This window comes from Anastrepha ludens, chromosome 4, assembly GCF_028408465.1.
Source record: "Anastrepha ludens isolate Willacy chromosome 4, idAnaLude1.1, whole genome shotgun sequence".
In the NCBI taxonomy this organism is placed as follows: Eukaryota; Metazoa; Arthropoda; class Insecta; order Diptera; family Tephritidae; genus Anastrepha; species Anastrepha ludens.
The window spans coordinates 62,043,789-62,187,967 of record NC_071500.1 but is presented as its reverse complement, the minus strand read 5'-3'; the positions used below and the strand labels follow the sequence as shown (position 1 = coordinate 62,187,967).

At 38.0% G+C, this 144,179-nt stretch overlaps 1 non-coding gene across 1 annotated transcript; it reads left to right on the top strand.

Annotated features, from left to right (window-relative positions):
• The first annotated feature begins 97,080 nt into the window (after window positions 1-97,080).
• On the top strand, window positions 97,081-97,187 carry LOC128862646 (U6 spliceosomal RNA). Its single transcript, XR_008454528.1, has one exon. It is a non-coding gene; the product is annotated as a U6 spliceosomal RNA (small nuclear RNA).
• Window positions 97,188-144,179: the final 46,992 nt, after the last annotated feature.

Below are 144,179 nucleotides of genomic sequence, written 5' to 3'. Positions count from 1 at the left end.
ATAATAATGAGCTAGAGCGATTCCTGCAATGTGAAAACGTCATGCGGTTTGCCAAATCGCAGCGCATACGATGGTTAGGATACGTTTGGAGAATGCCAAATGAAAGAATACCTCATAACGTTTTGGAAGCACGCATGACCGAAGAAAAGATGGCGATATTGGGGATTTAAGAAGCATAGGAGCGACCAACTATCGTAGTGTGAAAGTTGTGCAGGACGCTATGGCTCACACCGAGCTGTAGTGCTATGCATGATGACGATGATAGTAATGGTTCGTCTCAATAATCGTTGCTTTGTATTTATTGAAAATGTCATATTAATACGATTTATGACCAGAAATGGATCACCTACAATGACTCTTAACCTCTTCGAGGTTGACTAGTGAGGTTATATGTACTAGGAGAGGAGTTGTAAGTACTTAGGGTGGGACTTATCAACCGGGTGGTTTAAATGGGATTTCCTCACAAATAAGTACTTAGGGTGGGACTTATCAACCGGGTGGTTGTGTATTATTCGTATTAGAGATTTGATGCAATCATAATTGCAGAATAGTCCTGCAAAAATTTTTAGCAAAATATGGAAAATTATAGTACGAACAATCGGGCATTTGTCGAACTGTAGGTTTTTTTTGTGCTTCTTGTCCTTTGTGAACAGCGTTCGTGTTATTACTTTAGCACTAGTAGAGGGATTTTCGCTACTTTCGGGAGTTTAGCATGTCGGTAAGCAACGGGTAGATTTATGATTAAAATGATAAAAAATTTTGTATCCAATGCAATGACTTGTAGCGCGGCAGCTTAGTTAAGGCCTCTGAGTTCAAGTTTTACCATCAGTTTCATATGAACCATTTTGAGTTGGTCTTATTGCAGCGAACTCGAGCTTAAGCTTAAAACTGACTCAAAATTAAAGTTACCTTCTAATATTTCATATACATTTTTTCGTAAATGCAATACACTTCAAATTTATCAATCAGCAAAAATGAGTTGTGGAAGAGATGAGAGCAACTCAAGAAAAGAAATTGGATAAAAAATTCTTGGCTGAGGTTTTAGTAAAAAATTTAAGAAACATATTTTAATTTCTTTTCATATATATTCTTTGTATGAATTTATGAAAGGATAATATTTTCGTGGAGTTTAGCATTCAAAATTTTAGCTCCTCTCTCTCGTACATACTCTGATGAGTTCAAAAAATGCTGCCTCCTCAAAGTGAGAATTTTGAAGTCACAAAATAAGGTTTAAATTTCGGTTTTATGCATATTCAAATGAGTTTGACGTCAAAATGACTTGGGTTGGAAGCTTCTATGAGGCAAAGTTTTAAAAACAAGCTAACCAAATTTTATATATTACATATCAAATAGAGCTTAAGTTCGAAGTATTGAGGCAAAGCTTAAGGTTAAATTTTATGCTTGAGTATAATTTATTGCGATGTAACACACGGCGTAGTGTTAGGTTAGATTAGGTTGAAGCGGTTGTCCTGTGGGACACACTCAGGCTCATAGCCCATTGTGATGCCGCGTGGGGAGTTTTCCCTATTTCACCTAAAACCAGTGTATACTTTTCAAAAATTTTAGAAATTGTCTGCCTAGAATTGCAAATCTCCGTCTAGATAGAGCAGGACAATGGCACACAAGGTGTAAGACTGTCTCTTCCTCTTCCTCATCAAGACAACTTCTACAGCGTGCCTACCCCTTATGACTGAAATCAGTGTGCTAGACTGTGCTTATTTTGACTTAGCAAAGATTCTGTGCGTTTAGCACTAAGTAGTTGATGGGCGATTTTGCAGGTGGCTTCATTACGCCATCTTTCGTTTGCTTTCCTTACGATTTCTTCAAGGATAAGTAGCTTACATGTTTGTAAGGGTATGCTTATGTCATTGTCTATGTACTCATCGGCCAACTTGGTGCCGAGTCTCGCTAGTTCATCGGCTCTACAGTTACCCTCAATGTCGCGATGGCCAGGAACCCATATTATCCTTAGGCGAAATGACTCAGCCATCTCGTTAAGAGATGTGCGGCATTTCATGGCTACCTTGGAGGCTGTCGACTGTTTTGTGAGGGATTTTATCGCCGCCTGGCTGTCAGTCAAAATGTAGATGCCATTTCCGGATATTGCATCACACTGTGCCAGTGTCGCGGCTTTCGTTATTGCCATCAGTTCGGTCTGAAAGACACTACAGTAGCCGGAGAGCCGAAAACTGAAGGAGGTCCCCAGATGCTCGGCGTATACACCTCCGCCCAGCCCGCCCTCGAGCTGTGAGCCATCTGTGTATATATGGATGGACTCACCCTGTCTTACATCGTCCCGTTCCCACTCTTCCCTTGAGTGTAGGAGGGTCGTGAACATTGTAATGGCAAGTGTGGGCGGGAATCTCCGAAGTGCCAGCCAGGATTTTGCCGTGACCGTAGCTCTTATTTGACCACTTACTTAGAGTGTTCAGCCTTATATCCGTGTTACGCGCGATATATTTTGCCTGCAGATCTACCGGCAGGAAGTTTAATGCCGCATATAATGCTTTTGATAGTGTGGTTGACATCACGCCAGTTATGAGAACAAATGCTAGTCTCTGAACCTTGCCAAGTTTTTTGATGTTCACCCCCTTCTCAAGTGCATTCCACCATATTACAATACCATAGTAGAGAATAGGCCTAACCACTGCTGTGTACAGCCAGTGTATCTTCTGGGTTCCAATCCCCATTTATTTCCAATTAGCCTTCCGCTGGAGTACAACGCCATCATGGATTTGCGTACTCTATCTGCGACTGTGAGCCCTCAATTTAGCTTCCTATCCAGTATAAGTCCTAGATATTTCGCCTTTTCTGTTACTCTAAGTGGTTTCCCTCCTAGGAATATGTGTTTAATGGCAGGTGTTTTATGTTTTCTGCTAAATAGTATCAGATATCAGTAGTGTTAAATTTATTTAAGAATTCGTTCTTGATGCAGATAATTAAAAGCTGTTTTTTCTTCGAAAAATTATGGAATGTTGTAAGACCAAATACAATTTTTTTTAGTTAAGTTGGTTAGATGCTATTGAAATAGAATATCAAATTCGTTAAAATAATCAAAGCATACCACTAATTTTACTATATCTTCCTATTATTCTTTTATTGAAGCAAATGTTTGGCCGAGCTCCTCCTCGTATTTGTGGTGTGCGTGTTGATGTTGTTCCACAAATGGAGGGACCTACAGTTTCAAGCCGACTCCGAACGGCAGATATATTTTTTATGAGGAGCTTTTTCATGGCAGAAATACACTCGGAGGTTTGCCATTGCTTGCCGAGGGGCGACCGCTATTAGAAAAATGTTTTTCTTAATTTTGATGTTTCACAGAGATTCGAACCAACGCTCTCTCTGTGAATTCTGAATGGTAATCATGCACCAACCCATTCGGCTACGGCGGCCTCCAACTAGACTTAGTTTTTTTTTTAGTTTTGTGCTCTCTATATAGTCAAAATAGGAATACTCATCCGCATATTCTCAAAATATGTATGTTGAGTGGGAGTCGCTGCAAGTGAGACGTATGAATGCTTAAAAGTAAAAATCGAAATAAAAAAAAAATACAAGCATCAGAAAACTTGCAACAGAGCAATGAACAAATTCTCAACACCATGTGCAACTGCAATACAATGAAATAAATCGAGAAATCATTTCCACAACTTTTTAAGGGACATGGACAACTATCAAATAGACGCCGATTTCCCAGCTCAACAGAGGCCAGCTAAATTTGAAATCCTATGCACATACACATCGTTACACTCTACTGACGAGCGAACTGCTGAGTACGAAAAGAAAGTTATAAGTTACCTGCAAGCAAGGCAATTGCAGCAACAATTTTAGGGCTGAGGTTTTGTGAAATGGCGCGCGGTAAGCTTCAAAAACAAAAAACCAAAAAAACAAAAAAAAAAGTTACCATTAGCAAAGCTCCGACGACTTGAGAATTTTGTAAATAGGCGGCTATCGACCTACCGACTGTTGGCAGTTCACACCCTCTGCCGCCTCTGCTTTTAACTCATTTCTAGTCGGCAAAGAAATGTTTGCACATTTTACTTTATTAAAGTGTAACTTTTCCATTTCTATTTGAGTTTCCGTGTTTCCTTTTTTTGTTATTTTTCTTTATTTGCTGGGAATGGTGCGTTGGATGTTTCTGCTATTTACGACCATTTCGCCATAGCAAATGTTCAAATAAAACAAATCAATGGCATGCAGCATATAGACGTTGGTATAAGTTGGAATAGTAATAATAAAATAAAAAAAGTGTCTGAAAAGCGGTAAAAGAAAATTATATGTTGAAATTGCAATTGCAACTTCTGCCAAAATACGAGTAAATGGCAGAGTTTGTGCTGCCAATACCACTTCTGTCTAACTTTTAGTAGTTCAACCAAGTTTTCAGGGTATTTGTTGTTGTTGTAGTTGTTGTTTCGTGGAAACGAGCATTTGCACTCAGACCCACCTGCTTCTTGTTTAGTTGCAAATCGTGCGCTTTTCGTTCTGGATGTAATGAAGATATGCAAGATGGCGCTAAATTAATCACCCTATCGGAAGGGTATTGGGATCTTCACATTTTCTGTGACATGCGCAGCTGTCACTATTTACCAGTTTCGAGAGCTATTTCCTCTATAATTTAAGAATGATCTGGATGTCTGTCACCAGATCGCCGAGTTTCTTCTTGCAAAAAACACCACGACCTTAAAACCGCCAAACTTTCTGGTACCAAAAGCTAATACTGAATAAATTTTAGGTATCGTGGTGTTTAAGTGGACCAGGAATATGAAACTGGAATCGAATACAATACCTAAACACAGGATTTCGTCAATGCTGGATAAAATAAGACATTCAACATGGCACGACGACAAAACATAGTAGCGAAGTTTCATAAAAGCGATTTTAGGGGATATATTAAGATTAACGACGAAATGGTTTTTGTTGCACTAACTAACTTGAGACTTTTCTGTATGCGAATCATATCATTACAATCAGTACTCTTAGATAGACTTTTAAATCATACTGTGGATGTACAAATCATTGAGAAATAACATTAATAAACGAAAGAAACAAAAATGACCCAATAATATATCCTTGTTGAAAATCTGATATATAGGATCTAATATTATCTACAACTGCACAGAATATCGATTACTGCGGAAGGATTTAAGCCGATCAATAATTGAAAATGAAATGAAATGAAATTCCGTTTTCGAGAGCTTTGCAATTAAAATTCTATGTGATACTTTGTGAAAAGATTTGGAAAGATCTGCGTATATAACTATATACATAGTATCCACTAGTCAAACAAAGCTCCAAGAATTTTATACAGCGCTCCGAAAGGATGCCTAGATTGGTAACAGCAAACCAACCGACTAGTAACAAATTCATGCTGAAAAGGGCTAATCACATCAAAAACCTCTGATATTGTAGTAATTTTAGATGTTGTTAATTAAAAGCAAATTGGGAGCCACTCAATAAATACATGCATAGATAGGGGTTTCATTGAAAATCGAAGTAATAAGTGAGGATTAGGAATTTTCGCATACTTTAATTAAGATATTAAGTTTCTTAACTTCATAGATATTTTAGGTGCTTTAATGCTAGAAGCAACGTCATTCTCCGCTACAGTCAATACCAAAAGACAAATTCATTGAGACAGTTGAACACATTCGTTCGACTGGAAACCACAAGGGAGCAGAAGACGCGGTCGGCCAAAGAATACTTGGAGAAGGTCGATGTTGCGCGAGCTATCAGATGGGACGACGCCTAACCAAAAGCCCAGAACCATGTACGATGTCGCGGCCCTATGCTCCGAGTGGAGTCAACAAAGAAAAAAATCCTTCATATGGAGTAATTTTGGTATTTTTCGGCACTATTAGTGACAATATAACCTTTATAACGGGTGATTTTTTAGTTATTATCTTTTTAAACAGTTGGTTTAAACAGCTGACGCACGTCTCGTGTTTTGTTTCACTGTCAAACATCTTCAGTTTGGTCCATAATTTAACCATGAATCGTCTAACAAACGAACAACGCTTGCAAATCATTGAATTTTATTACAAAAATGCATGTTCTATTAAGAAACTTTAAATCTGTTAAGAATAAGTTAAAATTGTGTTCAGCGACGAAGCTCATTTTTGGATCAATGGGTACTTAAATAAGCAGAATTGTTGATTTTGGAGTGAAGATCAGCCAGAAGAATGGCAAGAGCTACCAATGTATCCAGATAAGGTCAGAGTACTTCTTCAAAGATGCTGCGAATCGTAACGTAACTGTGAATGGTGAGCGCTACCGTGAAATGATATCCAACTTTTTTTTGCCGAAAATGCAAGAGCTTGACTTGCATGACATGTGGTTTCAGCAAGACGGTGCTACATGCCACACAGCACGCGTAACAATGGACTTGTTGAGAGGCGAGTTCGGTGAACATTTTATTTCACATTCGGGACCTGTCAATTGGCCACCCAGATCGTGCGATATAACGCCTTTAGATTATTGTTTGTGGGTCTATGTTAAAGCTCATGTCTATTCAGACAAGCCTGCTTCAATTAACGCATTGGAAGACAACATTAAAGCATTTATATGTGAGATACCGGCCGAAACATTGGAAAGAGTATGCCAAAATTGGACTAAGCGGATGGACCATTTGAAGCGCAGTCGCGGTCAACATTTGCATGAAATAATCTTCAAATATTAAATTATATGGACTGTACTATCGATTAAAATAAAAATTTCATGAATTTTTCTGAATTTTACGTGTGTTTTTTTGAAAAACTTTCTTATAGCTCTTAAAACACCACCCAGCACATTCAGTCAAGATGAAGTCTAACATTAACAGGTGCATTCGAGTTTCAACCTAGAGCTGCCAAATCTAGCAAGAAAACTTATTTAGTTTTGGCATCTAACCTTAGAATGATACAAATTCTTAAATACTATTATCAAAACCCGTCATCTGTCAGTGCAAAATTGCTGGACTTGGTGAGACGAGAATTCACGAAAGATTCATCTGTGATTCTGCACTTCTAAAACGTCACTGTTTGATGTTGATTTTAGCCCGCAGTATCAGCGATCGTTATTTCTTTGAGTATGCGCAAAGAGCTGTCCTCACAGTCAATGGCGATGAAAAAAAATGTTTTTATCATATAAGGTATGGTATGGACTTCACGATTACATGGTTTCAATAGGATTGCGCCACTTGCCATACTGCAAGTTAAACAATGAATTTTATTTGTGAGAAGTTCGAGGACTTCATCATCGTGGCATATGAATCCTTTTTGTTTTAGCCGGATTTGTTAAGCATTCAAATCTAAAACGGTTAAGCTACACAAAAAATTCCTTACTTGAATAATGGGAAGATGAGAGGCCAGTATGCTTTTCTTAATAGTGGAAAGTGACTTCCATATGCAATACATATCAAAAGTGTTAAAATGAGAGTTAAAGTCAAGACATAAAAATCGAAGCAGTTAATTTGCTTGTATATACTTCAAGTTATTGTCGTAAAATTTAAGTAGAATTGTTTGTTTATGTATTTTGCAAAAAAAAAAAATTATATTTGCTTGCGTTAATTTGCGCCACTGCTTTGTTCAGTTGTTTTAATTTCTACAATGTATTAGTCTTGCAACTCTTCTTAACCGAGCTATCTCCAAATTTTAACTTTGTCTCCATGCGTGCCACATAAAACTATGCTGCTGCTGGCGTCTTGCCGTCGCGTCTATTTGCAAACCAATACTTTTGAACAAATCTTAACTACACAAATATGTATTTGTGCTTATTTACTTGGAAGTAAAAAAATAAAAGAAGAGGAACAGCAAAAATAATCAACATCAGCCAGGAGTCAATAGCTGCCACAGGCTAATATGTAGAAATGCTTACACAAATGTGCCCTGCAGGAAATTAAACTAACGTAGAGTTGTGAGCTAAAGGTCTTTAATTCTTAGTGCCGGAGGAGGAATCACTGGGTGGGCTTTCCAAGTATGCTGTCACACATACATATTAAGAAGCAGAATTTACATTTGCTTTGATAAATTAGAAAAATTGAAAAACGTACATTAACGAGTGCGGGTGTCAAGCAACATGTTTGCTTGCTGACTTGCAAAAGTCTCTATGATTTTAGAAATGCCAATATGTTTGACATCCTCATTCTCATTGAAAATAATGGCAAAGCGGCTCAAGTTGTCTTGAACGGGTTTTTGAGTGCAGAATTCTTTTATCAGCTATAGCTTAGAAAATAACCGCTTCTCACTGATTATATAATATGTATTGGATTATACAAAAATACTCACAGAAAAATCTAAATATTTCGTTAAGGACATTCTAATTTGAAAGATGGCACTAAAAACATTCCACGAAGACTATTCAATCGCTTTCATGTATTTCTAGATACTATTCGATTCGAAAAATGAGCTGCTTTCGTCAATATCAGATTCTTTTTTGACTCGAGGCGGCACTATCCTTGAATTAAAAGAAAAAAAAAACATGTTTTTTTATTATTTAGTCGTCAGAGTTAGTTAGATTTTCACTGCGGCTTTGTTGATCGAGAGAATAAAAAGTAGGTACTGATACTTCAACTTTCCGAAGAGGTGCCACATTTAATTGAAAGTTATGAACAACCATCGAATATTTAAATGACCGGATTTTCAGCTTTTATAAAGTAGTTGGTTTAAAAACAGTTTGAAACTACATAGTTAAGGTATCGAATCGGGTAACGGAGTGTAATTAGTCCCCGTTTGGCCATCAGCCTCTTCTTCCTTCTTTCCCTCCGCTCGATTTTTGTTTTGTCTCTCCCCTTTTATTTTTCTCCTCCATGACATTACAATGGACGAATTTGATCCTTTATCCATCTAACCTGAGGTATGTTTAGGTAAAGTTTGCAACCAGTTCTATTAAAAAGGTTGCTAGATTTTATGGATGCCAAGCAAGGGTCCACATGGACGAGGAACGTAAATTTCATACCTTGAGATAAAGAGTTAGCCTTAAAGTTGGCTTGGGCAATTGTTGTGAACGCGTTTGTGAACGACAGAGTTCGACAAAGTTCGTTAAATTCAAAATTCTGCAACTCAGTTAAGTGTTCTATTCAATACTTAGGTAGGACAGCAGCGAAACTGATGCGAAGAGTGAACTGTCATTTCATTTCATTTATTTTCTATGTAGTTTATGGTGGTGCATCTTTGAGTTTGTGATGTTTTATATTTATATTGACTCTTTCTTTTCTTTAGGCATGCATCGATTTCTCAAGTTCTTTAAGGAGTTTAAAGAGTTGCGAAGATTTGAAAGTGTCTAATTATTTGGCTGTTAGGAAACCTATTCGATTTTTGTAGCTTTCTAAAATGTGGATCAGGATATCAGTGAGGATAGCAGATGGCGCATATGGACTATTTACATTATGTCAGCCTCGACATAAGTGAGTAGGTCAAGCAGTTAGTGGAATGGAGGAGCTGAAAAGATGAGTCTGTATTTTATTATCATATTTTTGTATTACTTGCCAAGTGTTACTGTGAATACTAATTCGAGTCCGAATTTAACTTTTAATATATTGCCAGATAAGCAAGCCAATTAGGAAGAAATCATCTACGGAGAAGAATGTAACTCTTGCCGTAATTAAGTTCCCTAGTAAGTAAGCGAAACACCAGATATCATTATGCTAGAGATGATACTCCTGCGAGGTCAAAAATTGTGATTTATGAGTGGTAATCGAGCAAGGTAACATAGGAGCTAATTGAAGAAATCAGTGGTTCGAGTTAAATTGGTGCGACGAAAAAGCCGGAAAACTTATTTTGAAAAAGGGGGCTAATCGCAAAAAGTTTTGTTGCTTCATTTTGAACATCTTTCATGATTATATTGAATGAATATAAAATGATCAAACAATACAAGTCGAGTATTTGGCTTAACACAAAAAGAGCTAAACTTATGAACCGAATAGTAATTGAACCCAGAACCTGGACTTATCACTTTGGTCCTGTGTTGAAATAGGAGCTACTAAAGTGACGCAAAAAGGGTACAGATGGGCTTACATACAAAAAGGGTTGCTGTTGTAATCGGTTGAGAAGAATAAAGTTACTATTGTGAGGAACGCCTTCTGGATAATAAGCCAATTGAAAAGAACATGGTATTAATATTAAGGGAGAATACTGCGCTCCTTCTCTGCGCACACAACCGCAATTGCCACTAAAGTCCAAAATCGCAACAAGGTCTTCAAATCGCTTGCCGGCAGCACTCGGTGGTCTGGTTGTCTGGTTGCCTGGAACCAGTGACACGCAGTGGATAAAGCTCCAGACTTGCCAAAACACTGTAATTCAGACAGCGACGAGCTGCCTCCTGGTGGCCCCTCTTCAGCACTATCACCATGAGGCACAGATGCTCCTTGTAATACAGAAAACACCTATTAAATTACCCCGACGAGATCAAGGACATACCAACCAGACAGTGTTTGAACAGACATTAAACGACATTAATCGGAAGACGTTACCACGTTCTTAAGCTCCCGACCACCGATTGCCGTAATCGGAGTCTAACCACCACCTACAGCAGATGAAGAGCTCCAGCTTTCCCGTGAGACCCGCGTAACACTGGCACAATTACGTTCTGGATATTGAGCAGGTTAAACTCCTACATATCCAGAATCGACCGCGACATACCAAACATATGTCCTGCATGTGAAGGCACCCCGCACGACATGAACCACCTTTTCACATGCCCCTTAAAACCCACTTATCTAAGACTCCTCTCCCTCTGGACCCAACCTGTCGAAACAGCATGTTTCTTGAGCCTATCCTTAGATGAGCTAGTCGAAGACGACCGGTGATATACCTTACACTGACGGGGTTTGTATTACTGCCACAACAACAACTGGGCTATAATTTTAGGATAAAAAAAAAAAAATGCCCTGTGGAAAAAAGGGTAACGCAATTCGAGGTGAGCTTCAATGAGTCATAAGAGTTATGTGGCAAAAGCTGCCCTATACAAGCGTGGTTGCAAAACATTTGACTACCAAAATAATTGAATTTTGTAAAAAATTGATTGATGATAATGGAACAAACTCGCATATTCTTGCCGGTTTTGAAGGTTTAACCAATACATTTTTGTGTGGGTATAAATAAATTTGTGAAAAGCAGTTTTCGTTTTATTTCCCATCTCTTACTCTTCACTCCTTAAACTTTTTGATATAATTCTTAAGTCCATCAAGGAGTCTGGGAATATTAAAGTTTATCAGTCCAGTCAAAGCGATTTTATCACGTTTTTCTCATCCCTCGTATTTGTTCTAAATAAAATATGGCAAATCTTCCATAATCGTAATCGTTTTGACAGCGTATTTTTGAAATATAGGTACTATATATTTTAAAGCAAATGCAGTATAAGTTGTAGTTTAGTATAGTTTTATATGAGAAAGAGTTTTCGTGAGTATGGAAATTAAAAAAAAAAACCAATTAATCCTGAAATTCTGAATTATTATTTTACTAGCGCCTAAAAAATCAGCGGCCGCCGTAGCCGAATGGGTTGGTGCGTGATTCATATTCGGAATTCACAGAGAGAACGTTGGTTCGAATCTCGGTGAAAGCAAAATTAATAAAAACATTTTTCTATTAGCGGCCGCGCCTCGGCAGGCTATGGCAAACCTCCGAGTGTATTTCTGCCATGAAAAAGCTCCTCATAAAAATATCTGCCGTTCGGGGTCGGCTTGAAACTGTAGGTCCCTCCATTTGTGGAACAACATCAGGACGCATACCATAAATAGGAGGAGGAGCTCGGCCAAACACCCAAAAATTGTGTACGCGCCAATTATATAGGTATATATATATATATACAAAATCAGCTATAGTTTTCGGCTCAAAATTTTATTAACAAGTCGTATGACTTTAGAGAGGAGGAATATCCTTGAAATTTGTGAAACTTGTGCTACCATTTATTCTTGGTAGTCTAATAAAAACTATCATTGATTCACAACTTATGTTTTTCAAAAGAGTGGAAAAAGCCTGCCATCATTTTTGTAGCCTAAAGAGCAATGCTACTAGCCCTAGTCACTAGTGACCAGCCTCCACTGCAGTCTGGTTTTATTACCAACCTTAGCTGCTCTACGCTGTAATAAAAATATTTGATGATTTAAGAATGCAAATTGATAGATTGCGAGGTTCTTTGCCTTCTGGTTTTCTTTTTGGTTTTTGGTTTGGTAAGTCTTGTAGCTGTGTTACCGGTCACTGGACGATTACCATTTAACCCCCACTTCAGAAGCTGTGGGGACCTTTCAGGGAAGGAGACTGTTGAGCACTTTCTCTGTAAATGCCAGGGGTTGGGAGCTAGACGACTAAGGTCACTGGGTGCCCCTTTCTTCGACAGCCTGGGGCAGTGAGCCAACCTAAAACTCATCAATCTCCTCAAACTACAGTTTTGATTGGCTGTAGATATTTTCCTGTTGGAGGTCTCATAATGGTATCAAAACGGCGCTTCAGTGCTACTTGAGGAGTGCCAGACCGGCACTTCAACCATTTCACCTACCTACCTTCCTATATCCTCTCAATGTTCATGTTTATCCCGATGATATTTAATTGTATTTGGGCACTAGAATTGGTCTAGTTAAAGATTTTTCAGGGAGTGTCTGCAATTTCACAATGGTCTGACATTTTAGTAGCTTAAATGCGGCCAAGTCGTATGCATCGGTAATAGTGCCTCGGTAAAGCTTAATATGATAACAAATTTGGGCTTTATTTTTAATTCTGTTCTGTTCTATAAGCAGCGTGCATACTGTTTTACGCAGATTAGGAATTTCAGCGTGGTTTACGCCATTATATAGGTACACCAGGAGAAAGCTAGCTGTTATCCATTGCACCACACATCACATATTCTAAGCTCCTGTTTGTAACCTGGACTTTATTTCATCTCAAAAAAGTGATGTTGCGTTTAATAAAGTTACGCGTTACGTCTATGGCCTCAAAATATATGAACGCACAAATTCTAGGATGCAGTGATTATCTGGCGGCTAGAAATTGGATTTTTATCTATAAGCTAATTGCATTAGAAACTCCAAAATACTTGTAGAAAAGTTAATAGGCATCAAGTCTGATTGTCCCCAAATAGTCATATTTGTGTTTGTGAAGGCTGTTCTTCATTAGTGTTGCAAGGCTCTGGAATATAACTCGTGAATCTGTCGAGGCTGTGGTCAGTAGGAGTAACTACAAATACTCTATAACATGAATTCTACGGTCTGTGGCAGAAAAAAGAAACGCGATTTTTCATGAAGTAAAAAAGATATATATTTAAACATTTTTTTAAATGAAAGTATGTACAAAACTACGAGTCGAGTATAGCCTGGCATCTTCTCGACATACTTTGACTCAGCTTTTCTGCGTAACTCGTCGACAAAGAAGACCAGATATTGCGAACTTGACGCACAAGTTGCTTTAAATCGTGAACTGGCTTTCCGGCAAGATGTGTTTTCATAATTCCCCACACATTTTCAAAGGGGTTTGGCGTCTGGGGACTGGAAAGGCTAGTACATTACTGTGACACCATTTTCTTGTTTCCATAAAAATATCGCCTCGAAACCCTTCGCGTACTTCTCACTCATTTTTGTTTGGGTGCGTTAACGGGAAAGTTTTGAACGACATTAGCCTGAGTAAGCACTGTCGTCGTAGCTCTTGAGTGGGACTATTACGTAGCAAAAAGTAGAACGAAATATATCTTGAAGTTACAAGAAATCGATTCTTTCCTTCTTACACAGACTGTATTTATTGAACCTGGTTGTCATTAAACTTTCATCGTTTTTCTGTCCCTCTAACTTTACTATTAATCCTCATCTTGTATGTCCTATTCATGTGTCTTACTATTCCTCTTTTTGACTGTAATTTTATTTTGATTTCCTTTATTCATAGTTAGTTTTAAGTTTGTTTTATATAAAAATAATTCATTTTGAATTTTGTAACTTCCAAACACTAAAAGTCTTACAGATACACGGCCTCATTTTAAGTAATAATAGAACAAAAATTATCTTTACAAATAATTTCCTTCTTGCCCTATACTGTGACCACCCACAACCTATCACATGAGTCTGTGCATTTACTTATTTCAAGTCATCAGAGAAAACACCGTTCACCACCCAACCGAGAACTTTTCCATCGTTCGAGGTTCGCCATTCCCCAATGTCTGTGACAGCCTTTCCACAGGTTGCCGGTTGAATGTTGGCGATTTTTATGGTATCGCCTTCTTGTCGCCCCCCTATCGCTGATATATTTGTAGCAGCCTTAGCTGTGTGGTTTAATGCTGTCGCCATTATTTGAGTATCCTGTGGCGCTTTTTGTAGCCGCCTGCCTTACTGCCACGCCATCGTCTTGCTTCTTAGTGTTTCTTTTTACTATTTTCTTAGTTTATTTATATTCATTTTCTTCTCGAGTTTTGCCATTTTTGTCTGCCATAGCTGCTTATACATTTGTTTGTTGGCTACGCTTTTTGGCCCCTTCGTTGGCTTTTAGTTACGAATTTGTTCATATTACATTGACATTTTTGTTCGTTTTATGTATGGCATTGTTGTTGTTATATTTAGTTGCTTTTGTTATTTTAGTGTGTGAGTGACAGAAAAGTTTGGAAAATTATTTTGCTATGATTTTGTCCTCATTGTGCCGCACACAACCACTTTAACAGCAAACTTATCCAACTGCTCGATGTCGCCCACTTGTCGACAGTCTGTGTTGCTGGCTGCCTATGGACCGTACTTGTATGTATGTGTTGAATGTACCTATGTATGCGCATATTTACATACATTTTTATAGATTTCAGTTGTGCTCAGTGTGGCGTAGACTCGTTTGAGTTAATTTACAATTTATCCATTTGGACAGTAAATACGATAAGTTTTTCGTTGTTTGTCGTCTGCATGTCTTTTTCTTCTTCTACATCTTTCCCTTAAGGTGGTTTTCATCTCTCCAACATAGGTGGTCAGTGCGTATGAGTGCTCCTACTTATTTATGGTACTTGTGAGTGTGTGCGTAGGGATGTATTTGCTTTTGACTTCTTTGTGTGTGTAAGCGGAGTTTGTTATTTGAAGTTTGACTATATTGGCAAAGTTTTTTGTGGGAATCGTTGTTGAATTTTGTTAAAAGCAAAATTACTTTTGCAAGAAAATTCAATTTATCTATAATATTTTTGCACAGCGCTCAAATTTTAATTAACTAAGTAAGAAAACGGCTTGAAACTCTAAACTCCTCCATTTGTGGAACAACATCAAGGCGCACACCACAAATAGGAAGAGGAGCTCGGCCAAACAACCAAAAAGGGTGTACGCGCCAATTAAATACATATATATATAAATAAGAAAAATTTAACTATGAAGACTGTAGTCATTTAAATTTGTTTATAAAAAAAAACATTTTAATGATCTTAAAGTAATGAACAACTTAATTACACCGGACTTTTGGCTAAATGCGAGACCCACCCTAAAAGTTCTAACAAACTCATAGAAACGTTCTGCGTTTTTTGTATGTAGATATGCTGCCTTGGTTATATAAGAAGAATTATCTCTGTAGGTGACAGAGTTTGGTGCGTGGAATGAAATATAGACTGAGTGATGTGGTCAAATCAACATACCCTTATTCAGGCAGAACGTACTCTCTTGTCTTTCTTAAGACCATTATTAATGAAATTCCTTTGAAAAGGAAGGTATTTTTCATTATACACATCAGCATCTTTAGCTAAGCCCGATTTTTTTAACATAGGCTCTCTTATGCCACGCTCACCATCTGAAACTCTCTTGGGGTTTGCGCTTGGCAATATCGATTACTGTAGCTAGTCGTTGGGTGTTTTGATGCTTTAAGCAACATTTTGGAGCCTATTCATTGCCTTCAACCATAGGACAACTGGTATCGTCGGGTCCTGAGTGCGGGCATAGTCGATGTTTAAACAAATTTATGGTAAATAATAACACAATTACCCTTTTTGATTTGTTTTATTGTTGATTTTTCTATTGCACGCGCAATTATAGTAGAAATTGAGCCTACGTATTAATCCGCACATATTAGCCTTATTTGTAAATTACCTGTAACGCCTATGTGCCCGAATAACAAAAATTCTGTAAGCTGGTATGTTTTTTTTTTTTTTTTAATGTTAAACGCCATTAGTTTTGCTATAGTCTTACGATGTTGCATTTAAAATTTCATTTGGTGACTAGAAAACGTAAAATAGGGAATGCAATTTCAGTAAAAATTCCGCAAGCGACGAAGCATGAAATTTGTTACTCAATTTCTTTAAGTCCTCGACGTCAGCTCAGGCCTGTGCAAATTTTCAATGGCTTCCAAATTGTGTATGAAATCGACACTCCATCTCTTAGACTATTTGTAATTGGTATTAAAGATTCCACAACGGACATTTTTCTGTGGACGACGAACCTCCAGAAGGACGACCGAAATCGTCGACCGACGAGATAAAGGTGGCCTGGTGAAGCGAAAAACTGACGGAGACTCTCGAATAACACAAGAAATGATATGTAGGTAATTGTGCTTGAGTGCTATGGTAATATTGTGAATATTTCATAATGAATTTAGTAATTATTTGCAATAGACAAAGATATTACTCGATGGATTCCACGAATTTTGAATCAGAGCCCAAAAGAAGCTAGAGTAAATTTTGCACAATATTTTTTAAAACAATTCGGAAATAGGTAGTCTAGCACATGTAATGTGATCGTAATTGCTGACGAAGCTTGGTTTTTAAGGAAACTAAAGAGTAGTCCATGGCTGCCGCCAAATGGGTTGGTGCGTCACTCCCATTCGGAGTTCGTAGGTTTTTTCTAGTATGACAATGACAAACCTCCGAGCGTATTTCTGCCATGAAAAAGCTCGTCATAAAACAAGATTTGGCGTTCGGATCGGCTTGAAACTATAGGTGGAAAAACGGGCACTACAAATGTCAAAAAAGTCTATAAGCGTTGTAATTTATTATATTCGAGAATTTGTTATGTTTCAGAACGCGAAAAAATCAAAAACAAGTGCAGAGGTGGATTTACTTAAGACGGCGTAACTTTTTCAACTGTTAAGCAATGTCAATACCCTTTTTATAGGAATATTGATCACAGATGTGGCAACCTAACAAAAACAAAAAAACAAAAGGAAACAGAACTCAAATCAGTTGACTTAGAGCGTCACTTGGCGATTCTTCCGGTAATTTTTTTTAAAATGTGGCATATTTACTTACATAAAAAAAGGCTTTATCGTAAATTGCATGCGCTAATGTGGTACAAAAACCAAATCCGGTTAAAATAAATCAGCTAAACGTCACTAAAAACATTTGTTTATTTAACGATAAAATTAACACATTTTTAAACGCTGTAAAACTTTATTCATAATTTGTAGCGTTTTGCCGCAGTGAAAATAAACAATAGGCTGAAATTTGAAATTCATGATTAGCTGCTTTACTTTAGCATAAAATATTCATAAATAACTTGTTAAACAGTTTCTGAGCATATTTACATAGTAATTATGCAAATCGCAAGCAATAAATATTTTAGCGAAATAATCAAATCTGCTTTTGTATAAGTCAGTGGGGCCCAAATTTTAATGGATCATACACAACTATTGTTTGAAGGCACCGATTATACCACTTGACCACCTTTCATATTGAAAGTTGAAACATAGAAGTTTAATAGACAGTGGGAAAACAATGTTTTTTACAATTCTTATGCGGTGTAAAATATTCCACCGCATTGTACACTTTTTAAATTTCATTTCATGGTCTTTATGTAGGGTACCAGAAATTGTTCATTAAATTGATGGTTTAAATATATTGTTAAAAAAAAAAGAAAAATAATCAGATACAAAAAAAAAAAAAAAAATCCCATAAACCCTTTACTAAAACCCTCTTTTGCTTTAATAAGCATTATTTTTTTATTACATTTCAAAACCAAGAAAAACCTGTTTGTACATAACGAAATATAATATTGACTTTCACGACAAGAACATCTGATTTTTCGTTTGCTTATATGCGGCAATACTTTCACTGTGGCACGACGCTACGTTTTAACCGTTACGTGGGTGAAATGCGTTGCCGCAACGGAACCATTGTGAGAGCTCTACAACTTCGGCTGCGACGTCACAGAGGTCTCTGCCTCTCTCATTCACACACTCGTCCAATCAGTCGTTGTTCAGAAGGCAACGGAGTAACGTGGGCGTGGACTGTATTAATTTTATGTATATCATCAACACTATTTCAGTTTTTTTCGTAAGCAAACCGCTGTCATGACCCTGTGGACGTTAACTAATCACCTAATTTTTATCAAATTCGCTGAAAATCGGTTAACGGTCTAACGGCCACACGTTCTGAAATCTTTTCACTCTGAACTTTTCATGCTTGTGGAAGTCTGATGCCATCTGCACTATTTGTCTCCCCACATTAAGAGTACTAAATTTTTGCGATTCATAGTTGACATCCTATGGTCGATATTGACTAATTTATTACAAGCCTCTAACGATTCACACTATTTTTACTTAGCCCATCTATTCCCAGTGTCATGCAATAGTGAAAGAATTTAATATTTACAGTCTGTGTCAGAAGAAAATAACCGGTATTTTTCTTCTAACTTGAAGATATATTTTATTCTGCTTTGTGCTGCGTAATAGCCCCACTCAAGGGCAAATTATATTACGTCGCTGTAAAAGTAATTAAAAAATCAAAAAAGTTTGTTGTGGTGTGGAATCAGCATGACAAAAATCATCAGACAATCACTTTATCCGGCTTTTTTGTCATCAGATGACAAAAAAGTAGGATAAAGTGATCGTCCAACATTTTAAGCGGGACCCTTCTCGTTCTTCTTGCTAAAAAGGGAAAAGATGTGAGTAACAACACCATCGAACGTCGACTGAAGGAGATGAACGGCTCTCAGAAAAACACATTGAAAAACAACAAATCAAGAAAATGGCGTCACGGTATTGGACTGGCCTTCCCAGTCTCCAAATGCCAAACGCATTAAAAATGTGTAGGGATTTGTGAAAACGCATCTTTGTGGAAAGCCATTCTACGATTTACAGCAACTCGTGCGTCAAGTTTACAAAATCTCTTTGTCGAAGGGTTACGCAGGACAGCTAGTACAAAGCATGAAGAAGGTTTTTTTTAATACGGTACCAAAATAAGTACACAAAAATGCTTCAAAGAATTAATATTTAGTACGAAATCCATTGCTTCTCATAACATCGGATAAACATTTTACTATATTTTTCGTTATTTTTTGGCGTATAATCTGGCCCGATTTTCGCGCTTTCTTCCTGCAACATTTCTTTCACTTCCCTGGGAGAAGAAATTGGTCTCTGTCGCACATCCCGTACCTGCTCATTCCACGAGTTTTCTACAGGGTTTAGATCGGGTGATTGGAGAGGGGTAGCTATAACTGTTGGCGAATTATAGAGCAGCTTATAGTCATTATCTTGGTACAGTTTAGAACTAGGCATAAAGCCCTTTTTCTTTGATAGCTTTTTTAAATTCTGCATGTTAATTGTTCTTATAGTTGTTTTCATGCGATAGTAATGATTTATTTCTTGATGAAAATTTTACTTTGAAGAGAAGCCTTCGGACTATTTCGTGACCTACTTTCACATCCTTGTGGTCTCCCACATTTGAGACATATGTATACATATATTGCTCAATACGTTTCTTTCAATCAGTATCAATTTTAAAGCATACATTTAGGCGGCCTATATACAGGTTTTGGTATCTGTGTTAATGCCATTTTTGAATTTATTTCAACGCTTTTAATTTAACTAATTTAATTTTCTTTCTTTTAGCATCAAAATACCTTTCGAACGATTTATATTTCCTTATACCTTAAAATTATAGTTTAGGCGTTAAAGGGATTTAATTAAAAATATGTTTGCCGTGTAAAGCCGTGTAATGGATGAACAATCGCCTGAAGGGGGAATCGCGATGACAGTTGCGCTAAGTTTTTATGTTCACGCAGAATTTGCCATCAATTCAATTAATTTACTTAATCGTCTTAGCATATTGGTGAGCGTCAAAGGAAGCACACACTGACTGGCGTAATAAAAATCAACTTAATTTGGCCTGCAGGCGAGACAAAGTGTTAACGAATTTCTACGCATATTTAATGTACTGAAGAGTCGTATGGTAGATGGGGCATCTTAGTATGCGGTAGAAAAGTGGAAGGTCAAATTTAGTAGCAGTGTTTGCTTTGCTTACCCATCGCACCATCTTCTTGAGCATGAAATATTTAATTTATTAACATTTCACTGAAATTATTGCTACACTTTGATGACCCAAAAACTGGTTCTTTTAGCGAGCTGTATATTTCAGCTGTCACTTTTGCTTTACTTAATTGCTCAAGATACCACAGTATTTTTAAGCATTTTTGTAGTCTTTCTCGATTTATGACTAGTTATGCAAATTTAAGACCATTTCTTTTCCCTAGGCGGGTTAAATACGCATTTACACTTTTTTCCGTATATTCGACAAATTTTAATTTATATTCTTCGCATTTCTCACATAAATTCCTCGTAATTTGCTATATACGGTTCAGAGCTACCTTTGCCGAAATAGCGTGGAACTTCAAATTGTATAGCATTTTAAAGAAACTGGATGGCAACTATTTTTTTTTTGCTACTATTTTATTAATTAGTTTTTTCGAATTTCTGTTCTGTTTTCTGGTTGAAGATAAACTTGCCTGCATTTCGTACTGATCATTGAAAAACCCACAAATATCTTATGAATCTCTGTAGTGTACCACTTACTACGATTTTAAAGGTTTTTTTATGAGTTCCAATGCAATGATTGGTCTTCCATGGAAGTGTTCGTTAGTGCATATATTTTAGTTTGATAGATACTTGTATATTTTGCTAAGCATAAAGCAGTGGCGGCCGTCGAATTCAGAGGAACAATAGGAATCTCGGTGAAATACCAAAGCGAAGAAAAAGTTTTTTCTAATAGCGGACGCCACTCGACAGGCAATGTCAAACCTCCGAGTGTACTTGCTGCCGTTAAAAAGCTTCTCATACAAATATCTGCCGTTCGGAGTCGGCTTGAAACTATAAGTCTCTCCATTTGTGGAACAACAGCAAGACGCCACAAATTGGAGGAGGAGATCGGCTCAATATGTCTCAAGGTAACCCTTTACATGTCGTATGAAATCTACAAATGTTGAGACTTCGATCTCGAGATTTGGATTTGAGTCGTTTGAACAACGGTTAGTCACGAGACTGAATAAATAATATCATAAATGATGTAGATAACACAAGGGTTGAAAATTCCCGAGCCCAACAAATTGTCCATTCCAAATTAATTTCCATCTAGAACAACACAATCATTACAGCGCCGCTCTAACATTTCGATACTACTTTTGTGGAACGATTTATCTTTTGGCTTAAAATAGGCCTCAGTTTCAGCGATAACCTCTTCGTTAGAGCGAAATTTCTTACCGGCGAGCTTTGTTTTTTAGGTCTACGAGCAGCCAGTAGTCGCTGGGAGCCAAATCTGGCGAATACGGTGGATGAGGAAGCAAATCGAAGTTCAAGTTCATGCAGTTTTTCCATTGTTTTGATTGACTAGTAACTTCTTGTTTTTCGTGACACCCACTTTGAGCGGGGTTTTCTTATAGTCAAATGCTCATGCAATTTAAAGTTAACTCGTTCTTTTGATGTCTTTACGATGTCAGCTAACTCACGCAACTTCACTTTTCGTGTTACCGCCTCATTTGGACGTCCACTGCGTTGTACATCACTGGTGCCTCTACGACCACGTTTGAAGCCAGCCAACCATGGTTTCATTGTTGTTTCAAGGCATTGCTTTCCTTGAACTGTATCCTTACCCATCCAGAAGCAGTGTAAAATTAAAACACGAACTATTTTTTGATTAATTGTTCTCAAAATATTAAAAGAGAAGACAGGTGCATAATTTTGCACGACGGAACAATGCGTTAAAACTACCCAAAGCTGTTGTGGAAATGGTTGATCTGTAAGAACAGTATCCGAATGAGCCGACAATTCAAAGGTTGGTAATAAAATTTCAAGATACTGATTCTGTCGAGCATAGAAAAAGGGCTGGCAGGCAAAAAGCTGGACATTCTTTAGAGAATATTGCTGCTGTAGCGCAAAGTGTTGCTAAACATGCATTCATGAATCATCCTGGACATTTTTCGCTTATATTTGCTAAGAACCGTATTTTGAAATCTGAAAGAATCCACAATTTTCCATGTTTTATTTTAAATCAACATCTAAGCGCGTTTTTTGAAAGACACTTTATGGGGTTAGTGGTAATCGGAATTTCCGAAAAAATTGAATTTTTTGGAATTCTCTTAAAGTATATTATCTTAAAAATATTGTTGAAGTGAATCCGACAAATACTTTTCGAGTTATTCAACAATTCAGAAAGGGAGCTCGGGCGCTCCGGATCCGATAGCATAACTTTAAATGCATTTTTCTCTAAACTATGGTTTTTGAACAGGTGATGACTGTAACTCAAAAACCGCTTGGTATATTTTAATAAAATTTATACTGCTTTTGAAAAATATAAAAAAACTTCAATTTTTTTATTACAATTTTTGTCTCGAAAATCTGAAAAATATTTCCTGAAGCCGCCATATTGTTAATTTTGAAAAAAAGCTTCGATCAGGCTCAAGATTATCTTTTAACAAAACTAGTTTCTCTTGTCCTATTGTTTCTCTTTTCAAGCACTTGTGATGATCACCGCAAGGGGCTTCTGGAGAAACGGGCACCACACAAACAGCGATAACTTAAATTTTTTTTTGAAATTTTGCTAAAGTCAAGTCGAAACATGATGTATTAATGCAATGTTTTTATTTTTGTAAAATAAAGAAATTGACTAGCAAAAAGGAAATTATTGAAAATCATAATTTTTTCGGCCCTCTGACTACCCCTAACTCCTTATATAATCATAGTGCGAGTCTTCGAGGAGCTTGGGGCTCAGACTTTAGTGTTTTGTATTGGCACATCTTTATTAAATTTAAAACTCACTAGTTTACCCATTCTCAACCCACATGTATCCATATAATCTACCAAAAATAAAAAAGGATTGCTTCCTTGACAGATACAAAGCTACGCAACAATTTTTTGTAGTCGAAAATTAAAGCTCTTAGCCATTCGCTATCGATTTGATGCACGTGCGTACAAGGTGGCGCAAAATTAATCACCCTATCGGAGTATTTACTTGCATAATTTTTGCAAATGACGTCCCCCGCCAATATTTAACATTAGTAAACTAAATAGCTGCAGTATATAAAGGGACAAGTAATGGAGCGCATGAAGGTAAAACAAAAAGATTTTCATCACACAAAATCATGGACGATTAATTTTGCCCCTATGTAGGGATATCCATAGACACTTTAAAGTACTGCCTATACTAGTTATGTTTTACTACTCAAGAAAATTTGTTACAATTTTCGTATGATGCCAAGCATTTGATGAATTCAACAACAGCCTTAAAAACGAGAAAAACGGACAGCATTAGCAATAATTATCCGCACCCCCCGTTGCTAGTGTCCCAATATGTACACGTAAGCTTGTGCTACTGTAAATGCTTAGCGACAACTCAAAACTCGCGGTTGCTTTTTTTAGGGTTTTCTATCATTTCGGCTTTCAGTCGCCAACCGCTTTTATGTGTTGACATTAACGCCATCATTTCCTAAATTAAAAGTATCTGATCTGGTATCTGTGTATCTGATGGTGTACGAGTATATCTGCCCATTACACGCCACACTGTGGTATATCGCGCGCATAGGTTAACAGCTGCTGTTGCCGATTTGTTGCTTTATTGCTGCCAATCTGCAGATTGCCGCCAACTACCTGGTTGTCATTGATTACAATTGTATGGCCTCACATTATTAGTTAGACGCTTAACGGTGTCGAGCATATAATTTGTTGAATGGTTTTTAATTTGGGATTATGTACCATAGTCGTAAAAGTAGCGATTGCATAAAATGTTAACTTGTCGCGTGGTGGGGCAGTGCAGCAGGGTTGGCGGCAGGTTTCAGATACAGTGCCTGGCTACAATCTTAGACAGTGGTGACTGCACCTGCATATGTGCACTTGGCTGTGTGCGAGTACTTATAAGCAGTCCTATGAATGCTGATAGCTACTAGGACTGCCAACGGAATTCGGGTTCCCGAAAAGAATTTTGTATTAAAAAAAAGTAAAACTTGGACTAAATTTTGATAAAAGATTTTCAGTTAAAAAGAAATTTGTTTTAATTGGATGAATTTGGAAGAATTAAACACCATTCAAAGACTATATCAGACGCTTTCTCTTCCTGACGTATGATTTTTGTAAAATGTTATCTTTGGCTACAATTAAGAAACAGCTCGAAACTATACCTTTACAATTTCAGCTTGAGCCTTTTTGTGAAGAAGATTTAAGTCAATGCATTCATAACGTCACTAATGTAAACAAAGCAGAAAGTTTTAAGAAAAAGCTGCATATTTATTTGATCAATCTGCGCAAATTTTCTTAAAACGAGAAACTTATAATTTATCCGACGCGCTAATAAAAAAATATAACTATTTGGAGTCGCAAACTTCATCTTTAAGTCATAATCTTCATCTTATGGCTATTTTAAACAGTAGAACTGACAAGTGTAGAGTAGGGCAAGAGTAGGGCTATGCTGTCTCATCAATGAAGTAAGTGACGTAAAAAGGACTGTACATATGTTAAACAGATCTACCCAATTATTGGCATGCGCAAGCAGAGCAATGGGAGCAAAAACTTCCACGGCCTATCCAAAACCTGCGCGGATATTGAAACTGCAGATGACAGAATTGGCCTTAAATGAGAGAATTCAAATAGCTAACAAATCTTACGCGTCACTACCGAAATTCTTGAAATCGAAACTACTAAGCAGACATTGAATGAATGAAAAATACTCAGAATGAAAAATACTCTGACACATTTCTGAAGCAGTCAAAGATATCGGCGAGTAGCGTATGAGATGGAACGGCGTGCTAGACCAGCTTATAAATGACGAAAATGTTATACCTACGTTTCATCAAAGCGCAGTGGTTAAGATGGCTTAGCCATATAACAAGATGGGCCAATGAACTAGAGGAGGACATCAATAAACTTGGGATAAGAAATTCAAAAAAAAAAGCCGAAAACGATCGAGATGTCTGGAGGTCCTACGTGCAGCAGGCCAAATTTCACAAAGAGCTGTAGTGCTAAAAGAGGATGATGGTGAATTTCATTTTAATAAATTACCAAAAATTATCTATTTCAGTTTTCTCTTAAAATTTTGATACGATTTTGCAGACACAGACGAAAAATTGAAAACTTTGCAAAAACAAAAAAAAAAATATCTGTACGATTACCAGAGTCACTCACTGTATGCATAAGTTCATACAGATATGTATATTCTTAGATATTCTTAGTATTTATAGTTGCGCTCATTTGTTGCCAATTGCGGGTGTTGTGCCCGCTGTGACCGTTATTGACTAGTCGCTCGAAGCTGGTTCCACGCTGTCAGCCGTTTTATTTGCTTATCGTTTTGCGATTTGCGCGATTTGCTTTCAGAGTACTTTTCTTGGTTTTCTTTTCGCTTAATTCTGCCGCTATAATCCTAAACTGCTGTTGATTTGTCGGCATTGATTGGGACTTCTTGACGCTGCCGTATTCGCGCCAGCATCAGTGGTTGGCTAGCAAACCAAAAAAGTGGTTGATATTTTTATACGTAAAATTATTTTTAAGAAAAAAAAATTTATTAAGTTTCTATGTTTTTTTTTAAAGCAAATCAGGGTAAATGAGAGAAGTAGAAAAAAGATTTGTTAATTTTCTATGTTTTTGTTTCTTTTTTTGAAATCAAATTAAGGTAAAAGGGAGAAGTAGGAGTACGGCGCTTCTCTCATTATGCCATAAATTTACGTATTTTTTCAATATTTTTAATTTTTACTTATCTTTTTCCTACTACTATTTTCTTCTGCTGTTATTTGCTGCAGTCTCACATTGCATTATGTAATTTATTTATAGCTGCACTGCCTGCTTGTGGCTTCCCACTATTTGCCATTTATTTCACTTTTCCATTTTGTTTGCGTTTTTGCTTTGGTTGCTTTGTCTTGTCGGTTTGTGAATTGTACAACTGTTGTTGTTGCATTTGCGCACGCGCGTTTATTTAATTTTGGAGCTGTTGTCGCTTTTTTTGCGAAACAAGCAGCCGCCAAAATATTTGTGGATTTTGCTATTTTTGTTGACTTTTGTGCCGTTCGTTCACAGTAAACTTGTTTGAACTTCTTGTTTACCCGCACCCAATCTCAGCCTCCTCTGTTGTTTGTTTTGCCACATTTCTACTTGCGCTTTGTGCTCCTATATGCTTTTTGCTTAGAGTTTGTTTAAAGTTCGTTATTTTTTGCTTTTGCGAAATATGCCGGGCGCTTTTTTTGAGAGCTTCAGAGCTCAAAATGTTAATACAAAACAGAATTATTGTTGGAAAGAGTTTTTTTTTATTTTAAACTGGCAGATATTTTCATCGCATTTATTTTTTTAATATGATATCCGGAATATTTACACCTTGGCTATGAGTTACATTGTCCATTCGATCAGTCCAATAAATCGATTGTTAAACGCGCTATGTTGAAAGTTTCGGTGTCTTCTTGGAACCAAATGCCGTTGATGTTTAGCTTATTAATTTTTGGAAACGAAAACCAGCCACAGGGCTCGATAGCGCTCGCCTTTCACCGTAACTGTAGCTCCTTCCTCATTGCGAAAGAAATAAGAACCGATGATGTCACACACGTGTAAACCGTACGTAAAGCGGACGAAGTGCTCTATGAACTTCACGAACAGATCTATTTGTTTTAATTTTCAGAGTAAATTTCCACAATTTGGCAGTGTTGTTCTGGCGTTAAACGACTCATGATGATTTGCCAAACCTTACTGAAAAGAAATATGGAAACACAGTTTGCCATTCTCAGCTATCAAAACGTAGTTATCGACATCATTAGTTCTCATCCAGTTAAAAAAACTCTCGATCAATCTATTTTTTTACCCGCGCGCACTTCATCAGAAGGATATTATATAATAATTTTATTCACATAACGGTTGTTTGTAACAACATTAAGGAATCGAGGTAGAAATACTTGGTGAAGTCCAAAATAAACAAGCCTGACATTAAAAAATGTTTTTGATGGCGCCGTCTTTCTAATGAGTTAGTGCGTTGGAAGTTACATTCCTAGCTGACTTCCTTTGAAAGCTTGGTGACGTTCGGTTCAGTGGAAGCAAAGTTATTGCGTCTAAAGTGTCAGTATGTTCGTGTCATCGGTACGAAAATGAGTTTCGAACAAAGAGCTAATATCAAATTTTGTTTTTAAATCGGGAAAACGTTTTCCGAAACATTTGAATTGATGAAAAAAGTTTATGGCGATGATTGTCTATCTCGTGCCAGAGTTAATGAGTGGTTTACACGTTTCAAAGATGAAAGTTGGGACATAAATGAGAATGAACATACGGGCCGCTCAAAATAAGTAATCACCGAAAACTCCATCGAAATTGTTCGTAAGTTCATCAAAAATTAACCGAAATCATCGTTGAAATTGGAGTTGAATATCTCCAAAACATCAATTTATCGAATTTTAGCTGATCATTTGGGCTTACGAAAAGTCTGTGCACGTTTCATTCTGCACAAGTTAACTGAGAACCAAAAGTTGCTCAGAATTCAACATTTGAAAAACCTTATTAAAGAGGTGAGAAAAGACGAGAACTTCCTTTACAACATCGTAACTGGTGATGAAACGTGGTGTTTACAACATGAACCTGAAACTAAGCGTCAAAGTACCGAATGGAAGGCCCCAGACGAGCCACCACCCAAAATATCGCGTTTGGAGAAGTCAAAAATCAAGTCAATGCTCACTTGTTTTTCCGATCCCAAGGGAATTGTCCACAAGGAGTTCGAGCCAACGGGCCAACGGCAATTTTCTATATTGGCGTTTTGAAGCGTTTGTTGCATCGCATTCGTCGAATTCGCCCTGAATACTGCGAAGGTGAAAGCTGGCGCATATTGCGTGATAATGCACCATCTCAGCGATCCACTCTTGTGACAGATTTTTTGACTAGAAATCGCATTTTAACCATTAATCACTCCCCGCTTTCGTCTAATATGGCTCCCTGTGATTTCTACCTATTCGGAAAAAGATTCTGAAGGACATTCCGGTCAATGACCTGAAATACTCTTTTGAAAAGCTTTAAGATCGCGCAAATCAGTGTATCGAGGCCACACTTTGCTCTTGGAATGTACGCATCTGTTTTTCAAGCGGAGGTGTATGCTGTACAAGAAGCAATAAACTTTGTTGTGGAAAACAGATGGAGACATAGATCTGTATTTGTCTGCAGTAACAGCAAAGCTGTGCTCATGGCCGTGGACAGCCCTCCAACCACTTTAAGGGTAGTTGAGTTTTGTAAATTCAGGCTGAACTATGTCAGTAGACATAATAGCCTGATGCTAACATGGGTCCCGGAACACGTGGGTATAGCGGGTAACTAGATCTCTGACTCTTTAGCTAGAATGGGCTCAGAGGCCAAATTCCTTGCCCGATCTGCCCTCCATTCTTCAGCCATCAAAACCACGGTTAGCAAACGCGTTACTCTAACCCACAACCAAGCCAGTCCAACTGAGAGAGGTTGCAGATGGACAGAACTGATGTTACCTGTCGTGGTCGACCGACAGTCGTAGATCCTCCTGCCATTAAGCAGAGGGAACTGTAGGCAGTTGTTTGGACTGATGACGGACCACTTTCTACGAGCGAATCACATGGAAGAGGTAGGCATTTGAGACAGTGCACTCTGTCCACCATGTGGAGAGGAGGATGAGACGGCGGACCACTTTCTGTGCACCTGCTCCGCCTTCGCTCGAATCAGGCTTAAGGGTTTGGGTTTTTATCTCTCATGCCATAAAAAGTTGAGGTAATCTGAAAATGAAAAATAAATGCAATGTACGTCTAAAAAGTTGGTGTGAAAAATTGAATGGCAGAAGTAAAAATTTTATTTTTCTCTATATTTAGTTACTCACATTTCAAATTCGTAAGCACTTACGAGGGACGGCTGATAGTAGATATTACGGCCTAAGATACTGCGCGGTGACTCATTATCTTATGTATTTGGTGAACCAGCAGCTAATCTTAGAACAGGCAACTTCGCAATGTCTCGTAATTTAGAGCACTGCGCTGTGATTAAATTAAAATTTTGCAATTGTTAAAAAAAATAGGCTTTGCCATTTCAACTGACTGTAGTGACAGAAACAAATGTTCAAAATGTCGAAGAATTCGTATTAGCTGATCGAAGAATTGAGTTGTGACATTCATCAAGAGAAGTACCGATAGCAAAGAATGATTGAACAAAATTAGTGGGCGTTGGATACCGCGAATGCCGCCATCGCCCGACAAGTTGCGGCGCTTGAAGGGTTGTAAAGTTCTTTTTGGAGTTGTACTAGAGTGGTTTGGTCAAAATATGCGCCAGCATTGTAATCTCTGATGAAATCTTTATTCGTTAGTATGCGTTCATGCGTTCGCTCGGGGTGTGAGGAGTGCCTTAAAAGCTAAAAGCTGCTCAGAAATGTGCCGGCTGTTTTACCGTCCAGATCTAACTCCCATTGATTCTTTCCGCTAAGGCGAATTTAAAAAAAAGAGTTACGGGAACGAAGACTTTTGTACGACAGTGAGATGAAGGCAGCCCTTGAAAGTCACTTTGAAGAGAAATCTAAAAAAAAATATTATTTCAGTGTCATAAAGTAACGTGTCGATGGTCTGAAAAAAATCTCATAAAATATACAAATAAAGCTGTTCTTTTCACTCATTAAGTACCTTAGCCCGCGAAATTATCGGCCACCCTTCGTATACACATACACCTGTCTATGTAAAGCAAAATTATTCTGAAAATTATTAATTTTTTCCATCTGAGAACGAGAAAAAAATGTTTCTCCCCCAAGAGTCACTCATCGCTTGGCACTATAACGCTTCTTAGACTTTTATCATTTTTCTGCTACCACAAAAAAACGCAGAGTAGCACACACACGCATACAACATAAGTGCGCAACTCGCGCTAACGTGCACATCATTATCATTCCATTTGAATTTTCAACAGGCTTACAGCATTCGCTAGTAGGCGTTTAGCCGCGTTTTGATGAATTCATTTGGCGCGCAATTTTTCGAGCTTTTGTTGTTAGTGCAGTGGTTCCATGTTACGCATACAACCACATTACCGCATTGGCGGTGGCGCTCTAATAAGTATGCATGTTTATTTGTTTGTATGTATGTATGTATGTATGTATATATTCTTTCTCAAGTTCTCTTGAATACTCTCGCTGCTATTTAAAATTTAGCGACAAAAATTCATATCTGCAAGCCATCAAAAACCCACACCTACAGCCCTGCAATAAAGGATATAGTAATTTAAACCGACAAATAAACACACGAACTCAAATGTTTACATTTCAAGCAAATGTAAGCATCAGACACCATACATACACATATATCTACAGCACCAGCACCAGCACATGAAACACCCAACACCGGCACCAATACCAGCACTACCAACACCACCACTACAAGGGAGTTACTCGCACTCTCGCTGCTCCTGGCACCCTGCTTTTTGATATGTGTTCTTTTAGACTACTTTGCATATTTTCTTGCATACCTACAGGCGCTGCGCCGCTGGTTTCACTTAAAATCATGCTTATAAATCCCCAACCTCGCATTCACATCTGGCTTTTTCGCTGTTTGTTGGAATTTCCTTCTTCTTGCAGCCCGCTTCGCCGCCTGTGTTTGATTAGTTTTTGCTCTCTCTTGCCTTCTGCTCCCACGCCGTCGCTATTTTGTATCTGCAGCAAGTCGAAATTGTGGGAGCCAAGGATTTAATGCCGCTGCCGTTTTTCGCGTTCTGCTTTGTTTACTTGCGTTGTTTTTTTATTTGCTGCAATTCTTCTTGCTCCTTATTTCTTTATGTACGTGTCTAGTTTTTTGTTTTCGTTTTGGTTTTCAGTTTTTTATTACACTCGCTTATTTGCTGGCTTTGTCTGCTTAAGGATTTTTTTCCTAAAGTTAATCGATAAAACGTGGCGCTCTGCAACTGTAGATGTGGGTGTAGCAAATATATTTGACTTGTGTGTATAAGTGTTTTCGTATTTTAAAATACACGCTTTGACGGATTTCTTAAAGCAACAATTTAAGTATTTGATTTTAATGCAAATTGCTCCTGATTTGATTTTTAGAAAGGCATGGAAGCACATTTTTTAAATCAGATGCTGCGGTAAACATGAAATTCAACAAAGGAAATTCAAACGAAGATTCTTATTGAAGGTATTTGAGTGTTGGATTTAGGTATTGCGTTTCTCATTCGCTTAGTGGGCAATATATTGTAATATATAATTTATCGATGTATGTATGTATGCTGTTAAAGAGTTCCAATGTAATCGGCCTATATTTTTAAGGATCATTTAACTCAGGCTTCGTATGCACAGAAGTACCAAAGTGTATTAAACAAAGCGAAATCTAGATATGGCATATAATAATAAAATACGTTTATTCGACAACAGTTTTGTCACTGCACTGCTGCAGGTAAATACAGGTGTGTTCAAAATAAAAGGAATGCCCATGCCAACCGTATTCCATCATAACTTTATAACATGTAAAAACATATACACAGCGGTACTTCTAATGCGATTCCTCTAGCAATACACAAAGCATTATCTTCAGGTAGTTAGGTAGGGTGGTTTTTGTTATCGTACGCTTAGACCTGTCATATATCCATTGTGATACCACTGAAACTTATCCTTACACTATGGACTCCTATTTAAGGGGGTAGTATGGTAAATTCGGTGTAAAACAAGCATTTTTCGAAATTTTTTTTGTCGACACAGTTGATTTATTCAAAATTTTAAAATTACTTCATTATAAAGTCATATTTAAAGAATATTGTGTGAAATTTTCATTGATTTTTATGAAGAAATGAGTTGGTGGCAGCGAATCTTCGCGGACGTCTCATAAAAAAGTTTTATTGCGGTGTCCCTCAGAACTCATTACTGGATCAACTAAAATCAAAAAACCAAATTGATTTCATCAGCTAATAAAGTTTCGCAGGTAACAACGTCGAATTTTTTTTTTTTTTTGTTTTTTTTAAATTTTTTAAAGCGCTTTGAAGTCAAAACACCGATTTTTCATAAAAAAAACTTGAAAACTTTGTTGTTTTAAAATATGACAAAATTTAAAAAAAAAAAAAAACTCGACGTCATTACCTCGTGAATTAAGTAAAGAAACAAAAAAACCAAATTTGAAAAGAATCGGTGCAGTAGATATGAATCTACAGTGGACACCGACCGTAAAAAAGGCAAGTGAGAGAAAAACGCGTTTAAAGATTTGTGAAGATTTTTACAGCGTGAAATCCGGTTGGAGAGGTAGATACTTAATCCTTTGTGTCTTTGTCAATTTTACTCTAATACACTTCAAACTTTCACACAATAATCTTAAGATGTTATAGAATAATTTAAAAAAAAAAAAAAAAAAAAATGAAAAAAAAAAATACCATACTACCCCCTTAAACCATTCTGTGGCTGTTATAAACGAGCAAATATTCGTTAGTTTTTGATGCGCTATATCCCCTATATCTATTAAGAATGCACTACCAAGAGTGCGAAATATCCTTCTGGCTAAGCTCTTACACACCCACAGGAGGTATCTGGTTGTTTCCTGTGCTTCCGTGTTAAGGCAGCTTCTACAAAAATCGTAGAATGGAAGTCCCAACCTTCTGTCGTGGTTAGCTATTAAACACTGACCAGTTAATAACGCATGGGCTGAAAAGACTCGAGGCACTAGTTTTATTGCATTCACCTCTTTTTCAGTTAGTGCTAACCTTAAAGAGATGTGATTTCATGATATTCTATTCATTAGCTCCTGAGTTATTGTGCCAAGAGTGACGCTACTTTAGTCATTTTCGAAACAATGGATCAACAAGAGTTTCGAGTTTTAATCTTACACAGCTTCTTGATGGGAAAAACTACCGTACAAACGAAGCGATGGCTTGAAAAATATTATGGCGACTCCGCTCCATATAAAACAAGAATTACCATAAATGATGGTTCACTGACTCCAAACGTGGTCGTAGAGGCACCGATGATGCGCAACGCGTAGACGTTCCCTGATTTGAACGGTAACACCAAAAAACATCAAAAAATCCATAAAATCGTTTTGAATGATGGTGTTGTTGAAGTTGCGTGAGTTAGCTGACATCGTACAGATATCTAAAGAACGAGTTGACTTTAAATTGCATTAGCATTTGAATATAAGAAAGCTGAAAATTAATGCCTAGGTGGGTAGATAGGTTAGATGGCAAGAGTACCACATTTACACTTCAAGTAGCAATTACGTGCCGTTTTAATACGATAATGTGGACTACCTGCAAACAAGTTTAGCCATCTGTATAGAAGGTTATATTATCTATTTTCTTTATCGCTCTTTTCTTTCGAAAGAAACGCTGTGATGAAGGATTAGTTTACGTTAACAGTCTTGGTCTTACAGAAATTCGTTGTACCAGAAATACGGGAGCATTTCTATGAAATTGACGAGTGCCCTCTACGGTTCCTTTCGAATATATCGATTTCCCTTAATCTGACAGCTTACTTGACAGCTGCTTGCTTGCCGAATTTCTCTATTGGCAATATCTTGAGCATTATCCCGGTTCCTTCTGGCGAGAGGTTAAATCCAGCAAATCATGCTAAAGTATTCCTTCTGTTGTCTACTTGTTAGCTATTATCTTTTTAAACAGTTGGTTGAAACAGCTGACGCACGTTTCGTGTTTTGTTTCACTGTCAAACATCTTCAGTTTGGTCTATAATTTAACCATGAATCGTCTTACAAACGAACAACGCTTGCAAATCATTGAATTTTATTATAAAAATGTGTGTTCTGTTAAGAAAGTTTAAAGTCGAAAAATTGTGTTCAGCGACGAAGCTCATTTTTGGATCAATGGGTACTTAAATAAGCAGAATTGTTGATTTTGGAGTGAAGATCAGCCAGAATAATTGCAAGAGCTACCAATGCATCCAGAAAAGTTCACAGTTTGGTGCGGTTTATGGGCGGGAGGTATCATCGGACCGTACTTCTTCAAAGATTCTGCGAATCGTAATGTAACTGTGAATGGTGATCTTTAGATTATTTGTTGTGGGGCTATGTTAAAGCTCATGTCTATTCAGACAATTAGCGCGTTGGAAGACAACATTAAAGCATTTATATGTGAGATACCGGCCGAAACATTGGAAAGAGTATGCCGAAATTGGACTAAGCGGATGGATCATTTGAAGAGCAGTCGCGGTCAACATTTGCGTGAAATAATCTTCAAACATTAAATTATATGGACTGTACTATCGATTTAAATAAAAATTTCATGATTTTTTTTTTAATTTTACGTGTGTTTTTTTGAAAAACTTTCCTATGGCTCTTAAAAAATCACCCTTTATAATGGAAGTCAAGCAGATTTTTCAATAGCTGCAGCTAATCATTTTGCAGATTTCTTTTGTTAAAATTTTCAAGTAGAATCGTATTTAATTCATGAGTGTCACTCGAACATGAATTCTTCAATCAATATTGGTTTGTTAACCTTAATGCTTTCGATGTTGAAGATGGAATTCGGCAAACCAAAACATCAACAAAATCTGATGTATCGGTCAGTCCATAAGTTCGTGCATTTTTTAAAGGTGGTTTTAAAATTAATAAAAAAGATGTTGAAAGTATTTATTAATCAAAAATATATATTTTCCTTCATTATCTACAATGTCTTCCCAACGTTTAGTCAAGTTTTTAATTCCCTACTCAAAAAATTGTTTGTCCTTCGAGCCAAAATACGCTTCGATATCCCTTTTTATAGCTTCTTTTGAGGAGTAGTTCTTGTTACTCATACGGGATTGTAGTCTACGGAAATGGTGATAATCACAAAGTGCAATATCCGGAGAATATGGTGGATGCGGCATTAACTCCCATTCGAGCTCGTTCAGCTTGCCTAATGTTTGCGTTGTCGTGGTGAAACAAAACTGTGCGTCTATTCACTAAAGACGGTCGATTTTTTTTTAAGTGCCCCATTCAGGCTTGATAGCTGATGGGAATATAAATCAGCAGTTATAGTCTAGTTTGGTTCCAGAAGTTCATAATAAACAATACCGGCCATATCCCACCAAATAGACAGGAGAATCTTCTTGGGGTGAAAGCTATTTCTAGGGGTCGGTTCTGGTGTTTCATCTTTATCTAACCATTGCCGTCTGCAAACAGGGTTATTGTAAAGGATCCATTTTTCATCACCAGTAACGATACGGTTCAAAAAACTTTCATTTTCAAGACGTTGCAGCAGCTAAGAACACATATTCACTCTCTGCTGAAGGTCGGTGACGGAAAGTCTACACGGAACCCATGTTCCCGGCTTTGAAACCTTTCCCAACTGAACCTGGTGTCTGTGGACTGTTCCATGCGATAAATTTAACCTCTGAGCTATCATATCGACTGTCAAAAATCGTACAAAAGTGAAATTATGGGTAAAATACGCACGAACTTATGGACTGACCTGAAAGATGCCCTGTCTTCGAATCTTTTTAGTGCTCTGCAATGGCCTATGCACTATTGAATAAATAATGTTTAGTACCGCTGTGTAGTCCTCCAGGCCCCGCAGATGCATTGCATTAAAATGAGTGGACACTTTTATGCATTTTATATTGAAAAATGAAATAAAGCGAAATGCAGAAGATGTCTGCATACTCTATTCCTCCATTTTCGCAAAACATTGTGAAATATAGAACATTTTACCCAAAAATCGTATCTGTGTCAAATAAGGTGGGAGTGTCTGTAGCTCATGTGGCTCATTCTGAGAAGTGCTAGAATAGGATTAATGTAATCAAATATATGAATTGTTTGGGGTTTACTTGTTAAATAAGCGCAAGTCGGATATTGATTTCACTTTGTTTAATACGTTGTGAGCAGTATAACATATTTATAAAAGGTAAGATTATAATTTTTTTTTTTTTGGTTTATCTATTCGCAATTATGAGTTAAGCAGCCATTTTTAAAGAGCTAAGCCTAAGCCAATCAAATGCTTATAGGTAAATGTCCTTGCAATCTAAACAATGCTACTTTTTCTTAGGGTCCACTAGGTAGACTTTCGTTAAAATTGGAAACCAACCATATTTGCAAATGAAATTGACGGGAATAATACTTTCACGATATTCTACAGCAATTTCGCTATCTCTCGATTCTAAGCCTTTAGGCTATTTTCCGTTCGGCCTTACCAAAGAAAGAGTTTATGTGAATAAACTAGGAGTAACTGGAGCTTTAATAACATTCGGCGCAAAAATTGCTGAGACTGAGCGCAAGTTTTGCCTAAATGTCATTAAAAATAGCATCAAAAGAATCAAGATCTGGCAAACCGGATCTCAAATCAATGCCAAACCTTCGATTCTGTTTTTTGCCAAGAAAAAGTTTCTCATAAAAAACCATTTGGCGCTCGGATTCGACAACAAATGTAAGCGCTTCCATTTGTGGAACACCAGTAAGACGCACACCACAAATAGGAGGGGGAACAGGACCAATAAAGAGTGTAAGCGCCAATTATACAAGGTGGTGCAAAATTAGTCATCCATTTTTGGTTTTGAATAACTTTTTTACTAGATACCAAAATGATTTGGGGTGATTGAAACCTTAATTTTGGTCTTTACAGGATAAATGGTTTGGCAGTTTTTATACTGCAGCTGGACAGGATTGATAGGGTCCACTGGCTCTTGCCATTTCGGTGACAAATCTTCGTAGACTCCGATACACCTGGCCTTAATTTCAGCGCTATAGCACGGATACAGTTGAGATATCTCTGCTAATTACAACTTAAAGAAAGGCATATACGCTCAGCCAACTCAACCTAAATTTAATAAGGGAACGGAGTGTCGATAAGATAGTGTGAGGAGTAGAGGGCACAAAAGCCAGTGAGATTGAAGTGCTAACCTCATTATTAAATCTTATCTAATCTAAGACTGCAGTTGGTTACTTCACAAGTGCTGAATATGTTGGACGTACAACGCCATTTGCAAAAATTATAAATCTTCCGAAAGGCTGATTAATTTTGCGCCACCTATAAGATAATGTTGAAACAGTATTTAAAATTTGATTTGCCTGAAAAAATAAATAATGGCTGTCAAGGTACACTTAATTTGAAACGTATTGCTATTTTTTTACCATTTTAAAAAATTTAGAAAGAGTAGTCTCCTTTTACCTTTACCCAAAGCATACAAATATTTTCCTCTTTTCGTTAATTAAGAATCGCAAGTTAAAGCAAACAATACGGAAAAATTTAAAAATGAAATGGACATTAAGCAAAATGTTTCATAATAAAAATCATTTAGTGAGCAGCATTTGCTTCGAAAATATGATACATCTATTCGAACTGTTCGTGCGCAATCATGCGCCATTTAATATCCCGGCATAAACTATATTACACAAATACACAGGCTCTCGCACAAATGCTTGTTTAGGTTGTTGTTTGTTGTCACACAGTATGCGCTTTCGTACACCTGCTGGAAGGCACAACTATGCATTTGTCCCTTATCAGGCGATGCTGCTGACTTTCAAACTGACACTCATATGCAAGCAAACAGGCGCATAAATATTTTCCGTTAACATACTTGGGATGACTTATACATATGCGCACATGAGGTAATTTACGAACTCATACATACCTATGTATGTACATATATGGGTGTGTATGTACATTTCCAAACGTGCGCTGAAGCGAAATTCTAATGACAACTCGCGAAACATATCAGTATATTTTGTTGCAGCAAACACCAGCAACAACAATACTCACACCACTCATACATATTTTTATACAGCAGTAAAGGTGTAAGCATGGCTTAATGCTCCTGGCACAACAAACTGAAAAATGACAGCGACCGATGACAACAACAACCACGAAGGTAACAAAACGTTGATAATAGCAACAATATGATGTCGCTTAAAAGTGTTGGAGCGAGCAACGCATACAACATGCCACACATTGCGGCCAAAAGCAGCAGGCAAATAACTGCCAACGGCGACGGCAGCAACGATAACACCACACAACAAATACACTAATACATACATAGATATGTATGTATGGCACAATGGTAGCTGCCCTGCAGAGAACAACATCAATTGGAAAATCGTATACCGGTGCACCACCAACTGTGGAATAGGTAAACAGCTATGCAGTTTTCAATATCTGGCAATGTAAGTCTTTCCGCAAGCTTTGCCGTGAGCTTTGATAAGTCGGCAATGGCTAATAAGAGGATGCTGTGGCGACCGAGGTGAATTACACTCTTCCAAAGAAGTAGTAGACATTTTATAGCATAGACCGAAGTAAAATAAAATACTTGTTGCAGTCTATAGGCATACCAACAAAGCTTATTGAACTTATTATTATGACCCTTACAAATGCGACAGCAAAAGCTTTAGTGCAAGGAGAATGTGCGGAACCGCTCTCTATTGCCTCAGGAGTTAAACAAGGAGATGCCCTCTCAACGCTGTTATTTAACCTAGTGCTACATGCAATACTAAACGAAATACACCCGAATGGAAGCATCTACAACAAGCTGGACTAATTATCCACGCAGAAGGAACTAAATATATGGACCGATCAAGATCAAACATTGTATCCAATGATCTGGAGTGTGGGGCATGCACATTCCAATGTGTAAATGAGTTCACCTACTAGGGCAGTGCATTATCAGCCAAGCAAGACATGTCGGTAGCTATCAATGGCAGAATACGGGCAGCTAACAAAGCTTATAATGCTAAACTAAAATTGCTCATATCTAAAATATCGCGTGAGCAGAAATTAAGAATGTAAAATGCACTAAAACGGCCTATGCTTACATATGGCTGTGAATTATGGACGCTGAAAGGTAACGAGACAAAACAGCTAATGTGCTTCGAAAGAAGAGTGCTCCGACAGATCGATGGCCCGCTTAGACTGGCAGATGGCACTTATCGCATTAGACACAATGCCGAACTGGAAGACACAGTTAAGAAAGAAACTATAATAAGTTTCTTAGATTGTTGGGACATGTGGCTAGAATGCCAAGGGAGCGATCAACGAGGAAGGCTCTAGATCTTCGCCCAATTGAAGAAAGAAAAAGGGGACGCCCGAGGAAAAGGTGGCTATAAAATGTGGAAGCTGATCTTAGGAAAATGCGCGTGCAATGTTGGAGGGAAGTGGCTGTAAATCGAGATCGATGGCAAGAAGCTATAAAGGAAGCAATGGTTCAATAAGGACTGTGACGCTAAGAAGAAGAAGAAGAAGAAGAAGAAGAAGAAGAAGAAGAAGAAGAAGAAGAAGAAGAAGAAGAAGAAGAAGAAGAAGAAAAAAGTAGTTGCAATTGGCTTATAACACACAAAAAATGTATTACTCTTTCAAAATTTATTGTACTTGTGTCACTTCCAGAGAGGGCCTCTCCCAATATACGAGTAATATATAGCATTTTTGCCAACGTACCATGTAATCTAATTAGCAAAACATTTTTCGAGCGAATTTTCAAGAATTGAGTTCAGTTCTGGCCACGAACTCTGTTTTGTGTCTTCTATCGACGGAAAACTGATACTTCGAGTCAGCTGAATAGGGTTACTTTATGATTTTTTTGAGTTATTGGCAAGAAATTCGTGCACAATGGTAGATGATAAGCTATCATGATGCAAAATTCAACAGTTTTTCCTTGGAAAAAAATTCCAATATCGGCCTTTGGCAGAGAGAAGAAAAAAATATTATACATACGTGCATCGGCGATTTCAAAGTTCTTCCAAGATATTCAATTTCAAAGATCATTTCTAAAAAACTTTTTTTTATTATTTTTTAAAAGAGGGCATTCTTTGTTTTAATTGTTATTTGACTAACATTTGGGTCCGTTTTTTTCGTTTTTTAAAATTTAACCAATCCCTTCAAGTTAGAAATGGCTACTTGATGAAACTTTGAATTAACGTTTTTTATAACTTCACATTCTTAATGCCTTCACATTATTAAAAAAAAATACAAGTTCTATGGAAACTATTCTGAAAATATTTCAAGTATTTGAAGACAAGTATGTGTCTTAATCTATCCGAAATGCCTTTACACGTAGGCGGATTGTGGGCTCAACTAGTGTAATATACCCAAATTAATCAGAAATGCCTGTAAGTATCTAGAATGGCTCTCCCGGTAACCCTGTATAATAAATATAATCTGCAATATGAGAGTAACTTAAAGAGTAACCCAACACTGTTTTCGAGCTTCAAAAATTGCAAAAATCTGTGTCTAGAATTCCAGCATCAATTTTTCTCAGTGATACAGTTCACTCTTGGCTTTTGAAACTACCAATCTATTCACTGATTTATTTTTTTTGTTGCCTCTAATTTTTGAGTGCTCTAGCTTTAGGTGCGTTAAGTTTAGTGGTGGATGATGTTGCTTCCAGTATTAGAGCACTTCAAATGCCTCCAAAGTTGGACACTAACTGTTTATCTATGTAGTTTCTTAATTAAAATGTGCGAAAATTCCTTATCCTCACCTGTTACTTCGATTTTCAATAAATTCCTATCAAAGAAAGTACTTAGTAAGCAATTCAAAATTTCGTGTATTACTCCCATACATAAGAGCGGTCATACAAAAAGGGCAAAGGATACAGGTGGGGTCCTTTTACGTAGATCCCTGATTGGGTGTACAGCATCTTTATCAGACCTACCTTCCTTTATGGGACTAAGTCTGGCGGACGGCTTTCGATAATATTGTGATTAAAAACAGGCTTCAGAAAGTTCAACGCATGGCGTTTATATGTATGAGTGGCGATCTTAGAACTACACCTTCTGGTGCCCTGAATAATATTTTCTTGTTTCCAGAATGCAGGTAATACTGCAGCTTGTCTGGTTAGGCAAAAATGTGGTTACCTTTAGAGAAGTCGTTTTATTCTGATACCCAAGAGATGAGTAAATCTCTTGGTGAGGCTGTCACTATTTCCATTTCCGGACATCTCTTAATGAGATGGTGGAATATTTCCGCACCTATTTGATATGGGTGCTAGGGCATAGTGAAGGGAATTGTGAGGCAGACAAAGAGAGTGCAGAGAGGGTACTACCCCTCGCCTCCCTCTTGGTATAGAGCTTATAGATATATTCCGCTCAGCTTCCTAAAAGCGTGGTGCGTGTGGCATTGCCATTTCAGACAACACAGGATGGGTTGATAGTCAGACATGCAACACTACAAAAAAGTGTTCGGCCAAACTGGGGATGTCAGGCGTTTAAAGGCGCTACTTAATCGGTCAAGGAAACATCTATCTACGTTATTTGTTTTGATCACAGGCCGCTGTCTCCTAGGTCGGCATCTAAGATTGGAAAAGCTCAGATTGATCTTGATTTGAATCTCACGTTGCGCGCCTAGAACGCACTCAATTGAAATTTTTTGTCCTTTTCGAGGATCCTTTTCAAAAGTTTATATCCATAAACAGATAGAAAATTAAATTTTAGGAAGCTACCTGGAAGATCAAGTCATTAGTTATAATTCAATTATGTTTAATACACGTCGAAAGTCGAAAAAGCCAGTCTGGCCAGACCCGTTGGCCGGTGCCAAACGGAGGGTTAAGTAAGCCTGATTTGAAGAGGAAAGAGAGGAATAGTTCTGAATGAAAATTTTTTGCATCCATTAGTCAATTGCTTTCCTACAAGGTGCGACCGTGATTACAAATGTGTGTGTGTGCATATATACGTATATGTATGTTGAAGTATGCATGACCGTAAGCCCCCGATAAACTCCAAATGAATTTCATTTTACAAACATATTAGCAACAATGTAAACAACATATGGAAATGTTGCCAGTTAAATGGCGGAAGGAGAGAAGCGAAGCATTTGAGTGTTAAGTTGTGTGCGCATTGTTAACTTACAATAATGCATGTGCTGAGTGAGAGGGAGAGGGCTGACTGCGAGACCAGAGTGTGCCAGAGTGAGAGCCAAGAAGGAAGCAACGGGTGCAATGGCAATGAATGCAACGCCTGTGTGCCCGCTATAATGCAACTGCACCACTATGTAAAGAGAGTGAGTGGGTGAAGGAAAGCCAACAAAGGGGAGAGAAGAGTGTGAAGGGTGGTCGCATGCAAATGGGGCAGTTAAGCACAGAAGTGAGAGAGAGAGTCTTGTTAATATTATATTTACATGAAATTGGGGGCTATGGTACCGAACTGAGGAAATTATTGATATGCATTAACGATATTTGTTGTTGCTGCTATATAACTGCTCCTGTTGTTGCCATTGTGCTGTTCTCTGTAATGTTGTACTCTCTTGAGATAGAGATTACGCCACATAAAGCGAGAAGCAAAAGTGCTAGTGGAAACAAAACAAACAAGCATACATATATGTATGCACAAAACGTAAGTATGTTTCAAGTGAGCTAACAACAAAATATAAATTGGCCGCAAATTCCAAACAAAAAACGATAATAACTCTAGCGCAACACTGTCGCACATTGCAACCTCTTCTGCGCTACACACTTCCAAGTATTCGTATGTATGCTTTTGACTGCTCTCTCGCGGGTTTTCAAACACAGTTAAATTTGTATGTACATATATGTATATAAGTTTCTCAATCGCACAAGTTTTTCCCCTCCCATTCATGACCCGCTTAATTTTTACTCAGGCTGCTTTATAACCCATACCTTTCAATCTTCGAGTAATTGCTCACTTTATTTTCAACCTTTTCCTCTGCGAAACATTTGCGCGTGGCTTATTTTAGCCTTTTTGGGGCAGACAGTGCACGAAAACTCTCACTAATGTGTTTACACTCACTCTTAGCTACTCAAAATCGTTATTGTGCTCTCTCATTTTTTCGTTGAGCATAAGTGGGCAAGTGTATTTGTGAGCGCAACAGTTGAGTTCGGGTTGCCTTTGTCACTGGAAAAATTCGGGTTGCCATTGTGGAATACATATCATTAGCAGAGTACGCTCAATTTGATTGCGCTCCCACTATCTTCTGCTCTTACATATTAACACACACTCACTCACTCCTAAATTTGGTTACACTCAAGTGAGTAAACCATGTTTCGCTATCTCTAGTCAGTTTTTATTTTCGAAAATGCTCTTCTCATTCTGCGAAGGCGAGCTCTCATTGGTGATACGTCGACTCTCATTTAGTTTGCATGAAAAAATTATTTGGTACACCGCCACCCGCTGCCGAAGAGCAGGTGAGTTTATTTTATTTACTTATTTAACAAAGTGGAAGAGCCAATGCCATTCACGCTTACAAGTGTGCATGGCTATGTTTGTGTAAATGAATAAGATTTTGTAAGGGTATTGTGAATGTGTGAATAAATTTTGTGCCACCCAAGCGCCCTTTTCTCACCTACCACAAAATTACATACATATATGATACATAAATTACATATAACCTCACAAAAAAAAAAAAAAAAAAAAAACAATATACATACATATATACATAAATACATACATAGATACACGCATAAATATAATGAGCAACCTCTCCCCTTCACATACATGCACTACTGCTCATTAATTTTATTTCTTTGCACACTTCAACTCACTCTACCACCCCCGCTCAAAGACATTTCGTTTGTTCGGTTCACAGCAGCAGCCAGGTTCGCTGCTTGCGTTGGCAGCACTGCTACATCGCAGTTAACTACGGCAGCGCTGTTTACGGCTACGTCGAAGCTGCCGCCGCTATCGTTGTCGTTTTGGGGCAACGAACAGCAATGCCATCCATCCCAACATTTGACCGACCAGTTTTTGCTATGAGCAGCCATGACTCGCCAGTTTGATCGCTCTTTCAAGCACAGGCGTACATACCACAGCACACCACCAACACCAACAATAAACAAAACATGGAGGAATGCCACCAACGGCAATCGCCAACAGCACAACAAAACAAACGTCGCACTTCGTTGCTCATAGTCGTAACAAAAAGCCAATTTTGTTACTTAAATGTTTACGCTATGTTTATCTTTTATATTCGGTTTCTTATTAGGTTCTCATCTCTCATCGTTTAAGTATTTGATATGCTTAAATTGTTGTAGGGTTGCCGGGCCTGTGAAAGATGCAATATTTTGCTTTATACGGGAAATCGATTTTTATAGGCTTCATAAATATTTATGTATGTGCGGACATGTATGTATGCCTGTTAATATGTGTGAATATAATTATTCACAGTATTTATATATTGTATATTTGACGCATACATTCTTATTGAAAGTTTGGCGAAGCTCAGTCTGTTCCAAAAATGGAAATACTTACTTTTTTATGCTACTTCCGAACGGCCGACGATTTTTTATAACAAGCTTTCGCATGTCAGAAATATGAGCACTCTCCGATATTGCATATAACCTGCCGAGGGACGGTCCAAACCGTTGTTGTTCCATAATTTGGTATTTCATGCGCACGCTTTTTGGGTGCTTGGCCGAGCTTCTCCGTCTATTTGTGGCGTGCGTCTTGATGTTGTTCCACAAATGGTGGGACCTACAGTTTTAAGCCCATTTCGAACGGGAGATATTTCTCATTGCTTGCCGCGAGGTGACCGCTATTAAAAAAAAACGTTTTTCTTAATTCTGGTGTTTCACGGAGATTCGAATCTACACACTCCGAATGGTAATCACCCACCGACCTATTCAGCTATGGCGGCCGCCGTTAAATAGTATTTAATATTATTGCATTATTATATTTTATTTTTTGTGCTACTTGAATGGAGAACTTCATCTTCTTCATCGTTTATTTGGGATTTCATCCTGTTTACAGTAACAATGGCATATAGACAATTTTTTCGTCTTTCTGCTGCTTATGATTCTTGATCTGAAATAGGTAAATTCAAGAACCTGCGAATTCAAGAAGGATGCCAATTTGCATCTTATGGTTTCTTTGGATACAATCAACACTTCGGCAACTTGCTCAAACTTGAAGAGAAGTTTCTGTAATTCGTCTTCATTCTTATCAATCAGAACTGCGTTGTTTGCGTAACTAATTATCTAGAATGAAGGGTACTTAATAAAATTATTATTTTTTTAAATTTCTTTTGAACAAAAAATGTTGAACTAGAAACATTGAAATACATTTTTATGTACTTTAAAAAAACTATAAATTTCTACCAATGTAAAATAGAAGTCTTATAATATTACTTTTACCACTTTATATATAAATGCATGTAGGTATACATGGCAACTCTGGCAAACCACAATACCGAGGTGATAACAAAAAAATTTAAGTCAATTTGAAAATTCAATAAGCAAAATGAGAGCGATTTTGATATGTTAATATTAAAACATTGCGGTGTAGAACGAAGTGAACCGATGAATTTGTACGAGTCGCACTATGAGTAGCAATGTATCCATGTATGCATGCAAGTATGTGTGACGCATTCATACGCTCGAGCAGTGTTGATGGCTGTTGTGGTCGCTGAGCATTCGACCAACCATTGGATGGCTGAGTGGCTATGACGACCGACTGTCTATTTTGTATGTGTGAGTACAATATTGGATATACAAGTTTGATGGATGTTAAAGGTGGAAACAGCAAACAAAGACTGAGGGGGAGGGGAGAGGGGGTGACTCGTTTTTCTGTGTGTGTGTGGCGGGGGGTCAAGTACTCATGGTTTGGATTAAGCATGACACGAAACAATGCCGAAACAAGCTGTGCGCAAGTAGCGTTCCAACAAACACATAATACCCACAATAGCACGAAGCGCAATTTGAACGACCATACACGCAACACACAAATAGCATACAAACATATGTATGCACGTACATTTACAAGTAAACGAGACAAGTAAACACACATTTGTTTTTTATCACATATATTTGAGCGAGTGTGTGTGTATGGGCTTATTCGCTGGTTACTCAGCGTGAGTGAGAGGCTAAGTAATTGGGACCAAGCAAGGTGGAGCAAGTTTTGACCAGTCGTCTGCAGGCGATGAGTGCTCGCCGTGAGTGAATATGAAGCAAACAATTTTACATGTACAAAAACATGCTTATATTGTATGTATGTAACTCAAATTAGTAAATGGAGAGTAACTGTGAGAGCGCGATTTCCTCGTTAATGGCAGTCAGCAGATGTTAGTTTGTTGGCAGCAAACATTGAGCAAGCATGACATCGTTCTTGTAATTGTACGTTTTGCTGATTTTGCGCATTTTTTGTTGTTGAGGTTGTTGCTGCCTACATTCAGCAATTGCATCAGCTGTTTGGCTAAAATTCCATGACAGTTGTTGTTGCGGTTTTGCGCATGTAAGTGAGCTTTTGACAGCTCGCGGCTTACGCTGACAAACAAATTGACAGAAATAATTGTACATATGTATGATATAAAAACGCTTATTAAGGTGCTCCAGCTTTTTGCGTAAATTTCTTTAATACATTTTTCTTTTCCCCTTTTAACATAAAAATGTTGAGAAAAGAAACAAACATGAAAAGAAACTTAACCTTCAGATATTTTATCGGCATCAACTAATAATGTTGGCCTAAACTAGTTCAACTTGATGAAGCAAACTCTTATACGCCATAGAAACCTTATACAGAGTGTTAGTGTATATCGGCATAAAGGTAAATGAAAACATTTGTTAGTCCCTAATGTATAAAAATCATTTCTTCGTCGATATGGAATATTTTGCTTAAGTTGTAGAGCAATAACTTTTCTACTACCTCTCTCTGCTAAACTTAGTTCTGGCTATAACCAATACCTCGGCCCTCCTAAATGTGATCCACCGAAAAAATGATAGCTCTGCGTAGGAACTGTCTCCATAAACAGCACACAAAGTGAAAAATATCGCATATCTTAATTTTCTTAAAGAAATGTTGCAATTTTTTTTTTAATTTGGGCTTTCTCCTCACCAGGTGGATTCTATGAAAAAAATTACGTTTTTCTATGGTATATATTTTGCTCCTGTTAATGTGTCTTACTATACAACAGTTTTTAGCTGTATTTCTCTCACCATTCCTCTGGGTTGTTGTTCTAAATGATCTGTTGGAGGAGCTGGTGAAGGGGGGCTGCAGGGTAATTGCCTACGCGGATGACGTGGCACTAATTGTTAGAGGAAAATTTTTGGATACTCTGTACAACTTGATGCAGGGATATCTGAATGCAGTTGTTAGATGGGCAACGGATTGTGGCCTGTTGGTGAATCCTCTTAAGACGGAGCTCGTCCTATTTACGAGGAAATATAAAATACCTAGAGCTCAACCTTCCTCACTAGGGGGCACTCCTCTGATGCTTTCTGACAAGGTGAAGTACCTAGGTATTATCCTTGACAGCAAGCTTACATGGAAGCCCAATATTGAGGAAAGGGTGAGGAAGGCAACAATCGCCTTGTATGGGTGCAAGGGCGCAATTGGCAAAAGATGGGGCCTCTCGCCTCGAGTTGTTTTCTGGCTGTATAATACTATTGTAAAGCCTATCTTGTTATATGGAGTCATAGTCTGGTGGAACTCACTAGAGAAGACGACATTGGTGAAGAAGCTGGAGAGAGGTCGGCACTCATTGGAATCAGTGGGGCGGTTCGAACGACTACTACTCTGGCGCTCAACGCAATGTTAAATGTGGTACCCGTAGATATCGCAGGCAGAATTGCCGCTACACGTACCGCAATCAGACTGAGGGGCTGGAGCTATAAGCTCAACCTCCCTTATGGGCACTCAAGCATCCTTAGAAATTTTGAGTTCATCCCTCTGTCAACAGACCAGTGTATACCCTCGTTTAGTCCAACCGGAACATTCTCCACTCACATCCCGTCAAGGGAAGAGTGGACGGAGGGCTACACTTGCGGGCAGGGCCTGATGAACTTGTTCACGGATGGATCGAAGTTGGAAGGAAAGGTTCGCGGAGGAGTCTTTTGCGAAGGGCTCCCCATCAGACTAAAATTCAGGTTACCGGACCACTGCAGTGTGTTCCAGGCAGGCAGCGGATTGGCTGCTCAAATGTGTACTAACAGTCAAGAAGGTAAATATTTACTCCGACAGCCAAGCGGCAATAAGGGCCGGAATGAATGCTTGACCTCACTTTCGACTGCGTCCGAATTCTTTGACATCAGCCTCATCTGGGTTCCCGGTCACAGCGACATTGCGGGAAACGGATGAGCTGGCCAGACAAGGGACATGTGAGGTGATTTCCCCGCGGAGGGAGAAAATTGGAGTCCCCCTGACTACCTGCGGTCTGCTCCTGGAAAGATGGGCATCGCGCAAACTCAGCGAGCGCTGGGCAAATACACAAACGTGTAAAGTCGCGAAATCCTTCTGGCCACGTGTGGACCGAAGGCGCTCGGGTGAGCTCCTGAGGCTGACAACCATACCAACCTAACCTAACTTAACCTAGCTGTATTTGTTTGCATACGGCCTGTAAAAGAACGCTTTACTTTACCTTTAGTTACTTCACAAAAATAGTGAAGCCAATGGTTGGTGAAATTTCTAAATGAATAACAACACAAAATGAGTAATTTCGGAGGAACTTTGATAAATATATCTATTATGTTCTAAAATAGAGATCTAATTTTATTTGATATTTTTTAAAATATTTTACTAGTTGCTTCATCTGGCTTAATTTTTCTGTTATCAGCAGATTGGCGCTTAGTAGTTTCCAGGGACCAAACTGGCAATAAAATTTTTACCTTTCAACACTGTTATTAATCAGACCGCATATATGTAGTTAAGCGCTTTTAACTCAAACGGGTTACATCACATCGAGTGTATATATTTTGTGTTGTTGCTTTCTACGTAATACTTTTGCATCTGTTGTTGCTTTGATGTTGTTATATTATACAGGAAACATTAAGATGCTTACCTTGGTTTGACCACTACTATTCCATTTTCTTAGATAAGAATATTAGATAGGGCTTATAATTACCTGTCCTATCACTGTCACTGGTGGCCGCCGTAGCCAAGTGGTTGATACGTGACTGCCACTCGGGAGTGCGTAGGTTGGAATCTCCGTTCATCAAACAGCAAAATGATAAAAAAAGTAAGTTTCTAATAGTGGTCGTCTCTCGGCAGGTAATTGCAAACCTCCGAGTGTATTTCTGCCATGAAAAAGCTCCTCATAAAAATCCATTTGCTGTTCAGAGTTGGCTTAAAACTGTAGGCCCCTCCATCTGTGGAACAACATTAAGACGCACTCCACAAATGATAGGAGGAGCTGGGCCAAACGCCTAACAGAAGTGTTCGCGCCAATTACTTATTTGTTTTATTATTTTTATCACTGTCACGGTGAATGTCAGGGGAATAACGTTTTTGATAATATCATACAGCGGTCATCGCTTGTGGTCTAGTTCTTGACATAATTATCACCAATTTTGGAACCGTTTTCTTTTACCTACTTTTAATATCAATGCTGGAAACTCTTACGCTTCATGCCCTCAAATGACATTATTCGTATTACTTTTAATTTTGATCTTCTTAATATTCTTAATATGGCATACCCTAATGTCTATATGTGCAGTTCACAGATGTGAATATTGCAATGGCCAGCAATAAAAGTCAACACTAACTAGATGAGATGGTAAAAGGGCTGCGGCGGTGGGGTCACGTTACGCCTTCTCTTCTCCGTAGCACTCATTTCGGACATTACACACAGAGTGTGACGATATGGTTGTTGTTAATATTTTATTGTTCCTTAAAGTGCAGATATTTTTTCCTTTTTTCTCATTTCTTTTTAAAAAAATTTGTATTTTCATTTTTCGCTCTTGTTATTTAATGACAAGGACTGACTTAAAAAAAAATTAATAAACCCATTTGCAGAATGGAAAATGAAAAGAGAATGTGAATACGAGTGGAAAGCTTATAGTGTGGATGAGGGTGAAAGAATGTTTTGGAGGAAGAGCGGAAGATAGAAAAGTGTGAGAGCGTGGAAAGGGTAATGAAGAAGATGAGAGCAAGAGAGCGGAAAAATGTCTCCTTTCTGAAAATTGATCAAGAAAGTATGCTGCATGCAAGAGACAGAGACAAGAAATATTCAACTATCTGCGCAAAAGGGAAGGCAACAGCGCAAGCATTTGAGAGAAGCCTGATTTACAGAGCCAGTTTTCATTGTTTTATTTTTCAGTTTTTTATTTTGCTACATACAAACAAGCGTACTTTGGGGATGGGTGGGAAGGTGGGCGAGGTTTGACAATGAGGCTCAACGTGTTTTTCCTTCTTTCTGTAGATGCTTCTGTTATCGCATGCTATTAAGCCAAGCGAGTTAACACCGATAAAAATACAACAATAACAACAATAGTAATATTGGCAAAATAGGCAGAAATAAAGTGCGTTGCTAGCGGCTTCTGCTCCTGCCCCATCTTCAGTATCAGCTCCTCTTCGCCATCAATTCTTGACAGCAACCATTCGATGCGTGGATGTTATTGTATTAGCGCGTACTTTTACGCAAGGGTATAATAATTTTTTCACATAACGGTTGTATGTAGGAGCACTAAGTAAACGAGATGATGAGAGGGGTATATTCGTCCGTCCGTCCGTACGTGTGCACCACAACTCGGGGAAAATTTATTAAACGTATTTCACTCGAAACTACTCACAATTGGTGCAAATGATAAGCCCCAAAAGAAAGTAATGCCCCTCAAATGCCAAAATTTAAAAAATGGAAGTTAGGCCCCCCTCCCCCCTTATTTGAGAAGATGCATGCGTCTCGATAACCGTTTCATAAAACTCGGTACCCACATTTGGTACATTTAGTGCTCCCTAACACCTTTAGATTGACCATAAATATTATTGAGCTCAGATAAAGCCCACGCCCATTTTTTATATTTTAATACCAAAAATACAAATTTTCGTCGTTGCCTCTGATGTTGCAAGCTACAGCTCTGATTGTCTATGAGTTTGTTTGATTCCAAAAATTAACGCCAGCCCTAATTAAATTTTGTGGGAGGGTATATATATTTCGGTCCGGAACGAATTTTGCGCTCCCTTACCTGTTTTTCCTCTATTCTGATTTATTTCTGATGCTGCGAATAATTTTGTTACTGTTGTTGTTGCTTCCCTGGCTTTTAATGCTGTTTTTTGCCTTTCACTGCTGGCGCTATCAAATCTGTTGCGCGTAAGTATGTACGAGCTCATATATATTATATATATATATAAGTATTTGTAGCACTGCAAGGGGAGGTGGGGTAGTCAGATTAAATATTGTTGGTTTGATTTCATTTCGCTTATTCGCATACATACACACATACACGCACACACTTATCTATAATTCCTGGTTGTTTTTCTACTTCTTGATACTGTTTTTGCCTAAATAACTTTACTTATTTGTTGTTGCCATCACTCCGATGGGAGCGCAAGCGCGACAAAACGAGAGCGCTTGAAAAAAGGGCAGAAATCGACAATTGCAGCGCTGTCATGCAACGTTGGCGATGATCTGAATGAGAATATGTTTTTTTTTTTTGGTTTTTTCTTGTTTTTCTTTTCGTGTTTGTTTGCACTTTTTATTGTTGTAATGGTTTTTTCCCTATCTATGCCATTGCGCTTCTGTGGTATTTATTGGTGAGCTTGATGGAGCATGTGAGCATAAAAATGCTGACCGGTTTTTGCTATGACGCTGTCATTGATTGCTATTGTTGTTGTTGTTGCTGTAATACTTGTTCTCTTTACTTTTCTGTTGCCCTTTTTAGCGCGCTTTATCCTCACGTTGGTGGGTGGTTGGGTGTATCAATAGCCCCAGTTTGATGGTATTTGTGTAACTGTTGCATGCACACATACACACAAAACCAACCGCTGATATGTGTAACGGTGTATACATGCATGTATGTGTGATTATCACCAGGCTGCTGTGTACATGCCAGCTTTTGTATTACTACTTCGAATTTATTTGTATGTTTGTATATCTGCTTCGGTTTGCACGTGCAAACGCCTATATGTATGTTTGTTTGCGTCGAAACGCATTGTGGTAATGACAGCTTTATGGATATTCATATTTTCATATAGTGAGCTCGTATTTCTTACTGCTCGACTTACAGGACAAACGGCCTAAGAATTGAGACATCTATAGGCATACAGCCGTTGAAAAATCCTTAAGAACGATTCTTAGTTTTCTCCATTTGTTATTTCGTGCAATAAACTAACTTAAATGCTTCGTTAAAAAATTTCATAAATTTTAAATATTTTCAATCTGTGCCAATCTTTTTATTTAAAAAATGTGTCCTTTTTTCCTTCATGTGCGCAACTAAGTTCTCGCTGTTTATGAATAGATCCCGCCAGCGGTATGTGATAGTCGATTCTAACATAACCTAAACATCATAGACCAAGCTTAGACATGTGGTAAACAAACTGCTTCGACACATTAGTGGTTTTGTTTTGGTATCATATACTTTTGGTTTTATGAAAATGTCTTATTTTGTGCCGAATAATCGTAAATTGCGGGAAGTGTTGATTTTCCTCTTTCATTCGAAAAAAAGAAACGGTGGCTGAAGCGCATCGAGAGCTACAAAAAGTTTACGGAGATGCTGATTTAACTGAAACAACGTGCCGAGATTGGTTCCGTCGCTTCAAAGACGGTGATTTCAATGTTGACGGCCGTCCGCGTGAAGGAAGGCCAAAAACTTTTGAACACGCTGAATGGGATTGCTCAATGAGGATCCATGTCAAACGCAAGAAGAGCTTGCTTTCGTATTAGGAGTTATCCGCCAATCGCTTTCCAAGCGATTGCATGCTTTGGGAATGATTCCGAAACAAGGGACTTGGGTTACTTATGAGTTAAAACCAAGGGATGTTGAACGTCGTATTTTCGCCTGTGAACAACTGCTACAGTCGCATGGTGACGGATGATGAAAAATGGATTCATTACAGCAATCCAAAGAAAAGAAAGTCATGTGGACTGCACGGTCATGCTTTTACGTCGTCGCCTCGGCCGAATATTCACGCTGCGAAGAATATGCTGTGTATTTGGTGTGACCAAGTTGGTGTTATTTATTATGAACTGTTAAATCCAAGCGAAACAACCACTGGGGATCGGTATCGACTTCAATTGATGCGATTGAGCCGAGCATTGCACGATAAGCGGCCGCAATAGGCGGAGAGGCAGGAAAAAGTGATTCTACAGCATGACAACGCTCGGCCTCACGTTGCCAAACCCGTTAAAACCTACCTGGAAACACTGAAACAAAATTACTAAATTAAATGTAAATACTCAATTAAATAGTAGATATATTAAGGTAATTTTTAGATGGGTTGGCAATTCTACTTGGAAACTCATCTGTGGTAAAACGTTTTTGAGTAATCTTCGTTTGATACCCATTAATTAATTAATTTTAGTTTCTTATATCAGTGACTCCCCTTTTCTTTGAGAACTCAGCTCTTTTCTTCAAGGATTCAGCTCTTTCGACTTTTGCTTGATATCAATCTTGTAGCATTTTATTTAATTGAATGTTATGCTAATTTTTACAGATAGTCGCAACTTTTTTCATTCGTTCGGCACCAAAACTTCACGGGAACGTCCTCCAGAGCATCTATGCAAATTTCATCAAAATCGATTCATCGGTTTCGGAACCCGTATGGAAGATACAGACATACAAGCACACGAACATTCATCTTATTTTATACATCGGGTGTTTTTTAGCTGCATGAGAACTATCGATATCGATAGCTATCATTTAACAGATGAGAATAGCAAACTGTGTTGACATTCCTGTTCAATAAGGTTTGGCAAGTCATCATGAATCGTTTCATCCCCGAACAATGCTTCCAAATTATGGAAATTTTCTTCGAGAAAATAAGTCTGTTCCAGAAGATCATAGAGCACTTTGCCCATTTTACGTGCGGTTTACGCGATGGAGGCAGCACCGATCCTTATTTCTTTCGAAATTAGGAAGGAGCTGCTGCTACGGTGAATGGCGAGGGCTATCGAGCCATGTTGACTAAAATTTTGTTTCCAAAAATTAATCAGCTAAACATCGACGACTTTGCTTCCAACAAGACGGCGTAACTCCATTTATTGCAATATTCAAGCCACCAACGCTATATTTATGCAATATTCGACACTATACGGCCAGATTTATTGGAAAAAGTAGTCAAAAATTGCTACTACCAATTATTACTGCCATATAACTCAAAGCCGCCACGGACGTCTGCCAGATGTCATATGAAATTATCTACCAGATTATAATAGACAACCAACCTACCATACCATAATACATAAGAATTCATTTCAATGATATTCCTATTTTGTATTATTATTTGTAGTTCTCAGTTTCTTAAAAAACACCCGATACTTGTATATATATTTTATTTATATAATTTTACTTTGATATAATTTTTTTATCTTGTTCAGCTCCTCCTTCGATGCCGTTTTTATCTCGTCAGTCGTAGCGGGCCTCTTCAGTTTCGGAAACAAGAAAAAGTCACAGGGGGCTAGATCTGGGAATACGGTGGCTGTGGTATCATTAGTGTGTTGTTTTTGGCCAAAGAGTCGCGCACAAGCAACGATGTGTGAGCAGGGGCGTTATCATGATACAAGAGCCAATTTTTGTTCTTCCACAAATCCGGGCGTTTCTGGCGGATCGCTTCGCGTTTTACCCTGTGGCAAGAACTCATGATGCACAACGCTCTGCAATCGAAGAAAAAGGTAAGCAACCTTTTTTACACTCGATCGAACTTGGCGCGCTTTTTTCGGTCTTGGTTCGTGCGGCGGCTTTCATTGAGATGATTGAGCTTGTGTTTCCACGTCGTAACCATAAACCCACGATTCGTCACTAGCTTTGACCCTCTGGAGCAAATTTGGGTCGCCGCGGACAGAGTCCAACATCTCATTAGCAATGTTCATGCGAAGCTGTTTGTGGTCGAAATTGAGCAGTTTTGATACGAATTTTGCGACGACCCGTCTCATGCCCAAATCATTGAAAAAAATCGAATATCACGAATCCTCAGCAATTTCTGTAACGGTGATTCGACGATTGGCCAATACCATTTTCTTCACTGCATCAATTTTTTTGTCTGTTGTTGAAGTTCTCGGGCGTCCGACACTCTTTCCGTCGTTCACATCTTCTCGGCCTTCTGAGAACATTTTGTACCACCGATAAACGTTGCTTTGGTCCGAAGTAGCTTCTCCGTATGACACAGTCAACATTCGGAATGCATCCGCGCACTTAATTTCGTTTTTCACACAAAATTTGATACAGGTTCAGATGGATCAATCTTTTTGAATAGGTAAAAATCGAAGACGAGCCGAAACACGTGCAACCAAAGCAGCTATCAACAATTAACTGACCATTCAAAATGGCCGAACTCGTCGGCATGAGTGAAAGACATGAGTACCAACATATCGTCACAAAAAAATCGAAATTCGAATATACGTAGCCTGCGAAGATTAAAAATTCACGATACTTTTTGAACACACCTCGTATAGCGTAATTTGACGACTTGATTTATTTCGTTGGTCTACTCGAATAACCGCAACGTATTTGGTTCAAAGTAATCGGAATATGGACCTATAGGCTGGAGTACTTCAGACTTATCCATAGGCACCATAAACACTCATTTAAGGAAAACCACTATGTGAGTAAGGTTGTATAGAAAAGAGAGAAATAATGCGATATGGAAGTTAGTGTCTAATTCACTAAAGGGACAGCACTTTAAAGCCATTAAATTTTCCAACAGAGTGTCTATGTACATTTGTAGGTATGTATACACGCAAGCTGTTGGATAAGTACAGCAGCTGCTACAGCAGCAATGACAGCGTACAGGGCAGCAACGGCAACGTCAACACTATTCTGTAACTCCAGCCCACGAAAGGAACAATTACCGATGCTAATATTGTTGTTGGCTGAGCCGGTTTGTTGCGATAGCGCGAAATCGTGAAAGCGATATGCCACTAACATGTTGATAGCAACAATGGCAGAAACAACAACTAATACTAGAAATAGAAGCAACACTCTAACGTAATAATTATAAAGCAGCAACAACAATAGATCAACTATACCCCTTACCAACTTCGGGCGGGCAACTATCACAAAAATTGTTTACGAAATATTGGCACAACACTGTGAACATTAACTAAGTACGGATGTATGCAAGTTTGGCTTTGTGTGCTTACAGAGCGCAGCATTAAATTGTGTAGTGGGGCTTCCTGATGGCAAGAGGCAAGCGTAGCAGCATTTATTTGTGCACACTGTACATGCACAACCAGCAGAAGGAGCAATGAAAATTGCAATGCATTCCATTTGTGGAAGAGGAGCCACTAAGCTGACCGATCGCATAGACGCTGATGGTCAGTTTGCCGGGCGTGTGTATCGACAAACGACTGTCGATGTGTCGTTCGTTTGTTTCCCCGACCCAAACCTGTTTCCCCGACAAGAGCAGCAATATTAAGTGCAAAGGCAGTGCAGACAACAACAACAACAATGCACATTGTCTGCCTCACTCTGCCTCCTACTGAGTTGGAGAATGGCATCTGCATTCACGTTCTCAATTTGCACAACACTGCAAGCAGGTGAATTCTCTCCAGCCCGATGCATTGCCGGGCACTTGTTGTTGTCGCTGTTGTTCTTTTTGCTGTTGCCACTGTTCCTGCTGAGTTGTTGACCGCCAAAAAATGTGCATATTACATTTACATACATAAATTCCACGAGTATGTGTGCGGTGGAGACTTGCATATCGATGGGTAAATGCGGATATTTTGATGTTTAAATTTGCAGGAAAATTGAATTGATTTTTGGGTACTGGAAAATACATATATTGTAAGTTAGATAGACAGCAAAAGATTGATTTCATACCAATGTTCTGAATTCAAAATTTCGATAATTGGATAAAGCGCTGTGAGTAGTCTGAAAAAAGAGAATTTCAGGAGGTCTTTCCAGAAAGCCATTTTAATTTGTTGACATTAAAACATATGCATATGAAATCTATTCTACTTTGAGTTTTGGAAAGCTGAAATAAACTTGAATAAATAAAAGTCATGTTAAGGGACATAATATTAAGTTCATTGAAAACTTCATATACATTAAATGATTTCGTACGTTTGGGTTCCAAGACTGGCGCCATTTCTCATTTTATGCTGTGTAAAAAATTAATAGAGATATCTCTTGGATGGAAATATGCGATTACTTTTAATTAGGAAAACAAGCAAATTTAAAAATTCTTGTGTTTTGAGTTTTCGATTTCTTGAGTTATGCCGTTCATCCAGAAATGTGAAATTACTTGTCGTGAGGGCAAGGTTTCAAAAACACTTAAGACATACTCCTAAGCATCTTTGCAAAAAACGCGTACAATTTCGAAGATATCATTTTGGGATAGATATGAAATATTCTGTGTTAATTCCTAATTATTCTGCGTTTATACATACGTCCTTTGTTGGGTTTTATAGCCGGGCCCCTCCTCTTATTTGTGATGTGTGTGAAGCCCCGTCTCCGAACAATAGCTGGTTGTTTTAGAAGATTTTTCTTGGCAGAACACTCGGAAAATTTTCATTGCTTGACGGGGGGCGACCGCATAAGAAAATACTATTTCTACCATTTGGTGTTTCATGTCCATGGTTTCGAACATAGGCAATACCGAATGGCAGTGACGCATCACCGTGGATGCTTAAAGTCGGTGATGCGAGAACCATATACGAGTCTATTATTTCATATACCAAAGATGTATTATACTTATATAACCTTAAAAAAACTGTACTTATAGTGAACCTTTAAGATAGTTTTTTTGGCTCTCAAATGTGCTACTCGAATTGTTCCTAAAACTTTCTGAGACTGGCATCATGAACCTAAGGGAGGTGAATGAAAAGTTGCCTTTATCGCATTTTTTTTTCTTGGGACGACCGGCATAGCCTACTGAGACTTACCTTATAAAGATCACGAACGCCACAAATTGCATGAAAAAAGCCCGTGGACGCTTTTACGTATTTTTTTATTATTAAAGACCATTAAACTAATTGTTCGTCGTCTGCAATCTACACAAGTTTCTTGCCGTCCAGCTTTAAAGCTTTCCATCTAACATCCCTCACTTAAAAATTTCTAATGCTCGATAACATCGGACATTCAAATAATACATGCACCCAAATCTCCTTTCTGGCCCCACAAACTTAAGGGGTTAGGGGTAGTCAGAATTTTCAAAAAATCGATTTTTTTTTTTTGCATTTTCTTAAAGTATAATGTTTTAAAAATATTGTGTAAAAATTTGAAGTGAATCCGACAAATACTTTTCAAATTATTCAACAATTAACAAAGGGCGCTCGGCCGCTCCGGTGCCGATAGCAAAACTTTAAATGCGTTTTTCTCAAAACTATGTTTTTCAAACTGGTGAACACTGTAACTTAAAAACCGCTACGTAGATTTCAATAAAATTTATACAGCTTTTGAAAAACATAAAAAACTTGTGCCTGATCGAAGGATTTTTTTTTTTTCAAAAATTTCGATTTTTTTTTAACAATTAACTGTTGGTTTTTTTTTCTAAAATCTGGAAAAAAATTTCTGAGGCCGCCATTTTGTTCATTTGGAAAAAAAAAAAGCTTCGATCAGGCACAAGATTATCTATTAATAAAACTAATTTTTCTTGTCCGATTGGTTTTAGATGAATCTGCAAGGACTTGTGATGTTCACCGCAAGGGACTTCTGCAGAAACGGGCTTCACACAAACAGCGATAACTTTTGCAATTATTAATTTTTTTTTTTGAAATTTTGGTGAAGTCAAGTTAAAACATGATGTTTTTATGCTATGTTTTTATTTTTGTTAAATATATTAATTAAGTAGCAAAAAAAAATTCGTGAAAATCATAATTTTTTCGGGCCTCTGACTACCCCTAACCCCTTAAACTGACATTATTTTTCTCATGCAAAAATGCATGAAGAGGCCCAAGCTCAAGACAAAATTTGGAATCCGAAATATTCTCAGGAAGCCTACTATCTCGTATAGCGGTTTTGCCACCTAACCAGGAGCATTTTCCCAACAATTCTCCGACACTGCAAGTAACTCCTTTCCACACTATTGTCGGTTGGTCACCTTCTGGAGAGTAGAACCACAGCTAAAGACATATGCATCGCACTATTATTGGCGCGTACATCTTTGTTTCGGTTTTTTGGGCGTTTGGCCGAGCTCCTCCTCCTATTTGCGGAAGTACACTCGGAGGTTTGCCATTGCTTGCCGAGGGGCGACCGCTATTAGGAAAAACTTGTTCTTCATTTTGGTCTTTCACCGAGATTCGAACCTACGTTCTCTCTGAATTCCGAATGATAGTCAGGCACCAACCTATTCGGCTACGGCGGCCTATTATTGTTACTATAGGGTTTTCTATTAAGGTCGGGTCTGTAGGCCCATGCTTAAATGAGCATCGCTGGCATGGATACGGCAGATCCAATTAATTTTAGTACACTGGGCGATGAGTTTACTGGCTTGGACCTACAACTTCGGAAAATTGCGCAAAAAAAAAGTGTAGCAGGGTAAAATCGTTTAAATTTAGCTTTTTTGGACTCAAAAAATTGTGCGAAGAAGCAATGATTGAGAGCAGAATTCAAGGCTATTATTATTCATGTCGGTTTATTATCATATTAATCAACTATGGCATGTGAACATTGTTAACATTAGACTTTTTTTATTTTGGGAGGTCGGGGTAAATTCTATTTTTAGCTTTTGTGGCCCAGTGTAATTAATTTTTACTTTGTCCCACATCGTCATCATCCATTTTGTATGTAGTATCAAAAACTTTTATTTGGCGATATCTCGAAAACTGTGTAAATGAAAAGAAATTGCGTCAATTTTCGAACTCCTCGACCGATTTAATATAGAAATTTTATAGTGACGTTTTTTCCAGTTTTGCTTGGAAACAAGTGTCACTTATTGTTATTTCATTATTTAAAAAAAAAGAAAATATAATTTATATATAAAGGGTTTTCCAATAAAAGGTGTTATTTTGATAAAATATCCACGGTTTCGTTGATTGTGTGGCACGTAGCGCCGTCTTGTTGAAAATAAACGTTGTCCAGATCAATACCATCCAATTCCGGCCATAAAAAATCGTTAATCATCTCTCGATAGCGCTGTCCATTCACCGTAACTGTTGCTCCAGCTTCATTTTCGAAAAAGTAAGATCCAATGACTCCGCCGGATCATAAACCGCACCAAACAGTCACACGTTGAGGCTTTTCAAAATAACTCCTGGATTTTGTTAGCCCCAGATCCGACAGTTTTGCTTGTTGACGAAGCCGCCGGGGTGGAAATGGGCCTCATCACGCAAGATGATTTTTCGATGGAGTTCCGGATCACTTTCATGCATTTCAACGACCCAATCAGCAAAGACCCGACGTTGTTGATGATCGGCCGGCTTGAGTTCTTGTATTAACTGGACTTTATAAGCCTTAAGACTCAAATCTTTATGCAAAATACGATGTAATGACGTTTGTGGAATGCCTAGTTCCAAAGAACGGCGAGGAATGGACAAACCTGGGGTTTCTTCAACACTTTCGGCTACAACAGCAATATTTCCGGCTGTTCTTGAGCGACGTGCACGGGTTTTATTCTTCACATCACTAACTTCTCCCAACAGCTCGAATTTGTTCACCAATTTCTGTATTGCGGTTGTTGTTGTTGTTGTAGCAGCATAAACATTCCCCATACTTACATACGGGAAATGCTGCTGGAGTGATAGTCCTTGGCCGGATATAGATTCGGGTCGTTTCGGCAACGTGGAACCGACTGTCGTGGAAACGACAATGTGCTCTATGATGACCCAAAAATTTTCAAGTTTTACGAACCGTCTCTGCCAAATTTTCACCATTTGTAATTTTAAGAATTTCAGTGCGATGTTTAAGCGAATATTGTTCCATTTTTATTAATGGCGAAGTCTCTACTTGTCAAATATCAAAAAAATGACAGCTTCAAAAGTGACATCTACCGAAATCACGGGCAATTAAAAATAACACCTGTTATTGGAAAACCCTTTAGAACGCCATTTTGGCAATTAACTTTGAAGCAGTTCATTTCCTACAGGGCATGCACGAATTTATATTTTTCGCTGATGTTATCACATTCACTCAACATTTCCCCGTCTTAATTTGCAAGTTAGAGCAGTGGCCAATTGTTCGCTTGTTGTTATTTTATTGCCCTATTTAATACAATCGCAATGCAAAATCAATGTTTCACTCTTAAATTAGAATGATTGCTGTAGTTTAGTTGTTGTTAGTATGGAGTGTGATTGTTAGCTGAGCTGTAAATTATTTGCTGCTGTTGTCGGTACTCTCCTCATTTTCTTGCTATTGTTGCAATTACTGTTTTTACTCCTGCTCTTGCTGGCGACTACATCGAATATCGTTTGCGGTTGTTTGGCTATTTGTGTGTGCCCATTGTGGTAACAGGTAAGTACTTGGTGACTTGTACCGTTCATTTTGTTACTTTCCGTCTCAACATTTATTGCAGTTATTATTTTTATTTTTAACAATCGCTTCTGGTACTATTATAGCTTTGATTTTTTTTTATGTACATGCACACATACACACAAGTACGCAAGTATGTAGCTACCCAATAGACCATCGGACAAGCAAAGTGCAATAGTACTTGGGAAAAGGTTATATCAGCAATGAATTGCCAACTCTTCTCAATATCTTCTCAGTTTCACTTACTATTAGTTTATTAGAGTGGAAATTCATAAACAGACTTCCAATATGCTTGAGAATCGTCTTTTATGATTTAGATATTTTAAAGTATGATTAAAAAACACGAAGTCGTTGAAATTTTTGAGTTTGGCACAGCATTTGACTCTAGATTCTCTTCTGAAAGCTATCATATTTGAATTACACCATTGCAAAGTCATATGCTGCACTTGCCTTCATTCCACGTTGTAGCTCGCACTCTGTTGATCCATATACTCTAAACCTTTTAATTAGCTCTCTGGTGCATTCGAAGCTCGAGTACGCCATCTTCATTTGGGGCCAGTATTATGCTTGTCATATTAGTAGGCTTGACCGTATCCAGAAAGCCTCTGTGCGTTGTGCTTTACGTTCTTTGCATTCAACTGATCCAATTCCACCCTCTAAAAGTCTGTGCGTTCTGACTTTCGTTTCCGATTTAATAAGTGGGACGATTGACTCTCCTCCGTAAGCTTCGCTGAGTCATTTCAATATTCCTTATGGAAGTTAAGGAAATCATAATATTTTCTGGTTAAGAATGGTCAGAAATAATTACGCTTGCAATGCTCCGTTTGAACTGTGACAGAATTCAATTCGCTTTCAAATTGCACTGGTTTAGGCTTTTCTTCCACAAATCACCACTTCAAAATGTTACTAAATGAATTGTTGAACTGGATTCTAAGTATTCTTTCTCTCATAACTATAAGAAAATGAAACAAGTAAATTATAAACTCAATTTATTTTTCATTGAATTACTAAGCATTAATCTGTTTTACATAGTCTGTAAGAAATGCTGTATTCGTGTATTATTAAATGAATACATTAATGAATAAATAAATGGTTTTAGCCCAGGATGATAGATTACCTGGTTTAGCCAATCTGCTATGATGAAAAACAAAATTGTGCGTGTGACTTCGGCTGCCACGTCACCAGGTTCTCGGCAACAGAATTAAGACCGCTCAGTTCACACGTATTCACACAAACGTCCAATCAGGCGTTGTTCAGACGGTAACGAGACAATATGAGCGGATACTGTATTGATGTTTTTCTTGTAACACCAACACAAGCTCAGGTTTTTGCTAAATGAGGTGAGGCCATCCAAACAGCAAATTTTTCAAATCCGCCGAGACCGTTAGCCGTCTGATCTTGGCCAAACCTTCTGAATTCTTTTCACCATGGGCTTTAACCATGACTAGGAAACACTTAATTTGTCTACTCTTTTCCCAATACATAAACTTGAGAACAATTTTATGACAAGCTTAGAAACTCTATTTTACATTTGCGAGGTTCAAGGTTGCACAACAGTTTTTCAATCGATAGAAAATAACCGATATATATGAAGATACAGTAGAAGCCCGATAAGTGCAATACCGATAACTGCAATTTCGCGGAAAGTACAATTCGATTTTGAGTCCATAGAAAACTCGAAAAGAGCAATAAAAAATTGCAATTTTCGGGCGCAAAAGAATTCTTGTTCGAAGAAATTTTTTACTTAATACGGCAATGTATTTGTGTTCATCACGCGCGAAGACACAGATTTATAGTTATGCACAGTTATGGTTCTCGGAATTATTGCGACCAAAAACATTGTTCTCACGCTTTGTGATTTTTGATTTTTACAAATAACTGTAAAATTGTAGCGCTGATATCATAAAATATGGCATCGAATCGTTTGTGACATTCAACACGCGTTAGTTTCAAGCTGGTTCTTGAGAGTAAAACAATCGTTCGGAGTTTGAATCATTTTTTTTCGCTTTCATCAAATAAAATCATGGAAAAAGTGAAAAAGAATCTACATTTTCTTACATTGAAAGAAAGAGATGAGATTCTCCAAAAAATTGAAAAAGGCGTTAAACAACGAGATCTTGCATTCAAATTCAAAGTTGATTGCGCAACGATTTGCCGAATAAAAAAACAATCCCGTTCATTAAAAGAAAATGCATACAATTCATTTTCACTTGGAAATAAACGGAACACTTTGCGGTTTGGCAATCATCCAGAGCTCGAGAAGCGTTTGTACCAGTTTTTCATGAATCAGCGGCGACGAAATGCTCCTGTTTCTAGCTTGATATTGAAAAGCAAAGCATTAAAAATATTTGACGAAATAAAAAAGGATGGAGAACAATTCAATGCAAGTAATGGATGGTTTTCGCGATTCAAGAGACGCTTCGGACTTCGCTATTTGACTGTGACTGGTGAATCATTATCTTGTGATCCAGAAGCCATTGAGCCATTTAAGGAAAAATTTACGGCGAAAATCCCTGAAAATGGATATATAACATCACACATATATTATGCTGATGAAACGGGGCTCTTTTGGAAACTTTTGCCAAATAAAACCTACGTTTCGAAAGATAAAAAGAGTGCTCCAGGCAACAAAGTTTCAAAAGATCGAATCAGTGTTCTTTTGTGTGCAAATGGTGGTGGCAGCCACAAAATAAAACCATTAACGATCGGCAAATCTATGAATCTGTTTTAAAAATTTTCGTCTACCGGTGAATTATGCTAGCAACAAGACTGCTTGGATGACGCGGGATATTTTCAAAAAGTGGTTCTTTGATAATTTTGTCGAAGAAGTGAAAAAATTCGCCAAAGAAAATGATGTTCCACCCAAAGCATTACTCTTGCTGGATCAAGCCCCATCTCATCCGCCCGAAGAAGAATTAGTTTGTGGTGAGATCGATGTGATGTATTTTCCGGCCAATTGCACAGCGATTTTACAGCCAATGGATCAAGGTGTTATTAACTTGACAAAACTTCAATACAAAACATTGCTAATGGAAACCATAATTAGTGAAAAAGATTCTTCATTACATGAACTATTGAAGAAAATTGATTTGAAAACCGCCGTGATCATGTTGAGCCAAGCATGGGGGAAATTGCTCCCTGAAACGATCGCTAAATGCTGGAAAAGCGTATTGGGTACAAGCCCAACAGTTGACGTGATTATTGAATCTAATCCAGACGATATGCCATTGGATATCGAAATTGACGACCCCCTTCTTGTTGGAGGATTACAACGGTTAAATGAGATGGTCGAAAACTATGTGGGTGAAGCAGACACAGATGAAATCCGTAATTGGGTTTTGGAATTAGGAATAGATGAAGCTGATAGTGAAGCCAATGAACCCGAAGATACTACTCAAGAAGAAACAACCGAAAAAGTCCAGCATGAATCGATTTTTGGCTGTGTCAATACAATTTTGAAATAGGGTGAACAGAACGATGTACTGTCATTCAATCAGATCGCTTGTTTACATGATATCCGATCAAAAGCACTTGAAAAGTGTTACGAGAAAACGCAATCGAAAATAACAAAGTTTTTCCAAAAAAAATAATTGAATTTTGGAGCACACACTCATATGTCCTTCCGCATTGATCTCTTTGTATTAATTTCAATAAATATGTGTTCATTTTTCTTGAATATCGACCTTTTGAGCTCATTAATTGCATTGAATAGAGTTAAAATATTTTTCCCTAGGTATTCCTCGATCCACAGGAGAAATTCGCAAAAGTGCAATTTTTCACTAAGTGCAATCATTGCTGAAATTTTCCAATTGTACTTATCGGGCTTCTACTGTATATTACCCGATCTTGTTTGCGAATTTCCCGCAAAACCCTTCTGGCGTTCATCATTCAGTATTTAATTTTTGAAGAGTGTGGATAATATTTGAGTTAAAATATATACTTAAATAAAAAAAGAGAATGTTGGAATTATTTCATTTTTTGTAAGTACCTGTATTATATTGTATTTATTTATGCGTGAATTATATTGGTTTTTTCGGTTCAAGCGAAGGAAATGTCAGTTAATACTGCTAAATAGGCGTATCCTTTTAACAATAAGCGTTGCACAATTTGTTAGTTTTGTAAGAGATTAAGAAGATAATTGAATTGCTATTGATGACAAAGCCGGACTTAACGCTGCGTGAAGCTCATCCAGTTTTAAGGAAAAAATTCTGTAACACATTGAAAAAACTGCTGCTCTCATTATCTCACATTGAAAAATACTTACATTGACTAAGGAAAATTCAGAATGGAATTCGGCAAACGTAATCTTTACGGATGAATCTTCCTTTGTGGCGAAAAGTTGTGTACATCGATCCTGATATTCTGCCGATAATCGACAACTTCAACGAACTGTTAAGCATCCAGTTAAGTTTCTTGCTTGGAACTACCTTTCCGAAAAGGAGTTGGCCGTTTTTTTTGCTTATTGCTAATTTGTATGCAGTTTTGATGAATAAAATTTTCATAAATAAAAAAGCATTATTACCGTCAGCCGTGGATTTTACTAGAAGACAACAATCCCAAGCATAGAAGCCGAAGGTGCGCAGATTGGAAATAGCAAAATGAGATTGAAATGTTCAATTAGTCCTCACAGTCGCCTGATGCCAACTTAATTGAAAATGTGCAGTAAAAACTTAAAGTACAGCAAATATGCGTCTCTGTGTAAGTAATAAAATAGAGCGGATGACAAGGGTTGCCCGACCCCAAATTAAATGTTTACAGAAGCTAACAAAAGATGAATATTGGAGGAAATCAAGAAAGTACCAATCATAACTGCACGAAATACAAAATCCAGAGCAGAGGTTTGCTAACAGCCATATTAATTAACACTAAATATTTTGGAGTTACGTAGTTTTTGATGATGGAGAATTTGAGTCATCGATTGGCAACCGGCAGGCAGCACCCGCCGTAGGTAATGGTTTGGGCAGACCATGGACGTTTCAACAGGATTCGGCACCGTCTCACTAAACTCGAGTGAACCAAGAATGACTGAGAAACAACGTTCTGAACTTCATAACATCCACACAGTGGCTCTCAAATTCACCAGACGTGAATCCGATGGATTATTCTATTTGAGCCATTTTGGAGAGCAAGGTCCGAACTAAAAGATTTATCAGACTCGAGGCGCTGAAAAAAGCCATTGTCTGCGAGTGGGCCAAAATACCTGCAAGTCACATTCGGGCAATTTGCGATTCGTTTCTGGACCGTCCCAATGCCATGGACAAGGCAAAAGGTGGTCATATCGAGCAAAGGTAAATTGATTCTTAATTTTTTACTATTTCACAAATTTTTTAATAGGACTATGAATAAGTTCGTTTCGGTTTTACAACAGATGGCGTAACTTGATTATTATTCCATCGATCCACATTTCCAAACATTCATTGGAGAGCTACTGTCGTAAGGCACAAACGTCAGTATAAGTTTTTTATTTGAAGCGTAAACAACAATATTTTTACCACACTTGAAAATGTCGAATTTCGTGCCAAATAATGTGTTTTTGCGGGGAATTCTTCTTCATTATTTTAATATGAAGAAAAAAGCAGCCGAAAGTCATCGTATCTTGGTGGAAGTTTATGGTGAGCATGCTCTATCTGAGCGAACGTGCCAGAAGTGGTTTGCACGCTTTAAAAGTGGTGATTTTGGCTTGGAAGACGAAGAACGCGAGGGTGCGCCGCCAAAGTTCATGGATACCGAATTGGAGGAATTGCTCGATCAAGATCCGGCTCAAACGCAAGAAGAGGTTGCAAAAACTTTGGGAGTTGATCAATCAACCATTTCCAAACGTTTAAAAGCCATGGGAATGATCCGAAAGGTAGGCCATTGGGTGCCGTATGAATTGAAGCCAAGAGACGTTGAACGCCGTTTTATGGCATGCGAACAACTGCTTCAACGGCACAAAAGAAAGGTTTTTTTGCATCGAATTGTGACTGGCGATGAAAAGTGGGTCCATTACGACAATCCAAAACGTCGGGCAACGTATGGATACCCTGGCCATGCTTCAACATCGACGTCGGCGCAGAATATTCATGGCCTGAAGGTTATGCTGTGTATCTGGTGGGACCAGCTGGGTGTTGTGTATTATGAGCTACTGAAACCGAATGAAACGATTACGGGGGATGTCTACCGACGACAATTGATGCGTTTGAGCCGAGCACTGCGAGAAAAACGGCCGCAATACGCCGATAGACACGACAAAGTTATTTTGCAACATGACAATGCTCGGCCACATGTTGCACAAGTGGTCAAAACATACTTAGAAACGCTCAAATGGGATGTCCTACCCCACCCGCCGTATAGTCCAGACCTTGCGCCATCCGATTACTATCTCTTCCGATCGATGCAACATGGCCTGGCTGACCAGCACTTCCGTAATTACGATGAAGTCAAAAAATGGATCGATTCGTGGATTGCGGCAAAACCGACCGAATTTTTCACAAAGGGAATCCGTGAATTGCCAGAAAGATGGGAAAAAGTAGTAGTAAGCGATGGGCAATATTTTGAATATTAAATTTGTAACCATTTTACGTCAATAAAGTTTCAAATTTCGAAAAAAAACCGCACGAACTTATTCATAGTCCTATTACTTTGAGTTGAATAAAAATAATTCTCCAAACTAAATTTATGACCTTTTTAATTACTTACATTTCGAGTGCCAAATATTGCTTGACACTCTCCAAATTTCCATTCTGATCACAAACTGTAGCCCATTGAATTCAGACTTCCGGTTGGTCAATCTTCTGCGGCTATGAACCCAGGAGTACTGCTTTTTTGCCACTGCTGTGTGGATTTTACCTCATGGGCTGTATGGATATAATTAGTTATTTGAATTTATTGAAAAATAATTTATTGCAACGTGCTGAAAAATTGGGTATTCGGGAGATGTTTCGATTTTATCAAGACAGCGGACACCAAAATCAAATCGAATGTTGTTCAGTCGTTGTTTATTTAGAACTGCTCCCATGTGGTTGAAACGCCACCGCAAGCGCCCGAACTCAGTTTGATTGAGAATTGATGGAGCATTCTTAAGCAAAATATCGCGTGGTTTGTGAGGGCATGAGCACTTAAAATGGTAATATAAAATAGAAATATTGTTGGAACGAATTTTTAATTTTTTTTTTAATTTTTGTTATAATCTGGTAGATAATTTCATGGCTTATTTTTTTTAATATCATGCCGCACGAATATGTTCGCCGCGGCTACGATGTAATTCGTCCATTCGATCAGTTAAATTTTCGACTACTTTTCTGAAAATATTTGTTTGGACTCATAGAATCAGCAAACGTGCGGTACAAGTGATGTTAATTTGGCTTTAATTCTTCCACGAGCTGTAGCTTATAAGCGTAGTCGAAGGACAAAAGCCGACAAGTTCATAACGACGACGAATCGACACTTTGGTCTCTTCTTAAACATTTCGCCCTATGATTTTTTAATTTAATTTTTTCAAAGTAAATTTCCACAATTTGGTAACGTTGTTCAGGAGTTAAACGATTCATGGTGAAATGTCAACAGAAATGCCATCAGCTGTCAGACCATAGTTGTCGATATTGATAGTTTTCATGCAGCTAAAAAACCTCCTGATGTAAAAAAAACATCGAGTTAGCACACGAAATCTGCGAAATTTCATCACAAATATTTTTATTGAAATAAGGAGACATACCTACATTTGTAAGCTTTTCATAACATCACTCTGAAGCCATTTGGTCTATTGGGTATGGTGGTGTGCTGTTGTTGTCATGTACAGTTTTACTTGTTTTTTGCTCACGTTCCAGTTAGCGCGGTGCAATTGATCTTTGGTGCTGCTTTTTGTGAGACAGAAATAGCAAAATCAGCAACAGCTATATGCACATATACATACATACACCTATGTGCTCAAACAAACTAAGCCATGCTAGGTTTCAAGTGTACGCTTGCGTTTGCAATCAGGTGAAAGGGGCACACCGGCGTCGCACATCCAAACACATTGATTACATTGAGTGATTGTTATTTGCACATCAGATGTGGGGTTAAATTCATTTATTGAACGTATGCACAAACATGCAGGTACTCGCACACATGTAGAGCTATGTGTCTATGTAGTTATGGGCACACGATTACTCAATATGCTCGTATTTTTTATTTCATGTGGCGTTTAATTATTGCATAGACAAACTTGCCAATTCACCTACTTGCAAATGCACACACATACCCACACTCGTACAAAGGTATATGTGTAGCTTTAACTGCCAATGGTTTGGATTGATAGTAATTTTATCTGGGTTAACGCTGAATAGCTGTAATTTTAATTTGTATACCAATTATATTGTTGTTGGCATTATTTGGCGTTTAATTTGCGATGTTTGTAATTTTTGGCCCTATAAGTGTTAACTCGAGTAATTGGCAATTTTGCCAATCGTTTTTTTCCAGTTTTAACTCCAACCTTTTATACTTATCGGGGCCAATTCTACTAGATAGGTAGGAGCTTACAGAATACAGAACAATATATACAGTCTGTGTCAGAAAAAAAGAATCGCGATTATTCATGAAGTATAAAATATATATATTTAAATTTTTTTTTACAAGAAAGCATGTACAAAACTACCAGTCGCAATTACTCAGTAATCGTTGTCGAGTATAGCCTGGCATCTTCTTCATGCTTTGAACCAGCTTTTCTGCGTAGCTCGCCGACAAACAGGGCGAGACTTTGCGAACTTGCAAATCATGGACTGGCCTACCGGCAAGATGCATTTTCATAGTTCCCCACATATTTTTAATGGAATTGGCGTTTGGACACTGGGAAGGCCTCCCAATACTGTGACGCCATTTGCTTGTTTTGTTTTTTCCCAATGTGCTTTTCTGAGAGCAGTGGTTTTGATGATGTGGAACGGTAGGATATGTTCGCCTCCTTCAGTCGACGTTCGATGGTGTTGATACTCCCATCTATTCCCTTTTTAGCAAGAACTGATTGTGCTTGGCGTAGTCACAAAGAAGGGCCCCTCTTAAATTTTTGGACGATCTTAGTCGCGTTTTTGATAATGCCGGACAAACGCACAAAAGGTGTTCTAAAGTTTCCTCAATATCCTCTCTGCATTTTCTGCATTTGCCCGTGTTAGCAATCCCTATCTTGTACGCATGTGCAGCCAATAGATTATGACCTGTTAGCATGTCTTTAATAGTTCTGCATTCCTTTTGCGAGAGTGTAAGTACGAATTGAGTCAGCTTTTTGTCGTTAGTTCTACACATGACTTTTGCTGTTTTGCATGTGGTCAGGTTAGCCCACCTAGCTTTTTTTTCATGTGGTCGTCCATTTTGTTGTATATTGTGTTTAGCGGTTTTGGTATGTCATTCTCTTGCTCAAAAGGTAGTCTAACAGCACTTTTTACTATCTCATCTACTATTTCGTTCCCCATTATGCCTTTGTGACCGGGTACCTAGTAGATATGCAACCTACTGTTTCCGGCTAGCCTTTCTATGGCCTCCCTGCTCCGTCGAACATTTTTGGACTTAATACAATATGAGCTTATTGCTCTTATTGCTGCTTGACTATCCTCGTATATATTAATTGTTGAGTTCTTTCTTGTTCTAGTGTAGGCTAGCTCCGCGGCTTTCCCCACAGCAGAAACTTCCGCTTGGAAAATACTGCTGTGGTCTGGCAGCTTGATAGGCTGCCTTATTCCTAGTTTTGAGCAATAAATACCCGCTCCCACTCCGTCTAGAGTTTTAGATCCCTCTGTGTAGATGTGAAAAGTTCTATGGCCAGGCTTCATGCTTTTGTGTCATCCCTCCTCTTTAATTGTAGTGCAAAACCTTCTCTCCCAATTAAAGCACGGAGTCATGTAGTCCGTGCCACCTGAGCTCCACTTTCCTATTGAGCTGTGACCGAAGGTTCTGCAGGTGAATACCCCCGCAGCCATTAGCCTCCTCGCGGATTTCGCTGCCAGGTTTTCCGCCATGAGGTCAATAGGCGGCATGTTGAGTATCATTTCCACCGCCGCCGTTGGAGTGGTTTTCATCGCTCCTGTTATGCACAGAGCAGCGAGTCGTTGAATCCTTTCCAGTGGCATTAAGTATGCCAGTTTTCTTGTCGCCGTCCACCATACTAAGGCTCCATACAGCAATATCGGTCTAACTACTGCTGTGTAGTACCAATGCATCTGAGAGGGTGATAGACCCCAAGTAACGCCCAGCATTCTTTTACATGCGTAAAACGCATTACTCTTGAGAAGTAGTTCGTTGTTGCCTAGCTCCGGGAGGTTCCACGCCGGAACTTTGTACTTCCTGGCAAAAAAAGATAAGATAATTTCGGCCCTTTCGAATGCGTGCATAAAAATTCCGCCTCAAAATGCTTCGCGTACTTTTCACGTATTTTTGTTTGGTTGCGTTTACGGAATAGTTTCGAAGCGACATTAACCTGAGTTAGCACTGGCATCGTAGCCCCTGAGTGGGACTATTGCGCAGCAAGAAGCAGAACGTGGTTCTTTTCTTCTGACACAGACTGTATTTAGTCCTGCCATAAGTTGTGTTACAAGTGAAGTTCGTTTTAGATATAAAATTAGAATACTTTTTCTAATGAAGTTAGTTTTATTTAACCTGAAAAAAAATGTAAATTTTCGTTTGAAATGGTCACCATTTGCTTTACACAAGCTTTCGAACGATTAGTCAATTCAGCTATTGCAGCACGCACGATTTCCATGGGTAATAACGCCGCTACTCAAGCCGAAGACTGTTTGATACTCTCCAAATTTCGGTGAGGTCTTCGAAAGGACATGTTCTCCAATTCTGATCACAAAATGTAGGCCAATGGATTTAGTTCTGAACTTCCGGACGGTCAATCTTCTGCGGCTATGAACCCAGGAATATTGTTTTTTTGCCACTGCTGGGTGGTTTTGGCCTCATGGGCTGGAGGAAATCTCGCCTTTACAAGTCACTGCCCCCTCATCATTACGGAGGCTAGATGGTGGCCACGCTAAGCCCTTGGATCAACATTTTGTGCGTCTTTAAAAGTTTTAGCATAGATTTTGTTGTTTTGCTTATTAAAAACTTCTTCAGCAGTGAAAATTTCTGTAAATCTGTAAAAATAATATTGTCATGGTCGTTGACCGCGGCTCACCGAAGAAGCTGCTTGCATCTAATTTTTTTCAAGTGAGTTGTCAAAAGATGATTAGTTGAATGATGGAAGGCTTTCATGTGGAAATCACCTCTAATTAGTCTCTATATCGATCCATTAATTTCCCTGGGCATGACTTTCTGTTTTCTATGGGGATTTCTGAGAATTCTTTCTCGAACGGCTTCTATGGCTGCATTGGTTCGAACCACGCGAGGACGCCTACTTCTTTTTCTGTCTGTCACTTCAGACGTTTGGGAAAAACGATTGATGGTGCGGTAAACAAACATTCTCGAAATATCGAAATTAAAATTTTTAGCAATTCGTAAATCTCGCTTGCACTTTTTCCACACTTTTTTAAAGCAGTTAATGCAATATGAAGCACTCCACTCCATTATTAACAAGCGAAATTTGCCACGAAACTGAGTATGATTTATGAGTGGACAATACATACGAACAAAAGTAAAAATAACGGAATTTTTTTCGGCGAATTTGTTCTCGTCGTATACATTGCAAAATTTGTCACAGAATTTATGGCAAGACTAAGTAAGTATAGAATGTAATTGCGCCAGAATAATGCGGGTCTCAGGAAGCAGCTGAAGCTTTTCGTCTGCTACGCTGGTTGAACTCCGATAATGGTATTCAGGAGGCGAGTGTTCGAGTTAAAGCCTGACTGCACCTCGAAGGATCTGTGCAATTCCGGTCCCTATAATCGCCATAAATTGGATAAACTGGGTACAAGGAAACACGCTACTTGTAAGCTGTGGATCTCGGATGCTACACCAGTTCTGCCGACCAAGTCCGCAGTTGAAAGGAGCACTTCCAGCTAACAAGTAATGTAACCAACGGAGGCGATGACTACTGTAAAGCCAGCAGTAGCAACACGAACAAGTAGAACTCAACAACAACCCCTAGCATAGAAGAAATTAAGAATGTAGTCGCCAAGGTAAAAGTAAATAAAGCAGCGGGTGAAGATGGAATCTAACCGAAGCTTATGTCAACAGTGCCGCGAACAATGGCTGAAATACGCACATTTCTGCCAAGTGGAGCAACGAGTAGCTGTCACCTAGGTGACTGGGCAGACATATACATAGGTACTCAACACCGTCCAAAAATAGAGGCGTGAAGCGTTAAGGAAGGTTGAATCTCGACGAAAGCTCTTTAACAGATCAGCAAACGGGATTCCGCCCCCAGCTACGTCGACCATGCAAACACGCTACGTGCCATTGTCGAGCAATCTGTCGAAAGCGGCACGCCACTATACTTGCAGTTCATTAGCTGCAAGAAGGCGAATAACCCATTCCGAGGAATCCCATCGGAAATAATTCGCCTGATTAAAGTGCTGTAAGAGAGTTCTGAACTGGCAGTACTGAACAAAGCTACCATAAGTGACGCATTCTCAACCAACGCTGGAGTTAGACAAGGCTGCTCCTTTCATCGCTCCTCTTTCCCATCATTCTGCATGAAGTTATGTGCTAACTCACCACTCGTCCCAGAGGGAATACATGGTTTCTCACCAGGCAGCTGAAGGATTTGTTCTTTGCTGACGATATTTGTCTGCTTTCGCACAAGTTGATCGATACGCAAGCGAAGTCGGGCATGATGGCACGCAAAGTCGAACTGGAAGTAAACGTCACAAAGGCATTGACTGGAGTTCGCTGATAGCTTCTGCCGCCTGGGCTAGACTGTAGCAGCTGACGGCGGAGCAGAGGAACGACGGATTGAGCAAAGCAAGGTCCTAGCTTCCGGCGGTTATGAAAAATTTGCGTAAACTTCTCCCACGCTCAGGACATTCAATCAATGTGCCAAGTTGAAACTGATATACAGAAGTGAAACGAGGCTTGTTTCGAAAATGATCACGCATTAGCTTCAATGCTTCACCAATAAATGGTTAAAGATAATATGCAGAATATTCTGGCCCAACATAATAAATAACATAGAACTTTGGAGACAAGCAAACTAGGGGCCCATCTTATGCCAGCTAACACGGAGGAAATGGAGTTGGATAGGCCACCCTTTTAGTACACCACCCAACAGGATCACCACGATGGTCCTAAATTGAAATCCTCAGGGAAGCAGAAGCCGCGGTCGACCAAAAGATCATCCATCTCGGTGAAATATCAAAATGATGAAAAAGTTTTTTCTAATAGCGGTCGCTCCTAGGCAGGCAATAGCAAACCTCCGAGTGTATTTATGCCATGAAAAAGCTCCTCATAAAAAATATCTGCCGTTCGGAGTCGGCTTGAAACTGTAGGTCCCTCCATTTGTAGAACAACATCAAGACGCACACCACAAACAGGAGGAGGAGCTCGGTCAAACACCCAAAAAAGGATGTAAGCGCCAATTATATATGTGTATATATTATATATTTTTCGGATTATCATATTAAATATCTTTATAAAAGTACGGCAGCACTTCTTGTGAAGGATGTTAACAAATTTTTTACCACAACTATCATACTTTTATATGCCAAGCGGGGAAGTGAAATGGTGTGTACAAATTACTTGTGGTTTGAGGAGATGTATAAGGCTTGAGGTCTATTTTATCACAAAATAAGGTAGGAATTTCTCTTGACTGCAGTTTAAGCTTTGAAATGAAATCAAAAAGGCCAAGTTCTAAGACTTTCGAATTTTGCATTTTTGTCCACGTACGGTTCAAAAAATGTAAGTAGAACGCCTCTGAGCAAGACTTAAAAGTACCATTGCAGTTTCGTTTCGGCCGTTTAGTTGAAAATAAACTTGTGTTATTGGAAATTTCTTGCCCGCCTCGGTATATCTCCTAAATATTATTTACCATTCATACTTTTTAGAGCTCCTCTACGACGTTCGCCAATAGATATTGGATTCCAGTTGCAAATAAGTTCTTAATTTGCATTTAAAAACAGACTCAGACCTGAGAACCTCTGTATGTATGTACCATGTGAATATGTTTGTATGTATGTACTTCTATGTGCATAAACCGCCACAGAGTTAATAAAAAAGGGGTGAATAAGTGGAAAATGTTGAGTGAGTATGCAAATTTCTCTTGGGCACATACATACCTACATGTTTGTGCAGAACACACCTACATACGCAAGTAAGCAAGGAAGCATGCGAATAATTTCTGCCTTTGGCACCTGCTACAGTTGCGAGAAACCCCCAATAGCTACTGAAAATATTTGCTCCTCAATTGTTAACCGAAAGCCTTGCGTTCGCAGCCTGGTCACTAAGCCACGTTCTTAGGAGCACGAACAACATTTTTGCGTGCATTATCAATGACAAGCACTTGAGCAGGATATGAATATAACGCGTGTTGCACTGAACCATGTGCGGCAAGTAGCATTTGTACTTTTTTTCCTTGGCGAATGCTTACGCTTCAAAGTGATATTAAATTTGCAAAATCAACATAAAATATGCCAATAAGCAGAAAAACATGCCACTGAAGAGAATGGAGAATAAGAGCGGAAAATAGAATAAGTAATGAAACAATGAAATATGGTAATAATAATTGCACGTAAAACGAGAAGCTGCAGTTTAAAAAGTGAATGAGCATAGCGCCTCACAGTGGTCTCGGTGAGGCTTTCACTGTTGAAAAGAAAAACATTTTTATGACGGCTGCTAAGATTGGTCGATGGTATAACATGACGATCGAACGGGTTAATAAATTTAACTGCCTTTATTAATGATAAATGCGATGAATCAATTGAAACTAAATGCCGCATAGAAATGGCTAGAGCCGCTTTTTATAAATACATTCTTTCAAAAAAATTTCGCGAATAGTTTATTTAAAAAGCGAGCATTACACAAATGTCTATCTTTTTTTTTGATGGAATGTTGGTAAAACTATCCTCTACAGTGTCGCGGAGTTTGAGTGTGATTTGTAAATTAGCTTGTTTTTGGCATTTATTTATATCAGTCAACTGCAGGTGTGCTCTGCGATTTTTACTATGGATAAAAATATCGAAGAAAGAATTTGGCTTCAACGAAATTTCGTATGTCTAATCGTTTATAATGTTGCAGAAAGGCTGTGGCGAATTTGGTTTATCAAAAACACGGGTCTACGAGTGGTATAAGACTTTTGCAGAGGGCCGATCTGGTCGCCCATCAACGTCTTCAACAGATGAATACGTAAACAAAGTCAAGGAAATAGTGCTGGAAAACCATCATTTAACTTTGATGGAGGTAGCTTGTGCCCTTAGCGTATCTCACGAATCAATTCGCAACGTTTTACACCATCAATTGGACATGAGACGCGTGGCTGCTCGATTCGTTCCAAGGGAGTTGAATTTCTTACAAAAAATTCTTCGCAAGATGTCGACTGAAGTACTGCTTGAGCAAGTGAATTCGGACCCAACGTTTATCCAGTGCATCATCGCATTATAACAGGTGACGAGACGTGGGTACATGACTTTGACGTGCAAACCTGTCAACAGGCGGCTGAAGGCGCTATCTACATACATGAGCAGAGACCCAAACACCACGTCAAAGCCGGTCAAAGGTGAAAGTCATGCTACTCTTTTTCTTTGATTATCATTGTGATGTGCACTTGGAATTCATTCCAAATGGTTCTACGGTAAATAAAGAATATAATTTGGAAGTTATGTGGGGTTTGAGAGAGAATATGCATAGAAAACGGACCAGTTTGTGGAAAGAAAACTCATGGATCTTGCACAATGATAACGCACTGTCTTAAAAGCTGATATTGTGAACACTGTTTTGACCAAAAACTCGCCAAATATCATCGAACAACCACCGTATTCACCAGATTTAGCCCCCTGTGACCTTTTCCTTTTCCAAAATTGCAACTCCGCAGCCGCCGCTTTGAGTCGCTAGAGGTGAGAATTCACTGAAGGAGCTGAAGAAGATCTCTTCAAATTTGGTGCTTTGATGACTGGACTAATAGTTGGCATATGTGTATTGCTTCGGCTAAGCGAAGCAAAAAGTAAAGAAGCGACTTGAGCGAAGTCCCCGACGAAGTGCCAATGATATGGCGAAAGAACTGAAAATATCTGATCGTAGCATCCACCGCATACTGAAAAATGATCTCAAAGTCAAGCCTTACAAGATCCAAAATGCGCATGGTCTCACACCAAAGCAGCAACAAGTCAGAATTGAGAGAGCGAAGAAGTTACTTCGCTTGGCGAATATAATGTTTTCTCACGAGAACATTTTTTCTAATTGAGCTATTCCTTAACTACCAAAACAAAAGGTGTATTTGACCGACCGTTTATAGGAGAATTAGAGTCATCGATTGGCCACCAAGAGGCAGCACTCGCCACAGGTAATGGTTTGGGACGCTGTAACCACATTTGGGTGATCTCCAACCGTTTTCATCGAGCCTGGCGAAAAGGTAAATGCGAAATATTATCGGAAAAGTACTCTGAAGTTTGCTTTGAATCCGTGGACAGACAAAATGGAACAGGGCTCGGCACCGTCTCACAAAGCTCGAGTGAACCACGAATGGCTAAAAAACAATAATAAAACATCATAACGTTCACATAATGGATCTCAAATTCACCAGTCTCGAGGCACTGAAATAAGCCATTGGCCGCGAGTAGGCCAAAGTACCTGCAAGTCACATTCGGGCAGTGTGCGACTCGTTTCTGGACCATTTCACGGTACTTTTGTTTTTTTTGTGTCTTGATTACTTTTGTTTTTTTTTTTCTTTATTTGATTTCTGACAGGGTAGGTGATTAGCATGTCAAGATCCGTCCTAAGTAGTGGGAATGTCCACCTGTCGTTGCTTAGGAACAACGCTTTGTTACTGCTTGGAGCGTCATCTGTGCGTCACATTTTTCTGGCAGAAGGATCGCAAAAGATGGTTGAGGACTTCGCTAATGTGGTGTGTCTGCGCTATTACCGTGGCTGCCCGCTTCCGCTTGCTGGCGCCACTTGATGCAATGTGTAACTGTGATTTTTTAGGTTTTCGAGAAAAAAACCGACAATTAATTGTTTAAAAAAAAAATTCTTCGGGCACGAGTTTTTTATGTTTTTCAAAAGCAGTATACATTTGATTGAAATTTAGCAACCGATTTTTAAGTTACAGCGATCACCAGTACAAAAAACATAGTTTTCGGGAAAACGCATTTAAAGTTTTGCTCTCGGCTCCGGAGCGCCCGAGCGCCCTTTGTTAATTGTTGAATAACTCGACCAGTATTTATCGGATTCACTTCAAATTTTCAGATATTATAGGTACTTTCAGAAAATGCAAAAAACAAAAATCCATGTGTTTCAAAATTCTGACTACACCTAACCCCTTAAAATCCTGCAAAAACTGGCTGCATCGCAGAAATTTCAACAGCAAATTCTACATCCGCGCCACTGTGCGCATGCAAAGCTACATACACTCACACATATGTATACAGCGCGAAGGCGAGCAAAGTGCAAAAATAGACAGAGAATAATGCGGAAAAGTGAATTGAGCGAAATGTTTAAAGGAAGGCGATTAGCATGGCAAATGTTAAGCTTATTAATTGGCAGACGACAAGAAATACCTGTTGCTAATTGAACAGCAGAGCTGCCCAGGAACAACGACAAAGCGAACAGAAATCAAGAGCTCATGCCGCAAAGTAAGATAAACAGCAGCTGACATTGTTGTTTTGTGTTTTTTCTTACTTACTCGCACTATCAGCTGGTTGCTCACCGCAAGTATTTACAAGAAAATCGCGTGTCTACCAAAACAGCTGCTAGCTACCGCAACGTATTATCACTGTTGCTGTATGTACATTATATTTAGTAGAAGCTTTTCGAAGCAGCTCGAATTTAACGCCAACAACTTAACAAAGTGTCAAATTGGACAGATTGGTGATAAAGTTGCTTTGTAACTTAGGATGCACTTTTGCGCATGCGTGCAATCTGGTTTATATATTTTACTTCCAATTCAGTGGTTGTTGTTGTTAATAAATTAGTAAACAATAGTATTAGTTCACTGTTAACGTTTTAATGTTGTTTGTGGGAGACGCATTGTTTTTTAAAGCGCGTGAAATATCAGATTTCCCCCCAACCAAACTTTTTTAGCCAAAGTTGTTTATACATACTTACAAATGTTGCATGCAACAAGTAAATGTAATGAAAAATAGTCTGCATGGGCGTACGAGTATACGAAATAGCGGTGTGCGTGTGACAGCTGCAATGATTTTGATAACTTTGCATCTTTGATTTTAACAAATAAATGGCGCTAGGCAACTTCTCTATAGCAGCGTCAGTCTCGTTATTCAATAGCCACACCTCGTACAAACAAACGCAAATAAATTTCGGTGAGCTTTCATGTCTCTATTCGTCTCTAATTTGTTCGTGCATTATTAACAGTTAAATTAATTTACGCCGTCTCATAAATTAACTCGTTTGCTGTGAGTTTGTTTGCGAGTTTTTGCCTTAATAAATTTGTTTGGTTTTATTTTATTTCTTCGATTGCTGCTTACTGGCTTCATCTCATTTATCAGGTTTAATTAATTTGTGTCATTTGCATTTTTCTTACCTTTTTTACTTCAATGCCAGTTTCTTATTAAAACGATTTTTTACTGATACTACAGAGAGAGAGAGAGAGAGAGAGAGAGAGAGAGAGAAAGCCAGTTATCCCGTTTCTTCAGCACTCACAAAAAATGTTATTTTTCACTAGGTTTACAAAATTTTTATTTAAATTACAAATACTCGTAGATTACCTGCTTTTGTTGTTTTTGCCTTTGCTTTTTTAGCCAGGACTTAGTCTAATGTGTTTTTAAATATTTTTCCGTTCATAATTAATTGTGTTTTGCCACCTTGCTACGAGAATGACATTCGTTTGCAGTGGCTCTGTGTAATTAACTTTTAACATCAATTATTTCTGCTGCTGAAATTATTTAATAACTCAATTTGTGCGACCCCAAAGCAATTATTGTTTATGTTAAGAGTGAGATGATTTATTTCAGTTAAGCCAGGGGAAACACTGTACAGTTAATCACTTAAGTAAGTATACATCAGCTGAGTCTTTGTAGAAGATTGAAGTTAACGAATTATCAACAAATTTTACACGAATTCATATGTTCCCAAATTTAGCTGTACATTTTAGACCCCGTTAGGCTGCTTCTCTTGTTCTTTGAGGCGAACAAAATTGATAACACAAAAGTTAGTATACAGTGAAGAAACACCTATAATAACCCGCGCTTCAGGCGCTCAAGGGTCTTCAGTGCCCAAAATAAGTAAACCCAAATTGAAATCTGAAGAGGAGGATGCGATTTTGTTCTTTTTTTTATGGCGGTGAGGTTGGATAAAAAATGCCTTCGCACCAGATAGTAACCGTCGATACTACGTGTGTGGTGATTCCACTAAAAATATCCCTCCTCTTCTCTTGGATTTTTCCCTCCACCAAGGGACTGCTTCCGCATTGCTTCGAGGTAGAGGGCTAAGACGGCGTCCTAAGAAGGACACTTATTTCCTCACCCTACGTCCAGGATCGCCAGTTTTGAGAAACCTGTGCTCAATGCTCTTCAACATAAGTTTCCATTTCACGCTCTTTTTTTCGGATAACATCCTCCACAAAATTTACGACGGATTTCCAGTTTTCTTCGCTTATCATCATTTTCTGGATCACTTCTTCAGGTGTAAATTCACCAATAGCTCGTTGCAAAGCTGTTCTCTCTATGTTCCACCTCTCACATTTAAAGAAGGTGTGCTTCGCATCATCATACTCAGTATCACCATATAGTATATGCAGTTTGTTAGGCTCACTTTTCCCATTCGCTACAAGTACTTGCGAAAGGACCCATGTCCGGAGAAAAACTGTTTGAGGTACAATAATAGTTAACCTCACCGTGCTTTCTTTCTATCCACTTTTTTAGATCGGGTATTAGTCTCGCTGTCCATCTACCGTACTTTTCAGAATTCCATCTTGCCTGCCAAAGTGTGAGCGTTTGAATTCTAATATCGGAGAAGTGAGGTACTAGGATTCCTGTGATTTTTGCCTCCCATCTCCGTTTGCGCTCCTGTGCTAGAATATCTATAGGGATGGTTCCGCTGCTTCAGATATTGTTCTGTATGAAGAAGCCACTCTGAGAGCGCAGGTGCGTTGCACAGATTGCAGAGTTTTCCGCCGGCATTGCACTTTTAGCAGAGTATCGAGTTCGTTGTGTCCATTAAAAGTTTTCGCTTGTTCTGCGTTGGACCTCCAAGGTTTGCCATGAGCGTACTTGACATGCCGCCTACTTTGGCAGGTCTTGTGAAATCTGAAGTGTGGAATGCGATTGGAAAGCAATGTAGTATCCAAACTATCCGCCGAGTATTGTAAAGCGCTGATTATCACGAATACAATATTAGAACGAAGCCTTTCGTTAGTATTGGGTTGGCAACTGAGTAATTGTGGATTTTTTTTTCGCAAATTACAGACAAGGTTTTCATGGAACTAAATAACTTTATTCTGTAATGTATTTCCCATTTGATCTATGACCTTTCGCCATCTTTCAGGCAGCATCATAATCCCATAATAAAACTTCTGGTTTTTATTAGCAAAAAACTGAATCAGGTACGATTTGACATCATCATCATTATTGAAATTTTTACCATTCAAGGAGTTTTGTAAAGATCGAAACAAAAAGTAATCAGATGGTGCAAGGCCTGGACTATATTGTGTATGGGGAAAAACATCTCAATTAAGCTCGAATATTTTTTGCCGAGTGCCCAAAGATGTGTGTGGCCGTGCATTGTCATGTGGGATACATACCTACTTTTTCGATTTGTTAATTCGCTTTTCTTCAACTGCATTGTTTAATTTCGTTAGTTGTTCAGTATAGACATCAGAATTGATCGTGCGGTTGGGTGGCAAGAGTTCAAACAAATCTTTTGTAATTCCACCAAACTGGTAACAAAACCTTCTTTTGATGATTATCAGTTTTTGATCTTGTTTGAGTTGGTTCCCCTGGCCTGCTTCACGATCTTTTCCGCCTGATATTGTTGTAAGCAACCCATTTTTCATCGCCAGTTTCAAAAATGGATCTTTTTCATTACGTTTCTTTGGCAAATCGCAGCTGTTAATGCGTTTAACGCAACGTGAATAACCCATGTTCGAGTTCGTGAATAACCCATGTGTCGTGTTTTTGAATATAGCCAAGTTGCTTCAAGTGATTTTCAATGCATGTATGGGATGCATGAAGCTTCTCTGCAATATCACGTTTTGTACTATGACGATCCGAATCGATTATTGCTTTGATTAGGGCGTCGTCAATTTCAACTCGACGACCAGAGCGTTTTTCACCTTTGAGTGAAAATTCACCAGAACGAAATTTGGCAAACCAATTTTGGTAGTGCCGTTCTTTAAAGGCTTTGTCACCATAAATAGCACATATGTAACTTTTTTTGAGCTTGCGATTCCGTTGGTTTTCCCTTTGCGGAAATAAAAAAGCAAAATATGACGAAAATGCTCCTTTTGATTTTCCATTTTTCAAAAAACTTTTTTTACTGCTGAATTGCCAACTATCAAATAACAAAATGTGTTTTACATTTGTACTACCTAAAGAATCAACTATGAGTGAAATCCGCAATTACTTGGTTGCCAATCCAATAGTAGTGACAATCGATGTAAACGTAACGCATTCGCAAAAGATCATGGAAAATATGATTTAACATTTTGGAATGACGTTATATCTTCATACGAATGCAAATTTAGTAGCAATGCATCCGGAGATTATAAAAAATTATGGAGGGAAGTCAACAGAGAGTTAAATCCTATCCTATTAAATCTCATATTATTTCATCTGGAATCTCACAAGGTAATATTTTAACTCCTTTTCTATTTGTTTTGTTTATTAATGATATAAAAAACTATTTGTCATATGCCAACTTGTACTTTACGCTGACGATCTTAAAATCTAAACCATTTGAATAAACTCATCCTATTCACATATACTCCAAAATTAGCTCGATGAAGTTCTTCCTTGGTGTACTAGCAATCAACTATTTTCAAGATATTTGGAATTGCTAACATTACTTTCGCCAAGTGTTTGCCTCCTTTGGGGGTATCTTATTTTTTCTCTAATTATTGTCTGACGTCGTTTAGTGAAGTATTGAACTTGGTAGTCAGTTTTGACGCGAACTTCAATTTGAATAGTCATATTAATTATAAATAAGATCAGGCAAATGACCACCACGACCACGCTTACAGGACAATATCCTCGAATTCCATCTTTGAGGTTGAATCGACCCTGTCACAAGACGTTAAATCACAAGATCTCGGTGGCCAATTGTGATCACCTCTTCGAGAGATAACACAGTCCGGAAACTTTTCTCGTTGCTTGTGCGGCACGTAGCGCTGTCTTGTTGAAAATAAACGTTGTCCAGATCAATACCATTTAATTCCGGCCATAAAAAATCGTTAATCATCTCTCGATAGCGATAGATAACACCTGTTATTGGAAAACTCTTTATTTGAAATGTGAACGCAGGCTTTAATTGGCTAGGCTCAACGTTCCCTTCGTATTCATACCCCATACCCTCATACTATTCCAGATGTCTGCTGTCTTGACCATCGATTTGACCTTTACTTTTCGTGTTTGATATTATTCAAGATGTTGTGGAATACCCCTCTCTTCTGGAACGAATTTATCTTAATACCCTATCTAGAGCCGTGGGGTAATACCTTTTGGGCAGTTCCGCCGGGAGAGTGGTAGATTGTGGAGAAGTATTTAGTACGTAGGTATAGCTGTCAGGCTTCAAGTCGTGCATACTGCTATTCCCGTATAGTAGTTGTTTGGTTGGTTGGTTTAAGTGGTGATTCATCCAGAATCCAACTAGCGCTTCGGCACCATTTTGTTGCCATATCCTCGTTACCAATTTGTTTAAGGGTTATTTAGAGCATGCCTATATCCAACCTAATAAGGTTCCTGAAATGCACAAACAGTTGTTCGAGACTCTTGAAAAGCGGCCTGCCAATGGTTAATATTCTGTCCTTCTATAGAGCAGGGCATTCACAGAGGAAATGGAAGATTGTTTCCTTTTTCTCAGGCTGTTTACAACTGTGACAGTATGTATTGTGAGGGATACCCATTTTGGCTGCTTGTTCGCCGATAGACCAAAAGCCAGTTATGAGTGCCGTTAGTATCCAGGAGTCCCGCTGTTTTATGTTTACCAATGTTGACGATTTTTTGAGGTTGTAGGAGGGCCATAAAATTATGCTAATTTTGCGTTTCGTCTGGTCTTTCCATCAAAAATCCGCGATTTGACGGTATTTTAGGGAAATTGTACACTTGACTGCATCTAATGGTGTGAATATCGATTCTGCCAGATCGTTATTCAGGGCAGATCCCCCTCTTGCCAGTTCATCTGCTTTTTCGTTACCTTCTATGTTCCGGGACCCAGATTAAGGTTACTTTATGGTTTTCACTTAAGATGGTGAGGCTATTCCCACTTTGTTCCACCAGTTTTGAAGTTGTTGTAGCTGAATCCAGCGTCTGGATTGCAGCTTGGCTATTCGAAAGAATAGCGATATTGACCTTAAAAGAGAAATCCGTGATCAGCAGCCTACAAGCTTCCCCAATTGCCAGTACTTCCGCCTGGAAGACACTGCTGGTATTAGGGAAATGCACAGATTTTTTAATTGTAAGGCTATGAGAATACAAAGTGAAGTCCGAAATGAACAAGACTGATCTAAAACGACAGGAGCTTTGTTCTGATAGCTTTGAGTTTATTTATACAAAATAGTCGCCTCTGGGCTCGATACAGTGTTTTGCGCCTCTACGGATGCAAAACGTTTTCCTTTCATGGTCAAATGCAATTTTCCTAATAGTTAGAAGTCACAGGGAGTCATATCAAGGGAATACGGTGAGTGATTGATGGTTAAAATACGATTTCTAGTCAAAAAATCCGTCACTAGAGTGGATTTATCAGATTGCATTATCATGCAATAAGCGCCAGCTTCCTTCTTCGTGGTATTCAGGGCGAATTCGGCGAATGGGATTCAACAAACGCTTCAAAACGCCAATATAGAAATTTGAATTGGCGGTTTGGCCCGTTGGCACGAACTCTTTGCGGACATTTCCCTTGGAATCGTAAAACCAAATGAGCATCGACTTGAATTTTGACTTCTCCAAACGCGAGTTTTTGTTTGGTGGCCCGTCTGCGGCCTTTCATTCGGCACTTTGACGCTTAGTTTCAGGTTCATGTTGGAAACAGCACGTTTTGGCACCAGTTACAATGTGGTAAAGGAAGTTCTCGTCTCTTTCGCCTCTTTAATGAGGTCTCTCGAATGTTGAATTCTGAGCAATTTTTGGTCCTCAGCTAATTTGTGTGTGAATGAAACGTGCACAGACCTTTCGTAAGCCCAAATTATGAGTAAAATGCGATAAAGCGATACTTTGGAGATATTAAACTCCGATTTAATGAATTTTAATTATGACTTCGGTTAATTTTTGATGAATTTAGGAACGATTTCGATGGAGTTTTCGGTGATTACTGATTTTGGGCGGCCCGTATGTTCATTGTCATTTATGTTCTCACAACCATCTCTGAACCGTTTGAACCATTCATGAACTCTGGCTCGAGACAGATAATCATCGCCATACACTTTTTTCATCAGTTCAAATGTTTCGGTAAACGTTTTATGGAATTTAAAAAAAAAATGTGATAATAGCTCTTTGTTCGAAACTCATTTTTGTACCGATGATACAAACATACTGTGACTTTAGGCGCAATAACTTCGTTTCACTGAACCGAATGTCACCAAGCTTTCGTTGGAAGACAGCTAGGGATGTAACTTCACACACCACATTCCATTTTGGAGCTATTTGTATAGACTGTAATGTCGAAGTTGTTTAGTGAGAATTCCTTACTCCATGTCTTCAGAGATGGAAGGAAAGCGGCAAAGTTTCTTTGTATGCTTGTATAGCAGTAGTCATGAGAGTTTCATCTTCTCGGGCGTCATTCCGAAAAAACACTCATCTAGAGCGCTTCGTAATATAGATTTTTTCCATATCGCCTTTATAAAAACTTTGTATGTAAGCAATGCACTCATCATGAGAGCTCTGATAGAATTCAGAGGTGTTAAGCTTAAAACGCAACAGATTTTCGATATTTATTTTTAACTTTGTTGTGGAAGATATGGATGGTTCAACCAAGGATTTAACAACTCCCGCCAAATTTGACCGATTTGGTTTCACGCGGTATTACTGGAAAGTTAGTTTCTAACCTTTTTCATTTCTTTCAAATTAATCAATGCATGACTTGAACTTTTTTTTTGTAAATGCTTACCTATAAATTGATTTGAAGGTACCACCAAAAATCTCACTATTTTGAATTCGTTGACTAAAATAAAAAAAGTATTCTGAGGTAATTGCTTTGAAAGCAAATAGCTTGAACCCGGTTTTACGTGGAATTAGTTGGCCTCACAAACTAGTGTAATTTTCGTAAAAATTTAGAGCTTTTTATGGTCATAAGCGAGTGTTGTTTTCGCCACTCTTGCCTTGATTTCGCTTCATTATTGCCTCAGTATTAATAAAATATATAATATAGTAATTGAATTTTTTTACTGCTTTCGCCAAATTTTTAATTTTGCGAAAATTTTTCATCGTTATTAGCCTCAATTTGTGCTCACATCAATTGGACTGCAAATGTACACATTACCATCAGACCCATTCTGTTTCGACTCTTTACGTACAACAGCCTACCTGGTACGAGTGTCTCTTCTGAATTTTCTACCACTGTAGCCGCTCTCATCGAATCGCTACTTGCTTATTCGTTTGCAAAATTAATTTTAATAATTTATAATTTTAGCATATCTTTGTTGCTAATTTTTTTATCAGCTTCTCTTCTTACTTCACTGTTTAAATTTTTCCAGCCCTTCAGCGCTTGCTTTATTCGCGCTTCTACACTTTGCCCTTTGGATTTTTTTCACCTGCTTTATGCTGGCACTTTTAATAATTCCATTTCGTTTGCTACTTTTGCTTAACATTATCCATTTCGCCTTCTCTGACTTCACAAGTCATTTGTGTTAAATAATAAAAAAAAGAAGAAAACGCACATGCGACGACACACAAAATATTCAAAAAAAAAAAAAAAAATGTGGCAGTTGGTAGCATAAAATATTTACGCGTTCATTCTTATACTTTTAAGCTTGTTGCTCTGTGGTTCTTTCTGCTAAAAGCTTTGCACTTCACCTTGCGAAAATTGTTGTTAATAAATGTAATTATGTCCTATGTGCGTGTTCGCTCTTTTATTATTTTTCTTCTCATTTGTACACCTTTGTTCGTCTGCCAACATTTATATTCACTTCATTTTTTTTATTGGCTGCCGCTTTGTAATTCCGTCTTGGTAATGAGTCTTCTCCGGTCAATCTTATTCGCTGTCGTTGCCAACTGAATACAACAAACAATGCCGCACAATTTCTGTTGTAAATAAAGTTAATGGCTTCGATTCGCCGTAGTTGGATGAAGGAAGTGTTGATGAGATCTTTTGGAACCGTAAATTAAATTATGTATTCTTTATATGGCCGCTTTCTGTCGATTGCAGAAAAAGTTTCGATAGTGCAATGTTAATTATGCGTAAAAACGAATGATCTGCATTGTGATTAAAAATAAGTGCAATGCTGTTTCTACCGCTCAACGCGCCTTGATAAATTTGAGTTGACCTCTGCCTTTCGGGTTGAAGTAAGCAAGAAATTCAGGGGCGATACGTGCTAACAAATACAAGAGTATCGCAATACACTTGTCAAGTAAAGTTGTTTTTTAATTCACTACCAAATCCACCTTTACTGGAAGTGAAGCCCCGCCGCGCATTACCGAACTAGTTTGGAAGTAGTTAGCTAGAACGGTCCCTGCAGACTTAAACACTTACTGCCCTCCGTCTATTCACAACGTAGTGTATGGCTTTAATAATTGTGTTTACAGAGTTTGAATGAAAAGTTATGAGCCTTCCTGCGCGGAGCGTCTACCAAGCGATCTACCGAATCGGCTGGTGGGGGAAAATGATCGTTGAACCTTCCCCTTGGAGCAACGTTACTCGATCAAATTTTGCGTAAATCTAAACAAAACGAGTACCGAAACCATTGGGCTACTCAAGGAGGCTTACGGGGACCAATCTCTGTCCAGTGCTCAGGTAAAACTGTGGCACAAGTCGTTCAAGGAAGGCCGGGAGGACGTCGAAGACGAACAGCGATCTGGAAGGCCTTCGACGACGCAAACAGACGAAGATGTGAACCGGGTTCGTGAATTTTTGAACATTGACCGAACATTGAACATTGAAGTGCTCCTTCGGCTGAAAAACCGCGTCACCCGGGTTCGGCCCGACCTCGTCAATAATTGGACCCTTCATCACGACAATCCGCCGGCACACACCGCCTTCCTCTGCACCTCTGCATTGACCAAGATGGGGGTTCCGGTGCTTCCCCACCCTCCCTATAGCCCAGACCTGTCCCCTCCGGACTTCTTTTTGTTCCCGCGCCTGAAAAGGAAGCTGAAGGGGAGGCGTTTCGACTCCATCGAGGCGATCCAAAAAACTGTGACAGCCGAATTGAACGCGATTCCGGCGGATGACTTTAAAAAATGTTTCCTGTAGTGGAAGGACCGCTGCCAGCGGTGTATTGACGCTCAAGGGTCCTATTTTGAAGAATATTAGTTGCATAAGCAAAAAGGTTTAATAAAACTGCTTAAAAAAATAATGCTCATTACTTCTCAATCAAACCCTGTACATATACTTGGCACATATGCCATCGGTATTACTCCCAGCTGATCCCGCACCAGGTTTGTTGGCACAGTTTGTGTTTCCAAGCCTGGGCCATAGTGGCCAGCCAGATGAGAAGAGATCAGAATAAAACACTGATGAAGAGTTAATCGACTGTTTTTAACTTGGCGTTTACCTGTGATATGCAGGTAGCTGAACTCTCAAAATGTTTGCGAAAAATTCTGACCATCTATGGACAGATTGAGAGGCCTTTGGTTCCAACTATTTAAGGCATTTTTGTTTTTGTTTGTTTTAAGCTTAATGAATACTGTCGAATACAGTTATCTCATGAATACTGTCGAAGTTGTAGAACGAGGAAGAACAATAAATAGTAGGACACTTCCTCTGTAATATTCCAGCTTTAGCTAGGAGTAGAACAAGGTTGTTTGGAAAATATTCGTTTGACTCTCGTATGGAAGTATTCGGTATTGGGATAAATCCTATCCTACGCTTCATAATAGCATCTAAATAATCCTATGATGAATAAGTACTGAAGTTCTCGTATTAGACAGTGGTGCCGCAACGAACCTACATTGTGTAAGTGAATTGACTATTTTTAAAACCGGCTACCACAAAACCTTACCTAACCTAACCTAACCTAGTGACACGGTCGATATCGATAACTATGGTTTGACAGCTGAGAATAGCAAACCAACAGAGTTAAAATAAAATAAAATATTACGAATTATCGAGTGTTTGAAATATTAAAAGGTTCGAAATTTTTGAGAGAAAATAAATAAAGCTTCGAATTATCAAGTGTTTTTATTTAACTGCTTATGTTTTACATATTCATAATGTGAATTAAGTAATCTTGGAAAATAACTCATTTTTTCGGGTTTGCTTCGAAGCACATTGCTGTGGCTCACATTTTTCAATACTTTTTAAAGGAGAAAATTTGCCTGATATGCTGTTTCATCAGTTTCGTTTTGTAGAGAAAAGCTTTGTAAGTTATCGAATGAGGCTCTTGCTACCTTAACTGCAACCTCTGCCCAAGGTGCTGATATATCGTCTCCATCTTCATCGTTGCTCTTTTCATTCGTATCTCTCGCAGATAAATTTCGTCATCGGCTAGTGATCCTGAGACAGCAACATCTTCCTTCCAAAACTTACACCGCTGATGTCAACTACTGACTACTGGTACCATTGATGGTTCTTCATCATCCTTCATGTCCTGATCTTCTTTTACGAAACCCGATTTTTTGAAGCAGTTGAGAATCGTTAGGCATCTTACAGTTCTCCACGTCTTATCAATCAGTACAATAGCTGTCAGAACTGTGATATTCGTAGTTAGCTACTTGTCGAGAGATTCCAAAACGTTCTTAACAATTTCTTTGCGATATAACGTCTTTAAATGATGGATGATCCCTTGGTCTAATGGGTGCAGTTGGGAAGCTGTATTTGGCGAAAAGAAGCAAAATTCTAAGTTGGACAATGTAGGAGGACTGTTGTGAACAGTGCAATTGTCTAAAAATAGTAAATATTTTTCTCTTTTGTTGTTTCATGTGTCCATTAACTGTTAAAAGCCAATGTTAAAAAGTTCTGTGGTCATCCAAGATTTTTTGTTAGCACAGTAATCAGTAGGAAACGATTTCACTTCTTTAAAACATCGCGGTTTCATTGCTTTTCCTATTACTTAGGGCTTCAGTTTTTCCGATCCATTCATATTTGCTGCAAGTAGAACTGTCAACCTTTCTTTACTATGTTTTCCCCCAAGACACTTTTCATCTTTAAAAGTAAGCGTCTTTTTTAGACACGACTCCATTCCTCTTTTTGAAATTTTTAAGCCACCCTTCACTTGCCGCAAAGTTTTGTGTGTTTAGAGTAGACGCGAACTCTTTTGCTTTTTCCTTTAACAAAATTTCGCTAATAGATACTTTTTGTCCTCTGCACTGTCTAAAAGTACCTTCACATGTAGTATACATTAATTACCAATAAATCCACAAAATTAATCGTTCACATATGGCAGATTACCTGCAAAATTGACAATCGGCCGTCAATACTGTTGTGAAAGGTTTGGTGGAATATTTCGGTGTTTTTGGTTTGTTTAATTATTATTAACGATACGAAGAAAATACAAGGAGAAGACATAGCTATTTTAATTGCGCAATTGACAGCTAATAATAAACGGGTGGAGGAAATACGTAAACGACTTTTACTGAGGTTTCAAAAGAGTTATGGCAGCAATACGCATTCGAAATTCCCTCCAAGTAAAATTAAATTCAGCATTACTCCTGTCAACCACCGCCCATTTATAGAATATCTATCAATTTTTCAGCTGTCTGCCTCGTTTCATTATATTTCACAATGATTCAAGGCAGACAACTTCGCAAATTTCAATGAAAATGAAAAAAGTTAATTTCGTGTAGTCATAAGGCACCAGTTTTCAAGTAAAAAAACAAATTCAATGGTCGAAAAATAGTTTTATGAACTCGATTGTTGTCGAACAAGTGACGCCGAATGTTCAGGTCGCCCAAAAAAAATTGATACGCCAGAAACGGTCGCGAAATTTTATGAAATGATACTGGGCGATAAGCGGTTCAAAGTACGTGAGTTAGTTGATGCTGTAGTCATATCAGCAGTATGAGCTCAAGTAATTATGTGACTGATTTTAAGGAGTATTTAGCTGTGTTCAATTCGCACGAGTTTCTGCTCCGCTTCCTAATCGTGAACTAAACATGGATCCATCACCATACACAAGAGGTAAAGGATCACTTAAGACAAATGGGTCTGTCGGCCAACAAATTCATCGCAATAGTTTTTTGGGATGCTCGAAATGTTATTCACATATGTAGATTGTTTGGAACAGGGTAAAAGAGCCACCGGCGAATGTTACTCAGAGCCTTTGTATAGTTTCGATATAAATTTATGTAAAGCAAACAAACGCATTTGGTTAAGAAAAACATGCTTTTTCATCGAGCCAATTTCCAGGTGCACCCTTGCACTGCCATCATGGCAAAAATCAATAAATTGGGGTACGAACTGCTTCCAGCACATTCTCCCGATTTAGTCTTCTACGACTACAAATATTGGGTAAGAGATTTTGACGAATGAAGTTGAATGACGTCGAAAACCAAAAAAAAAATCAAAAATGAAGATTATGCAAATTTGTTTTGAGAGGATTTGTATGCATATAATTGCTGTAGGTTATTTGGCGGATCATTACCATTTCTGCCGAGGGGCGACCGCTGTTAGAAAACACTTTTTTTATCACTTGGTGTCTCATGCTTGGGGTTCCACTGACAAGCTTTATCTGGCAATCATTCAACATGTAAATTCCTCTATCTTTAATTTTTTGTCGGACAATTGTTACTACAGGCTTTGCCGAATTCACTCGTGGAGCGACACTCCGTTGAACAACGCGTAAAAGCTGTATGCAGTGCTGTTGTAGAACAAATATGGAACCATGCCTCAACAATCTCAATTCCTCTTTGGGCACAGTTATAAAACGTAGAATTCATCAAGTAGCGATTACAGCGCAGGGCGAGCTTTAGGTAGGTAGGTAGGTGAAATGTTTGAAGTGCCAGCCCAACAGGCAGATATCTACAGCCAGCCACAGCTGTTGATATAATGGAAAAGATTGAAGGGATTTAGGTTGGGGAACTGCCCCAGGCTGTCGAAGAAAGGAGCACCCCGCGATCTTAATAGTCTAGCAGCCAAACCCGGACATTTACAGAGAAAGTGCTCAACAGTCTCCTTTCCTGTAAGGTCCCCAGAGCTTCTGCAATGGGGGTTAAATGGTAACCTTAGCTATTCCGCGCGTGTACCGATCATCCAGTGATCGGCTAAGAGTTTGGAAATTGATTGGCGAGGAGTCCAAAGGACTTTCTAAGTCCTTCGTATATTGTACTGGGGCCAAAGGGTTTTCGAAAGAGTACATGAACAAATGGAACTCCATCTTTTCTGCGCTTTCCTGAGAAATAATTTGTACAGTTGCCCTTTAACAACTATCAGGGAGATGCCGATGACCGGGTAGGAGGTCTCTGAGGCCAATTCAGTCTTCTTCCTGGCAAGCTCATCAGCAATTTCATTTCTCTCTATGTTCCTATGTCCTGAAACCCAGATCAGAGAAATGTTACCTGCACACCCAAGAGATTTGACCTCCTCCTTAAAGGAGTTTCTAATTTCGTTCTGCACCATGGCGTCGTCAGAGCCGTGATCGCCACTTGGCTATCGGACAAAATGTTTACACCTCCCTCGCTCCCCCGTTCCCTAAGCATTTTGTATGCCTTCAGGATCGCAAAGACTTTTCCTTGAAAAATACTAGCATTTTTCGGCAGTTTAAAGAAGATATATAAATTGGCTTATTTAGAGAAAACCCCTGCTCCGATTCTCGATTCCATTTAGGAAACCGTCTGTGAAGATAAAGGTGCAAGCTTCCATGCAGATTTTCCTCTCGATCCAGTTCTACCTATTTGGAAAGATTGCCCTAGCACGACCCTCAAAGTCTAGTTTGCGGATAGAGAGATCTTTTCGAAGTTCGGATAAATACAATGTTAACCTGCCGAAAATGCTCCCATGCCCCTTGAGAGATTGCCTCCAGAGACCAACCTAATTGCACTTTGAGCTGCGATGGAAATAACGGAAAAGTTTATGGGATGTATGTGCAAAACGACATTCAAGGCAGCACTGGGGCAAGTTTTACATGATCCGGTGATGCCAATGGATGCAGTCCTTTGCATCCTCCCCAGTTTAGTAATATTAGAGCCCTTCCGAAGAGGTTCCCACCAAACGAGGCATCCATACGCTAAAATTGACAAAACTACTGCGTTGTACATCCACAGCACGACCTGTGGATTGGGTCCCCATTTTTTAGATTTGCAAGAGTAGGTAACTTCTTTACCCGATTTTCAATGTGTAGTTGCAATGGAGTTTGAAGTCAAGTATCACTCCAAGATACTTAACCTCCGATGAGAGCGGGAGAACATGGTTGCTTAATTTGGGAAGTCGAAAAGGTGGAGGTTTATATTTTTTGGTAAATAGCACCCGCTCAGTTTTGTCAGAGTTGACTCGGAGGCCGCAACTGGCAGCCCAGCGACTGAGTATGTACATCCAGTGATCTTTCCAAAATCTCAGCCATGACTGAGGGAAACCGACCCGATACCTAAAAGGGTGAGCTTTAGTTTCGTCTACAATGCTATTCTAATCTTTGCGGTTCATAGCAATAGACATCCAGTTCCTAATTCGTAGCCTTTTCAGGTCGGCTATGACCTGGTCTAGCCAGGTTAACCTTGGACGCCATCGGACCCGGGTCTTTAAAGAGTTTGTTGTTAAAAAGGATTTTAGACAGCTATATAGTATTATATTTTTTTATGGCTAGCATCGAATTGGATAATATGTGCTTTCAATAGGACGGTGGAACTTGCTACACAGCGCATGAGTAATGGTCCGATTGCGAACATAGTTCCAGGTTGAATTATCTCACGAAATAACAAGGTCAAATGCCCGTCGAGGTCTTGGGACTTTCATACATCGGACTTATTTCTCTCGAGCTACGTGAAAAGTGTGGTCCATACCAATAACCTCGAGATGATTCCAGAGCTGAAGAAAGAAATAATACGCGTTATAAGTGATATATAGCCCGAACTATGCCAAAAAGGTTTGAGAAAATTCGATATGGTAAACCAGTGTTGCCGTGGCAGGCTTGGTGAGCACTTAACGGATATGGTGTTTCACACATAAATGCCGTAGACTAAAAACATGATGGAATATGTAAGTCAAATCCTCTCAACGAATTTTTGTTGTGTTTTATTAGCAAATATCTGTGGTCTTATTAAATCACCCTGTGCATACATATATTTTCATACAATTTCGCAAAATAAAGAAATTTGTATGCAAATCATACTAATTTGATTGCTTCGCAAAAAAACCGCCATCAGTATTGCAATTTTTCCACAGAAAATACAAAAAAACCTAACTCAATTAGTTTCGCTGACAAATTCATTGTGACGCGTCACGCAAAACAAAAAACAAAACGAAAAATAAACAAAAATAAACGAAAAGGTAACATTTTTGTACAACTACAAATTGTATTATCACCCATCAATCATGCGGGCCGCAACAACAAATCAACAGCATTTCAATCGCAAACAAATCTTCCAACAATTGTCTGCAAAAGCCGACTCAGACGGTACTCAAGCAGTTAAGCAGGCAGACATGCGGGCTGACACAAACTCAGACACATTTACTTGTCAAATTCATTGTGTTTCTTAATCAATTTTGACACTTTCAAATGACACTTAATGCATGGCAGCGAGACTCATTATAACTATTAGCGCTGTGAAATGTAGAATGCGTAAGTAAGTGAGTTAAGGGAATTGAGGAAGACAGCCAGTGAGAACCGCGTAACGGGCAAGAGAAGTGCATACGTAATGAGAATGCAATTGAAGATGAGGAGGAATTTTCAGCAATGCTCAACTGCCAGCGGTGACAGCGGCTGTCAAATGCAGTGCGCTTTTTTTGGGTGCGTTATTCCTTTGCGTACTTAAACCGTTTACCCAAAGTTATTGTTGTAATTATACATGCCATTTATGCTTATCCGCACGCTGATTTGAGTCGCTGGTACTTATACTTTAGCCTGATTATGATTGCTACTTGCCACACTTGATGTCATGCCAGGATGCAGGCGCAGCAGCAGCGGCAGGCACGCAGTCATAATGTTTTTGGTGTTGCTGTTGACAGCTGATTGTTGATTGTTGACTGCTGTTCTGTACTGTTCCCGATTATCCACTCAAAGTGGTTCAAAAGCGATGAGTGTTAAGTGTTGCGCTTTTGAGTTGAAAACGATTTATTTTATGATTACTTAAATGACAAGTGTAGTGTTAAGAGAACAACAACAACAACAACGACATATAGGCTGCCGAAAAGCAATGGAAAGGAATACTCTTAGACATATCTACTTGTATAGCGTTTTTGCAAATCGTTTATTAGCAAAGTTTTTATACCCAATGTGCAAACAAGTAAAGGCAGTCATTTTTCGTTTAGGTAACAATTGTTTGTGTTCTGAGGGGGGCATGGTGTACTTATATAGGGTGGGCCATGTCAAATTTGCTTTTTGAATCGGCTATAAGAAAAAACTAATCAATATTTTTTCAAACTTTTTTTTTATTTTGAAGATTGAACATTTTCACTTATGAATGAAAAATAATATCGTTCAAATGACTGCCACGACTGGCTTTACAGTAGGCCATTCTATCAACCGAATTTTTAAGCACATTTTCTATTGTTTGGGCTCCAGTTTCATGAATGGCAACTTCGATTTCGTGTTTTAAAGCATCAATCGTCTCTGGATGGTTCGCATAGCATTTGTCCTTAACGGTTCCCCCAAAAAAATAGTCCAATGGGCTTAAATCACAGCTCCGAGGCGGCCAATTGATATCGGAATTTCGGCTGATTATTCTGTTTTCAAAAACGGTAGCTAAAATTCGAGTGTAACTTTGGCAGTGTGACAAGTTGTACCGTTCTGTTGAAACCAAATGTCGTCCATGTCATCTTCTTCAATTTTTGGAAACAAAAACTCATTGAGCATGTCACGGTAACACTCGCCATTTACTGTAACCGCGTAAGAAGAAGAAGACTCACCACTTTGGAAATAGGTTTTCAATATTTCCCAAGCGTATAGCGTCCCATTTCGTAAATGTCAAACCTTTAAGTAAATTATGAACTCATTTGACATGCCATTTGTGTTACCATTCTCAAAAAATAGGTGGTTCAAAAAGCAAACGCTATATGGGCTACCCTGTATATGAAAGCCTCTTACAGTATCTGACTAAAGAATTATGAACGATGAAGAAAGTTTATATTACAAATTCTTATTCCGATTAGTAATAAAGATGAAAGTATTGGGGCAGGGTGGAGTCATTTCGCCCCTACTTTAGCTAGTTGCTATTGACGAAATTCTGATAATGCAAAATAAGGGTGGCGTTAAGGTAGCAGCATACGCCGATGACTTGGTCGTGATTGTATCGGGACCATTTCCCTCAGTCGAGGCTAAGATTTTGGAAGCAGTGGCTGTACTCAGTCGCTGGGCTGCCATTTGCGGCCTCCTGGTGGTATTTACCAGAAAATATAAACTTCCATCCTTTCGACTTCCCAAATTAAACAATTCTTGCTTCGGCAGAACATATACTAAAATTGGAACGATACAGAGAAGATTAGCATGGCCCCTGCGCAAGGATGACACGCAAAATCGTGAAGCGTTCCACATTTTTTAAAAAAGAGTATAATTAATACGATATAAAGATAAACTGTTAAGTAATGTATTGAGAAAGATCGTCTCAACATTTGTGAAACTCAAAGATGTGAATATATCGAACAAAAATGCAAATATTTTTAAAATAGAAGCAGAACAATGCTTGTTTATGTGAATGTTTTAATTTGTGTATTGACATCATAATTTAATTTGTTGTTTTTGATTGTTCGTGAAAACACGCTAAAAAAAACTTTAATAAATTGCTGTAGCAAAGTAGTTTTGAACTTGTGAAGTTACCACCGAACGCGCTCGCATTTTATTTAACAGGCAATTGTTGTGTTCGCGCATCCTTCCCACGTAAAATAATTCATCTCAAAAAAGCTTGAGATTTTTCATGGGGGACATCAGAATTCGTTTTAGAGGTATGGTTCCTTCGGCAAAGTTTCTTATTCTGATCCCTAGAATATGATTTCCACAGAGCAATGGGCTATTTTTTTGCCTCCCCACAAATCGACCTGGCCTAATATATATATATATAGTATCCACGTTAGCGTTGACATTGAATTCTCTCTCTAAATGATCGCACACTACTTTCAATTATTCTTCCTCCATGGTGATAACACGTTCGTCACGATCCTGTATAGGAACATAGTGTTGACAGTAACTGCTCGTCCGTTTCCTTTTAATTGTACACATCTCTATCAGATCATTCCTTGATGCAGCAGTTTCATCTTCCATCGTTAACTTCACAAAGCTCTCAAGCTTCTATCGGTTCTAGCTTGGTTTTAAATTTTTTTCTAGTTAGGTTCGCGATTTATCTGCGTATTTCGTATCGAGGTACGAGTAGCTTTCCTTTCTTTTGAACTCTCTGCTCTACTAGTTGCCAGAACGATGGGGTGCTTTATTTTGCGCCACCTTGTATGTATGTTCGACAATTTAGGTTATTTGAAAGCAAATACCTGACACCATTAATAAGCAAAGAAACGTCGAACACCACATAATTCGTGTTAAGCAATTTAAGATGAAATGGGTAAGTACTCGTATTGAGTAAAGATCTAGTGGGGGTATGCAAGAGAATGCTTCGTAAATGGATGAACAAACAATTTCTTCTTCTGCTCTCTAGAGACTTTAAGCTAATTAAAATCAAACTGGAATTGTAGGAAGGAATAGAGTTTGAGAATAACGACTTTAGAACGTATTTAATATAGAAAACCTATTCTGTACACGTTCATTTCTCATTTTTAAACTGGTGACAAAGTCTCCAAACAAATGTTGCATATTCTAACATAGATCGAATAAAATAAGTAACAAGTATTTAAGAGTGTAGGGGTCCGCGAACTTTGGGCTATGACGCCGCATAAAAAAAGTAAAAAGCGGTTGGAAAGTTAATGTGACTATTGAACGAAAAATGGGCGTCAAAGATCACGCCTAGATGAACAGATTGAAGTTTTAGTAGTAGCAGTTTGAGAGATGCCTGAGTTGCTGCACCAGCGAACGAACTTATTAATATCCGACTGCAACCTAAGAATATCCGCGGTATTTCTAATCGCAGAAGGCATTTTCAAATCATCAGCATATAGAAGAAAATTGACAAAGGAAAAACAGGTATAATAAATGAAACGATACCCTAAAATATTGCTCTGCAGTAGTTCTGAAAATAAAATGAAAGGTTCTGAGTATTTACCCTCAATAATTACCAACATTATATAAGATTTTAACCATTGACTGACTTTCAGATTTAATGCAGATTATATATATGTTAGTAAGTAGTTCCGATTTTTGTTATCCATGTGCTTTTTGGTTCTTTTATTCAGAATTCGCCTCGTTTGCCTCCCATCCCGTGGTCGACAATACAACTCCTCGATAGTAAATCATTATTTAGTTGAAGCATTGTATGTAGTTATTATTTTGATAGGGTGTTGAGCGCTGATTATTTAACAAAAATTGTGTAAATTGACCCATAAATTACTTTGAATGAGTCAAAATGCCAAAGATTTGAGTGCGTGTGCGCATCCATTTGGTGGAATCAAACTGCGAAGTCAGCCAAGCGTAGTGCGTGGCAGGCGGCTGAGTAATAAATTTATGAAACTAATTGTGCGTTCTAAAAATTTAATCTCATAAAATTACATAAAATATTTATGCGCATATGAAATATATCTGTAAATATATACTAATTTGTAACGTCAAATTATGTGCTTGCAAATAATTGTAAAGCGTGTGGATTAATTTGTGGACGTGAGAAATTATTTATTGGCCCTCATCACCATTGTTTGTTTAATAACACAGAATCTCCATAATTTTAATTTTTCTATAGCAGTTTCCTGCTGTTGCTGCTCTATGTGCTGATTATTGTTGTACATACTTATTTATCCCGTGATTTTTGTATTTGATATAAATTTTCATAGGTATGCGACAGATAAATATGTAGGCTCGTGGGAATTGATAGGCCTGTCGCTTGCACGGACGCCTCACCCAAAATATTAACGCAATAGACCGCGCTAATTTATTTTCAGATACATATCTACATATACCTACGTGTGTAAGTAAATGTAAAATACATGCCTAATGCATGAATGATTTTTGATGAAACAGATTTTTATGTGGGTGGTGGTTAAATTTTAACTTTTAATCGCCATTCTCAGCGCCAGATTAAAATCATCTTATAAAGCGATTAATGTGACGAATACGCCCGTTGCGTACGCTTCGAAAGAATTAATGAACACCAGAAAAATGATATATTGAAAAGTGCTTACATATATTAGTACAATTTTGTGCAAGACGGCGGGTACATTGCGGAAACTGAATTTGAAATATATGTAATATATATAAGTTATTAGATACTCGCAAGAAGGATATTGAATCACTATTTCCATTTCCTTATTATATTTCCCTTTCTATTATATTTATATGCATATATAATTGGCGCTTAAACATTTTTTGGGTGTTTGGCCGAGCTTCTCTCCTATTTGTGGTATGCGTCCTGTTAGTTTTTTATGAGGAGTTTTTTCATGGCAGAAATACACGTGGAGGTTCACCATTGTCTGCCAAGGAGTGACCGCTATTGCGAAAAACATTTTCATTAAGTGATGTTTCGTGCCCGGGGTTTCGAACTGAATAATAACAGCATGAAATATAAGATCTTTCCCTGGAGAAACTCTGAGCGTTAATGGCGATATTCATTATCTTTTCATTAGACTTATGATACCTTTTCGCGGTCCAAGCGGCATTTTCCTCGCGACATCACATTTTGTGAGTCCGAGAAGAAGATCACCGTCCTCCGGGAAGAGAATCAAAGTCTGTTCCGCCGCTGCACAGTGAAAAGTCGTAAACCCTTCATGAGATGCAATACAAATAACACCGCGAGGAATGGAAAAGCACCAACTCCAACTAGAAAGTGGAGTCTCTGTTAGAATTTATTACGTTAATTAGATATTATATATTCAAGTTTTTTTTGTAGCCTTTATTAACTAACTGGTCAAGAATCTCTATTTTCCTCTGTCATTTCGCAGGATCACCCTGATTCAGCTGAGAGCAGAAGTCATACAAGAAAATCCAGAGAAAAATCGCAAGAACACGAATTGATTTTGAAGTCTGCTAGATATGTATACATTTAAATAGTATAGATAGCCATTCTAGAAGTGCTGGCTGTACCGAATTAAGAGAAAGTCATTACAGATTCAGCAGAATGCTTACTACTATCTTTGATTGCAGCTGCCCTGAGTTGGCTAAATGATAGTCCAGAGTATTACTTACAAACGAGCGGAAGCATTTTGTCAAGAGTAAAGGTGAAAAAGCAAATGAGTACTGGATCTCAAACGTAATAGTGTTTTGCATTATAAGTGGCTAAAAAATCACAACCAACGATTTTTCGTGGCCTCGAGCCCCTTAAAGTAAACAATTTTTTTGTTTATCGCACCAATACTCGTTACAATGATACTGGTAGCATCGTGAAGCGTCATGGAGGTGGTCATCAAAAGACTGCAACGTTACGTGAAATGGTTCAAAAAGTGAAGAAGCGACTTGAGCGAAATCCCCGACGAAGTGCCAATCAAATGGCGAAAGAACTGAAAATATCTGACCGTAGCATCCGCGGCATACTGAAAAATAATCTCCAAGTCAAGCCTTACAAAAGGCGCATGATCTCACACCAAAGCAACAACAAGTCAGACTTCAGAGAGAGCGAAGGAGTTACTGCGCTTGGTCGGAAGCGGTCAATTTCCGAACATTGTGTTTTCTGTTTCGTAAACTGCTAAAACGATAGGGTTTATTTGACCGATTATTCAGAATTTGAGCCATCGATTTGCCTTCACCCGCCACAGGTAATGGTTTGGGACGCTGTAATCGCAGATGGGCGCTTTCCAATCGTTTTCATCGTGCCTGTCGTCAAGGCAAATGCGAAATATTATAGGGAAAGTACTCTAGAGGTTGCTTTGAAGCCGTGGGCAGACAAACATTTTGGTGCCAGATCATGGTGGCAGATTAATCTCCTTGTGCCATTTTGAAGAGTAAGGTCCGAACGAAAAGATTCACCAGTCTCGGTGTACTGAAATAAGCCATTGTCCGCAAACGGGCCATAATAACTGGAAGTCACATTCGGGCAGCTTGCGATTCGTTTCTGGACCGTCTCAAGACGCTGGACGCAGTAAATTTTTTTTTTTTTTGGTGGGTGTGGTAGGGCTCAAAATGTCTTTGCACTTACAGCGACCGTCGTCTACTGCGTCGTGTGGTTTGGCCACTAAAGCAGTCCCTCCTCCTCTCCTGGGCTCTCCTGGGGAGACTCCCCTCCCGGAACTGCTTTGTGCATTACTTCGGGAGGGCCCAGAACGGTGTCCATGAAAAGGACCAATTCTATTCACCCACGTCTGGGTCCACCATATTTGTAGCCAGCATTCATGCTATAGGCTCTTCTTCTTGTGTCTCTATCTACGGGGCTTCATGTTGTCGGCTCTGTACATTGAAAGAGCAAAAAGGGGAAGTCTTAAAAAATTTTGAGAGATCACATCAAACTCAGTTTCTTCAAGACTTCACACAGCCCTGGCTAAAGAGAAAGTAGTTATGAAATGGCACCTACATATGTAACGAGGAAAAGCAAAATGGGCCCAATGTCGCAGAGCCGGAGCAAAAATTCCATAACAATGTACTGGATTTAGAAGGGCGATCTATTCGAACTGGAAACCGGTTAAACACCTATTTTATCAGTAATCATTAAGTTGCGTTGTGAATGTATGTGATCCGTACAATACATAGGAGCCGATGATGCCCTCCTGTGGTAATACACCATGGTGACGTATTAGTTATACCCCATCTAGTTGGGATTATGCGGGATAGTCTCATAATAGCCTACACGCCAATATTGCGCAGAAGAGCTTTGTTAATTCTCATGTCAAAGTTAGTTACAAGAGACTACTTATTGGTGAGATCCTGTAGACCGGTTATTCCAGCCTTTTTTGCCTTGAAACAAACAGATCAAACACCCTGTGCGTAACATCTCTCTATCCAAATCAGCACACATATACATCAGGAAAGTCGGATCATAAGGAGACAGTACATAGCGAGAGGACAATACTTTGTACCTTCCTTGTCTTTCACGAGAGTTCGATAATGATTTTCATCCGGTAGCCTAACATGCATAGAACTCTCTGCAGCTGGATTGGTATCCTTCTGCGCACACAAAGAAAGTTCAGACCACAAGAGTAGAGAGAATTGGACCATTACGCACTAAAAAAAGGTACTTGCACGGGGAGTTCTATCACCCCTCCTGTGGAACTTAATAGCCACTGATTTACTGCACTTGCTGACTAACAACCGCATTTGCTGTCAAAGATAGGCGGATGGTGTTGAAAATATAGCAAGCGCTAAACTCGGAAAAACCTTTGCGATATAGTGCGCAGACCTGCCACTAACACTAACTTTTATTAATTGACTTTACGCAGGGTCTAGAGCGCGTAGTGCAAATGTATTTCGCTGCACCCATCTGTGCTTGCAGAACACTTTACCAAGTGTATAAATGAAGGCACATTTCCGAAAGTATGGAAGAAACAACAACTGGTCCTACTTCAGAAACCAAATAAGCCAGCGGGTGACCCAAGTTCTTATCGGCCACTCTGCATGATAGATACTATGGGTAAAATCTTGGAGAAACTAATCTGCACGCGCCTGGAACAGCTCCTGGAGAAAGCGCCGGCTGAACTATCCGAACATCAGTTTGGTGTCCGAAAAGGTCGTTCAACCATCGATGCCGTCAGGAGGGTAACAAACATTGCAAGTAAGGCTATTGAGGGTGACAGGTGGATGCATGGTGATAAAGAATACTGTGCACTTGTCACCCTGGATGTCAAGAACGCCTTCAACTCGGCATGCTGGCCACATATTATAAAGGCTCTTGAAGAGAAAAAAACGCCAGCATACTTAGTACGGGTTATAAACAGTTATCTGTCGGAAAGAGTACTTCTGTACAACACAGATGAAGGTCCCAAGAGATATGCAGTAACGGGCGGAGTACCGCAGGGTTCTGTACTGGGCCCGATGCTATGGAATGCATTATATGATGGGGTACTGCAGCTCCCAATGCCGAGGGAAGTGCAAATAATAGGATACGCAGACGACATTGCGTTGACCATAGTCGCCAAAACAATCCCTCAGTTCCAGAGTATCTGCAGCGAGGCAACAACAAAGGTCAAACAATGGCTAACGGCGGTTAAACTCCAGCTAGCAGGGCAAAAAACAGAAGCAGTCCTCATTACGAGTAGAAAAAAGTTAGAAACGACCACACTAAACATTGATGGGTTTAACGTCACAACACAAGCGGCACTACGATATTTGGGTGTAATGATCGATGCTCGACTAAGCTTCAGGGAGCACATTAAAAAGGCATGCGGAAAGGCAACCATGGTGACGGCGGCACTGTCAAGAATCATGGCCAACATCGGTGGTCCTACTCAGAGTAGAAGAGCGCTCCTCGCTAAAGTTATCCAGTCTACATTCATGTATACAGCACCCATATGGGGTAAAGCCCTGATACAGAAAACATATGCGAAGAAGGCGGAAATAGTTTTTAGACTTATTTCCCTTAGAGTTGCATGTGCTTTCAGGATAGTGTCGTTTGAGGCAGTATGTGTCATATCGGGTATCATGCCACCAGACATAATGGCCTCTGAACTGGGTAGAGTGTACGACAAAGCCAAAAACCTAAACAGGCGATTAACGGCGGAAGAGCGCAAAGAAGAAAGACGGGGGAGCATAACTGAGTGGCAAAATCGCTGGGGCTTAGCGATAAAAGGGAGATGGACGCATAAACTTATCAGAAGCGTACAGGCTTGGGTTGAGAGAGGACATGGTGACACAGATTACTACCTCACACAGTTCCTGATGGGGCATGGATGCTATGGAGGGTATCTCCAAAGACTCGGCCACGAGGACGCAGCTGAATGCTCTTTCTGCGGCAACGGTAGTGAGAACGTGGAACATGTCTTCTTCTCCTGCCCGAGATACGCATCTGAAAGAATGTGCACTGAAGAAATAATAAAAGAAAAAATAAGACCGGGCAACATTGTAGATCACATGCTGCAGTCGAAGTTGGTGTGGGCCAAGATGAAAGAATGGTCCGCAAATGCGCTACGGGAACTGCGGAAAAAGGAATGGGAACGCAGTAAAGAAAGAAGACAAAGGAGTAATGAAGGCTACACGGAAAGATAGATATAAATGAAGAGCCATAATGGCTAGCTTAGCCCTGCGATGCAATGCTTAAACGGCGGTACCGCAGGGTAAACGAAAGCTACAGAGGTCGGAGTTAGGGTTTAGTACGTAGGTGTACTGTTTCGCAAGTCCAGCTTAGTAGTAATACTGACTGTGCGTGGTCCCGAATGAGGTGCACCCTTAGCGATCAGTATGAATCGTGCATGCCGTCTATATTGACGGTATCTATGTAAGATTCCCCCTTCGGATAAAAAAAAAAAAAAACCCATCTGTGTAATTGCTATCCGAGAAATGAATGTGACCCAGACCCAAAATTCCAGGGCCTTGCAGGCCAAGTGTGCTGAGTGCAATTATTTAATTACTTACCTCTGTTTGTTTATTGGCGATATATGAACGTAAAACCACTTGGCACTTCCCGTTTGGCTCATACTTTATTGATCGGAGAACTACATACATATGCACTATTTAGTGCTCGCAGAGCAGATAATGGCAGCTGACGCTCTTGCCAACTAATTTGTTGAAAGCAACTGAATAAATAGAATTATAAATACATATTTCGACGTGCACACACACGCATACTTTCATTCAGATCATACAAGTTGGTGCGGGCGCGCAAGGTCATCTATCAAAATCAAATATAAATTCCCTATTGTTGGCAGCTGTAAGTCGTTCAGAAAATAAATTTATACATACATACACACATATTTAGAAATATCTATGTACATTTAGCTACATTTTTGAGTATATGCTGGCGATTCTATTTATAGACATTTATAAATGTAAGCGTGTGCATACGAATAAATACAATATACATATGTGTGTTTGTATGTATGTGACCGCTTTAGTAAATATTTGCCACTACGAAAAAATCTGTGGCGCTCAATTAATTGTTGATTTTCACCATACTTGCACAATTCACACCCAATCGCAAATAATGCTACAAAATCTCTTCAACAAACTGAGCGACATTGTTGTCATTGTGGTCCGACGCCAGCGGCATCGTCAAATTAGGTAAATCCGTTAGGTAGATACATATAAAATAAACAAAAATATGCAGTGTTTTATAATTAGACGGCTGATTCGCTTCATCTGTGATCGAGCTAAAGTGACCAAGGTGCTTCGCAAACTTAGTGATTATTCGCTGTTTGTGATGAGTTGTGGTAGAATTTCATATGTAGTACACAGACATAACTGTCTAATATACTATAGGGTCTTTCAAAAGATGCGCCTAGATGTTGTTTTAAAATAAATAAAAAAATGTTAAAATTTATACTCTTTCAGGTTTCACTATTTTTATTCAAAATACTGCTCTTAACAATTATTTTATTATATTAAAAATAGCATCATTTGTATGCCCACTTTGAGCATGTCTACAGGTCAAATCCGCCAATCAGTCGATTCATGAAAGTCTAATTCTTGAGAACAGGTTTTCCAGCAACACTATTCTAAAAAGTTTTTGGTCTGCCAGGCTCTTTTCAGACCTCAACTGATTTAGGTTATTGAAATTTGTTCACCAACCTTTGAATTGTCGTCTCTTTCGTACGATTATTTCCAGTAAAACAAATCTCGTATTTTGCTGTAAGGATGCGTTGTTCTATCGTGTGAAATTGTATACCTGATAAAGTGACAAATGTCAAAGATGACATAAAAAAAGTTACCGTCTAAGAATTATTCACTACTGACATCTAGGCGACACTTTTGAAAGACCCTTTATACACAGCATTGTTTTTGCAAATATTTAATTACTTACCTCTGTTAGTTTATTGGAGATATATGAACGTAAAACCACTTGGCACTTCCCGTTTGGCTCATACTTTATTGATCAGAGAACTACATATGCACTATTTAGTGCTCGCAGAGCAGAATAATATAATAAATATAAAAAAACTAGTTTTCACAGTTTCCTTTATTTTTTTTTTTTTGACTTAACCTTTAACCCCACATGAGTACTGCTGTTTTCAATTTTTTTTCAATATGAAAAGGAAATCGAACTTTCAAAGAGCCTGCATTATCCATTCTATTGGTGCACACATTTCAGAGATCACTGCGCTCATAAACAAAACTACCCATATATGTATACCTACGAGCAAATAAATAACATCCTTTCATATTAGTATTATTCTACGTTAAAAACTGAAAAGCAACCTTTTTATTATCAAAACAATTAAATTGTGTTTTTATTTATTATTATTATACTAGTTTCCAGTAATTTGTTTGTTGCTATTGTAATTAATTTATGCTTTTTGTTTTTCATTCTCATTCGATATTTTTTTTAATTTCAATACAAACGCATATTGTTGGCGCAACGATTATATCTATTTATGCCTTTTTTGTCACATACTAGTCAAGTTATTAATTAAAACTGTCAGCCGTGTTGTGGAGCTCATTAGCATTATCAACGCATAATTCTGCTACTTATTCGGATTTGGTCATGAATATTTAGCGAAACTATGTGTGAATTTTATTAGTACGTATGTATGTGCTTGTTTATTAAATTATGTATTTTATGTTTATTTGCCAACCAGACTTAGTTGGCAGTAATAAACATAAAATATAATAAATATAAAAACAAAAGCAGTAGTCGGGCCATAAATAATAGCGACACTCGGATAAAAAAATCGAGGAAACTGCAAATTAGTCGCGTGCCTGCACAACTCACTCGTATTAATATATGGCTTTGATTTTCAATGGAAATATTTTAACAAAATTATAAAAATTGATTTATTCATTTTGATACTATGATAATAAACGTGGAAATACTTAACTTGTTTTGTTCGATTGGGTTCTGCGGTTGGTATTGCATTAGTTAAAAGTTATTGATGATATTTTGGCAAATACGGAGATTACATTTAAAATTACACATTGCAGTAATTTTACAAAAATGTTACTCAAAACCAATAAGCGCTAATAATTATGAAAGAGGATATCTCCCAAACCAACTTTGTCGAAGGGAGTACTCGTCCAGATAGGGGTTTTTTTTTGGTTTTGGTGGGCGGGGGTTCAGCTTTACCACTTAAAATGAAATGTTCTTCTTCTTTCTTTTATTATAAAACTCAACGGGGAATTTTTTTTTCGAATAAATTTTAACCCTTAACGCTTACTGAAATGGGAATGTTTCGCTCATTCTCAAAACATCCATAATGAAAGTTCTCTATTAAAGTCAATTAGAGGCTTAAAATGTTAAGCAGTGAATTTTTTGGAGGGTCACCGAAGATGCAAAACTTGCGCGGCTTAAGGTGAGTGCGCAGAGAGCTTAGTTCAGGCAAATGCTTACACATTTGGCATACCTACATACAGGGCCGTGGAGAGAGTATTCGGGCCCCGAGGGAAACTTGAGATGCGGGCCCCTTCAATTTTTTTTTATTTATCAAAATGCGTATTATGTTATAGTTATATAACATTTAAACATTGAAAAACTCATTGATACAATTTTTGATAGAATTAATTATGAAATATTGATTTAAATGAATTTTAGAAAGCTCTTCAGCAGATCTGAAATAAAAAACGCAGCTGAAAAAAGTTAAAATTTTTTATTCATTTTGTAAGCCTTACAAATATTTGAAAATGACTGCCACGATGCTTAGAATTTTGCTTTTCTTGCTTTAGCTGAGGCAAAAGCTCTTATAATATCAGCGAAGTCGAGTTTCCTTGCTAACTCAGATTCCACATACAAAGTTGCCAATCCTGTTACTCGACTCTGAGTTGAACAAGAACGATGGTAGTCTTTGATCCTTCATAAAGCGCTGAACGATCTTTTGGCGCTGGGAACCGATACTGACAGGGTGCAGAATATTCGAAAAGCAATGCAGATGTTCGGGAACAGAGTATCCAAGTTTTTAGCTGTGATGGCATTCAAAAAGTCGAACGGAGGCATACAACATTTCGAATTTCCAGTAAAATTCGCCTTGTACACACTCTTCAAGTGACACATCTCAATTGAGATTTCTTCCGACACATCACAAGAGTACTTTTAGCAAAAGTAAGAGCTGCTGTCTGAAGTTCTGGTTTTTCAATTTTAGGAAATAGCCACAGGAATGAGAAAATGTTGTTTATGTTTTTAATTGCAGTAAACCGATTTTCAATACCAGTGATAACTGAGTCCATGATGACGAGAAATGTGTACTCTGGATTGTCATAAATATTCAAAATAACTTGTTTTATGAAGTATCTAAAATGCGAAAAGTGTTCACTTGTTCAGAACGTATATGTTTTAAACTCAAAATAATTGACAAGATTACCAGAATGTAACGTTATTTCACACAGCAAACTTTTCTTGAAAGGGGCCACGCATTAGTTGCCGAAACATAAAAAAATAAAATAAAAGTGTGAAATTGACTGGGGAAACGAATTTAAAAAATTATTTATATAATAACATACCCAGTGAAAAATCAAAACTTTCTAGTCTATAAAAAGTATTATTGCTATCTCTACACTTAACTCTTTATCAACGTAAGGACAAATTGTTTAAGGAATAACTACGTTTCAAAATAGGTCTTCATTTAAAATACAACTATCTAAATTTAATCTAATCATCACTATAATTATTAATTACCTTATAAATCAGTAGCATAAAATGTTCCATTTTAATAAGAGCTAAATAATATACACTTGTATCACCATATTAATGGACTATGAATAAGTTCGTGCGGTTTTTTTCGAAATTTGAAACTTTATTGACGTAAAATGGTTACAAATTTAATATTCAAAATATTGTCCATCGCTTACTACTACTTTTTCCCATCTTTCTGGCAATTCACGGATTCCCTTTGTGAAAAATTCGGTCGGTTTTGCCGCAATCCACGAATCGATCCATTTTTTGACTTCATCGTAATTACGGAAGTGCTGGTCAGCCAGGCCATGTTGCATCGATCGGAAGAGATAGTAATCGGATGGCACAAGGTCTGGACTATACGGCGGGTGGGGTAGGACATCCCATTTGAGCGTTTCTAAGTATGTTTTGACCACTTGTGCAACATGTGGCCGAGCATTGTCATGTTGCAAAATAACTTTGTCGTGTCTATCGGCGTATTGCGGCCGTTTTTCTCGCAGTGCTCGGCTCAAACGCATCAATTGTCGTCGGTAGACATCCCCCGTAATCGTTTCATTCGGTTTCAGTAGCTCATAATACACAACACCCAGCTGGTCCCACCAGATACACAGCATAACCTTCAGGCCATGAATATTCTGCGCCGACGTCGATGTTGAAGCATGGCCAGGGTATCCATACGTTGCCCGACGTTTTGGATTGTCGTAATGGACCCACTTTTCATCGCCAGTCACAATTCGATGCAAAAAACCCTTTCTTTTGTGCCGTTGAAGCAGTTGTTCGCATGCCATAAAACGGCGTTCAACGTCTCTTGGCTTCAATTCATACGGCACCCAATGGCCTACCTTTCGGATCATTCCCATGGCTTTTAAACGTTTGGAAATGGTTGATTGATCAACTCCCAAAGTTTTTGCAACCTCTTCTTGCGTTTGAGCCGGATCTTGATCGAGCAATTCCTCCAATTCGGTATCCATGAACTTTGGCGGCGCACCCTCGCGTTCTTCGTCTTCCAAGCCAAAATCACCACTTTTAAAGCGTGCAAACCACTTCTGGCACGTTCGCTCAGATAGAGCATGCTCACCATAAACTTCCACCAAGATACGATGACTTTCGGCTGCTTTTTTCTTCATATTAAAATAATGAAGAAGAATTCCCCGCAAAAACACATTATTTGGCACGAAATTCGACATTTTCAAGTGTGGTAAAAATATTGTTGTTTACGCTTCAAATAAAAAACTTATACTGACGTTTGTGCCTTACGACAGTAGCTCTCCAATGAATGTTTGGAAATGTGGATCGATGGAATAATAATCAAGTTACGCCATCTGTTGTAAAACCGCACGAACTTATTCATAGTCCTATTATATTATATTTATTCTTCGTAATCGTGATCATAACATTCGATATAAAAAAAAAATAAATAATTGGCGCGTACACTTCTGTTAGGTGTTTGGCCGAGCTCCTCCTCCTATATGTGGTGTGCGTCTTGGTGTTGTTCCACAAATGGAGGGACCTACAGTTTCAAGCCGACTCCGAACGGCAGATATTTTTATGAGGAGGTGACACCAAAAAAAGTCTGTGACGGAACTCTGGTAGAAGTATTATTTACTATATTTTTTCAAGCAGGAAATTTCTTAGAATTACCCTCGAGTTCGGGCCCCTCTGAAAACTCCGGGCCCGGGGGAAAAAGTACCCGACACGACGTCGCTTTGTTGTACCTAAATTAATGCTTTCTTTGAGCCAAAATCTTATCGAAGGTTTTACTATGCATCCAAGGACTACGTGATTGATACGAACCAACAATCAACCGAGTAGCGTTTTTCAGATGCTCCAATCCTAAAAAAACTCGGCAAAGATCTTTCCAAAATCAAGGTTTTGTTACCATTCGGAGAAGCAACTCGTAGCTTATCCGCCATGACAATGCACCCAGTTGTTTGCAACTAACAATTTAACCAAAAGCGGCTTTTATGCTCCGTTTTTTCCTGACATGAGTCTGTACGACCTTTTCCTCCCTCACTTTCATTTCACGGATGCTGATTCAGGTGATAAGTCAAAATTCATGAAAAATCGACCTATAAAAAACGTTTTTTTAAAACTTGAAGAATTGCATTGAAATCTTTGCGTTGGTTGCCATAGACATTACTTTGCATGAAGTAATGCAAGCGTCAATTAATAATTGAATTGTTTTCGTTTTACTGACAAATTCCAAGAACTTTTTGAACAGGAATGCTTAAATCGTTTTCTTTGTGACTGAGTAAAAAAAACATAAGATTAGGGGCAAGTACTGGGAAAGGTTTCAACTTAATTTGCCCAGTGATAGGGAACTTGAACTGAACTTCCTACGAGCAGTCACCTAAACATACAGGCAAGGCGCGCTGCGTGTAGCTTGCGCGTATAGAACGGTGTCTGATGATGCAATCTGCGTATTAGCTAAAAAGATATCTCTGAACCTCTTGGCAGACGAAATGTTTCGGCTCTATAACAGGCAAGGAGCGCAGCCCACACCAGGAAAAAAAGCAGTGGAGTGACTGCTAACAATAGGCCGGTGGTAGCAGCGGTGGGATGAGTCACAAAGCGGACGTTGGATCTACAAATGAGAAAACATAGAGACACTGACTATCACTTTCGCAGTCGTTCAGCGGACATGGTTTTTTTCAGGTAGACAGCCTTTTCTGTCCAAACTGCCCGAATACTGACGAAAACGCAGAACATGTCCTGTTTTATTGCGACTGCTGTAGAGAGGAACGAGCTATCCTGGAGCAAGCCCTGGGTCATCAATCAGATAAGGCGAACAGTTTCTGATGAACCGACAACAAGCACAGACGTTTGAGTGAAACACTCAATACAGTATCGTAGAGAAGACAAGACGGTAGTGAGTTAAGATTACACTACTGCAAGTTTTCAGATGTCTCCTTTACTTTGGAACCACCTATAAACACAGTGGGAGTAATTGAGACTATCGGCGGTGTATAGCTTTAATATGCCTACGGAAGAGGAACCTGGACGCAGGTACTTGTTGAGTCTTCGGACATAAACGCGGTTCTACCCAGAAGTTATACTGTTGTGGGCCCAGGGTAGAATTATATATTAGTGTGAGCGTGCCCCATTGGTGTGACGGCACCTCTGAGATGTTTCTGACATTTTGATTTCAGAAAAAAAAAAAAAAATAGAACACAGTAGTATTAGGTTGGCTTCCTCTACACGAAGGACAGACATAAGGGAAAAGAAATAGCGGACCATCTAACTTAAAAAGGGGCAAACATGCTTTTAATTTTTCCTGAACCTTTCTGTGGACTTAAAAAGATCCACATTAACGGACTTCTCAGGAGGTGGGTGGAGAAGAAATTCGTTGAACAGTGTAGAAAATCTATCGGTAAGCGACAAGCAAAACAATTCCTAACGCCGGACATAGGAATTTCTTATAAACTACTTTTACTCAGCAGACTTAAGACTTTAAATTCAGCCGCAAAATGGCTCCTCGTCAAGAAGGTCGCATAGACCAATAGAGTAAAATTAAAAATTGGGTAAAAGAAACTACCGTATTAATGGTGCAGAGCTGCCGTAATAACAAAACGGGCGAGCATAGTTTTGTGATAAAAAAGTAAAATAAAAAAAGTGAAATACCCTGTGTGTTGTGGATTTTCAACCCGCCATTTTAATTATAGGTTAATAAAAAATAAGACTTTTAATGGTTACTTTACCACTGTAGCCTGAAATACCACTTAAAAAAAAAACTGGTCACTGATTCTGTGAAGTGGACACCGAAAATTCAGAACACATTTTCTGTAAATGCCCTGCACTAGGAAAACAATGGCTACACCACCTTGGTGAAAGTGCCGTTCATTCATATAAATGATGGAACAATAAACCCCCAAAAAGGCTTAAAATATATATAAATGGGATCGCAGTGTGCAATAGCCTAATAATAATGACAAACTTGTCCGCTGGTTTCCAAATATAACCGCCTACTTGGTCTTCATTGAAATATCCAACATACAGTAAAATTTTAAGCTAGAGTTGTATATTTATCTCTTTAATATGCAACTTTGGTCTTGAGACAAATATGTGCACATATATTTTTATGAATAGGGGAATATTCCATTCAATTGCATGGAAAAGCTTATATTGACGGTTTTTGGGTCTTCGTCTCTGGCCCGCACTGGAATTAACAGACAAATATTTTCGTAGAACACCTAATTCCTAAGCGACTTATTGAACTTTGTTTACAAGGGAGGTCAAGTTGACCCGTAAAAAGAGAGAAAAGGGTAATGAAATGTTCAACAAAAATATTCCTCTTGGAATTGTACTATGCAACCTTGGCACAGTAATTAACTCATAACACTATTTGTATGCAATGTAAAGATTTTTAAGATTAATTCATTATTTTTCTATTTCAGAAATACTCCTGGACAGACATTTCAAGTAAACGATTTGAACTAAGGGTACTACTGATGGAAATTAACATGAATATCTGGACGTTCCTAGGCATTCATGAATTGACTGTTTTCCGGATTTTACGTAAGGATTGGCATTTGCATCCTTATGAAATTCAAACGATCATAATAGATGAAACTCATTTCACACTGGATGGATTTACAACAAACAAAATTGCCGGATCTGAAGAAGAAAACCCTCGGTTAATTACAAAAAAATCTTTAGTAGTGGTGTAGTGGATACCCAACAGTTCAGAGTGTGGTTTTTGGGTTGTTGGAACAATTGGCTCGTGGTTCTTCGAAGCTGAAAATAAATGAGCTGTTACTGTCAATGGACATTGGTATAGATACCTGATTGAAGATTTTTGTGGTCTGAGCTTGAAGGAATACACAGAGACGATTTTTATTTCCAACAGGATGGAGCCACAAGTTTGGAGTGTTTTGAAAAGTAAGGTCCCTGTAAATAATCCAACAATAATTCCAGTGTTGTAATGCAACATTCGGATCGAGCTTGCTGAACTCATTGCGATAAGAGCGAGCGGTGCCTTGCAAATTTTAATTCTCGTAAGAAAGCCTGTAGACGTGCTCATGGTGGACATTTATATGATGTAATTTTTCACATAACACATGGCCCGGGCCTAACAAAGAAAACACGTTTTTTCTAAAATTAGCTTTCTTCATCAATGTAATTTCCATCGAGAGCAATTTCCATCGCCGCTCTAGCATTTCGATACCACTTTTGTCGAACAATTTATTTTTTGCCTCAAAATAGGTCTCACTTTCAGCGATAACTTCTTCAATCGAGCGAAATGTTCTACAGGCGAGCTTTTTCTTTAGGTCTGCGAACAGTCAGTAGTCACTGGGAGACAAATCTGGCGAATATGGTGGATGTGGGAGCGATTTGAAGTTCAATTTATGTAGTTTTGCCACTCCACAAAATCATCAACACGTTCTTGACTTCGGTCAACAGTGAGCAAACGCTACACCCACTTTGAACAGTGCTTTCTCACAGTCAAATGCTCAACCCGTTCTTTTGATAACTTTACCCTGTTAGCTAACTCACGTAACTTCACTCTTCGATCATTAAAAACGATTTCGGAGATTTTTTGATTTTTTCTGGTGTTACCGCCTCATTTGGACGTTCACTGCGTTGTGCACCATCGGTGTCTCCAAGACCACGTTTGAAGTCAGCAAACCATCGTGTTAAAGTAGTGTTAAATTAAAGTACGAAATTCTTTTTGATCCATTGTTTTGAAAATAACAAAAGTAGCGTCACTCTTAGCACAATAACTCAGAAACTAATGAATAGAAAATCATGAGCTGAAAATCATCATCAGCTGTCTTTTTATGGTTAGTCCTAACTGAAAAAAAGGTGAATGCAATAAAACGAGTGCCATCTATGTGTTAGGTCCGGGACTTTTAAGTCCATGCATTTTAATTGTCAAAAACCGCATTTCTATTAAAAATAGTGAATCCTTTAAGAATCTAAGGTTTACATATTTTATTTGAAGAAAATCTAGGCGCGCCTTAGGGTCTTTACCAATCTGGGTACCTGGTCATAATGACATTGTGGAAACTGCGAAGCCGACGATCTGGCCAGACAAGGGGATCCCCTTGACAACCTGCGCTCTGCTCCTGGAAGGATGGGCTTTGCACCAACTCAGCGAGCGTAGGGCAAGTACACGAACGTGTAAGGTCGCGAAGTCCTTCTAGCCATGTTTGGATCAGAGGCGTTCGAGGGATATTCTGAGGATGATAAAATCTCAGCTCACAAATTTCGTGGGCGTCCTTATGGGGCACTATACATGCCGTGCGAATCGGAATTACTTCGTGTGCTTTTTGCGTCAACTGTATAGAGGATGAGGTGGAATCATCTCAGCACCTGCTCCTTAGCTGCCCCGCTCTCGCGGGGCTAGGAGATAAGCATCTTGGTTCTCACTTCTTTTCTGCGCCTATTGATATAGCAGGTCTTGACAACAAAAATATGATGAACTTCATCAGCAGCATAAAGAGGCTAACACAACCGCAAATTAGTTACCGCTCATAGTCCACAAATACTCAACCCACCCACCCCTCTACTTTTCGTCCTATCGTTTTTTCTTCAACTCTTTTCCCTCTTGCAGTGGTGTCCCAAAGGGTGAACCTTCTTTCGTCCAAGTGGGCCCCCTCTGGGCAACTATTACAACCTAACCTAACTTAAGGCCTTTACCTTTATTATGAAAAGCAATAGTAGGAAGCGTTTTTTTGTTTGTAGAGAAATATTTTAAATGTATTTATTGGACAACTTAATTTTTGTTTGTTAAATGTTTTCTTTTTTTTTTGTTTGCTCCGAAAACATCTTTTTCGCTCTGCAGTCGAAGTTTTATAAGTCGGACAAAAAAATAAGGATTTCAAGAAACGCAAATTATAATAAGAAAAATCGCAGAAAATAAATAGCCACAGTTCTTAGCAAGTATGAAGAAAATATTCAATTTGGAACTGGCAAAACTGAAAATCAAATCAACGAGAAGCAAATCAAACGAGGCCAATAACATTTTTTTCTAAACAAGCGTTGTTGCTGTTATTGTACGATACTTCTCCCCCTCACAAGCCGTAAAATATTTGCTGGCATTATTAATTGTCATTTATAAACAGTTTCACAGATTCTTAGCAAATCTTCACTAATTTTTATTTGCCTCCCTCAATTTATCTCTGCTACAGATTATTTATATCAGCATTTTTGTGCGTGCCTACAAACATTTATACGTTTTTCTGCTTTTGAAAAAAATCAATTTGAAATGTACCAATGTATGTATCCATACACATGTACTGTGACAAAGCAACACATTGATGCCATATGCTGTTTGCTGGGACGTCGGTGCGGGGCGTATGAGTGACGTAGGACGCAGTTGTCAAATTGGTTCTTGCTCTAGCAGAAGCTACATTTATTTTTAATGTATTGTTTTCGTTTTCTGCCGCTAAAATTTTGAGAAGTTTTTCGATTTTTTTATTTGACTTTTTGTCACCAAACAGCCACCTGGGCCCGACGTCTTGCCAACGACCTCATTTGATTTTTGTGTGATTTATTTTTGCTCTTCTGAAATATGTTTTTTTTTTATTACATTTATACCGCCTAATAGGTTGTTAAGCTAATAAAATCTTTCTTCAGCTAAATAATTGTGGGAATTATGTCTTTGCGGCGGTGGTTTTAAATAAATTTTCAACTTAAATATTTGTGGGCAGTGGCGCTGAATTATTGCTTATGTATGCTCATATGTTTTATTTAATATTTGTAATATTTAGCATGAAAGGAGACTCACACTTGTAAGTGTAGAAGAAGAGGAAAGAAAAATGTAATGTAAATGGAACAAAACTAAAAATAAAAAATTCTCAGAAAAAGATGAATGAGATAAAAAAGCTGTGGGTTTTGAATTTGAAAGCAACTGTAAGAATGGAACCTAATTTTAGTGTTTAATTCATAACCCTTTATGAAGTTAAATCATTTTTGATGCATTTTGCACTGCTACCAAGATTTCTGTAATAACATTTCAAATGTTTTTACGAGTTTGTTGTTCTTGTGAAGTGCTGTTGTAGTGACTGCATTTGGTGAAATGTAAATTTGAGTTGTTCCGCTTACCCAGAACCGATTGACGTAAACACGGCAGTGGACATATTATCGCAATCCTCTTTTTCAGATGGGTCACGAATTCGCAAATTAGTTTGGATGGGTCAGTGTGAAATTATATCCGGATAGTCATCCACGCGTTTAGACTTCTGCTGGGTTCACTTTTATGTTAGAATGTGAGATAAGCGTTCTTTCTGCGGTATTTAGAAAACGAGAGCCTCAATAAAAGCCCCAAAATTCTGAAGCGTATTTTGTGAAGTAAGAGGCATTCGACTAAGAAGTTCTGGACAGGTTCTGATTCTTTCTCATCTCTTAAGGGTTTTTGTGTTTATCCCTCATATGGGACTTCAAACCAGTAATAACTTGGCCAGTAGACCAGTACTTCTGTGGGAAGCTGCATGTAGAGTTTACAAAGTCTAAGTAAAGTCCATATTTTTATTCATCGGGTGTTGATTGAAGCGAACGTCATACTTCGTAGGTGCCCAGATTAGCCCATACAAAATTTCGTATATTTATCAAATGGAGAAAATTGCGACACCGTCAAAGAAAAAATTATTGTATAAAAAATCTAGAAACTTTCAATTTCAACTGAAGTACCTAAAATTTTGTAGGCAATAAACCGCATACCAAAAATTTGTCTAGAAATTCTTAGCAAAACCGTGGAATTTGCATGCAAAGTTTAAGGAATTTTCTAATTTTGGCATATCGTTTTAAATTTGGATTTATATGGCTTTTGTTAGACAGTAAAATATAGTTTTACTAGAAGAAATTAACATTGAAAGAGGAGAAAGAAGAAAAAAAATCTTCAAGCTGCTCAGCTGTTGATGTACTATCGTTTTAGCGAGTAGCTTTTTCCAAATGCGAAATGCGTAAGGCAGTTTTGGAAAATTTGTTCATACCACAAAAATTAATTTGACGTAAAATAGTGAGCCTACGACCAATACAATAAAAAAAGTCATTGCAGTAGCCTTGGAAAGATAGCATTCGAAAGTATCCTATATAAGGAACCAACTATGTATAGGGTGGGCCATGTAAAATTTGCTTTTTGAATCGGCTATAAAAAAAAACGAATCAATATTTTTTCAAACTTTTTTTTTTATTTTGAAGATTGAATATTGCCATTTATGAATAAAAAATAATATCGTTTAAATGACTGCCACAACTGGCTTTACAGTAGGCCCAATTCGATCAACCCAATATTTAAGCACATTTTCGATTGTTGGGTCTCCAATTTCATGAATGGCAACTTCGATTTCGTGTTTTAAAGCATCAATCGTCTCTGGATGTTTCGCCTAGCATTTGTCCTTAACGGCTCACCACAAAAAATAGTCACACGGGCTGAAATCACAGCTCCGAGGCGGCCAATTGATTATTCGGTTTCCAAAAACGGTAGCCAAAAGTTCGAGTGTAACTTTGGCAGTGTGACAAGTTGCACCGTCCTGTTGAAACTAAATGTCATCCATGTCATCCTCTTCAATTTTTGGAAACAAATCGTTGAGCATGTCACGGTAACCCTCGCCATTTACTGTAACCGCGGCTCCTCGCTCATTTTCGAAAAGAAATGGCCCGATGATGCCGCCAGACCAAAAACCGCACCAAACAGTGACTCCTTGTGGATGCATTTTCTTCTCTACAGTAACGTGTGGATTTTCTGAGCCCCAAATCCGACAATTTTGCTTATTGACGTAGCCACCGATGTGAAAATGAGCTTCATCAGAAAAGATGATTTTTCGGTAAAAATGCTCATCTTCGGTCAAACGATTTTCTGCCCATTGAGCGAACCGAATAGCGTCGCATTTCGTAAATGTCAAACCTTTAAGTAAATTATTAACACATTTTATATGTCATTTGTGTTACCATTCTTAAAAAAATAGGTGGCTCAAAAAGCAAACGCTATATGGCCCACCCGTTATAATCACTCACGAAATTTTATTGAAATCGGATTAGTGACACTGGATTTTAGATTTTTATATATTAAGGGTAAAATGACCAGGCAAAGACCATAACCATTCGCTCTCGCCGAAAATCTTCCTCCATGAAGTTTCACCAAGAAATAATCGGCGAGTAGTCTCCAACGAGTAGAAATCAGAGCACCTCTCTGATTCCCTGACTGTATTTTGGGCAATCTTTATTATTCGAACCTTTAGATCTATTGAACTTCCATTCATATACATATGTATGCTTATAGAATGTATAATGCAGTCGATAAAATTAGGAAGACCTTAACTTTATTCATTATATTTTTGAGTACAATAACAACGAAAAAAATACTTAAAACATTTTATCTGAAGGAATCCGAATAATTTTCGAAAATACAATACAATATTTTCAGAACAAAAAATAAAAAAAACATAACATCCAAAAAAGGAAAAATACTAAAAAAATAAATGGCTTCTAGACAAGTTAACGCTATAATTTTATTATTATTCTCTCTTTGTGAAAATTATAAGCTATTTTGAGGTCTTGAGTGGCCTAAAGCTTTTACTATTTCATTTTAATAGTTTCTGTGACACAAAACTGTCTTTCGAAAGTAGCCTCTCGATGTTGTTTTAAAATAAAATAAAATGACATTATTTAAATGTTCACCAGGTAAAATCGGTCAAACAGTCGATATTTTAACAGCACATTCAGTTTTTGATATGTCAGTCCTCTACTAATTTTCTATCCTGGACAGAACCAGTCTCTTCAAATTTTTTCAACGACTATTGATTCATTCGGCTGATTGTTTCCACCAAAAAAATCATACATTTTATAATATGTTGTTCTTAAAGATCCACCATTTTCATAATAAGTTTCAAACCTTTTACAGCGTTGTTCTATCGTGAAAAATTGTACATCTGTCCGCTTGGCAAATGTCGAAGATGACATAAATAAAAGGAATTATTCCCTACTGACATCTAGGTGACACCTTTGAATTACCCTTTATTATAAAAAATAATAACCCAAAAATGCACAGTGACCTCAAGACAATCGAGTTGGCGAGCAAACTAAAAAAAAGAATGAAAACAAATAAATAAGTGAACAATTGAAGTAAATATGTAAGTATATATACGAATATCTTTGTTTACAATGACTAAGTACATATGCACACATGTATATCACACATTATTTGCTTTTCAGTAATTATACACGAAAGTGTGTGTACAAGTATGGACCAAAAATTTATAAATACTTAAGTAATTGTGTGCGATATGCAAAGTATATTTTTCGGTCTTTCGGTCTGATCTGCTCTGCTCTGATATGACCTTGTGCCAGTTTGCTTTGCATGCGGTAATTCTGTTGCTTTTTAACCTTACTCACTCATAATTTACATACATACATACAGATGACTGCATGTGCTTACTGTCACAGCGCGCTGTATTGATATATTTCTATAAATTTTGTTTTACGTTATAGTAGTAAAACTACTTTTGTGATACATACAAACAACTACTTTGACTGTGTTTGGCATAATGACCTTTATTGTGTACTCCCACGAAATCATCAAAATTTTAACAAAATTAATTGATGAGTTTATTTGTATGGTACTGCATATCATTTAATTAATTTGATACACCAAAGTATACATGCCGTTAATAATAATTAATTGTTTTAATAATTCATTATTAATGATTCTCCGCATGTGCATGTGTATGCATTTCATTTCGTTTTTGTTAAAAATCAGGAGTAGACATAATATGAAGAGTTAAGTGCGTAGCGTTAAACTGTTTCATTTTCTCAGCCGAAATTATGATAAAGCTTCGATAATATTGTAGTGCATTCTTGAAAAAAGTTTTGCAGTTTTGTATCGATTGACTCTGTAATAGTCACAGTGCTTTAGTAACAATAATTCAAACGAAACAAATAAAACTTGGAACAAAATAAAATAAATTAAAGTAAAATAAAAAAGCAAAACAGGTAGAAATGAAATGAAAATAAGAAGAAACTAAGGAATAGTATAAAACTAATTCTGCCAAATAAATTAAATTAAATAGAATAAAATAAAATAAAATAAAATAAAATAAAATAAAATACCAACAGGTCGATATTTGCCGAAACGGAGGGTACCATTTTCGCCATACAAGATGGTGTGATTCCAACGAGAAATTACATTAAATACGTAATGCGAGATCCAAATGCCGCTGCAGACAGATGCCGAAGATGCAATAGTCGAAGTGAGACATTAGACCACGTGCTAGCGGGATGCACCACACTGGCAAACTCTATGTACCTGAAGCGACATAATGACATCGCGAAAATAATCCATCTAAAACTGACGCAGATGTACAACTTCAATCCAAGCAAAATACCGTACTTCAGATACACCCCAGAACCTGTTCAAGAAGACTCCAACTACCTTCTATATTACGACCGAACAATTTTAACAAATGCCACAAGAGACCACAATAGGCCAGATATTTTCCTTATTGATAAATCTCAAGCGACTGGCTATATAGTTGATATTGCTGTTCCTCTAAACAGAAACATGCAAAAAACATATGCAGAAAAAATATCCAAATATTCTGACTTAGGCATTGATGTCAAACGCCAGTGGAAGCTAAGGAAGGTGCACATACTACTAATAGGACTATGAATAAGTTCGTGCGGTTTTTTTTCGAAATTTGAAACTTTATTGACGTAAAATGGTTACAAATTTAATATTCAAAATATTGTCCATCGCTTACTACTACTTTTTCCCATCTTTCTGGCAATTCACGGATTCCCTTTCTGAAAAATTCGGTCGGTTTTGCCGCAATCCACGAATCGATCCATTTTTTGGCTTCATCGTAATTACGGAAGTGCTGGTCAGCCAGGCCATGTTGCATCGATCGGAAGAGATAGTAATCGGATGGCGCAAGGTCTGGACTATACAGCGGGTGGGGTAGGACATCCCATTTGAGCGTTTCTAAGTATGTTTTGACCACTTGTGCAACATGTGGCCGAGCATTGTCATGTTGCAAAATAACTTTGTCGTGTCTATCGGCGTATTGCGGCCGTTTTTCTCGCAGTGCTCGGCTCAAACGCATCAATTGTCGTCGGTAGACATCCCCCGTAATCGTTTCATTCGGTTTCAGTAGCTCATAATACACAACACCCAGCTGGTCCCACCAGATACACAGCATAACCTTCAGGCCATGAATATTCTGCGCCGACGTCGATGTTGAAGCATGGCCAGGGTATCCATACGTTGCCCGACGTTTTGGATTGTCGTAATGGACCCACTTTTCATCGCCAGTCACAATTCGATGCAAAAAACCCTTTATTTTGTGCCGTTGAAGCAGTTGTTCGCATGCCATAAAACGGCGTTCAACGTCTCTTGGCTTCAATTCATACGGCACCCAATGGCCTACCTTTCGGATCATTCCCATGTCTTTTAAACGTTTGGAAATGGTTGATTGATCAACTCCCAAAGTTTTTGCAACCTCTTCTTGCGTTTGAGCCGGATCTTGATCGAGCAATTCCTCCAATTCGGTATCCATGAACTTTGGCGGCGCACCCTCGCGTTCTTCGTCTTCCAAGCCAAAATCACCACTTTTAAAGCGTGCAAACCACTTCTGGCACGTTCGCTCAGATAGAGCATGCTCACCATAAACTTCCACCAAGATACGATGACTTTCGGCTGCTTTTTTCTTCATATTAAAATAATGAAGAAGAATTCCCCGCAAAAACACATTATTTGGCACGAAATTCGACATTTTCAAGTGTGGTAAAAATATTGTTGTTTACGCTTCAAATAAAAAACTTATACTGACGTTTGTGCCTTACGACAGTAGCTCTCCAATGAATGTTTGGAAATGTGGATCGATGGAATAATAATCAAGTTACGCCATCTGTTGTAAAACCGCACGAACTTATAAATAGACCTATTAATTACCATCTCAGCCCAGGGACTAGTGCATAAAAACTTAGCAGACAACGTCAAAACTCTTCAACTCCCAGAATATTTAATTTTCGACATGCAGAAAGCAGCTTTACTCAATTCTTGTCATGTAGTCCGAAACTTTTTACAGTAAACGTTTTTCTTGTTAGTAAATTTGTTAACTATTTTGTATAATATTTATATATATATTTAATTGTAATATTTTGTACCTGTTATAAATTATTGGCTTGCAGCTAAGCTGTCTCCAATTAATGTAAAACACTCCTTTTTTGGGATGCAATAAAAAAAAAAAAAAAATAAAATAACAAAACTGAACAAGCTTGAACAAGTTTGAGGCACGTTTGAAAGCTGTATTAAAAACGAGTTTGAACAGTGGAAACAAATGCAAAGCAATCAATACCTGGGCCATACTCCTTTTGACATACTCGTTTGGAGTAATAAAATGGTCTCAGACAGACATCCTTCGGATTGAAACGCTGATACGCACCACTTTTACAAAGTTTCAAAGCCATTACCCTCAAAGCGCTGTGGAAAGAATATCGCTTCCTCGAAACGTTGGTGGGAGAGGAATCATTAATATAGCGCGTCTACACTTTTCGCAAACTTTGAAGTTACGTACATATTTTCTAAGCAGCGAGTCCCATCTATTTAAAGCTATCGCTATGGCAGATAACGGCTTTACCACGCTAAGTCTGATGGAGAAGGATTTCCCAGTACCTGAGGGGGTTAAATCCCCTGCAGAAATTATCGCAGCATGGAAGGCTAAAACAATACACGGTGCCCATCCCCATGATCTCGAAATGGAATGGATAGACGCACAATCATCCAATTCATGGTTGAAAAAAGGAAAGCTATTTTCTGAAACAGAAGGTTTCGCAATCGCTATCCAAGACCGAGTTATTCCAACAAGGAATTTCCGAAGGTCGATACATGGCGAGGCAATATAAGAAAGATGCCGAAGGTGCGGCATTTACGGCGAAACAATCGACCATATAATTGCTGGATGTAGCGTACTTGCCCCCCGTGAATATGTCATGAGACATAACAATATAGCAAAGATCCTCCACCAAAAACTTGCGATAAAACACGGTCTCGTACAAGCAGAAGTCTTGTATTTTAAATATGAACCAAGGCCAATATTGGAAAATGCAAATTTTAAACTGTACTGGGACAGATTTATTTCTACAGATCAAACCGCAACTGCCAACAAACCTGACATCATCATGTTCGACAAGATAAATAAAACAATCGAAGTAATCGATATAGCGGTGCCCCTTAATCGCAACATCCAAAGCACATACTCCACCAAAGTATCGAAGTATGCAGCTTTGGCCATAGAACTGAAACGAATGTACAAAGCGAGGGAAGTGAATATAATCCCAATAATTATATCGTCCACTGGATTAGTGCCTAAGCATTTAATAAAAAACTTGAAGAAGTATGACTGCCAACACCTCTTAGAAGACATGCAGAAGTCGACCATACTGGACACATGTGCAATATTTAAGCAATTGCAATCGCATGGGCGTGGAACTTGGACTACGCTCCACCAGAGCACACTCCCTTGAAAATTTTACCGGGATGTGTAATCTCCGGCAATAGCCGAGATGGATTAAGCTCAAATAAAATAAAATTAAAAAAACAAAACAAAGTATATTAAAAAATATAATAAAATAAAGCTAAATAAATGAAATAATAAATACAATAATCCAACTAGAAATTAAAAAAAAATTTAACAAAATAAAATAAAATAGATTGAAATGGAATTCAAAATCTTTGGCAAAAGTTAGGAAAAATGTAAATAAAACAAAAAAAAAAAAAAAATAATACATACAATTTTTAATAAAACGCACTAAAACAGTAATATAAATATATAAAACTATATGTTCAATACTACAATATAATACACCACAGCCATCCATAAAATATTTAAACAACTAAATGTAAATTGTTATTAATGCATCATTTAATATTTTAGACATTTGGGCATTTGCACCACCCAATACGCACTTTTCTCTGGACTGACCATTAATCCAAGATCAACCAAGTGTCGGCAGTACGCACCTCGGCTTGTATTGTTGCAGCCCAACACAACGCATGCAAATGTAGGTATGTATATATGTACGTACTTATTTACGTTTATCATCCATAAAATTCCATAAATGTATTCATTATTTCGTTTAAATGTATTTACGCATACACATACATATACATATATGCACATATATTTACTTGAACATAAATATTTAAATATTCACTAAGCCTTGTGGTTTTTCAACCGATTTGTCGCTATCTGCCAAAGCTTTTCAGAGATTTATGCTGATCGTTCGTGTCGTTTTATTAGGCGATTGGCCGTTTTGACATTTTAGAGGTTGGCCCCCAGTCACAACGGCGGCATAAAGTGACAAATTTGTGTTGTTGCAAACAATTCATATGTTAGACATTCTTTTTGAACTTTTCTGTTATTTATTTACTTAGAATTTTTTTTGTTTCGAAGTGTCGTTATTAGGATTTTGTTTCCATTGGAAATGCAAATGTTCATGCATACAGACGGTTGAGTATATTTAAAAAACATATTCATGCGATAAGATTTATGAAGTTGTTGGCACTTATGTTAACTATAAATGTTTTGACATACATATACATACATATATATGGTGGCATGCATACATAAATAAGTTCTATCGGTATTTATGCGTTTGCTGATGTGGCCAGTCAGTCGGATTTTTATGCATTTGTTAGTTTTGTTGTTTATCATCTTTGGAGATTTACTGCATTGTTTTGAACGAACCAGTGGCCGCTATTGAATTTTTGTCATAGAGATAAGGAAACATTAGGTATTTTAACACAAAAAAAAGTTTTTAGAATGACTTTAGTTTAGAATAAGTAGATTGCATGGAAGTCAGAAGATTCGCTTTGAAACGTGTATGAATTAAACTATTGAAATATTAAAAGGAACTGAACATTCTGGAATGTGATTTGCAATTCATTTTAGTTTTTATAAAATAATAAGGGAACTTCCTTCCTAAAGAAGTAATAAATATTTTGGATGAATTTTTTGAATGCTACAATTACACGCCGTTAAAGAAGTATCGTTCCTTTTAATTTACATATTTATTATATTCAGAAGTCCAAATGAATGGCAAATATAAGTTATTCATGTCATACTCATACAATGAATAAACACATTCATTGGGGATTCCGTCTCGCTACCGCAAAAGGGCGTCAACTATTGGCAGCCATCCCGAAATTGAATCTCACCACAGCCTCCTGAGCCTCTCCAAAGTATTGGCTCATTGACACAAATAAAATACCAGACCTCATCGACTTTTGTGTAGCGAAAGGTGTTTCAGCTAGTGAAATAACCTGCAGCTCATGTTACGAACTATCCTCCGATCACTCGTCCAAATTTGTCACATCAAATAAAGATTAAAACCACTTGCCCACTGCTGTCTCTACAACAGTAAAACCGACAGGACGTATTTTCGAACCCTTATTACTTCAACCATTTACTTTAAACACCCACTCAAGAGCAATGAAGACATTATAAATGCTGTAGAGCATTTCAATAATTGTGTCCTATTTGTTGCATGAAACTCAACACCCTGTCTCACCAAGCAACACCGCACACAAATATACCTTGAGGTAAAAGAAAAATTTAAAGAAAAACGACAATCAGGAAAAACATGGAAAAGAAGCAGACACCCTGAGAACAAAAATACATTTAATTAACTTACTCAAGAACTCAAAGAACTCATTAAAAACAGCACAACTCTCAGCTCGAGAACTATCTCAACAAACTTGATGCAACCTCTGCCCGTCATCTCATCTGCTTTTCTCTTATTCGCCAATCAACACCTGCCAAACAGCAGTGAATTTAGTTCTTTTCTATTTAGTCGTTGACGAAAGCGCATGGACGCTGCAAAAAATAAGTGTAAGATGAATGGTGTATTACTTTTGCTATTGTATAATAACACTTATTGATCTCGATAAAGTTTTCAGCTTCTGATTAATAAAAAGTTACTAGACGGCTTTACTTATTGGTTGCAAATTTGAGCTTAGGAAAAAGGTTCTAACTAGGCATCACACTGCTGTCGTCAATCATCCATTAAAATGGAGACTAACAAATGTGTTAAAACAGATCTCGAGAAGGCAAACACATTTACTGCTCACTTAACCGAATGTTCTCCAAGTACTGCTCATTGATGGACCTATCCTCAAAAAAATTCTCGGAAAATTAATTAAAAAACATAAAAAAATAAGACCCCTGGATATGACCTCATAACAGGAGAAGTACTGAAACAACTCCCAGAAGAGGGACTCACTTTCCTCACTTACATATATACTGGGTACGGCACTCGAAGTGTAACCGGGCGGCTGATGCACGGGCGTAAGCTCGAACACCTTGAAGTAAATAAAGGTTTTGTTTCTCGCACCATTACTCGTTATAATAATACTGGTAGCATCGCGCAATGTCATGGAGGTGATCATCAAAAGACTGCAACGAAATGGCTCAAAAAGTGAAGAAGCGACTTTAGCGAAATCCTCGACGAAGTGCCAATGATATGGCGAAAGAACTGAAAATATCTGACCGTAGCATACGCCGCATACTGAAAAATGATTTCAAAGTCAAACCTTACAAGATCCAAAAGGCGCATGATCTCACACTAAAGCAGCAAGAAGTCAAACGTGAGACAGCGAAGGAGTTGCTTCGCCCACCAGGAGGCATCACCCGCCACAGGTATGAGTTTTGGCCGCTGTAGCCGCAGATGCCAAGGTAAATGCGAAATAATATCGGGAAAGTATTGAAAGGTTGTTTTGAATCCGTGGGCAGACAAACATTTCGATGGCAGACCATGGACGTTTCAAGACAACTCGGCACCATCTTACAAAACTCAAGTGACCCAAGAATAGCTAAAAAACAACGTTCCGAATTTCATAGCGTCCACACAATGGCTCTGAAATTCTCCAGATGCGAATCCGATGGATTATTCTCTTTGGGCCATTTTGGAGAGCAAGGTCCGAACTAAATGCTTCACCAGTCTCAATTCCACGAGTGGGCCAAAATACCTACAAGTCACATTCGGGCAGTTTGCGATTCCTTTCTGGACCGTCTCAAGGCTATAGTCAAGTCTAGAGGTGGTCATATCGAGCGAAAGTAAATTGATTCTTAATTTTGTATTATTTTTATAAATTTTTTTACGTTGAATCGAATAAAAAGTAATTTTCAAAACTAAATTTATGGCCTTTTTAATGTTAAACCCTTTAATTCTATTATCTGGTTTTGTTCTCCCTCAGTGCCTATTGCCTCTAAAGTAATGGAACCCCTTTTCTTCAAAAGAATGATGCCTATACTTGAGGACCGAAATATTATCCCACATCACGGTTTTAGAAAAAAATATAGTACAAGTACAGCGGCTCTTCTCGATATATCTCAAGCCAATAATTTCTTACACATTTATTAAGTTCTACCTGGAAAATCGATATTTCTTTGTCAAACAAGGCGAAAAAAAGTCTGAACTACGTGTAAGTTTAGTTGGTGCACCACAAGGGCCCCATACTATACTGCTATTCACTCAAGATCTATCAGCTTCTGAAGAAACAATAGTCGGAACGTTCGTGGATGACACTGACTCCCACCCCCATGTGGCCTCCCAAAGACTACAGAAAGAACTTGATAAAATTACTCATTGGGTGAAGACAAATGACATAAAGTCTCCTTATGCCGCTTTGACACTAAATCGAAAAATTTGCCCACCAGTTAAGCTCAATAATATAATGATACTCCACACCAACTTCACAAAATATCTTGGCATGCATCTTGATAACAAACTTGAATGGAAAACCCATATCTTCAACAAACGGAAGGCTCTAGGAATAAAAGTCAGTAGCCTATATTGGTTGCTACATCGCGATGCTCATGTTTCTCTCGAAGCTCTCACGGTATGGACCTATGGCATCCAACTCTAGGGGACTACAGCTAACTCACACATCGAAATACTTGAAAGATTTCAGTCGAAAACCCTCAGAATCATCTCAATTTTAAATAGTCATTAAATTGATTAAATAGTTTTTAGTAAAAAGATTGCTTAATATTTCATGAACAAATCGGAATAAAGAAATGAATTAAAAAAAAAAAATAAATATTGATTTCCTCACGAATAACAAAAATCGTATAAATTTTCAATAAAAGATCTTTCCTCCCTTCTGCTGTTACAAACATACATACATATGTATGTGTACAACAAGAACAACAACATGTACGTTTGTGCGCACATTCTAGTTTGTTTAATTTACAGCGAAAAAAGTAATTTTTTATTTGTTATCTGATGCTGTTAAATTAGACATTAGAACATGTTAACCTGTCTAATATCAATTAATGTTGTGATAAGTTTCGACACAGCGGCAACAAGTTGTTAACAGAATTATGAGCTGCGCACGCGCAAAAGCGAAACTGAGTTTGTTAGTGAATGGAAGAGGTGAGTGAAGCACAAAGGAGTAGCTCAGAAGTTCAATTGCAGTTTGTTCTTTTTTACTGGTGAGCTTTAACTTTATGGAATTAATCATTTTTTGGTGTAATTCTTATTCGCTAAATGTTCCTCATTATTGCTTTCGAATGCAGCCAATTACTTGTATGTTGACCTCAGCTGTAAATGAAAATTCTACATACAAATTGCATATCTATGATGTTAACATTAAATAATTAATTAAAAAATAAATAGCTTTCAACGCTTAATATTTTATAAAAGCAAATGTATCTGCCCTTACTGGTTTTGGTACCTCGTTTTTAAGATCGTTTTAATGCGAATTGTTTGTGCTAATTAAAGTGTCTGTCACTTGTCAAGCGTACGGATAACTTGACCTCTTCACATTCGTTTTAATTACACAAAAGCACGTATTAAAGTCGTTGCCAATTTATAAATATTTGCAGAAAATATAATTATCTGTTCTCATGCGTTTTTTAAAGAAAGCAATCAAAATAAACGAGCGGTAAAAGCTTCACACGGTGTTGGATTGACTGGTGCAAGTGCAAAAAAAAGAAAGAAAAAGTAAGTATAAAGTTAGCTTTATATGGAATAAATTTGAACCATTTTTGTTCAAGTGCTAACTGTGTTTTGTTTTGTTAGCCATTTGTATGCAGTACAGCTCCTAACAAACTCTTTCTTAAGGGGGCAAATACCTGTAAATTTTTTTTTCATAAAATGTTAATAAAATCCTTTAAGAATATGTCAAATAATTTTTAGAACATAAATTTAAGTAATTCTTTGATTATAGATCGTCAACCGTGACGACTCTATTCTATGCGTTCGAGCGAGAGGGAGAGGTATACATAGTTACGTTGCCGACTTTAGACGCGTTTTTCTCAAAACTATATTTTTCGAATTGACGTACACGATAACTCGAAAAGTTATTAACCGATCTCCCCGAAATTTTGCACACATATTTTTTATGATATTACCTTCTATGCGAATTTACAAGTTTTCGAAAATTTTTCGAAAAAAATTTTTTCGAAGCAAAATTAGTGGAAAATTCACCCCAAAACTCATTTTTTTTAAGCATTTGTTTCCGCGAATTTTTTTCCATTTTTTTTTAATTCGTATAGAAATTATGACATTAATAAACAAAAAAATTTTTGGTTTTTTGTATTCAGGTCACTGACGCCGATGCTATAATGCCCGCCGATTGAGAAGCCCCGCTGCGGCCTTCTTGGAAGAATTGAGTATACATACGCCCTTTTAAATGATTAAAATACAAAAAAAAAAAAAAAAATATATTATTTTAATGTATAAATAAACTATATGCCAATTTAAAAAAATATATATTGACTTCTTCATTTTAAATAATTTTAATGAAAATCCGAAAAATGATTTTACTGTTTATTTGTGTTCACTGCCAATTTGAATGCGGTTTTGATGAATTAAATTTACCAAAAAACATTAACTACCGTCAGCTACGAAGCTGTTTGAAAGAACTAACCAACCTTGGTTGTTAAAAGAAGACAAAGATCCCAAGCATCGAAACCGAAGGTGTGTTGAGTGGAAAAAGTGAAATGGTATTGGAGCCAATGCCTCTTTTCGGATATGGATAAAATGTTTACGAGTATACAAAATATAAAGTCCAAACACATTTTTTCTGAGTGGTTAAGCCCCTTGAATAAAAGGATGCACGCGCGTAGTCGATTGGGGCTGGGCGTGCGGCAACTGTGATTCCAAACTCTCAGTGAACGTGAAGCATGAAACATAAAATGTCTGTTTCTCATAACGTGAGCCCTTAGGCGGGCAACGATAAACTTTCGAATGTACACATTTCTGTATTAAAAAACTGCTTGCTTTTTCTCGCGAAATATACACAGTTTCATATTGGATTTTTAGGGCACCTAAGGGAGACTTGTCCACTGCTCTAGAATTCGAACCAAACCAGCGATATAATTTTTAAGTCATGTCCAGGAAAACTGTTTAATTATCATCCCATATCGTTAAAGGGATCCAGTATTGTTTGAAGATGGTTTCAAACAAAAGTTAAATCCTCAAAATATTTCCTTTTCCATTAAAAGTTTTCTCTCCAGCTTAAATTATTTGGTGACGAAAGGTCAAGGGCACTTTGCGAATTCGGTGGAAATTAATTCCTAACAATCAATACCTCAACTACCAACTTAAGCAAATATCATGACATATTTACGACTACATACAAACAGACTAATGGACACATGCGCTCTTTACTCTGTGCCAGATCAATATTTTCATTTACCATAGCCTGCAGAGTGCTTATGCAGATATGTAGACATGTAAATGTTCTTCACCATAAGTTCAACCAACTATTGAAGCCACATGCAAATATACAAATATCGACGCAATTCTTCATTTCATCTGTGTGTTTTGGCTCATCAATTCACCAATACGTTAAACATTTTTTCCCCGATTCCGTGTTGTTGTCTTCTGGTTCTTTTCTTCATCCATTTTTAGTGATCACTGATTTTTAGGTCATCGATCGGAGAACATTTTAAATTTATTTGTTGTGCCAACCTGCTTCTCTGATTGGTGAGAGATCGTTTTCATTTTGATAGTTAGATGGATTGATTGCTTGCTTTAACCATTTCGTGATTTTTTATGTATTATACGGACAATGGTTCGCTGACCACTGAGCTCATCTGACTAAAGTTCTAATTCCGTTGGCTTATCCCATTGTTAACATTTCTTCTGAAAGTTATGTTTACTTATTTGTTGGTATAATCATTTATAAAACATTGTTAACAGTTATTTACCACCACAATGGTATGCTGAAAGATATTAATACACCATTTGGCACTTCTTTATTATTTTTTACAGGTTGTTTTTGGCAATTTCCATTTATTAAAAAAATATTCGCCTTCACTGATTTCTCTGCACAAATGAAGGTGCCAGATTTGGTGCTTTGTGCGCCATCAATACTTTAACTCATACACTCATTCCTGTAGCTGTTATTTATTGCACAGCTTGATAAAATAATTTTGATTCAAATAGATTTGTGCCCGATTTACATACTTATATGGTATTTATTTCGCGTTTAATATTTTTATAGCCGCGCACTTGCGCAGAAGGATATTACAAAGTTTTACTTAAGGCTGCGTCTAATAGCTTGAAGGAATAGTGTTAGTTAATTGACATACAAGGTGAAGACTGAGCTAAAATAGAAACGACAGGAGCTCTGTTCTGATAACTTCGAGTTTATTCATTCAAAATAGTCCCCTCTGGCCTCGAAACACTGTTTTGCGCGATCTAAAAGCTTTTCGACAGAGTGTTTCAGGTCATTGACCGGACTGTCCTTTAGGATGTCGGTACAAGCCTTTTGAGTGGCCTCTACGGACGCAAAGCGGTTTCCTTTCATGACCAAATGCAGTTTTTTGAGTAGGTAGAAGTCACAGGGAGACATATCGGGCGAATACTGTGGGTGATTGATGGTTAAAATGCGATTTCTAGTCAAAAAATTAATCACAATAGTGGAAAGAGTGGATTGATGAGATGGTGCATTGTCATGTATTAAGTGCCTGCTTCCTCCTTCGCAGTATTCAGGGCGAATTCGGCGAAAGCAATTCGAACAATCGCTTCGAAAGGTCAAGATAGAAAATTGCATTGACGAACTCCTTGTGGACAATTCCCTTGGAATCGGAAAACTTGATTTTTTGGGTGGTGGCTCGTCTGGGACCTTCCATTCGGCACTTTGACGCTTAGATTTAGATTCATGTTGGAGACACCACGTTTGTTCACCAGCTACAATATTGTAAAGGAAGTTCTCGTGTTTTTTTGCCTCTTTAATGAGGTCTTTCGAATGTTGAATTCTAAGCAATTTTTGGTTCTCAGTTAACTTGTGCGGAATGAAACGTGCACAGACCTTTCGTAAGCCCAAATGATCAGTTAGAATGCGAAACATGGATATTTTGGAGATATTCAACTCCTGTTCCATGAATTTCAACAATGATTTCGGTTAGTTTTTGATAAATTTACGAACAATTTCGATGGAGTTTTCGATGACTACTGATTTTGGGCGCCTCGTATGTTCATTGTCATTTATGTCCTCACAACCATCTCTGAAACGTGTAAACCACTCATGAACCACTCATCTGGCACGAGGTAGACAATAATCGCCATAAACTGTTTTAATCAATTCCAATGCTTCGGTAAACGTTTTACTGATTTTTAAACACAATTTAATATTAGCTCTTTGTTCGAAACTCATTTTTGGTACAAAAACACAAACATATTGACGCTTTAGACGCAATAACTTCGCTTCCACTGAACCGAGTGTCACCAAGCTTTCACTGGAAGTCAGCTAGAGATGCAACTTGCAACGCACTAATACATTAAAAAGGTCGCACCATGAAAAACATATTTGTGACGCCAGTCTTGTTTATTTTGCACTTCACCTTGTATGAGTATGTATTAAAGTGCTCAAAATGTCAAATGGAGTCGATTTAGCCGAGAGCAGTCCTAAATTTTCTATTGGCATTGTTAAAAAAGATCTCAGTTCGACGATTATAAGTAAAATAAGTAAATAACTAAATTATAAATAAATAAACAAAATATATTATAAATAAAACAGTTTATTTTAATGCTTATTCTGCATGTTTTTGGCAGTAAGCGGCTGAAATCCAAGCCGAAGATCGATGCTGAGGGCACTCTGATATTTCACATACCACAACGTACCATACCAGTTTTACGACGATTTGAAATACGACAAATAGTACTCTTTGCCATTTCCATTTAGGCTTACCCGGGGATGTGTTGAGTGACTCGAACTGTTGCGTCGATCTACATACGCTGATTCTTGCTCCAGGTTCGGATGTTCTCTACGCCACATAGGCTTCAGCGCGAAAGCTAACGTAAGGTCTGCTAAGTAAAGTCTTCCTTTATATGTTTTTGGACGAATTCTAGTCAGGGATTACTTCAGTCCACAAAACACAGGCACACAGTAATTTTACCTCTTACAAGAGGAAGTTTCTACCGCATCCACACCTTGTTTCGTGTTGTTTTACAGGGTGTCTGAGCGTGGCAGCCTTAAGAATTAAAAGCAAAATTAAAAAATATTCCAACAACTATTAGAAAGTAGATAAGTGCGGAGTTTTTTTGTTTTTTGTATTATTATCTGCTCTAAATGTTGATCATTACGACGAATGCACTCTTGGAATCTGGCCCCTGTACGCCGTGCCACTCACTGGAGAAGTGATGTCGGAAAGTCATTAACCCCGCGAACGGTATTTCCTTTTACTGCTGAGATGGTTGGTCGGTTTGTTTAATAGATTTTACTCTTGAGATACCCCCACAGAATAAAAAAGTCCATATCTTCTTTAATGGTAAGTGGATCAGAGTATACTCCGCTTGATCCTTCACCATTCGGAGGCTAACTAAAAATTTTGTGGCCTACCATTAAAAGCCTTCTCCAACTGGTACCTTCTGAAATATCTTTGCGAACCGATGGTGACAAATTTTCAGTTACTAAATTAAAGTGAATTTGATGCTACTTGTATTCATATACTTTATTTTGCGTACAAAATATTTAAGAACAAATTTGTCGTTTTTCCTCAAAAGTATCTCCCAAATATCAGATTAAAATGCCCTTGTGAGCTCAATGTCTTATGCGATATCGCTTATGCATCAATGAGCTATGCCAGCATTTGCGGCCAAAAGGGCTAAATTATGAGCGATGAAGAGTAGTAAATTTTAGCTGCCGTGAATTTGGAAGTAAGCAAGCATTTAAATGATATAACTGCATGCATTTTGGCAAGAGGTGATAATTTTTGACAGAAAAATGAGAAAGTTAAGGCCCAAAAATAAATATGTGTACGTCAAACATAATTTATGAACTTCACACTCTCATTTTCGTTTGTCCTTTAGTCACTCATAACCAAGTTTAGAGTTTTACAATAGAAAAGAATCAGATTCAGCTATGCAAAATTTTACTGACTTTATTACACCGTTCACTTATGAAAAAATAAATTATAAATTTTACGCATAAACATATCATCTAGACCCTAACAACTAAAGAAACCGAACGTCGGCTTCGGTCGTATTCAGCCAAAAAAGATCGATCTCGGCATAAGAAACAGAAAATATATTAATTTTTCTTTCGGCGAAAAAAATTGGAAACAGTTGGGTTTTGCATGATAGCGATATGATTTGCAGTAATATATAATAAATATTTGCAGTAATATAAAAAAAGGATTTTGCATTAAATATTAAATTGGACTTAAATTGAAATTACTACATAGGATTACAAATAATTAATGATTTTTTATAACCACGAACCATACCATCTATTTCTTATGTAAATTCGGTCGCTGAGTTCAAAAAGTCACATAATTTTTTTCTCTCCCCTTTTGAAAACTCCGAAATATTTAGTAATACGGTTTTGAATTAAAAAAAGGTGGATTGCGAAGTTAGATTATCTGGCTAATCCGTCACCCAATGTGATATATCGAAACAAAGGCTATTCAGTTTTATTTTTTCCGATACATTTTTTAATAAACTTAATTATACGTTTCCAAGAGAAGTTTCAAAGTTTTAAAAAAGTATATTTCTTATGCAGAAGTATGAAAATTGTGAGAAACATCAAATGACAGGAAAAGTTTCAAAAAAGTAAGTTTCCAAACTCAATTTATGACCTTTTTAATTGGTTACACTTCGACTGCCGGACCCTTTTATATGTAAAAAGCTAAAATTAATGTGATTGAAATCCTTGTACCTTTTTTGGTTTTTTATTAATAAAAATACTGGAGTTGTTTTTTACTTTAGAGGATTCGTTTCGACCTTAAAAGTCGATATTAGGATATTTTCTAAAGGATGGTTAAGTTTCAAAGGCCGGTGTTGATTTTGAATAAAATAAATTTGGTTTAGGAAATTATTGTCATTTCTCTTTATTATGATAATATTGGTATGGCTTAATTACGTACAGAACAAAATATTGGCCAAATGACCGCCGCGGCTTCGGCGGCACACCTCGATCCGATGGTCCAAATTTTCGATGAAGCTGAGCCATAATTGAGGTTCTATGCCGTTAATGTGCCGAATTATCTCTTCCTTTAGCTCTTGAATTGTTGCTGGCATATCGACGTACACCTTTTCTGTGAAATAATCCCAAAGAAAGAAGTCCAACGGTGTCAAATCACATGATCTTGGCGGCCAATTGACATCGCCGCGACATGAGATGATTCGGCCATCAAATTTTTCGCGCAAAAGAGCCATTGTTTCGTTACCTGTGTGACAAGTGGCACCGTTTTGTTGAAACCACATATCGACCACATCCAAGTTCATTTCACGATAGCGAACACTATTCACAGTAACTGCCTGACCGGCTTCATTTTGGAAAAAGTACGGTCCAATGATGCCGCCGGCCCATAAAATGCACCAAACAGTCACTCTTTGTGGGTGCATTGGTTTTTCGGCAATCACTCTTGGATTATCATTCGCCCAAATGCGGCAATTCTGCTTATTGACGAATCCCCTGAGGTGAAAATGTGGCTCATCACTGAAGATGAAGTGCACGATATGCATTTTGATTTGAACGCCCGTATTCATAATAAGTCTGAATAACTTTAACGCGTTGATCGACTATGTATCTTTCCAACTTGATGTTTAGGTGTGGTTCATATTCAACATCGGCCCTTGAAATTTAACCACCCTTTATTAGCGACAAAGGTTTTCAGCCTTACGATAAAATATATCGATTCAACACGGCTTTATTCCGCAACAAAAATATTTTCCTTGGAAAAAGTATGCATTGCAAAATTATTCCAGTAAAGCGGCTTTGTTGAAAGAAAAACGTGAATTTGAGAGTTCTGCATACCATTATTTAAAACATCTGCCGATATTTTCAAAATAATGAGGCGTTTGCAGATATTTGCAGCAATATTTTAACAATGAGAAATGAAAAATAAAAAGCTGTCAGTAAATAAAAGTGTTTGGAAAATTTTATAATTTTGTACCTTCTTGGTGCACTTGCTTTCTATAGGCTCCTATCCTGCATAGAAGCGTGTAAATTTGTGCACATGACCTGCTTGATATCTGTCGCTTCGCTGAGGCTGCCCCAATTCGCTTCAAAACAACCATTCAGAAATCGCAACGTTTTATTAGCCCAAATTATTGTGTTGCACTTGCACGCAGTGCCATAACAAAAAAGAAAAAAAAGCACATAAAGGCAAGAGGCAATAATCAAATGAATGTTTGGTGGAAGAGCGCAGACAGAGAAGAAAAAATGAACCACATATAAGCAGACACTCAATCCATATTGAATTTGCATGCGAATGCGTGCAACAGAGCAATAAATTTGTTGCATGTTTAAAATAGTGTGCGCGAATAGAAATGTCAGCGGTTAAAAATAAAACGTCAGCACTAATGGTGGCAAAATTTGCTATTGCTCATGCAAAGGTATACCTTACACATACACAGATGCATATATAGCTGCGCAGTTCTATGTATTATTTGTGTGCTTGGACGCGCATACACAATAATATTACATGTATAGGGTGATTCAAGAGGGATGAGAATATTTGACAGTAATTACTTTTGATGCCCTCATTTTTGCTTTTATTTTTTTTTTTTGTTCAGAAAATTGGCATTACAGACTTTGGAAAACTTAGTCATGGGGTGATACTCAGTTGAACAACGCTGAAAAGTGTTCTAAACTTTTGTTTTATGAAAATGGCTGTTCTGTAAGAAATGCATTCCGTTATTTTTTTGGAGAATTTTCATCTAAACGGATACGTTAGCAAGCAAAACTGTCGCATTTGGGGTACGTAACATCTACATGTGGTTCAAGAAAAAACTATGTACCCTCAACGAGTCTCTATTGGCATGGTTTTTGAGCTGGTGATGCCATCGAACTGTATTGGATGTCATCGGACGCGCAGAATGAGACAAAAAAAAACTTTTTCATTTTGTGCTAGCTAAATTTAATCTAAATACAGGATCTTAATCTGGTCAATAGAATTATTGAGTAACTTTGACAGCGCTCAAGAAGTTTTTAATTTTATTAATCAATATCAATTCAGTGGCCGTCTGTATTGGTAAAACAAGAACGTTTTGCTTGGATTTATATGTGAGTATCTGGTGATATCACTGCTATTTTGTGATTTTCGGCTTATTAGCAAAGAATTTTATTACAAATGTATACAGAGTTAACCCCACTGATAGATTTCTTTCTAAGTAAAACGCCTTTTCCACGACACAATTTGTTGATGTTGATCTACTTATACTTATACTATATATTATGATCAGAAAGGAGTGTTTAATAAAGCAGGAATGTTTAAATAAAACCAAACAGAGTTAAATTTCAGAAAAATTTAGTTTATTTCCTTCAAAATATGAGTTATAAGTATATCTATTCCTTTCACTCCATGGAGAAGCATAGGGACACAATACAACCCTTAAATCTATACCTATCTAAAGACATTCTTTTTATTTCGTTTTCGTTAAGACTATATCCTTCTCTAGTTGGTTTTTTCCAAGTGTGCGCTGGACGTCCTCTTCTGCATGAGCTCTTCCCTGTGAGTTCGGCGGCGTGCTTCCTAATGTCTCGTACAGATATCCAATTCCACTTCTTTTTCAGAATATTTCTTTTTATGAGCGTATAGTTGACCAATTTCCACAGCCTATTGTTGGTTTTAGTTTGTGGCCACCTTATATTTAGTATAGGCCTAAGACAACGATTTGTAAAATATTGCACGCGTATTGTATTAGCCGTGGTGCAGCATTCCATGTTTTGCAGCCATATAGTAAAACGGAGGTGAAGATGGTATGAGGAGCTCCAGATGTCTTTCAATTGCCCGAATTCTTGCTGAGACTTATTTATTCTGTAATGCATCCTAGGTAGCAGAAACTTTGAACTTCCTCTATACGTGTTGAGTTTAGTAGGAATGTTTATGTACCATATACATGCCTGAAATTGTATTGAAATTACAGTGGAATTGAAAAAGAAATGTAAGGAAGGTAATGCCAATCGCCTGGTATCATTTTTGTGACATTGTTGATGAAAATTTCGTACAGTACTTATCATTATGTTCCTAGAAGCGGTATAATAAAACTGAGTGAACCCAGTATAGTCAAAGGATATGCAAAACTAATGAATGGCATGAAGTTAATACTCATCATAATGATTTGTTTTCATCACACAATCAACTGTTGATGACTTTTTTAAACATAACTTGTATTTTAATGTATAGTTTTTTTAATATTTGCACAATAATGAGTTATTTAACAAGTATGTAATTACTAATCAGTGTTGGCAACAAAGGCCTTCGGCTACCTCTAAAGTAATAATAGGTTAAAAATCGATTAAAAATTCATATTTGTATAGCTTTTTTATAACTTGTAATTGTCGCTTCTGTCGGAAAATCTGGATATTTCCCAGCGGGGACTATTTTAAAAATGTGTCCATACGTTGTAATGGTGAGTCCATAATTTTTATACTGTGCCAATACTGCATTGGCATGTTTAATTAAGCCTTTATACAATTCATTTCTTCATTTTTAGTGAATAATCGTTTAATATTTTTGTGGAGTTATTTGTGCAATAAGTACCAGCTTAAAGCTTTTACAAGCCCTTTACTCTTACGATACTTATCGTACATTTATCATTCCCTCAGATAATACACCTTACCTCATATCTGCGAAAATATTAGTTTGGGGAAGAATAAAGCAATTATTTTTAGGTAAAATTTTTGAGCAAATGGTTGGAAACTGTTTTATGGTAGATCTTTAGCACCTGGGCGATGCTACTACAACTAGCCGGTTAACTTCGATTATTTCTGTGATTTCATCGACATTTTCTTCAACATCCAAAATGGCTGAACAGAATCGACAAAACTAAATTTGGATGTAATTAACTGTTACAGTATCGCCACCATAAATACCATTCCCCATTTCAGCGGCCAGGCTCGCATTTTGGCCTTTACCAAAGAAAAACTGTAAAATGTACCGAATTTTTTTCTTTATTGACTTCCATTGTTAACATCCTTTAACTGGAAACTGAAGGGAATAAACAGCACTAAAAGATTTTTTAGTTTCAAATGTCACCTTGACAACGAGCACAACTTTAAATTGTTTGATCTAAACTTTACAAGGTATCGATCACAACAGCCATCTACCGAGAAATGTTTCTTTTCTTCTTCGTTTCTTCTTCTTTCTTGGCAATCGGTCAAAATGTGGCAAAAAAACATAATTTTTTTGTTTTCACGGCCATACATCATAAACGAATCAACCAATTAAAATGAAACTTTCTTGGAGTTTAACTTTGAAATATTTACTTTCGTTCTGCATCAAAAAAAAAAATTGATTTATTTGTTATTTAACCAAAATTTTTTAAACAAAAGCAGCTCTTTTTCCAAAAAAAGCTGTTTGTGTGTGTGTTCGCTGTCAACCGAATGAAGCAATAGGCGTTAAGCGATAATCTCACCACACCTCATTAATGTTGAATTACATCGTATGGTGACGTATGTATGTATGTATTTACGAATCGCTCGCATTATTTCATTTCGGACATATGTACATATGTATCTATGTATGTACTGAATTCCATGTAATTATATGTACATACAATTTTACAGCGCAATAAAACGCTATTTTCACGTTCTATATTAGTAAATCGCACATAATTAAAATACAGTTTTTGAATAGTTTTTATTGGTTCGGAGCGCGTTTAGTTTGCTATCGATTCCATACAATAACATTTTTTGTCATTTACTTTTTACGACAACTAATAGCTTATTTTCGAAGCGATTTCAACAAATAGGTACAACATTAATCCTTATCCAATTAAGTACCTTAAATACATTGTTGTTTTCATATAGATCTATGTATATGGCTCTTTACAGCATATAATTAAAAACAATATTTTTCAAGATATTACAACAGTAATTAGTAATTGAGATCTACCGGAAAAATTGCGTTAGCTGTTGCGTCATCCGGCATTGCCGCTACTCTTTTGGAAAGAGGCCGAACCACACACTCTACAATGAAGCACCCGCTGAAAATCGCCACCGATGATGATAACAGCGTCTGTAGTGTTTCTAGACAGAGCAATACAGGAAAATTGATGCGTGACTGCTCATTAATAGTCTGGGACGAAGCTACCATGTCAAACAAGACGTCTGTGGAAGCACTGGATAGGACAATGCGCGATTTGCGCAACAAAAATGCACCTATGGGTGGATGTACAATTCTGTTCTCAGGAGATTTCCGTCAAATCCTACCAGTTGTGACTCGAGGAACACGTGCTGACGAAATAAATGCTTCGCTAAAAAGATCCCACCTTTAGTCGTATGTCAATAAATTAGAGCTTAAAACTAATATGAGGATTTCGTCATCTTCACGTGAGAACAGGCTATTTCCAGAGATGCTGCTAAAAGTTGGCAATGGAGAATTAACACAAAGTGAGGGAAGGATTCACCTAGAAAACCTTTGTGGTTTGATAGACAACATCCAAGAGTTAGTCAACAATGTCTATCCAGACATTCATAACATAAGTTATAAGACAATATCTTGGTTTAAAGAAAGAGCTATTCTGTCACCAACTAACGAACAAGTAGATAAAGTAAATAACTTGATAATTTCAAAGATTGATGCGCCGACGAAAATATACTACTCGGTCGATACTGTTCTCGATTTGGAAGAAGCTGTTCAATTTCCTACAGAATTTCTAAATTCTTTGAACCCGTCTGGACTCCCTCCTCACAAAATGGAGCTGAAAATAGGTTGTCCTGTTATTTTATTAAGAAACCTAAGTCCACCTAAACTTTGCAATGGCACGCGTTTGCTGGTAAAATCACTGAAAACTTTCATAATAGAGTGCACAATACTCACAGGATGTGGTACCGGAGAAGATGTATTGATTCCCCGAATCCCTCTGATACCATCGGATCTACCATTCCAATTTAAACGCTTACAATTTCCGGTAAAGACATCTTTTGCAATGACCATTAATAAATCTCAGGGTCAAACCTTCAACGTTGCAGGCTTAGATTTGAGTGTTGACTGTTTTACACATGGCCAACTGTATGTCGCTCTTTCAAGAGTAACCTCTAGAGAAAACATGTTTGTATTGTCTAATGACAAGAAGGCTATGAACGTTGTATATAAAGACATTCTGTAATATAGTAATTGTTGTAAAAATAAAATAAATACATATGTAAAAATGCAAAAAGTTAATATGCAAAAATGTAGGGTATGAATTTAGATATCCCAAAGATAGCAGGAAATCTTCATGCTATAAAGAAAGGGGAATTGTTTTACTCCAAATTTAACGCGTGCGGGCCACGGCCAATAATGAATAAGCCAAAACTACTGGATCGATTTTAATCATTTTTTCAGTGAGTGGCATAGGGTATATATTTTATACCCGTGCGAAGCTGGGCGGGTTGCTAGTATAATATAAAATGTCATAGAAATACAAACCTGTGCTTACTAAGTGAGTATTCGTTTTACTCTTTACAAACAAACCACCAAGCACTCGACTCATACCATTGAAAAAATTTGAAATGTTCGTACGAAAGTTTATGCTGAACTGATTATTCGCACGCATACTATCATACATAATTACGTATACATATTTTTATATGTTCAGACTTCCTTGTGCGTTTAATTTTAAGCAAGCGTTTAACTTAGGTTTGAAATCTGAGTTCGCCTTCAATGCACAAGGTTAAACATTTGTTGACATACGCATTGTCTACTTACGAATGTAATAAGGAAATCAATCTGACAATTATGTTGCCAGATTACCCATTTGAGAATTTTTAATTACTGCTAGATGCATTTTTATAATTTCCTAGTGTAAATTGGCTGGATAGTACTTGGCAAGCATTCTTATGCCCACTGAATTTAAATAAGGCCTCAAAACTAAAGCTTCGCATTGTAGCTGCTGAACTGTTTTGCAAGCTTTTTAATGGGTGCATTATCATGCAAATAATGTCATGTGTACATTTTTACGTCATTTTTTTGTTCATTGCATCTTCTTGTTATTTTTTTACGATTTTTAAGTGTAGCGTAACACAAGGTAGCACAAAATTAATTATCCTATCAAAAGATGTATATTATAATTTTTGTAAATGGTGTCATACGTCTATCATATTTGGCACTTGTGAACTAGACAATCCTACAAACAGACAAACGTGTAAAGATCAAAATAAAAATTTCTATCGCTCAAAATCATTTTTTCTGGTATTTAGTGAAAAATTTATTCGGAAACAAAATTGGCTGTTTAATTTTGCGCCTCCTTGAATGAACACTCTTTTTTTATAATTCTAAATTCCACAAATCAGGAGTCTGTGTATTTCCAGCTGATTGTGGCATCTTGCAGCACAGCATTCAGCCAGTGTTGCGCCTTTTCTTCGACTCATGCCCATATTTATGA